Here is a 144179-nt window from a genome sequence, read left to right on the forward strand (position 1 = left end):
ATTAGTATAGATTATTTAATACTAGGATAAACATTCAAAAGTCTGATTATTAGTTTAATTAATTTTACTACTTTTTTAAATAGCTGCTTTGGCTAAAAAAGACTATGCCATCTGAATACACAGAACCAAATAGGAGAAGTCCATCACTGACTATCCTTCGCAGTCATTATGCTCTCTGTCACTCTCCTCCATGAATTTTGCAAACACTTGTATTAAAACTTGGCAGTTCGCCATTTTCCTTGATGCCATTCAGGTTTTTTTCAACAGATAGTTTGCATTTTTATACTTCTGAAAAACTGTTTGCAGACTCTTCATTTGTAAGATTTCTTAAACAGATTTTAAAAATTTAAATGTTCTATATGTACAGTAGGACTGCTTTTATAGTTGATATGTATTATTTTCAGCTTCTGTTATTTGTGTCATTGTTTGAGGAGAGGCGACAGAGTGTCTTCTTGGTTTGCCACTTAGGACATGGCTAATTTTTGAAAAGGCTCTTATGTTATAGGACATAAAGATTAACAAAATTTTATTTTTGAAAATAAAAGTAAAATATGTTTTGAAGAACACTTGGAAAAAACAAAAAAGTATAAAGAAATGAAAAACATTCCAAATAAGACTTCTCAGAGGTAAATAATGGTTAACATTTTATATAATCTTCTAAATCTTTTTCTGCACATTTATAAAATATACTAGAGGCCTGGTGCATGAAATTTTTGCATGGGTGTGTGTGTGTGTGTGTGTGTGTGTGTCCCTCAGCCCAGCCTGCACCCTCTCCAATCTGGGACCCCTCGAGAGATGTCCAACTACTTGTTTAGGCCCGATCTCTGTGGTGGGATCGGGCCTCAATGGGCAGTTGGACATCCCTCTCACAATCCAGGACTGCTGGTTCTCAACCGCTTGCCTGTCTGCCTGCCTGATTGCCTCTAACCCCTTCTGCCTGACAGCCTGATCACCCCTAACCACTCCCCTGCCAGCCTGATTGATGCCTGACTGCTCCCCTGCCGGTCCAATAACCCCTAACTGCCCTCCCCTGCTGGCCCGATTGCCCCTAACTGCCTTCCCCTGCCAGCCTGGTTGCCCCTAACTGTCCTCCCCTGCAGGCCTGGTCCCCCCCAACTGCCCTCCCCTGCAGGCCTGATACCCCCCAACTGCCCTCCCCCTGCAGGCCTGGTCCCTCCCAACTTTCCTCCCCTGCAGGCCTGGTCTCCCCCAACTGCCCTCCCTTGCAGGCCTGGTTGCCTCTAACTGTCCTCCTCTGCAGGCCTTGTGCCTCCCAACTGCACTTCCTGCAGGCCTGTGTCTCCCCCCCTCCCAACTGCACTCCCTGCAGGCCTGGGTCCCCCCCCAACTGTCCTCCTGTGCTGGCCTGATCACCCACAACTGCTTTCCCCTGCTGGCCATCTTGTGGCATCCATCTTTGACCACATGGGGGTGGCCATCTTGTGTGTTGGAGTGATGGTCAATTTGCATATCACCTCTTTATTATATAGGATATTTTCAAAACTAAAGCCATACTATATAAAATATTTGCATCCTACTTTAAAAGTTTAACATAATGATGACCTCATGTCACAAAACATTTTTTAAAGACAGTTTTGAATGGATGTTACTCTATACTTGATTTAAACCTCTAGTTTGGAATATTAGGTTGATTTCAATTTTTAGGGTATTTTCTTTCTGCAATTACAGATATATTCTTTGGTTTAAACCTTTTACCACAATCTTTCCTCAGGACTGGTGAAAAATGTGTGTTCTGAGAAGAAACTGCTATCAGCCATTCAGATTTCAATGTGGATGAGTTATGACACTGTGTTCCTTCTGCAAGGGGAGTTAACTCTGAGAGCATTTAAAGATCTCTCCTACTGAGGAATGCCAGACTTTGTTTCCAATGGAGGCATTTGGGGCATCAAGGAGCAGATAGGGTAGAGGTGCCTCCCTCCACTGACCCCCAAGTCCACAGCACATTTTCACATGTCCTTCCCCCCACGGTTATAGGCCACTATCCACATTCTTGTACAAGATTGACAAGGCTGGTGAGAAAATTGAGGATATTGTATCCACACCTAGAACTTATTTCCAGTACATTAAAGGGGCTACTTTGGACATAGAGCTTCATAGAACAGGGAAACCCCGTTGCTAGGAACCTCCCTCCGCCTCTACACTGTACCTTGTGAGGAGTGTCTCTGTTAGGAAGGAAATCCAATCAGTCTTCCAGCCACCAGAATTGAATTTGGATGGACTATTTCCCCTTTGGATTCTGTTCCAAATTGTATTCCTGTTCCTATGTTTGAAGTTAATTAGCGTCATAAGTCATTTGTATTTCCCTTTTCTGAAGGGAAGCCTGCCACAATACTTATCTCATCCAGTTAATTGATTTACGGAGGGCTCATCCCTTCCTGAAAACACTCTAAATGGCTCTGATGGGTAATTATTAGGCTTACACATATAAGTAATAAAAGTTTGGAGAATTCAGATTTCTAGTTCATAGAAATGGAGAGTGTGATTTTCTCTCTGAGCCCCAGTAGCTTGGAATTTTTCTTGATTTGATCAAGGCCAGTGTGAGAATGGAAGAAACCTCTCCTCAGATAGGGGTACAGGAGAGGAAGGAACTGGACACAGAAAGGACTCCCATTGCCAGTCAGTGAATTGCTGATAGCTGAACATAAAATGTGACAGAGCTGTCAATGTAATGTTTGCGATATGAAGATCCTTTAAATTTCTAATGAGGTATTTAATTTTTTAAATGGTTTTGAGTTACAGCCTAAGGAGAAGAGGGTTCCAAAGCAGCTGTGATACTCTGAACAACCTCTTAATTGATTTTTCAATTTAAAAAACTTCGGTAAGATATACATAACATAAAACCTGCTATCTTAACTATTTTTAGGTGTTCAGTTCAGTGATATTAAGTGCATTCATCTTGCTGTGCAATGATCACCACCATTCTCTTCTAAACTCTTTTCATCTTGCACATCTGAAACTCTATACTCATTAAACAGTGACTCTCTCCTCTTCCAGTCCCTGGAAGCCACCATTCTTCTAACTGTCTCTATGATTTTGACTATTCTAGGTATTCCAAAATTGGAGTTATATAGTTTTGTTTTTCTGTGACTGGCTTATTTCACTTAGCATAGTGCCCTCAAAATTCATCCATGATGTGACATGTGTCAGAATTTCCTTCCTTTTTAAGGCTGAATAATATTCCGCTGTATGTATATACCACATTTTCTTTATCTCTTCACCCAGTGATGGAGACCTGGGTTACATCCATATTTTAGCCATTGTGCAAAATGCTGTTATGAACATATAGCTTCAAGACCCTGCTTTCAATTCTTTTGGATATATACCCAAAGGAGGAATTGCTGGATCGTATGGTAATTCTATTTTTTTTTTTTGAAGAATTGCTATACTGTTTTCCACAGCAGCTGTATCATTTTATATTCCCACTAATAGTGCACAAGGATTAGACTCTGCACCCTTGTCAACCCTTGTAATTAAACAACCTTTTAATTTTAAGGCCCATGTAATGAGGTTGTATTTTGAAAGATTAATTCAATTTTTTTTTTAAATGTTGGTAATCCCTACTTCCAGGCTGTCCTGTGGTTCTTCTTGGATATTATATGTAATAGGCCAATGGGCAACCCTTCCACCGGTAAGACTGCGTTATGAGGCTGATTGTTCCTGGGAAGGAGAATAATATGTAGGAGAATCCTTGTCAGAGTGACAGAGGAGTGGAAAGCCAGCCCCTGCTGGCCCTCTGGATAGGGAGAGAGGAAGAGAAATAGAGGTAAGACGGAGAGGGGAAAATACTTGTCCTGGTTCTCCCTGTCTAAAGCTTGAAAACACTGGGTGGGTTAGTGGTCTCCTTAGCTGGAAAGGATATAAGCAGTGTGCTGCTAAATGTGTAACACAGCTCTCTGGAAAAACAAAAAGAACCAACAACCCTGATTTTGTAGCATTTGCCAATTTGCATGGTGTAAATGCTCCCAACATGGTTGATTTCAAGCTACCAAAGCAAATTCATTGAACATGGAGTTGGGAAAACATGTGCAATCCTGTGTCATTTTATAGAATTTTCCCCATACAGATATAATAGTTGTAAATAACCTTGAGAGCAGTCAAATGTAGCAAAATAGTTAATTACTACCTTTGCTTTCAATATAATTAATTGAAAGTTTATTTAATGATGGTTGTGTTTAGCAACGGACTCACGAAACTTCTAAGAAGTTAACAGTCATTCCTGTGAGCAAGCTGCAGCATCCCACTGGTTATAAGCTTCAATAACCAGAGCCCAGAAACAATAGTGTATCATTAGTGAAGGAAGTGACTGGGTACCTGAGGCTGAGGTAGTGTTTGTGGTTCCCCAGGTCTCAGGAGGATGCAGTGGATTCTAAAGTGGAAGAGCTGAGGGCTCAGTGGACTAGCAAAGGCCTGGAGTCCATACAAACAGAAAGAAACTTCACGTTTGGCATGAGAAAGCCTAAAAATATTGGATGGGTTAGTGGGCCACTTAGCTGGAAAGGATAGAAGCACTGGTGTGCTGGACCACTGTGGACTGAATGCCAGACCTGTGGATTTTGGAAATGAATGTCATTATGAAACCCACTTGGCTAGAAGGGCTAGTCTTTCTTCAGTGGTCACCTGTCCAGGGAGCAGTGCCGGGAGCCATTCTGTGGCAGCATCCATTAAGTGTTCAAAGCACCCTCAACTCATCTGCACCCCCAACTTAGGAGATCATACAGGCTCTGTTCCCAGATGTCATTTTGGAGGAAAAGCAAGGGGAAGGGGAGGAAATCCAAAGACTGAGCCTTTATCTCAAAGAGACTCAATCATCTAAGAGATTAAACAGGAAGACATCTGAGATTCCGTAAATGAACACATTTAAAGTTTGTTTCCACTGCCACCCAGGCAGGTGAACTTCTGCAAGGGAGATCCTGAGTTTGCAGAAAATAAAGACACGTGAGTTGCTTGCATCTCATGCAGTGTAGAAAATATGCGGCCCTGCTACACCACTCTCCTTTTCTCCAGGTGTCACTACCTGTATTATCAAAAATAGAATAGATTAACCCATCACTAAGCTATTACAATTGGGTTTGGGATTGTAGGCAGGTACTGTTTTTCCAATTTGTCCTTAAATTGAATGGGGGCAATGGAACGGAATGCTCCGTGGGGCTGAGGCTGGAGGGTGTGTGTGACTGTGACAGGAGTGAGCACTGAGAATGGGGTAACTCAGGAGGCAGCGCAGTGAGCTAGGTCCAGATAGAGCCCTGCACCATGTTTGAAGAAACTGGTAAGAGGGAGACTGAATCATTTCATGTTCTCCTCGTGGAAGTGAAGGGAATTTAAAAATGTAGGTTGGCACTGACTTTCTTCAAATTTAAATTTTAATAGTCGCTTAGCTGTAGTTTTTAAAATATTTTTATTCTGAAAACAAATTTTCCACAATAATGCAATTAGTTTCAAACCAATAAAATAAAATAGAGCTCATTTATCTGGCTTTTCTACAATGGACAATTGATTGAAACATTTAAGGCAAGATTCACTTACTCATCTCCATTTTAGAATGGAAAGAATATACCAGACTTCTGGAACTGGTTAAGGTTAACAAAATATGGGAAAGCTTCTTTTTCTTTTCTTCTTTTCTTTTGGTAGTTTCCTGGGTAAAAGCTTTACATTACTGTGGATATTTTATAGTAAGACACTTTGTTTCTCACTTTTTTTTTTTTATAAACCCATTTTTAAACTTAAAGGCACACAATAAAGCTTTATGCATTTATTAAAATATACACATTTTGGTAAATTTAGAATTTTCCCTTAGTATCTTGACATATCAATATATTGTCAACACCACAGTCAATTTCAAAATAAAATATACTCCATAACATATCTGCATATTATTTCTTTCTTCATGATACACTACAACACCCCATTGTACAGTGCACCAATGGGAATTAAAAACCACAAAACGAACAAACTTTAACAAATACAGCAATTATATATATATATATATATATATATATATATATATATCAAAGATATATCAAAGAACAACACCAGAAATTACCAGCTGCAAAAAGCAAGTTGTACTTCTCAAGGACCAAACAAAAATGAAACAAGTTAGTAAAATTTACAGGCTGTACTTATAACTTTGGGTATGAATTAAACAGTAACCTTTCTTTTCCACAGTGAGAAAAAGCTAGAAGGTCGAGTCCTGTTGTCAGATGGTGTACCTTTGTGGGATGAGAACAGCACGTGCTCTCTTCAAAACCTGCAGCCCCTTCTGTTAGCCCAGGCAGTTGAGGTATTTATGTGCCACCATAGCATTAACAGTGTGTTTGTTTTGGAAAGTGGGGGTTTATGATTTCCTGTATAGACTTTTGCCTTTGGGAGTGTGAGTGAGACAAGTGCACCACAACTGCCAAGACCAGTCAGGAGGAGATGGGTAAGGAGCCGTCCCTCATTCCAATATTAGACTGAACCCAATCCTTCTTACTCTGCACTTCCTGAGAAATTTACATCACCCACAATTCCTTTGAGCCATTGTCACCAAGTCAATGTCAGGAATATATAACAGAAAAAAAAAAAAGCACAGAGGAAGTCCCTCATGAAAAAAATCCACACTGCCTCCATTTCCTAGTTTGAATACAAAGCCATTTTCTTTTCTTTTTGTACCTAAATGCACTTGAATGTTCTTAAGGAGTAAGAAATTAGAGCTACCTGCTTTCAGAAGACGTCTAGCCCAAAGCTGTCTTTGTGAAAGCTCTATATGAATGTTGCAATCCCATGCATGTAGAATACTGTGTAATGATTTCTAACACTATTTTAGTTGATAGTGCAGGACATAGGTTCATTTTTGAAAGACTTCAAAACATCCACTAATCCCTTTTGGGTTTTAAATCCTAAAAAAAGAATGTCTTTTTCTTGGAGAAGTAATTTTGGCAAAAGGCAACAGCGTAGGTGTTTCAGAGTGATGCATGTACGACTTAAGCTCAACAAGAAGAGGAAAGCATTTCAGACAGGAAGTTGCTCTTAAGGAGGAAAAGCGATCACAACAGCCTCTCCTGTAAAGTCTTAGAGAAAATACAAGTAGACACAGGAATAACAATTATGTACATGAAAGAGGCTTTGTGCTACCCATCCCCATTCCAACGGAAAAACATGAAGTAAACTCGAGGTGAAACAGCATCCTGGTTCCTGCTTGTGGTGGGGCCGGTGTCTGGGATGCTGTTTCTGTGCTTGTGCACTGTTTAATTACAAATATTGGCTGTCTCAGGGCCAGACGTCACTGCTGACCAGGAGGCACTTTTCTCTCTTGGGACCTTCAGAAGCCCCCCGTAGACAAACAGGCCTTCAGCATCAGGGAGGTACTTGCACACAAGAGTAACCTAGGCTTAGTCAAAGTTTGGGATAGAAACACCTTCCTTGACTAGTCTTGTTTCAGATGGCATGACAATCGAGTGCTGTCATGCAGCCCCAGTTGGCCAGCTTCGGATTATGTGTTTCGTTTGCACCTCCCTCCGCCCCAGCGTGAGAAATGAAGGCCATCTGTGGATTGCCCACTAACCTGAAGGCTTAAATCCAAGAGTGGACCATTAACTGCTGCCCGGACTTGGTAAGCTGACCTCAGCTCCAGCTTCAAACACATTTCCTGATTTCTGACATCCCCACCCACCAAGACATTCTAATCTGAGGAACATGTGGTTGACCCTCAGTGGGCCTCCACTGACATCTCTGGACCTGGTAAAACCTTCCTGGGAAAGGCAACAGCAATTTCATCTACTCTTTTAGGCTGATTCTCAAACTCCTTGTGCTCAAGCTAAGTTAAGTCTTGAGCTGAGGTTTTACTGTGTCGCTCAGATAGAAATAAAAACTTACCAGGTTTGGTTGTTTAAATTCTATTGTTGAGAATTTTAAAGTGGCTGCACATTACTTTGTCTTATCTGTCCATAAGTTAAACGTTAGGTTAATGATCAAAGGAAGAACCATATATTGCCTTCAGTATGGACATTTGTTGTGTTTAATATGGTAAATCAACTTGGAGTGTCTATGTGACTTGCTAGCTCCTTGCATAGGCAGAGGAAGTCACTGCCCCAGCTTCTTAAAGTCCAGCTTTCCCTGATTCATACTTTCCTCATTTCCCCAGTGCCTCCCCACCCAAGGAGAGCCAGCCAGCTCAGTTCCACTTGCACGTCTATCTGTGGGTGAGCCCTAACCTGCCTTCTCAGATTTCTTACTGTTACATACATAAATCATGCATAATTCATAAGCTCCTGCCAAACTAGCTTCTTGCTTTTCCTTGAAGGAGGCACAGTACAAATGATTAGTCAGGAGACAGCTATCAGCCACATTCTACACCTTACTCATGCTGATCTTCCACTCAGCAAGCCTCTCCCCATTTCTACCTGTAAAATTCTGTCCATTCCACAGGGCTCAACCCAAGGGCTTCATTCTCTATGATCTTTTCAATGGAAGGAGGTCTTTTCCATATTTGAACCCTCACTGAACATCATAACTTCCTCATCTTACCTGTCATTTTTATCATTGTTCTTTATTTATATATCTTATTTCCCCTATTTCGTATGCCATAGCACATAATAAGCACTCCATAAAAACCTGTTGAATAAATTATAATTTATTTTCCTTTCATTCATCACACATCCATCCATCCATCCATCCATCCATTCATCCACTCATTCAGATATTTATGGAACATCCACTATGTGTCAGGCACAGGTACCTGGTAAAATCCAGGCCTGAAACTTATCTGTGGGTTTCACTCACCTATGCTTAGATTATTACAATCTGCCCTTATAGAGGAAGATTTGTTCTTATTTGTACTTCCTGTCATTACCAACAATCACATTATTTTTCAAGTTGCCCCTCATTGGCAATTAGCATTGCATATCAAGTTTCTGCATTTGAGTACTTACCACACTCCTAGCTTTGTTTTATCCTTTTTGTTTGCCCACAGCTCCCTACTTAATTATTTGGGGTATTATATGTAACTTAATAGCCACCTCTGCTTTTGAAATGAAGCAGAGTACCAATAAATCAACAACAACTTAAAAAATCAAATAATTGGCTCCAAACCACAAATCCACATGATGTAACCTCACTGGAAGAGCTCTTGCTGCAGAAAAGAATTTAATAAAATGTAGGTCCTCTTTGGACTCCTTTCAAGGGGGCTAAATTTCTATGGTAATTATTTATAAGGTGCTCTTACTTTTAATGTGGTTTCACAAATGTGGTCTTAAGAAAATTGTCAGGAAACACTAGTAAGATCATCCTAGTGATTGATGGTATTCAAAAACTGCATTGTGAAATCTGGGACTGTTTCAGGAGAGGTGGGGAACATGAGGAAAAATAGGTCTATTTACTGTATAAAAACCTTTTTCTATCATATTGACTAATTTTAAAAAACCAAGTTTGCTAGGAAGATGACTAATCAGTTTTAGAGAAATAAAGAAATCAAAGCTTAAAAAAATTATAGAGGTACTATTTGCGAGAAGTGACTTCTGAAATGAAGTAGTTCATAGGATCTTCACGAAATCAATGCCAATGGTATTTCCAAAGTTTGTGTCCTCTCTCCTCATGCTCCAGAAATTGCATACTGCGGCCACCAGACTATTATGACTTTAATACCTAAAACCTCTCTAGTAAAAGGAAGCTCTTTCACCCACATCAAGATTTTGTTATTTTGCATTCATATTTCTCTTTGAACATTTATAATGAATACAGCCCCACCCTACCTACCTGGATATATCCCAAGCTTAACCAGATTTTATTTAAACTAGGCAGATTTGTTGAATTCTAAAACTAGTTCAAAACTTCATTTTCACAAAAATTGCTGATGATTAGATTACAATTAATGCCCAAGGATCTATTTCACAGACCAGGTACTATATCTTTATGGTTGAGGTTAGGGGAGAAAAACAAACAAACAACCAGCATTGCTAAGCATTACAGTTAAATGACAAATGGCCTCAGAAAACTAGAGCTATAAACAATTAATATAAAAGAATGAAAAAGAAGGTCTAGAAAATAGTAGTTATTTGAATTTAAATGACATGTTGGCTATGGGTATGATATGCAATCTATTTAAAAGCATATTAAAACTATAGTTTCAAACAAGAATAGATCTATCTAGAGACAAATGGTAGGGGAAGGGGGCTTAGAGAGCAACCAAAGGACTTGTATGCATGCGTATTAGCATAACCAATGGATACAGAGTGGGGCGGTGGGGGCTTCCCTGGGGTGGGAATGGCTAAGGTTGGGGGGTCAATTGGGGAAAAAGGAGACATATGTAAAACTTTAGACAATAAAAAAAGAGAAACAAAAAAATATCCACACAAAAAACTATAGTTTCAATTGACCTTTTAAAAATGCTATGTTAAAGCCCAGTGCATCAGCCATGGGGACTTGTGATACTCAGCTATTTTATTTACAACTATCAGGCTGCGAAGCTGCTCTTTCCCTGGGCTGAGCGCCTCCAAGGGCACATGCCACTCTTTTCTGCATTCCTATCGCTTATCACGTGGTACAGTCTCAATCAGGATTCGCTGAGTGAAAAATGGACTTCTGCTTCCTGCCCATAATCCTACAGTGTGCCAAGATGGCACGAACCTCAACCTGTAAGAAAGAATAGATTTAAACATTTGTTGATGTGTTCTGGAAAACTTTTGGCTTAACACTAGATCCAGGAGAGAGAGAATAACGAATTTGCTATTTTGCCCCATTTTCAGAAATTCTCACAGAGATTTTAGCTTAGCCCAAGCCCCGTGCCTTCACATACATGTGCACATATCTCCATGCAGTGTTGGAATCCCTGCAACCCAAGAGCAGTAAATAGACCATGAGCCTTTTCCTGTTGCAGGTTGTCACCTGCAGCTTGTTTCAGAGGAATTCCTTCAAGAGCACCTCCTGAGGCCCAGATTTAGACCTCACCAGGTAGCTATTTCTCTGGACTTCAGTGAAATCGCTCTGGGGAATAACAGGGAGAAAAACACACGTCTAAAAGTGAGCTACCCCAGAAGAACAAGGTTCAGAAGTGAAATGTGATCTCATGGAATGCAATTACCTAAGAAGCCGTGCTTCAACATTTTTGTGTTCAGAGTAGCACCCACCAATCAAATGGTGGCATATCTTTAAAAAAACAACCAACACACAACAGAATTTATAATTTTAGAAATCTGAAATAGAATTTGCAATGTGATCTCAGTGGCTGGGTCACTTCTCCTTGTAAAGATTTTTATCTGATTATAAAACAAACAGCCTCCTTCTTCAAGGCATATTAGTGCCATGAAATCATGCTCTACCTTTGCCCCCTTCCATTCTATCAGCAGGAGCTTAGAATCGGCTATAAGAGAAGGCTTGACAGGGAGTTAATTTCTGCCCACACCCCCTGGCCTTTGCTGCAAGAGACGTTATTTAATGTTTTGTGGGCATTTACGTAGAGCTTTGATGGTGCTCCTCACCCCATTACTGGGTCTGCTTTGTGGCGAATCTGAAACTTTGGGGAAATGGTTTCAGAGTCCCTGACCTTTGGGAGATCCTAAAGTTATATTTTGGAGACCGTGAGAATGTTGGTGAATAACAAGAAGCATGTGTCTTTTCCTTGAATTTGTTTTTGTGAGATTTCAGATTTCAAAATGCTGCTTGCTGAGGAAGTGCCAATGCCACCTGCCCACCCAGGCCTGGGGGAGCCGCCCTCAGCCCGTATGCTGAGCACAGAGCTTTGCCCTTGTGGTCTCAGGTGGTAGAAATGCTGCCTTACGCCCACTCCCACCGGCTTTGGCACATCTCCACAAGGAGCTGCCGCCTCAGTGTGGTCCCAGAAGTTTTTCCTTGCTTCTTGGGGTCTCCATAAGAAGCAAAACGATTCAACCAGCAGAGCAAAGGACCGGGAAACATTTGCTGCCATCAGCTCTGATGGTTGCATCTAAGTTAGAATTTCCTGTAGCTTTTTGTTTAGTTTTTTTAAAAATATTTTTTTTTTCTATAAGGGGACCAGTCTCTTCAACAGAACTATCCTGAAGAGCAAAAGTAGTGAATGACAGGCTATGACTGGGGACGGACTTTGAGGAAGGCTGGACTTGTGAAATGAGAGGCAAAGACGTTTTCACCTTCTAGCCCACAGGTTAAGTTACTGAAAAGACATCACCACCATTTCTGTGTATTCCTTGTGTTGTTTACTCCTACTCGGGCGAGTAATCTAACTCATCATTCGCAATCAGGGCCTCCGGGTTCTTTTTGTGTTTGCTTTTGCTCTTCGCTTTGCTACTTGTCCGGGTGTTGGCCGTGGCATCTGACATCTGTTGGTAATAGAAGCCTTTGTCTTCGGACGGCCCGCCCCAGTTCTCCTGGCTCTCGCCCTCGGTGGCATAGGAGAAACCCTCCTCCACGGAGAAAGGGTCGTCCACGTCGTAGCTCTGGTACGTGCTTTGGTGCAGGGCCTCCTCGCGGGCGCTGATTTCCAGGGTGCTGTTCCAGATGCCGTACCCAAAATAAATGAGCATTCCTGCAGGAGGGAAAGGCACAGGTGAATGAAAGGCACAGGCAGCTGCTTTGGGATCCATGGGAGGAGTGGGAAGGTCCCTCTCCGTGGTGCAAGCAGGGCTGGTGGCCAATGTGTTTTCTTTGGTCTGCACTGACTTTGGGAGAGGCTGGAATGAAAGGCCATTGGGACACTGGGCATTAGGCAACCCGTATTTACAGCTGCCCCTAAAAAAGTCTGACAACACTGCACCCATATTCCTGTACGGCAGCTTAGGGCTGGAGGTAAGAGCTAGCTAGCTCCTTACACAAGATGTGGGTTCTCTAGGTCACCCCAGACCCCACCTCCCCTGTTGACAATCAGCTCACAACATTCGTGTCGGTGCCAGCCAGGAATCTGCATTTTTTTAACCTTGGGTTAAATATTTATGGATTAGAAACAGTGCATTCCCAAATTCTCACATTTTATTATCCCAGGCCTCGATCTTTTATTTCGCCACTTAGCAACATGCGTATGTCACCCCACGCTTTCCCTTGGCATATTTCACTCACTGAGGCATGATACGTTACTACCACACAGAGCTGCCCACTCCCTTCTGTGGCCTTCCAGAGCGCCTAGTGCCTGCCACTGTGATGGCCCTAAGAACAGCTATTGTGCGGTTGATTATCTGCACAGAGAGGTTCTATTTTATAGACTCTGCAGAAAACTGGCACTTAATATCTGTGGAATGAATGAAGGAGGATTCCGAATAAGCATGACATATCCAGTGCAATTCCATGTTTTGATGTCACTCCAAGCAACGGAAAAAAAAACTTGTCTCTCTAATCAATTTGTAGCATTAATATGGGCCCATGTTTCATTTCTATTAGAATTATTTGATACAATATCTAAAAATAATTTGAGAGCCCCACTTTCTATCTCAAAAACTGAGAACTATAGCCATGGGAGGCCATAGGGCATGATGATTAAGAGTGTGAGCTGTGGGTTCAAATCCTGCCTCCACCACTATTCACTGTGTAATTACGTAGCCTCTTGGTGTCTCAGTTTTATCTTCTGTAAACCCTGAGCGCATTGCACCTATCATAGGGGGCTGCTGTGGGAATGATACCAGTTAGCAGTAGTTTTCAACCGAGGCTGCACCCGAGGGTCACCTGGGAAGTTTTTGAACCGCTCTGATATCTAAGCCCCCCTGATACCTGATTTAATTGAGCTGCAGTGACCCAAGCATAGGTATGGTTTTTAAAGCTCCACAGGTGATGCCAATGGTCAGCCAAGTCTGAGAACCCCTGAGATGAGGAACATAGAACTCCTGATGCACGTATTCCACCGCTGACTCTGGCCATAGTATGGCCTGCCCATTGGGGGGCCTCTCGGTTATGCAACCCCCTTCCAGGCCCCCCCCACCCTCTTCTAAGTGGCACTAGTCCCTTTGGCTTTGCTAACCCTGCAGGCATCTGCTGGGCCCTTTGCCTTGAATAGTGAGGTCAAGCCTGCTTTCCGCTCTGGTGCTTGAGAAAACCCTGCTTCCTTTTGAATTTGAAGTGTGTCTATTTAAGCTTGGGTTTCTTCTTCCTTGTCTCAAATCACCGCGCCCCCCCCCCCACAACTCCCCATGAAATCAACTTTTCAGCAGCCAAAGTAAGCAGAGATTTATAGTCCTAATTGGTAATAAATCCTTGAGTTAATCATTTGCAGATGTAGCTATTACTTCTCAAATAGTGACTTTATTTTTCTGAGCAGGGATTTTTCCTTTCTTGTCTGGGGGTGGTAGTGGCCATGGGGGGTAGTCATTATCCTTATGTAGCATGAGGCACTAAATTAGGACCTCTTCTAAAAGGGCCAGTATGCCGCTTCTTGGAGAACGCCTCTGGTGGAAGCATGCCTAAGACCTGAGAATAAATTTCAGGAGACTAAGTGGAATTAGCAGATACCCTCATCCTCTCACTTAATTTTGCTTTTTTGCTATCTTTTTTCCCTAGATATCCAGGCAGGTGCCAAATCTTGCCTCCTACTCCCATTTGGTATCTATAACATCATACTCTCTGATCCCCTTCTCTGACCTTATTTATGTCCCTCCTGAACTCAGTGCCAGTTTTTCTTTTCCATTGCCCCTAACTTCTCTGCCACCCATCACCTCATTCAAGCACTGGTTTGACATCTACTTTGACAGGTCATCCCCTACCTTCAGCAGGTATTGGGGTGCCAGGTAGATTGATATTTGTGGGTGTGAAGTGCTCATCGATATTCAGAGTCTATAGGCCATTCATTTATTTGAATACCTTCATTTTATGGAAGACACAGAGGCTGGGAAAGGATAAATCACTTCCTTAGGTTTCAGAGGAGCAGAACCCGCATTCCATATGGATCTAGAAAAGGCTCTTTCGTGTCCAGTCCTTCACACCTCCTCTCCCCTGGCTGGTTTACAGACTATGCTTATTGCAGTGACTATTCAGTAAGAGGTTAGGTCTACATTTGTTCTTTGGGAGTGGCTGAAACCGGAAGGAACGTGTGTGTGTGTGTGTGTGTGTGTGTGTGTGTGTGTGTGAGAGAGAGAGAGAGAGAGAGAGAGAGAGAGAGAGAGAGAGAGAGAGAATATGTTGACTATGATTACTTTGGGAATGCAAACCAAGGAAACCTGCCACATGAATATTTATGGGCTCTGAGCCCCCTACAGTTTCAAAGGTGTATCACTCTGCCTTCAAAAACACATTTCAAATATGAGTGCCGTAAACCAAGAAGCAACTGTGCGTGCAGCCCGACGGAATAAATAGTAGGTATTCTCCAAGTCCTGGCTCTCTGTTTGCCTTTATCCCTCTTGCCGACCCTCGGGCCAATTCAGGAAGAGTGGTGGGAAGCAGAGAAGGATCAGAGAAAAGGAAAAGTGGAGAGGGACAAAGAAACAGAAGGGAACCAATGAAGTGAGGGAGGGAGGAGAGAGAGAGAGAAGAGGAACATGTAGCACCATCTGTCACACATAAACAAAGGCTTTGTGTCGGAGGAGTAAACAGAGCTGCTAAAAGCCTCCTGTGTGGAAGCAGGGGGTTTTGTTTCTGCTCCTTCTTTCACTTGGCTTCGAGAACTCAGCATGAGGTGGTTTCTGAAAAATCTCCGGGGATTCTGGGAAACCTGAATCATCTTAACTAAACTTCACACAACAGCTCTGGGTGCTGAGATCTTAAAGGATGTGGCACCTTTATCTCAAGGAGCTCAAAAGATTATACAAATGTTACCTTGTTTAGACTCCTCCTAGCCTGTTTGAGAGAGAGAGAGAGAGAGAGAGAGAGAGAGAGAGAGAGAGAGAGAGTGTGTGTGTGTGTGTGTGTGTAAGGTTATGGTTATGTGCATTTCACTGACAAGAAATTGGGCACAGGACAGAGAAAAGATTGTCCACAGCCACACAGTTAGTGGTCAGACTGCGAATCCTCTGGGTCTCTCCATGCCCTAGACCAGGGTGCGTCCATCCACCAGGGGTGGCTATGAAGTATAGACTGGTTGAAAAAGTTTCTGCTTAATTTTTTATTTTGAAGATTTTTTTTGAACATATGTAAAAGTGGAGAGAAAAGCACAAAGAACCTCATGGACACATCACTAGATTTCCCCTGACACCCACTCTCCTGATTCCTTCTTTTTAGATTATTTTGAGACAAATCCCTTTCATCCTATGTATATACTTCTAAAACAGACTCCTTTAAAAATTTAACTTAGTATCATTACACATTTAAAAACTAATAAAAAAAGAGATAACTCATGGACATGGACAATAGTAAGAGGGGACGGGGTGGGTGGAGGTGGAGGAGGGCATAGAGCAGATAAATGGTGATGGAAAAAATAAAATAAATAAAAACGAATAATTTTTTAATATCATATGATATCTACTAGTAATAATTTCCCTGAATTATTACATACGTGGGGGAAACTCTTCACCTCATGAGGCTATATAGTTTTTTCAGTGATGCTGTCATTGCGTGAAATAGTTTTGGGCACTGCTATTTAGGTTGTCACCGGGACTGGTATTATATTCTTTTGTAAACACCTAAAGATGGCAAGGTTTTATTTTTGAGAGTGGATTTGATTTTGGCATAAGCCTGAAGTCATTTGGAATCAAGCCTTGAGAATACGATGGCTAATTGATAAATACTATTATTTATTCTATTTGCATCTTTAATTCTGCCATTCCTTGAAAACTTTGATCCACTGCTTCGTAGTAACATATCTTATATCTGTAATAAGTGAAAGGCAGGTGTGATACTGAAAATCAGAAGGGAATCAATATTTATGCTGCAGTACAACACAACACAACAAACAAACAAAAACAAAACCAAAAATGGACCCTGGAGGCTCCCCTGCGGGACAGGAGTTAATTTTTAGTTGGTGGGTCCTGGTGGGAGTGGCACTCAAGGCAGAGACTAGTTAGCAGCAGAAGAGGTTCAGTATTTTAAGAACAGGCATGGCTGTGCTGGGGCACGCGGCTGCATGCTAGCTCTGGTCAAAGGTAATGGCTGTCAGTCTGTGAAAGGCTGTTTGCAGTGAAGGGAACTATTCAAAGGGAGGCTTTGGCTTCTTTTCTAGATAGAGGTCCCTGGTGGAAAGTGTGCCCAGGAGAAGTTGGGGCTAGATGGAGGAAGGACCTTGCCTTCGGCAATTGAATGGGCTTTATGTTGTAGGACACTCTGTGATCGTCAAGCCCTTTATAAAAAAGCATTTTCTTGTTCATCATCCCTGAGAAGCTAGGAACTGCATAGTCCTTCAGTGATCAAAACGGCACCGGAACTCACGTCTCTTGAATCCAGAGGGGGTGCTGTTCCCATCCCACCTAAATGCCTTGGGAAGGTTTAGAAATGCCAAACCTGCCCTCAGATGCCGGGGCACCTCAGTATGAGCAGGCAATATGCCTCCGTGTTTACTTGTGTAGATCTGCTCTGTGATAATTAAGCAAATGACCCCAAATCTACAAGGGAGAGGGGTGAGAGGAAGGGTCCTCTGGATCATCTGGGAGAAAACCTAGAACAAAAACTTAACTCTGAGAAGAGACTGGGGCACCTGCAGATGGATAACAGTAGGTTTCCAATTCTGCAGGCACAAACTCAGGCTGGGGAGCAGGTCTCCGACCTCTGGAGTCCCCCAGGAGCTGCCTGTCCTCTGCTCAGAGCTCCGTGTCAGGGCGGGACGAGGTGGGCCATCTGACCTTGGCTGGGTGGAGTTGCCTCTTCCTGGGGAGCACTTTCCATCAGGAAGCCCTGCCCGCTGCAGATAACTGGGGCACTTTGTTTTGCCCGGAGGCTTTTTTATTTTTATGACTCTGGGATCAACTTTCCAAACACATTTGCCAATGCAGAAATGAAGACTGGATGGTACGGAGGTGTCCTCCCATCCAGCACAGTCTCCAACTCCCACGTTGCTGGTTATTTTGTACACCACAAGTCCTGTTGACTGTAATAGCAATAAGGTTTACTATGGAGTGGCCAGGAAGAGCAGGCTTAGGATGGAAAGATTCTCTCCCTGGCCCTGAAACTAATCTAAATGGGTGCAAAGCCACATTACTTTAAGTCTCAGGTTCCCATCTGCAAAATGGAGCTGGGAACGCTTATTTTATTTGAAGGGTATAATGGCCATGAGAAAGAATGCCTTTTGTTAAAGAATATTTTAAAAAATGTAATGATCCAAGCCAGCAGTTCTTCTTCTAACTCAACAGAAACCCAAGGGAAATGTATCCATGTGACCACCACATGCATGTCCAGGAATGTTCATAGAGGTTCTATTCCTAATAGCCCCAAACCGGAAACACGCTAAATGTCCATGGACACAATGGATAAATCCCTTGGGGTGTATTACCACAGAGCAAGGCTAGATGGCAAGGAGAATGAACAAACTAAAACTATAGGCAACGACGTGAATGACTCTCACACACACACATAATGCGGAGGGAAGGAAGCCCAGCCTCCGCTCTTTCATGGCTCTAAGTCTGTTCCAGGTGCACTGCACATGCCCACGACAGGGCCTTCCATCTCTGCGACGGCCCTCTCTCCCTTCATTCTCAGGAGCCCCTGGGTTCATCACCCCGCCCCTTCCTCCCTGCGTGTCTCCCTGTCCTGCACAGCCCCTCTGCCAGCAGGCATACTTGACTATAGCAGGATCCACCACCACACTCCCTCCGTCTTGGAATCCCACTGGCCCTGTTGCCATCCTCAGCCTGGCCTTCATGATTTTTCTTACTCTTCTGATGTTGAAGGTGCCAGTGGTTTTCTCCTCTGCCTACAAGGAGAATTTCAAACTTATGTATGGAACAGCTCATTGGGAATTTGTTTATTTCAGTGCCCTCTCAATTCCCAATTCATGGCCCCCTTCTTTTCCTCCTGTTCCCCTCATCACAATGGCTGCTTTGGTCAATTCCCAATAAGATTTCAGATGATAGCTCCAAGACCATAGGTGGTGTCTTCTCTTTGGAATATTTATGTTTTAGTACAGGATATATGGGCTCCATTGTCCAAATCACAAGTTCTATTTGTTCTCTACATCTATAGGCAAGAATTTGTTTTCCTCAGAGGGACTGAAAACATTTCAGATGAAAACTTGGCAGCCTTCAAGGGAAGGGAGCCCACAATCTGGTCTAACAGATCATTGATTCATAATAATGGCCCATAGGGAAGAGTTGGCCTGAAAGACGCCCTTGAAAACCCATTGCACAGTGTTCTCTCTGGTCCCTCCTACTTTCATATCCCCGAGACTCTGCCCAGCTCTTTGAGGTGGTCTTCACAAAACTGCACCAGCCAAGAGAAGAGGAGAATGAAGGCTGCTTTGTGCTCATTTTGTTGAGATTATTAACCATTTGCTGTTGGATTACTTCTCTTTCCTGAAGAAAAGAAACAAGTGCTGAGTAGTCTTGTTGGGACTTGTGCCTCATTTAACTCTATGAGTCGTGTCTTCTGAAGGTCAAAGCTTAGGAAAACATTGTGACAAAATGCTGTATTAAGATTCATTTATAGAGGGTTGGGTAAAAAATGTATCAGGAAGATTATCAGGTTATGACTCAGCCTAAATCTTTAAAAAATTACCTGATGTTTCATAAGAAGCTCCATTTAAAAATACCTCTACTGTTCTCTCCAGGAAAGCTATACTATGAATAGAGATTAAGAGGAAAAATCTGACATTTTTTGAGACTCAGAGGTTTAGAGGTGGGATATTTATTCTATAATATCATTGAAGACTTTATAAGCCAATTTGGTGTTGTGGGATGGATGTATTTTATATAAGCAAACATTTATTTTGAAAAACAGGGAGTTTTGTAATTAAGTAATCTGACTTGCTTGCTAATATCTTGTTATTCTTCTCTCTAGATGAGTTGCTCTCAAATTTAAGCATACATCAAAATCACATGTTGGGGCGGTGGCGGGGGGGGGGGGGGCGGGGGGGGGGCGGGGGGCTTGTTAAAACCTGCATTGCTTTTGGAGATTCTGTTTTGGTGGTGTTAGAGTCCAAATGCATTTCTAACTAGTTCCCAGGTGACGCTGACGCTGCTGGTCAGGGGATACACTTTAAGAACGATTGTTCTAGATCATTTTAAACATGGCTGCATGTTAAAGTGACTTGCACACAAAATATACCCCCAGTATTGGCCATATCAGATCAACTGAATCAGAAAATCCCTATGGTGGACACCCTGGGCGTAGAATGTTTTAGAAACAACTCAAGTGATTCTGATGTGCGTATCTTTGTTCTAGAGCCCTTGGCTGCACATTAGAATCACCTGGGAGTCTTTTTAAAATCCTGATTTCTGGGCCTCATCCTCCGGAAATTCTGTTTCTTTGTTACTAACGTTGTGGCCCCACCCCATAACAAAGAAACAGAATTTCCGGAGATGAGGCCCAGAAATCAGGATTTTAAAAAGATTCCCAGGTGATTCTAATGTGCAGCCAAGGTTGAGAAACACTGTTCTAGGCGGAGCTGACTAGTACACCAGCCTTCAAACATCACCATGCCAAAGCAGTTAGTAGCTCACAGCTGGGTGCTTGCTGACCTGTGGGCTCCTGTGCCCGTCTGGCCGGCCCCAGGCTGCAGGGTGGCATCCTCCCCTGCCAGGGAGTATCGGTTTCTGGAGCGAGCTTGAAGTTTGTGCTATCAGCAAAACTTTATTACAAAAGGCTCTCTGGGAGTTTTCTTCTGATAACTGGGAGGGCAGCCTGAGTCAGAACAGGTTCATGCTGTACTTTGGCATGTGATAGCTAGTCTGGGGGACAATGAATCACTTCAGGTTCTGAAAAGAAAGGCAGAAAGAAATAGTTCTCGTTGCTTTCCCCAATATTTTCTTATTTAAGCCCCAAAGAGCCACCACATCAAAGCTAGTAAATTATCTGCATTTTTGCAGATGAGTAACCTATAAACTGAGGCCCAAAGGAGTTAAGTAAACTTCCCAAGGTCACAAGACAAAGGTGACAGAGTTGTGATTTGAACCCAGTGATGTTTGACTCAAAAGGCAAGGGTCCCTGTCACATCACCACCTTTGCAAAATGCCTTTGGGGTTCCAGAGACCATAGATATCATGTAGAACCAGCTACTTAATTTGTGGGCCCCAGTGCAAAATGAAACCATGGCGCCCCTTGTTAAAAAATTGTTAAGAATTCAAGAAGGCAGCAACAGAGCATTCAGCCAAGTGTGGGGTCCTGTGTGACTGCACAGTTCGTACGCCCAGGAAGCCAGCCCTGCCTGATGTTATGTGTTGATCCACACAAACTACATATCAAACTTTCTGATCCAATAAAAAGGTCTTCTCAGAGGAACGTGGTAGGGAGGTAGGAGCCCCAGATCTGAGCATGGAGATGTTGGATTGTAGTAATAGCTCCATGAGTAACTTCCTGTTGACCTTGATCATGTAATTTAACCTCGTGGAGGTTCAGTTTGCTCATCTGTGAAATTGAGAGAGGGACAAGTGTGGAGGTGGTGGACTATATTAGTGTTTTTAAAACTTTATTTATTTTTAGTGTAGTGGCTATGACCATGGACTCTGGACCCACACTACCTGAGTTCTAATTTTGGCTCTGCTATATTCTAGCGATGTAACCTCCGTCAGATACTTCAGTTTCCTCATCTGTAAAATGGAGATTGCTGTGAAGATTAAATAAGTTAATATAAAGAAAGCCCTCAGAATAATGACTATGTGATAAGTGTTATATATGTTAATTATTACTATGAATCATATAGTACTGGTACTATTTAGTACTAATGGTTTTCTTAATTTGACTCCCTTTTTAAATTAAAAAATAATCACCAGATTTATATGAGTATGTCTATTTTTTTCTAGTAATGTGAAGATGTATAGTAATTATAAAAAGTTTATACTCTCTAAAATCAGCCCAAATATTACCAATGGAATAGTCACCCTACTGTGGGTAACACTGACCTAGAAAGTGAAGGCCCCTTCCAGCTTTAATAGTCTAGCAATGATTCAGCAAGTCCATGTATCTTTGTGTCTATACCTTCATTCATTTCACAAATATATAACTAAAATATTTCTACCCACTTCAGTCACTCTACCCATGGTAGGATCTTTCCATTGCTTAGCTACATGTTCCAGTGGAAAAATGTTTAAACAGAGAAGAGAGATTGTGAATGAATCATATAAATGGTTAAAACTTTGACAAGTTAGTGATGTTGCCCCCTGGAGAAATACCCGTAATGTCTAACAAGGGATGAGACTTAGAAGACTGGAAAATTGAAACAAAATACTTATAGAAAGGTACAGAATGTCCTTCAGAGGAGAGGAATCTGCTGGAAGACATATGCTTTTCCTTTGAGTACCATGCCCCCTCCTGCTACCCCCCACTTCCCTCTATCTAAACCTTACCTTATAGGCTCAGTTCCAATTCTACCTCCTCAAAGTCCTTTCTGGTTATTGTGATAGGAAGTTTCTTTGTTTCTCATTTAATGAGTGCTTTATAATAACAGAGAAGTATTTATTAAGTACCTACTATGTTCCAGGCACAGAGGCCATATTGTTGAACACCTATATCCCTGGCCTCAAGGAGTGGATTGTTTACTAATCCATGAGTCTCTGTACTGTCTTGATCAGGCTAATTGATTCGTGCATATTTGTCTATCCTCTCCTTAAGGCAGGAGCTACTTATTCTATTGCTTTCCTATTCCTCAAAGCACCTAAGGATCCTCCTTAACTAAGTATTTGTTAACAGAGACCCTAGGGTTACCAAGTTGTATAGGGAACATAAAAATAGTGACTAAACAACTTTAAAATTAGTCTCCAGTTAAACATCCCTCTCAGGTTACTATTAGCACCAATCCCCAGCCATCTCATAAAATCAGTGATTGTTAGATATGATAAACATCTATTGTGAATATAGTATAAGTAGATCACAAAGGAAAATTAGAAATCTTGGGGAAGGTATGGAACTTCTTGAAGGCAATGAAAGTGAGCTTAGAGAGAGCAACTCTATTTATACCCAAAACTGTGAACAATTGAGGACCTGACAGACTCATCTCAGTTATCAACAGAAGAAGGATGATGACGTGATGGGTACTTCCCAAGAGAATGCTTGGAATATCAAAGGATAAGAAAGGACCTTGGGGGTGGGTTGGGGGGGGGGGGGAATGAAAAAATCTTGAATAGTTTATGAAAGTCAATATGAATTGAGGGATGTTAAATGGTGCCATAATGCAATTTTATCAGATGAAAATGATGCCAAAAAATCCATACTTAATTTACACTTTGCTCACTTAAAAAAGTATGGCATGGTTCCTATTTTAATTTAATTTTGTCAAATACTTTTTCCCCCCCATAATTTTTAGTTTCTAAGATAGAATGCCAATTCTATCTACTTTTCTGACCCTCACGTTTATAATGCTGTTTTCTCCTCTCTTTTATGTGGATTCATTTAAAGTGGACTTTTTATAGTATTAATTATCCATAAGAAGACTGTCCGGTAATAGTATTCATGGAAGTGATGGATTGATCAGCATCATTCTTCAGAACCAAGGACCAAGACCACAGTAGGCAGAAAGGGTATAACTGACTTTCTTGACTCTAATGCAGAAAGCAAGTGTCCATAGAACCAGCCAGATTTTTCTTGGAATGGTAATACCTAGCCCAGCAAGAAGGTTATTTTGGGATAAGCTGTTCAATGCCTTAAAAGGGAACTCTCAAGGCTCCCAAGGAAGTTGCTTACCCACAAAGCACCAGACGGCAAACCGGATCCATGTGATGGTGGAGAGCTTTAGCATGAGATAGATGTTCACCAGCATGGCAAAGGCAGGCACAAAGGGGAGGCAAGGGGCCATATAGGGCAGCTTTTTGGGGTTCTCTGGCTGCTGCAGGATCACAAACACCAGGGCACTAATCAGCAGCACCATCAGAACAACCAGAAGGATGGCCCACCAGCTCTTCTCTGAGATGTAGTCAGAACCAAAGATGATGAAGGAGCAGAAGATGACCATGAGGATGAAGAGCAGGAGCACGCAGATGGTCACCGTGTGGCCCGTAGCGGCTGTGGGCCGGTCCATTTTGCCTGGAAGGCCCAGCCGGATCCTCATGGTGTAGTAACGGGGCCCGATCAGCTTTTTTAACTTGATGAGATAAATGTTTTCAGATTCGTCGGCTTCTATGCCTGTGGTCATGTCCACAGTGCCGTAGTTGGGGTGGTTGACATTGTAGGTTGACTTGTCTGATTTCCCTATGAGCATCTCATTGTCTCCCAAGGATGGTAAGTTCTTGGCCCCACATGGGTTGGTGGCAGGGCCAGAAAACTCTTCTCCTTCACTCACAGGAGAACAAACTTCCTTCTCACCGTCAGCCAGAATGCCCTCCTTCTTCTTTGTGTGCTCCTCAGACAAGAACTTGACAAAACCATCAATGTCACTCTCTGGTTGGTATCGAAGGAGCAAGACACAGACAGAGACCAAGGTGTAGGCAAGGAGTGTGCCGATGGACATCATCTCAATCAGATCTCTCAGGCTGACCAGTAGCGAGAGGAGAGCCGCCAGGAACCCAGACACGATGCAGGCCACCACTGGCGTCTCCGTGTAGGAGCTCACATGAGCCAGAAACCTGGAGGGTTAATGAAGCACAGGGTTAACATGGCTACAGATGGTGACTGATTCTAACATGGCTTAATTCCTCCTGGTCCGGCCCCTCCAATTGGCTTATGGATTTACTGTTTTAAATACAGCTGTGCTTCTGACCCTAGGATTTTGTTCCTGGAATATAATTTAAAAACAGTTTACTTTAATTCCTCAGTTTTGAGACAAACTTTTTACTAAAGTCCCCAGTCTATTATGTGATGTGAAGGGTTGATTGAATCTTGAATCTAGGAGGTATTTCAGAAACCTAAATTGAAATCCAGGCTTTGCTGGGAAGAAGTGGTAGTCACACACCTACTAGATGAGATAAATGTTTGGGGGTCCTCTGGACCTGAGTAAACCAAAGTATGGTCCATGTATCAGTAGCACCAGCATTGCCTTGGAGCTTGTGAGAAATACATAGTTTCAGGTTTCACCTGAGACCTACCACATCAGAATCTCTGGGAGTGGGGCTCAACAAACTATGCATTAAAAAAACCTCCGGAGTCTGACTTATGCCAAACCTTGGGGCGCACAGCTTTACAGCAAAAGTACAAGAAGTAAGCTAGTAAAATAGCACAATAATTAGGAGCTAGTACTCATTGGTGCAGGATAAATTCAGCCAGATACCAACTGGAGGCCAACAAGAGTGATTGAATAGCTGCTGCTTCCTTAGCAGTTCCTGTGGACCTTAATTAGGTTCCTGCTCTCTTCATGATCCTCCGCCCTACTGCCTCTTCTACTCCTCCCTTATTTTCAGGATTCACACAAGACAAGACAACTGTTCTTGGAACTCAGTGTCTTTCCTTTTAATGTTCTTTGACAGAAGAAAAACCTTGTGGATGTGTGTAGCTGTCACCCCCCCACACCTTGGTCAGATTCTCCCTGATCTGTCCAGCTTCCCTAATATAGCAACTCAGACATGGTGATGACTTCAGGGGATAGGCTGAAGAACTGGAGCAGAAGGTGACAGCCAATGGCAGAGATAAAGTTCCTGAGCTGGTTCCCTCTGCACCCAAGGGCTCCTGGCCTCCAGGGTTTACACCTTGCTTTGTGCACTGGAAGAATGCCTTCCCTGCAAGCCCCTTCCATGGTGGACACTGGGAACCAAGAGATGGGGCCACATCACCTCTGTGCTGGGGGCAGATAGACCACTTCATGCTCAAGATAGGGAGCTGGAAATGTCACTATACTGGTGTGGTTAAAAGTCTGGTCTTTGGAGTTAGACCATCTTGGGTTCAAATCCTGGCCCCCCACTCAAAAGCTGGGGGATTTGAGGCAAAGGTTTTTGCCTCTCTGAGAATACTTATCTAGTTTACTCATCTGCAAAACAGAGTTATTGTGATGACTTAAAGGCATACTGTATACAAAGCACCTGGGATGCACCACTATTTAATGAATGATAGCTATTGTTATTACTATTATTAGGTTCAGTACATAGGGTATTATTCTCTCTTTGATGAAAACTTTAAACTTTTTCAACTTCAGAGGGGCTGTGTGGACAGGGCCAGGTACCAGGCCTCAAGATGAGGGCAGGCCTAAGATGTAGCAGGATAGGTTCTCCTTTCTGGCGGCCACCCAGTGTCACAGTTTGGCACTCACCATTTTTACAAAGGAACATACAATGTCAAACAGGAGAGGGGGCAGATAGAGGAACAGATCAGTTTGTGCTGGATTGAGGGACCCAGAGTCAAATAGAGGAGCTGTTTCAGGGCATAAGCTCTTTCAACTAGAATTCTTTGCCAGGATGTGACAAGTTCCACAGTCTATCAGACAGGCACTCAGATCAAAGTTGCAGTCAGGCTGACAGCGGGTGACATTCTCCCTGTACAGGCATGACATAAAAGAATTAATTCCACAGAGCACAAACCTTACCTGAAAAGGAGCCCATCACCAGCCATGGCATAAATGACCCTCGGCATTGGGAAGAGGGAGCCCAGCAAGCTGACTGTCAGTCCTGCAACTGACCCAATGGCCACAATGAATTTTGCAGCATAGAACCCATGAACCACAAACATCTCCATGAGTGGGGATTCCGTGTCAATGGCATAATATGGCACCATCAGAGTTAAGATCATGCTCACCTGTTGAAACAAGAGAAAACATGGCTGGAGGTAGAGGAGACTGACAGCATGGATGAATGACCCACATGAGAGAAAGTCAGAGGACTCAGAGTCAGAGGGCTGCATGGAAGTTTGAACCTGCCACTTCTTGGCACATAACTTCCCTTATAAGCATTTGGCCTCTGGAGTTCTCAGTCTCTATTTTCTCCCCACACATGGACTTAGTGGACTAGACCAGATAACCTCCAATATCTTTCAATGGGCCTTTCATATCTGAGGAATAAGTCTGCAGGTATTTCAGCCCCATGAAAGTACTGACAGTTCAATGAAGGGCAATTCCCAGGTGGGAGGAGCTGCAGCCACAGGCATTGGAGCCAGGGCCTGGCAGTGACCATGAGAACCCTGCCCATATGGGCATGACTCTCATTTCTTTTCAACTTTCAGGGTCCTACAAGGTCTTAACAGTACTCCCTGTCACCCCAAAGACCAGAGATCAGAACTCCAAAGATAGTTGTGTAGGAGAGCCATAGCCAATAAACTGATGAGACTCAGATGAGGACTCATATTTCCATTTCTTCTCTGTGGCTCAGTCCCAGGAGCCAGGCAGGCCAACAAACAAATTACGGCTTCAGGGTGGAATCCAGTCCTACTCTGGGCCATAAGACCACCATGGCTTTGCTTAGTCAGGAATCACTAAACTAGGACCTATCTCCCTTCATACATTACTAGAGGCCCAGTGCACGAATTCGTGCATGGGTGGGGGCAGGCCAGACCACCCTGATTGGGCCAATTGGGTCGGGCGGCTGGGGGGAGGGGCAGCAGGCAGTTGGTGGGCCAGCCCTCACCCTGATGGGGGCTGGGGGGCGGTCAGGGGTGGTGCCCTTGATGGGGGGGGGCGGCAATTAGGGGTGTTGCTGGCCAGGGGGAGGGATTGCAGGCAGTTGTCCTGCCGGCCCCACCCCTGGTCAAACTCCTGGTTGAACTCTCAGTTGAACTCCCAGTCGAGGGGACAATTTGCATATTAGCCTTTTATTATATACACTAGAGGCCCGGTGCACAAAAATTTGTGCACTTGGGGGGGAGGGGGGTCCCTCAGCCCGGCCTGTGCCCTCACGCAGTCTGGGATCCCTTGGGAGATAATGACCTGCTGGCTTAGGCCTGCTCCTGGGTGGCAGAGGGCAGGCCCAATCCCTAGGTGCAGCCCCTGGTCGGGCTCAGAGCAGGGCCGATTGGGGAGTTGGGGCGCCGCCCCCTGTCACACTCAAGGCAGGGTCGATGGGGAGGTTGAGGCGCCACCCCCTGTCATGCACAGAGCAGGGCCAATCAGGGGGTTGGGGCATTTCCCCCTGTCACTCACAGAGCAGGGCCCATCAGGGGGGTTGGGGCTCTGTACCCTGTCACGCACAGAGCAGGGCCCATCAGGGGGTTGGGGTGCCGCCACTCTCACACTCAGGGCAGGGCCGATGGGGAGGTTATGGCTCTACCCCGTCACACACAGAGCAGGGCCCATGGGGGAGCGGGTTGGGGCGCCGCACCCTGTCACACACAGAGCAGGGCCGATCAGGGGGTTTGGGCGCTGCCCCCTGTCATGCTGATCCCTGTGCTGGGAGGCATATTACCCTTTTACTATATAGGGTAGAGGCCTGGTGCATGGGTGGGTGCTGGCTGGTTTGCCCTGAAGGGTGTCCTGGATCAGGGTGGGGGTCCCCACTGGGGTGCCTGGCCAACCTGGGTGAGGGGATGATGGCTGTTTGCAGCTGGTCACACATCCTTCAGGGTGGGGGTCCCCACTGGGGTGCCTGGACAGCCTGGGTGAGGGGATGATGGCTGTTTGCAGCTGGTCACACACCCTTCAGGGTGGGGGTCCCCACTGGGGTGCCTGGCCAGTCTGGGTGAGGAGCTGAGGGCTGTTTTCAGGCTGGGGGTGACTGAAGCTCCCAAGCGCTCCTTTTTTTCTTTTTTTTATTCTGGGCCAGCTTTAGCTTTGAGGCTTGGCTCCAGCTCTTAGGCCTCCGCTGCTGAAAGTAGGTTTCTGGCCTTTGCTTACAATGTTGCAATCCTGCTGGCTGAAGCCCGGCAGGTTTCTGGGGTTTTATTTAGCTTCTATGTTTGTTACATAGTTGCTTGCAGCTCAGAGGCCTGCAGCGGCAGGCAGGGAATGTTGGAGTCCTCTGTCACTGAAGCAAGCAAGCCTCATGTTAGTTTCAAGCTGCCTGGCTGCCGGCCGCCATCTTGGCTGACAGTTAATTTGCATATTGCCCTGATTAGCCAATGGGAAGGGTAGCGGTCGTACTCCAATTACCATGTTTCTCTTTTATTAGATAGGATTATAGATCTGCCATAATATCCTTCCCTTCAGAATTGGCCTCAGGCAATGGAGCCACCAGTCATTTGGCCAGGCTCCCCTTTGGCCTGCAAAGGCCAATGCTGGCATCAGGAAAGGAGTTCAGAGCCTGAAAGGGAGAGAGCGATGCATTTCTAGATCACTTCTTTCCCTATTCCTCAGGAGTTGAGAACCTCCAGTGAAGCCATGGGCTGAGAGTGGACAGTAGGATGGGTTACCACAGCCCAGCAATTCAGCTCTTCTGGTGGTGGAATGGCAGACTCTTGGCCAGCACAGGAACAAACAACTCCTGAGGCATGGCTAAGGCCCATGCATTCTGAACAAATATTTCCCAGCAGCCACTCACCACTTGCAATGTCCCTTTTTGGGGTGGGGTGGGCTGGAGCAGAGTGGGATTGATCTTACAGCAATTTCTGTTATATCTCCTATCCTCATTAGATCAGGCTAGGCAAAGACTTGGTAGATGCCTGAAAGTGCTCTCTAGTCTATGAAGTGCCATTCTAAGGAAGGAGCAGTTATTATGAACCTTATTGTGCGTGTGCTGCAAGGGTCGACCCCTGGAGGAGGGGGAGGTACAAGGGAGGAATAGGAGAGGAAATGCATAGCAGAGCGTCTCTGCTGCTCCCCCCACACCACACCTCCCTGAACACTCTGTCTGCAGGGATAATCAGGATATAGATAAGAGGAAACCACTTGTAATATGTGTGCCTGGTGGGAGGTGATAAATGACCTACCCATAAATGTTTGGCTGGGCAACTGAATTTCTACAAACCACATCCAAAGCTGCGCTTGTGCTTTCCTTTGGTTTCCAGGACAATCCCGTTTTGCAGCTTGCCTTAATGACCCATTGGCCTGGCTTCTTTAGGTGGTTGCTAAAGATGGTTTTATTTTGTGCCTGGCCAGTGTGGTTCAGTGGATTGAGAGTTGTCTCATGCACCAAGAGTTCACCGGTTTGAATCCCTGTCTGCCCGGGTTGCAGGCACACTGGGAATAGGAGGATAGTCTATCAGTGTTTCTCTTTCATTGATGTTTCTCTTTCTCTCCCTTCCTCTCACTCTAAAAGATCAATAAAAACATATTTTTTAAAAATATTTTTTTTCTGGGGGGAGGGGAAGGAGGTGCCTTTCCCATGCTATGGCAGCAGGAGCCACAGGGCTCACAGTGTGCACCCCAGCTGCTGACTCTTTCCTAATTGTGGTGACTGGAGTGGGGGCCTCAGGGCCTGGAGTGTTTGTGTAAACACACACCTGTTGGCTTGTCAGCTGGTTCTCTCCATTGCCAGGGGGTGAGGGGGATCTTGGATGTGGCTGAACTATCTCTGTGGTAGAAATTCTAGGGTGGGAGCTGGGAGATGACACATCAAAAGTGTGAGGAGCATCCTAGGGTGTGATCCTGAGGACACAAGTCTGAAAGCTTTATTATGAGGACAACCCTTGACGGGGAAACCCTAAGAGGCAAGCTAAAGCTCTTCTAAAAATAAACAGCAGCAGAAAGAAATTGCACTCTCCCCCACCCCCGCCCCAGCATTTAAGGGAAGAGCATCTTCAGAGGACGTTGTACTCTCTCTCTTGACTCCTTGACTCTGGGGGAGCCTTGCCTCTCCTTGCCTCGCCTCTTCACTGTCGGGAAGCTCCCAGAAGACAGAAGAGCATTGAGGAGGGTGCACAGAGGCCCACAAAGTCTCTGCTCGCACACCCACCCGTTACTGCCAGCCTATGATCTGAGATCCTTGGACGGCGGCCCACTCCCAGCACACCATCCCCGGGCAGCAGTGGACACCAGGAGCCTGTGTGTAGGGCAGTTGGGGATGGTGACTCAGTGGCAGTGACTTAAAGGAGGGCCTGGGCTTCTCCCATCTCGTTTGGAGTCCTGATTTTCATCTTGTCATTGGTGGGTGAAGATATAGGGAACATGGACACGTGTACAAACACCAAGGGCACAAGGAAAGGATCACTTCCTGACAGAAGGGGACCCAGCCCCAGAGCCACATTTTAGGATCAAATATGAAAAGACCATGAGGAGGGTCCCACAAGTCTTGGTACTTACAGATACATATGCTGTCAGGCAGATGACCAGGGAGGCAGTGATAGCATAAGGGATGGACGTGTTGGGATTTTTGGCTTCCTCTCCAGTGGTGGCGATGATGTCAAAACCAATGAAAGCATAGAAACATGTGGCTGCTCCTTGCAGCACCTGTAGGGATGATGACTTCTGTCAGTACCAGAGCAGTACCAGCGCCTTACATGTGGTACCCACAATTGCCCAATGCCCAGAAGACATTACTAAGTGGCAGAGGGGGTAACATGGTGGGACTTGTGCTAAACACTTAAGTTCTGACCTCCTCTACTTTCTAGCTGTGTGACACTGGTCCATTCCCTCATGTGTAAAATGGAGATAAGAAGAATTATGCCCAAATAAACACAAGTCATTCAACACATTCCTATAATTTTTGGAACTAAGTGGGGCTACAACAAAAAAATCACTAAGTTGGCTATCCCCATGTCTTAGGAGAACTCATTAATCTCTCTGTGCTTTTATCCAGGGTTTCTCAACCACAAATAGGGGCTGTATGACTACCCCTAGGGGAATTTGTAAATTTGGGGAGCTACTTGTGACTGTCACAGTGACATGGGCACTTCTGGCATTTAGTATAGTGGGTTCAGGTATCTGCACTAGGAATTGTCTTGCCCAAATCACCATTAGTGCTTCTGATAGATCATCTCTATGGTAAATTCTAGATCTGAAGTGATGTAAAAGACTTTCAGATCTTCAGATATTCTATTGTCTTCCATGGGAAGACAGGTAGAGACAGTTTGATTTTTCTGCTTTTATGGGAGCTTCAATGACCTAATAGGCTACAAGGCAGGAGAAGGTCTGAGGTAGTTGGCTGTGTAAAGCTGGGAAGGTGGTATCCAGTGACATCTACTGGATGTCTGTCTGTCAGGAGCATGCGTGACTCCAGGGATGGTTGGGACTTGATAAGTCAAGGGGTCTGTAGAAAATTTTCCCTTGAGGAGTGTGCTACTTTATTTAAAACTAGTGGCCTGGTGCACAAAATTTGTGCACATTAAAAGGGAATTAATTAGAGGAAATATTTTAATGTTGCTATTTGCCCTTTCTCTATAATAGAAATGTCAGAGATGAAAGAAAATTAGTAAAATGTATATGAAAATCTTCCTCCTGTCAGAGTCTGGGGCATGCCATGGGACCCAGATACAAGTCCCCGCCCACCTGTACAGACCTTGAAATTGTGCAAGACCCAGACCCAGCTGGCCCCACCCCCATTGGGCGAGATCCAGACCTGGCCAGCCCCAACCCTGTCAAGCCCTGCTGGGCACAGGCTCAGGTCCCCTGGCCTGGTGCCATGGCAGAGGGCATGGCCTCAGGTCCCCTGGCCCAGCACCAGGGTGGGGGCACAGCCAGAGGTCCCCCATCAAGCCCCACTGGGTGGAGGGCATGGCCTCAGGTCCCTTGGCCCGGCACTGGGGTGGGGATTGCCGCCTGAGGTCCCCTGGCCTGGGCTGAGGTGGGAGAGGTGCTTTGAGGTCCCCTGTCAAGCCCCACCAGGCAGGGGGCGTGGCCTCAGGTCCCTGCCCTGGCCCAGCACCATGCAGCCTCAGGTCCCTGCTGATTGCTCGTTACGGGAACTCCACCTCCCACCTCCACTGTGGGTGCAGCCATCTTGTGATGGCATGACTGAGTGAGGGTCAATTTGCGTATTACTCTTTATTATATAGGATAATCTACTGAAGTATAAATGCACCTATCTTAGCACCCTCATTATCAGTTGAAAGCAAAAAACATGTTCCTTTTAAAAAAAAATATTTTATTGATTTTTTACAGAGAGGAAGGGAGAGGGACAGAGAGTTAGAAACATCGATGATAGAAACATTGATCAGCTGCCTCCTGCACACCCCCCACTGGGGATATACCTGCAACCAAGGTTCATGCCCCTGACCAGAATTGAACCTGGTACCCTTGAGTCCGCAGGCCGACCCTCTATCCACTGAGCCAAACCTGTCAGGGCTGTGCCTTTTTGAATGCTTGGGGATGTCCCTTTAGGGGAAGGTGAGAGAGATTTTTCTGGACTTGTGTGTATGGGTTGAGGAGACTTGGCAGCATTTAAGCTCTAGACAGGGGATGCAGGATTGAGGGTCTTTGCAGACTTGACCTTCTTTTTCTTATCTGCTCATTCAGTTTATAAATGATGAAATTTTAAAACACAGGGCAAGCCCTAACCGGTTTGGCTCAATGAATAGAGCGTCGGCCTGTGGACTCAAGGGTCCCAGGTTCGATTCCGGTCAAGGGCATGTACCTTGCTTGCAGGCACATACCCAGTAGGGAGTGTGCAGAAGGCAGCTGATCGATGTTTCTCTCTCTTTGATGTTTCTAACTCTCTATTTCTCTCCCTTCCTCTCTGTAAAAAATCAACAAAATATATTTAAAAAAATAAGAATAAAACACAGGCCAAGCAGACACCTGTCCCTAAATTTTCACTCTTACCTTTCCCACTGACTTCTCAATAAGTAAAAAAACAACAACACAACAAACTAAATTCTAGAACTTGCAAGACCATCTCAATATTGAGGATCTCAACCCTTCAGAAGCCACCATTGCTCATCTGCGAAATGAGTTGGTCTCTTCTACAGTCTCTCTCACTAGGATTGCAATGTTTCAGTTCCCTAACTGGGATTACCCTGAGGTCTGTGCAATCAGGGGGTCTGTGAGTTTGTTGAGAAAGTATGACATCGTTATTTTCACTAACCTCTGATGGAATGTAAGCATTTCTTTCACGAAATGCTTAGCAAACATTTCTGTTTGTTCAGGAATGTAGGTGATAACTTTGTCACTGATAGCAATCATTTTTCTATCATATTAGGGTCATCATAGAGATCTTAGAATATCAGTTGTGCTCATTGCTACTTTCAAATTATGATAGATATATGTTTTAATATTTAATGTATTCATAAAGAAGCACATAGTTATTCTATCACAATTTAAAAATATTTTTATAACTGCATTTCAATATAATTGTTTCCTTCTGATTTCTTATATAATTAGGTTATTCATTTATAAACACAGTTCTCAGGTGAACTTTACAGGCTTCACCAGACAGCCAAGGAATCCATCCCCCCTCCCCTCCCCCAAATCTAGGAATTCCTGGTCTAGTCCAATAACTCAAGTAGAAAGAACTTCTCAAACAAGCAGTTCTGTAGCCAGAGAGCTACTCTCTGGGCGAGAAGATAACTTCTAATTTCACTCCAGCAAAGTCCTTCATTTCAGGGCATGGGAAGTGTCTTTAGCCTTCACACAAGGAGAGAAAATAGACGTACACGGAGTGTCACGGGCTTGGAAACGTGCTTGTTTTCACTTATCTAGAAAACGTTTCTGTTTGTTAAGGATGAACACACGCTGGGATTGCAGGCTCACGAAGCTGCCCCAATCAAGAAAAGCTTTGCTTTAAACAGCTTCCCAAAGACAGGTCCTGCATACCCTTCCTTTAGCACCTGCGCGCGCGCACACACACGCACACACACACACACACACACACACACACTCACACCCCTCTTGTAAACTGTACAGTGACCTGATGTGACAGTCAGTCTTGAAGGTGCATCTGTCCCACTTAGGATGTTTCAGGACTACAGTTCCGTGCCTCTTTAGTGTGATCAGTTCTAAGTCTAATTGAAAGGTCGTAGATACTAGAAGAGCTTGCTGCGGAGGAAAGGAGTGTGGGAGAGTCCTAAACAAGAATTTTGGGGCTAATCTACCCTAGAAAAAAGTGAGAGGTCTGTAAACCACACCATGTGAGGGACACCTGGGGGTCTGGGGACGTCTAACTTGAAGAAGAGAAGACTCAGTGGAAGTCAGAGAGGACACTTTCCAATTCTAAAGTTTGGACCATGCACTTGGAGGAGAGGTATATTATAGGCTCCAGGGGGAATCCCAGGGCCATGCACGTGGGCGGAATCAGCTTTAGTGACGAATCCAGACTTTGTAGACTGTCAAACCTGGTTTTGCCACATACTGGGTTGGTGACCTAGAACAAGTTCCTAACCTCTTGGAGCCCAGTTTCTTTATCCCTTAAATGGAGAGAGTGATAGTACTTAGCTCATAGGGTTGTTACAAGGATTGAATGAGGTAATACAATAAATTGCAGCCATAGAATATAATAGTTGCTCAATAAATATTATCTCCTACCAGTAGTATTTTTATACCTTGTAAATTTTTCTAGGACAGATGAAACCGAGGGGCACACACAAATTCCTTGCCCTCCTCCTCATTTTTCTCCTTGTTCTCAACACATATTTATTAGATGCTCCCATGTGCCATGCACTGTGCTTGGTGTGGAGACAGTACTGAGCAAAAAGTACTCTGAGTGTGACCTTGTGGTGCTTGGGGTCTTGAGGACACCACACAATCCCAAATGCAGCCTTGACTGAGGTAAACAAACTGAATAAGATGAGTAAATATCTATATTATTTTTAAAAACAGAAATGCTATTTTTCAAGTGAATGAAGGATAGGTGGCAATTGCTGATAATAATTAGATACTAGAAAGTTAACATAACCAAGTTAGGAAGAGAGAGAATAAGTTTGCAAAGAGGATGTCTGTTAGCCTGAATTCGCCTATGTATAACTAGAAAAAAAATGATGGTTGAAGAAAGACTGGAGAGATCAAAGGTAGGACATTGGGAGGTTCTACTGCATAAGGCAGGAAACAGAATTTAACTGAGATGGTTCAAATGAAATTATTTCAATGAAGAGCTTATAGGAGCTAAGGCTGGGGAGGGAGTGAGGAGGACATACTCTGGCCTTGCTCTCCTCTCACCTTCCCATCTCATGATAATATCTCTCATTGGCTGAACCCAACCAGAAACAGCAAAGGGGTCCCCTGGAGCACAGAACAGAGCATGATGGGTGGAAAATGAACCTGGGGAGCTGAAACTGGTTTAGCTCGGTGGATAGAACGTTGGCCTGCGGACTGAAGGGTCCCAGGTTCGATTCCGGTCAAGGGCATGTACCTTGGTTGTGGGCACATCCCAGTAGGGGGCGTGTAGGAGGCAGCTGGTCGATGTTTCTCTCTCATCAATGTTTCTAACTCTCTATCCCTCTCCCTTCCTCTCTGTAAAAAATCAATAAAAATATAAAGAAAAGAAAAGAAAAGAAAATGAACCTGGGGAGTGGAGGCAAAGGGAGAAAAGCCAGCCCACCTGCCAAGATCAAACAGACCCTGGCCTCACAAGTTGTAGATGAAATAAACAGATCATCAAGGAGAAGATAATGGGATTAACAAATAAGGTCTCCTTTTTACTTCAGTTAGTTTGAATGAGGTTATCTCCTTGCAAGCAAATGATCCCTGACTGGCAAGTACAAAGGAGCCATGGAGTAAAACCGTGTATGGGTGTATCTCTACTCAAGTAACCACTAAAACTGCTTTCCGTTTCACTCTGGCCACCAGTATTTACGATTAGAATACCTTTCCATGCATGAAAATGTGTGTGGTACCTAAGGGTGAGCATCTGTGAATAAAACTGGTGCGTGAAGTGTATGTGTGTGTTACTGGTTTCATTGGTACTTTACCCTCACTTTCCTTTACTGTTTTACGTAAATAAAAAGTAGTATTGACGTTTTAGTTTGATGACACAGCAGAAAATGTTTTCCAAAGTAAAGCTGGTATAGCTGCCCAGTCAGGAGATCCAGATGGGTGTGTGCCGCTATAGACCTTTGTGGGGAAGCAGCTCGTGTCTCAGTTGCTGGAGGGCTGCTGCTTAATTAGCTGTCCAAGGCAATGCCATTAGTGGCCTGCAACTCAGTGTGTGGGGTCCCTAAAAACTGACCCCCCTGTGCCTTACTGATATTTGAGAGGCAGTAGGATGAGGCTGCCCTCCGTATCATGCCTTGGCCATTCTGCCAGATGCCTAGGAGGTAATTAGGCACCTTTATAGAATTCACTCCCAAGGTAACAAGACGAAACTACAACTTTAATAACATTTTCTACCACGCTCATGCTCCAGCAGCCTGTTTGCAGTGACAGTGGAATGTACTACTAGTTTCCAGCAAATGGATTCAAATGTGGAGGACATGGAAAAGAACTTTTCCTTTGGAGGCTGTCAGCATTCCCCACAAATATTCGCTATGAGCCATTTTCCTGGGAGCTATTTGTGCTTGTAGGGCGTCTTATTTGGTTAAAGAAAAACCATAAGATAGCATCAAGAACAAATAACACATCCAACAATGTTCAGGGGCTGAGGATTTGCAGATGGAAGCAGGGGTTCAGCTGGGGGCCAGCAGTTACTTGATATTGGGGGGAAAATGTTTGTTTTTCTTAAGCTCTTCAAGACCAAAGAAGCATTTGACCCAGAACCTGTAAGTGAGTAACCCATTCCTTAAGCTATTTTCTTTGGAAGGAAGTAGTTGTAGCAGGGAAAGAGCAGGCCTATGAGGGGTCCCTGGCCAGAGGACAGAGTGCTCATTAACCCTTTCAAAGCACTTGAGAATTGTGTTGCAAGTCATAGATTGGTATCCTTATGGACCATCCTCTGCGTAGTGGTTTCCTCCATCCCATCCTACCTAAACAGAGGAAGAATAGAATAGATTGGAACTCTGAGCTACTCCCCTTGTAGGCAAGGTTTTCCCTAGGGAGTAAAGAAATTCATGGAGCGGCCAAGTAGGCAACTCATTTTGTTGACAATTGCTAGATAACAGAGTAGGGAGTGTGTTTATTAATGTGGTAGATGAAATGCTCATGAGAAGGTTGGGACCTTAAAAAATAGGACCTATATTCAAAGTGGCCTTGCTGGACTGGAAAAGTGACCTGAAACCAAACTTGAGAAAGAACAGGCCCAGGCCAGTTCGCCAGGGAGGAAATTCACTCTGCAGAAATCCAAGGCCAGGCAGATAGCAGAGAGGATGAGTCAGCAACATCTTCACACTGGTATGTCCTTTGTGCTCAGATGGTGCTTTAAATCACAGCCATTAGGGCACATATTTGGATTTCCTGCAGGGAAAAGGGATTTGCAGTGAAAAATCCAAAATCTCAGCCGAACTTTTTTGCTGGCCAATGGGAAGCCTACTCAAGGTGGTAGGTTTGAGTTGGAGGTCAGTGGCCAAAGGTGAAAAAAAGAAAAGAAGAGAAAAGAAAAAGACAATTGGTCCCATGTGTTCACTACCAGGGTGTAACAGAGTATATAAGTAAGTGATTTGGCTCCTCCAGGACTGGGACCACATTTCAACTCTTTTATGATTAAGATCTGTGGTCTAAGCTTTAGTTATTTTGGTATAAAAGTGGAGATCATTGTATTTATTTTGCAAGGCTGTTGTGAAGATTAAAGGAAAACTGTATATGGAAGAGTTTGTCATAAAGAAAATGTTGTGTTGGGAATGGAATCTTTCCTTGATTTTTATGGCTGATTTCTGATCTTCATTTCTTGCTATAAAAGTTGGTGAGAACCCGGAATATGCAAATGGGGAACCTTTGAAGCTGGCTTACTGAGCTCTTCCTTGATGAGGCAGGCTCCTGACTGAGGAAGGATGTAGAGCCCCAAAGAAGGGAAGAGGACACCCCCAAAGAGAATAAAGCCCCAGGATGAAGCACAAGAAGAAACACTAACAGACTCATCTTCTTCAGCATGGGCAAAGGGTATTTACTCTTTCCAGTTTTCACATGGGGCCTAGACGACAGTGTGTGCCATTCAAGAAAGCTACTAGGAAGATTTTTAAAAATATATATTTTTATTGACATCAGAGAGGAAGGGAGAAAGAGAGAGAGAGAGAAACATCAATGATGAGAGAGAATCATTGATCGGCTGCCTCCTGCATGCCCCACATTAGGGATCGAGCCTGCAACCCAGGCATGTGCCCTTGGCGGGAATCTAACCTGGGACTCTTCAGTTCATCGTCCGACATTCTAACCACTGAGCAAAATCGGCTAGGGCGCTACTAGGAAGATTTTGAAAACTTAACATAATCCAAGTAATTTTAAAAAGCTTTTGAATTGCTCTGACATGATATCTTGGTAAACAATGCACATTTGGCCTGTGCTGGTTTAATTATACTCCCCTTTGAAGATAAGAACGAGATTAAGCCATCTCTGAAGGCTCTTTCCAGGTCCAAGACTCTTACGATTTTGGGAAAGCTTAAAGGAAATAAAAATATAACCTGTCAGATTAATTATCTTATTTAAGAAGACTCAGAAGGGAGGGTCATCATGCACAGGGCATTGGTGTAGTAAAGGGTTTTGGAGCCACCCAGACCTGGGCAGGAATTTCAGTCCTGGTACTGACTAGCTCAGTGACCTCAGGTAAGTAAACCCAGCCTCTCTGAGCCTTGGATCCTCCATCTGTAACTTGGGGACAGCAGCACCTGCATTGAAGTTTTGTTGTCAGACTGAGATAATATTCATGGAGAACAATGCACAATTCAAAGAGCACTTAGCAGGTAGTGGATACATTCCAGCTCCTTCCTCCTGTTATTATCACTATTGCTAACTGCACATAAAAACACCCAAGGTTTTATTCTCTTTTGCAAACATTTGGTACAATTAGTCTTCCCACTTGTTAGTTGAGAAAACCTGAAAGCACAGAAGTTAGCTGTTGGCCAGAGTCTTACAGTAAGTCCATGACCCAATAATATCTTACATTGTTAAGAAAATGGTGAGAACATTTTTTGTGCTATGATGAAAATGCAGTTGAGTTTCTGAAAAACACTTTTTCTTTGTCACTCTTATATTTTTTTCCTCTCTCTCCTATTTGATAGGAAAGAAACGATTTGTATCATAAGCGAATATAGGTTTAGGGATCCAGAATAGGGTCAACAGTGTTTCTTTGTCTCTTCTGGTTTTAACCAGTTTCAGGATTTATTCATTTCAAAGAGGTGGAATAAACTTTGTGGTTCTGTGGAATTCTTACAGATAAGCAGAAGACTAGAAATCTTGGCTGAAATTGCTTCCTTGCTTATTTCTCTGCATTGAACAGCATGGCATGGTTCAAAATAACAGAAGTTATTTTGAGTGTTCTCCAAGAGAGATTTCTGGTCCCTGAACATCTTGGAAGAAAACAGTCTAAGAAAAAGCTACAAAAGCAAAATTGGTGAAATCCTGGACTTGCTTCTGCCACCATCTTAGGCAGGTTTGCCTCTCTCGGCCTCAGTTTCTCTACCTGTTAAATGGGGGAATAGGACCTGGTGGCTGAAAGACTCCTTTCAGCTCAAAATTCTCTGATTTATGTTCAACTATTAAAAAAAAAAGAGAATGGGCTGGTGAATTTTACCGAATAATTCATAAAGTAAACATTTTTTAGTTTTCTTAGAGAAAAAGTCCAGGTGCGACTTAGAACTCCTTGTCACAGGGGTGAGATCTGAACACGTCCTTTTGGTCCAGCCTACTGTCTTGCCAACCCTCAGACCACACCAGGTGGATGTCTCTGTGTGAACCGTGCAGTGGGATGGAATTTATAAACTGTACCATGGGTCCACTCAACTGCCCTCAGACCCCAGAGGACTATCCACTTTGGGTCAAATGTGGGGATTAGATTTAAAAACGGTTTGTTCCTGTCCTGACTAGTGTGGCTCAGTTGGTTGAATCATCTCGTCTGAGGGGTTGAGGGTTTGATTCCTGATCAGGGCACATACACAGGTTGTGGGTTCAATCCCTGGTTGGGGCATGTGCGGGAGGCGACCTATCGATATTTCTGTCTCACAACTATGTTTCTCTCTCTCTCTCTCCCTCCCTCTCCCTCTCCTTCCTCTCTTTCTAAAATCAATAAAATAAATGTCCTTGGGTGAGGATTAAAAAAGGAAAAAGATAAGAAAAGAAAAAAAAAAGAACAACAACAAAAAACTGTTTGTTCCCTAGTTCCATACTCAAGAAACACTAATCTCTTCCCCACCCGTCCCTCTCCTGGCCTTTGTTACTGCCTTGTTTATTGATGGACTGTCTGTCATCTAAATAAACTATAGAGAGATTCTACAGGTTTTGGAGTCAGGCAGTCCTGGCTTTGGGTCCTTTGTGGTTACCTACACTGTATGCTTAATAGCAAGTCATTTGACCTCTCTGAATGTGAGTTTTTTCACCTGAAAGACCAGAATGTAAATATTTCCTTGCATAGTTATTAGGAAGATTAAATAAAATATTACATGCAAAGCACTTAGTATTAGGTATATTGCAAGGGACCAACATAACAAATCTATTAATTATCTATAAAATTGGATTTTAATAAATGTTTATGAAACAAATTAAAATGAGAGCTAGTTCTTCAGAACATTCCAGTGAAAGGTGATGAAGAGGGTGGCGTGAAGATTATGAGACACAGCAGCATTTTCCCGAAAATATGTCTTAGACTCATCACGGGGTGGAAGGCAGAGCATGGGAGAAGTACCTAGGGATTTAGGAATGAACTCACCCCTGACCAGCCGTGGGGCAAGAACTGGCCCTCAGCCCAGTACTTCCCATTGACGAAGAAGAGGCCTGCAATCATGATGAACACCCACACTGCCAGGTTCAGCACATTGAGCACGTTGTTGAAGCCCACAGAGTTCTTCACCCCCAGCGAGACGATGATGGTGACGATGACCGCGATCACCAGAGCCAGAAGGTCTGGGTAGGATTCTTCACCTTTCCCTAGAGGGGAAAGACATGAGTTAATATTGTCCAGAGGGAAAAAAGGCCATGCAAACTCCCAGCCCCTCCCCAGGGCATCTGCACTCAGCTCTGAGAGGGCCGGTCAGATTGTCACAGAGGGAGAAGAAATGCTGTGTGTGTGTGTGTGTGTGTGTGTGTACGCACGCATGTGTGTGACTACACTGTAGTCTACAAGTGTTTATTTGCAAATGGGAAGGTTTTGGTATATAGACAAAATAACATGATATCCTCGATCCAAAATTGGGATACATGATATGACAGTTACAAGAGTCCTATGGAATCATGGCCCAGAACATTTGAAGTTAGGACTATCCTGGGATATTTGGGATGTATACATAGGCCTAACATGTTACTTGAAAATTGTTTTATCTTCGTTTTTGTTCACTTTATAGTCCATGAATTTTGCTTTCCATTCCAGCAATTTTTTTATCATTGGAAAAATTTAAAATGTGTGTCTTTGAAAACTATTGGAAGAAAGGTGTTCTTTCCATTTATGTGTAAGTGGCTGCAGAGAAAATGACCGGTGGACAGCCTTCAAGGTCTTGTCCATTGGCAAGTGGACTCCTGCCCTCTATGGAGTGGAAAAGGCACTGCCTCAGCAATCAGGCTCCTGAATTTCAGCTGCACTTTTGCCTGTAACTGGAGAGGTCAAGTTAAATTAAATTGCTATTAAGTACACAGTGTAAGTAAGCACCCAGGACCCAAAGCCAGGACTGACTGACTCTGGGCAAGTGCCTCACTTCTCTGGACCTCACCTGTGAAGTTAAGGGGTTGGACTCCCTGATGTTGGAGGACCCTTGTAGACTTAAAATTCTATGGAATTAGTGTACTGAGGAGATGTGGTCTTCATACATTTTTATCTTCTCATGGTATCTGGATACTCAGCATTTTTGTCACTTCTTAGATAGAGACACCAAAGTTAAAGGACTTGTACACAGCCTCATAATCAGTCCCTCAAAGTTTTGGGGCAGAACCCCAAAGTTTCCACCACTAATGTTTAGCCTCCCATGAATGTGAAAGCATAAAGTCAGACATCAGCATGAAAAGTGGGAGGCAAGTGATAGACAGAACCTGAAGTCTCAAGGTATTTGCTCCGTGAGCTTCTCATCATTTAGTATTCACTCCGTTCCATTGCCATCCTTGACCTCTGCTAGACTGAATCCATTTTGTTTCATTTTATAAATATATTAATTTTTTACTCATTTAAATATTAATACATGCTTATTTATGAAAAATTTAAAAATCTTTTGAGGAAGCCAATGGAGAAGTTTCTTACAGTTCTTCTTATATGATTTGTATTATTGTTATGTATTTATTAACATGATACATGTATGATTTGCATCCTTTGTCACATGCCATTACATTAAAAACATTCCATGTTATTACAACATTTTTCCTAGTCATTCTTTTATTTTCTAGCTACATAATATGTTTCCATGAATTTACTTAGCCATTTTCTCCACTGTAGAATATTTAGGCTATTTCTAATTATTTTTGTTATTATAAATAAGGCTGTGATGAACATCTTTCTGTAGAAAGCTTTATGGAAATCAGACTGATTTCCTTAGGATAGATTCACAGGAAAAGAATTATTTTGCAAAAACAACAACAACAACAACACACACACACACACACACACACCCCAAAGCAAACAAACACATATTTAAGGCTATTGATACATTTTACCAAGTTGCGTCCTGAAAGGAGAACCCGTTTATTTGGCTCAGAAAGTTTGCATGTTGGGGTGAGAGGGTGTGGTGGTCTTACCCAGGCCATTGAGGGTCCCCACGCTGTTCACCATCCAGCGGCTGAATGTGTGGTTTGCCAGCGAGTCAAACATGCTGCTCAGGGCACTGGCACCGGCTGCAGTGCCAATCAGGTATTCCAGGATCAGGTTCCAGCCGATGAAAAATGCCACAAACTCCCCCACAGTGACATAGCTGTAGGTGTAGGCCGACCCCGTGGTCTTTGGGACACGGACTCCGAACTCTGCATAGCAAACACCTGCATGGGACAAAACACACCGGTGGTGGACTGTAGGAGGTGAGCAAACCTCTTGATGGCTAAGGATGTTGGGTAGAAAATACCGGAATCTCTGGGATTGAAGAACACATGCACAGAACTTTATGTATATGAACCAATTCAAAGCCAGTAATGTTTCCCAACCTCGCTTCTGAAAAACATTTTAACCTGAACGCCTGGAAGGCAATCAGAACTAATTCTAAGGAACTATTAGAAACTGATCTTCATCTGGAACAGTCCCCGTTTGCTGTAAGGGTCTCTGTCACTGTTCCATAGGTGTCAGATATCCGAAGTGAATATGGGCCTAACTCATCATGACCCTACAGCTGTTGGCACCAGGGTTAGATTTTGTGTAAAATTCCTCTGTTTCATTTTAACATCTTGCAGAAGATGCATCTCATTGGAGAGCGATATTTGAGCGATTTGTGAACATCTTTTACTATATCTAGGGGAGTGATAAAAAATTCAAATGCAAACAAGTGACTAGTTATTAACAAGGAAATTGACCACATGCAAAAGATAATTTAATGAACAGTTTTAGAGTGCCTACTATGTGCCTGTCGGGCTGCTGGGAATAAAAAAATACACACAAGTGAGACAAGGCCTTACCCTCAAGGGGAGATGTACCAGAAATCCTGGTAGGTTGGAAAAGCTCAGTGATATGGAAACACACAGGAATGAGAGCAAAGATCAGAGACATCTACATTAGCTGGTTTTGAGATATATGGAGGAGTTAATTGGAAAAAGAAGGTGTTATAGGAGGTAAAGACATGGCAGAGAGAGATAGTTTGAAGTATTTGGATGGTGGGGAACGTGCAGGCGGGCAGCTGGGAGGGTCAGGGCCCACTCCACCAGAATCATCTATGGAATCATAATTTAAGGATATGGGGACCAGGAACCTGTATTTTAACCAACTCCCCACTTATTTTTTTAAAGAAATTTCTTTAAATTGATTTCAGAGAGGAAGAGAGAGGGAGAGAGAGATAGAAACATTAATGATGAGACAGAATCATTGGTTGGCTGCCTCCTGCATGCCCCCCACAGGGCATAGAGCCTGCAACCGGGGCATGTGCCATGACCAGGAATTGAAGTGTGACTTCCTGGATCATAGATCGACACTCAACCACTGAGCCATGTTGGCTGGGCACTCCCCACCTATTTTTGAAAAACATTGGTACATTGCCCCATTCTTTGTTTAATGGAATTAGAGATCAAATTAGAAGGAGGCTGGGGATACACCAGACTTTCGGGAGGTGGGAGAGTTTCCTACACTGTGCAGGAGCTCCTGGTGTGGGGCCAGTGGCTGAGGTGTCAAGTTGGAGGACAGATGTAGGACAGCTTGGAGGAGACACAGCAGGAATGCGATGAGGAGGATGTCAGAGGGAACGCCAAGTAAACTTCACCTCCAGTCCCAATTTGATAAGGGCCAACCCTAAAGCTCTCTCATCACAAATCAGGGAACAAGAGTTCACTCTTTTGTGAACAAAGAGAGCAGTTTTCTTTTCCTTTGGAAGGGCAGATAAATCAATGCAGAGAAGCAAAAACAAGTGTCAGAAGCAATGACACACTGAATGATGACATGTGATGTAATGTCGCTTTTCCTTCCTCTCAGTGATGTCAGTTGTCAGGGTGTCCATATGGAAGGACCCCTGGATCAGAGGGGCTGTGCTGTTGTCTACCTCGAACCTGTTCCACCTTTTACTTTCAGTTTCCCTCTTTGTAAAATAAAGGAATGGGACTGGGATGCTCTCTGAAGGGTCTTCCTTCTCCGTTACTCTAGGATTGAATTTTTGCTGCAAAATATATTGAGCATAACCTAACGTATCTTTTATGTCAGTTACTATGTTGTTCTGTATTACGGAGATGCTCTCAGGGCTAGCAAAGCCATCTGTGCCTACATTAAATGGCTGAGGCTGCTATTTACTTTGAGTTCCTGAGTCAGCCCCCCTCCCTCACTTTGTAAAAACAATTTTCCATCTCTTTCCTGGACGGTCAGTTATTTCTCTCTGTTGCTGTCACAGGGCTCACCCTGAACCGTCAAACCTCCTCCTTTCTAAATTGCTGCTTCTAACACCCAATGTTTGAATTGTTGGAGGGAGTCTAAAATTAAGAGGATGTGGTCTTGGAAAGAAGACCTGAGGAACTCTTCCATGAGGAAATTGTAGGGTGTATAAGCACCAAGTATGAGGACCTGATGAGACTTTCTCGCTTGAAGGACTTTTGTGTTTTCTCCTGAAGAGAGCTGAGTTGACACATTACCAAGTAGGCTGTCCTTTAGTGCAGCTCGAGGAAGTACTAGGAAGCAAGTAACTGCTCCTCTTTGGTGTAGGATCCACATTTATATGCTATGAATGTCTTCTCTCCACCTATTTTTACCTCCTTATAATATATAAGGCTTATAAACTGTTGTTGTTGTTTTTTTCTCCAAGCAATACTTTTGAAACAAGCTCAGTTTGAAAATGTAATTTGGGGATCCAGTATTGTGCAATCTAACAGTTTCTACTTAATATCTGATCTGCCAAATCAAATTTTAAAACACTCAGTTCATCATCAGAACCGAATAGCCAAGACGTCACTAGGTCTTAGGAAGGGACCCGCCCCTTGCTGTCCTAAGCCAGGCTGTGCACAGTGCAGGAGCATATGGAATCTTAGCCATTCATTTCCCAAGCTACTGCTTGGGTTCTGGTGACTGGAGGTTGGGGAGAATGGCGAGAAAATCAATTAGCCACTAACCGTGTAAGACAATTTCTGCTCTCAGCAATCGTACCTTTGAACACATTGTAAGGGAATTGATAATATTTTTAACCTTTCTCATTTATGTGTATGCAGGAATCCAGGCTTAGAGCGGGCAGTAGAGAGAATCACAGCTGGTACTGAAACTCAGGGGTGAGAAGTGAGTGATTTCACCCCAAATATCCTGTTAAAACTGGAAAATGTTGTGTCATTTATCTATTTTCAAGTACCCGGTGTGAAAAGAGACAAACTCAAGAGTATCTTTCTACTCAATAAGAAATTTTTAAAAAGTGCTGAAGGGTAATCTTGGTTTTCTATCCTAATAACTGAGTGTCCAAGAGCAAGTCACCTACCTCACATGGATAAAAATGAGGGGGTAGTTAGAGAAGATTTAAGGTAGCTTTTAGTTCTATCATTCTTTGGTTTCACAGCTGGAATCAGGGTCATTGGAGAAACTCTGTAGAAAATTCTTCAAACCAATGGTCCTCAGCAAAGTTTACTGCCTCCTCGGGTTTGAATTCTGGAAATCTGTAGGAGTGTCTGGGGTTCTCATGATAATTGTGGGCTCAAGCTGCATTAGATGGTCAGAGGACTGGACTGTTAGAGATTGTGCCACATGTGGGACTGTCCCCAGAATGAAGCATGGTCCCGTGTCTCACATGACTTCTGAAGAAGCCAATGGGCAATCATGCAAGTAAAAACCTGTTTATTATTTCTAATTCTGCCTCCATTTTGCATATTAACACAAAGCATTTTTCCACTGCTTTATCAACAGTGAGTTTTCCAGGACTACAACAATGGGGTAAATAGAGGGACAGTTGTAACTTGTTTTGTTTGGAATTTACCAAGAGTTGGCCATCATTCTGGAAAAACGACATCATCCACAGCAACATGACTCATGGTCTTTGAACACCACATAGCACATCTATGAGAGTATACATCTGTGGCAGTTGCATTTGTAGTGGTTCTATAGACGATGGCAAATATCTGATCACTTCATTATTTCTCTGAACATTATGTCTCCCAGATTCACCCATTAAAATAAATATTTTTTTTTATTAAAAATTACTTTTCTTACATTTATATTTCATACTCAGGGCACATTATTTTTTAAATTAAGTGTATAGGAAGGTAACATTATCCCGAGTTTGTATTTCACAAGCATAAAGGAAGCATTGCAAAGTATTTATTGCCTAAAGTTCATTTGGTGTACTGGGTGGAGAATCACTATTTTAAAGGGGAGATAGATTTATAAATAATATTTATTCAATTTAGTAATGTGTTTAAAAATAATTCTTCGCCCGCAGTTACCTTTCTAATCATATTTGCCAGTGCTATTGTCAAAGTGCATTCCTTGGCTGCCCATCAAGTGATTGGAGAGGGAGAGGCATATTGATTCCAAAAGTATAATCATGTAGCTGGAGAAAATCAAAATAGAGTACTATGTTGAGGTCCAGATAGCCATCAATGAGAGACTGCATGCTGCAGACCACATGATGGATGGTTCCCATTAGAGCTGTTCAGAGATAGCAAGTCTAGGTTCTTGAGAAATATGAAGGCTCCATTTCAGCAGGACTAGGGGAAATGAGTGATTTCTCATAGCCTGCAACTGATATTCTTTTCCATTACCCATTCTTTAAGTATATTGCAAGTGTATCCCTGTTTTCATCTTGTCATATCCCTTATGTTTTGTTTTATTTCTATACCCGGGACTCCTTTTTTAAAATTAAATTGACACATTCCCAGCTAAAAAGCACTTAAATTTACACATTGAAAAGAAGATTGGGACAAGATACCAGGAGATTCCATATTTGAAATATTCTCTGTCAATCCTCTCTTGTGTACCCCAAATGATGTATGATTTGGGGTTCAGAAAACTTTAGTACCTTTTAACATGAATTCTTTCCAACTCAGAGAGTCCATGGTTCTATCATATGCAGGCATACTAGGTCAGCCTGAGGTTAGATACTAACCCAGAGAGCCTACTAACACTGTTGAACTTTCCAACTGTGCCTGAGACCATGCCACACTATCGTAAAATATTACTATATGCTCCCCCTCTTCTAATTTCATGTCTTCACTCACAGCTTACCCTGGCTCTCTAATACTCTCTTAGTACCAGAAGGCCAATATTCTCCAATTTAAGAGGGTGGAAAGGAGAAAGACCCAGCTGAGAGTAGGCAAACGGTTGAGAAGTGTTTCTTGACTCAAGAAATGTATTTCCTTCCACATTCCACTGAAGAAAGCCATTAGATAAGTAAGTACTTTTAAAAAGTATTCTTTCACCTGGAAAGATTATATCTAGTGGTTAGTCACACTCAAATGCTAATTTCTCTACTCCAATAAAGAGGTTTTCCCATTAACTTGTAGTTTAATTTATGGACTAATTCCCTAACCTATTTATCGTTTAACTTACTACTTTCCTAAGGAACTTCTGACTTCCTAATTTCCTTCCTTTATGTGACACACATCGTTAAGTGCCTACTAAATTGACCACTGAAGTGAATACCAGAGACACAACAATACGTAAGCAGATCTCCTAATTGTGAAGTACCTACCTTTCAATCAGGAAAGAGTTTAATAAACAGATGATTCCACATGGCCAGTTTTAATACTATAGAGTATTTATGAGGTGCTCTTGGAGTTCTATGGGTCAGCTCAGTTCTTGGGGGCATGCGTCTTTGGTTTATGAGGGAGCGGGGAAGGAGGAGGAAGGCTATTGATCTGTATCTTAAGGGTGAGCTGGGCTTTGCCAGGCAGAAAAACATGGGAAAGGGTGGTTACAAGCACATGAAAAGGCATAGCTGGGATGGCACATGAAGGCTATTTTAGGAATTGAGGAAGATGAGTCTCCAGAGGTGGACTGGGAGCAAGTGATTGAGAGGGCGGGACCTTTTTAATAGATTGGGGGAATCTAGCTGAAAAAGACTGGACAGTGTATCTTCTTCCATAGTTTTAAAGCTTTGTCTTGATTATTAAACCCTCTTTTCACACAAAGTCTTATTTGAGAGCCGGATACATAAATAAGTTAAAGGCGGGGTGGTATGTTTGAAGAGGGACAGGAGACCTGAGGCCGGCCTGCCCAGGATTTCCCTCATCCCACACCTCCCTCAAGCCCCGACAGTCCTCTGTGGATGCACAGGCCTGTACTGAGCATGGCATGGGTACCCGTGTCAACTGCTCATTGGGTTTGTTCTCGTACTTCATAGATGATGCCACAGACTCAAGTTGCATATTCAATGAAATACAGAGCGGGGGCTGGAACAGAGGTCTCCTGATATCCAGGTCTAGGAGCTTTAAATTCATTCATTTATCCAAGAAATTTATAAGGCGCCATCTCCATGATCTGTGTTAGCTTTACGGGGTTCAAAGTTGAACAGAAAGTCTTTTATCCCTTTTTTGTGCGTGTGTCTTATAGTCTAGGGGAGAAGACAGACCAGAAAACCAACAATTATAATAAAACAAGAAAGGAGATGTTGGTTGTAGGGATTGGGAAGGAAATGCATGAACTACTTTAAGAAAAACTGAGTTTTGAAGTAAGGTCTTCGGATCACCAGAAGGGCTGCTCAAAGGGAAAGAGGTTATCAGGAGATACAAGGGGGAGTGGAGGGAGCTGTCCAAGAAAACAATTTGCCATCCCTGCAGTTTCATTAAGGCCTCTAGGATCAGCAACGTGAGTGCTGCTCAGAGTTCAATCTCAGAGGGTCTTGCTTTGTGTGATGGGCAAAGTTGCAGGTACCAGGCCTGATAAGTTGTGTCGAACATACTATAACTGCAATACTTCATACAGGGTAGATAGGTAGGAAGGTAGGGGTGGGCTGATCTGGCAAATGGATGATTCCTCATTCCTGAAGGCGGTTTCTCCTGAATGTCAATCATGCGTCATCTCCCAGACACAGGATGGAATCAGCTGATGGACTACACCCAGGCAACTCACCACTTAGGCCCAAACATGTCTTTAAACAAGTCCTCACCAAACATAGCATTTTACTGAGATGGTGATTACCCATTTCCTTCTCATTTTCTTAAAACATCTTTGTTCCATTTATAAATTCACAACAGGGCTAAGACACGTCATATACATTGCTCTGGTTGCTAGTACTGCTTAAATGTAGATTGGGAGTAGGGTAGAAGGAGAAATCCTAGGACCTCAGAGAGAAATCGAGAGTGAATTCTCTTGGAAACGTTTGTTTTCTCTGTGACACTGAATTCCAGATGGTGTATGATGAGTGTCCCCATCATTGCTGACCCCCTTGAGAAGCAGGTTGCTAGATTCTGAGAATCATCTATTCAGCCCCCTGTCATGTGCTGTGGGACCTTATGATCTACACCGATGTCCTCTTCCCAGTGTTCTTGAAAAGCCAAGAAAATTGTGTGTTTCTTTTTCAGGGAGTAATCCATCAGGCGTGCTCTCCCTCCCATCTCCCTGCTACTGTCTCTTCTCCCTACGCAACCTGGGCCACTCACCTGTCAGTGAAGCCCGGGCAATTTTTACAAATGCATTTGGAACTGCCTATGTTTCTTTGTGTCTAAGAAGAGACATTTTTTTCTGCCAAAGCAGGACCCAGGTGGACAGTGAGATCCTGGGTTTAGGGAATGGACAGCATCGTTAATCAGGGATCGTATGACACAATTAGTTGCTGAACCTGACAGGGCTCCAATTAAAGATGGGTAGTGAGCAGAGAACTCGAAAGTTCCAAACCACAGCACCAATATATCAGCTTAGGAAAAGGAAGGAAAGAAGCTGTCTGCATAACAGAGAAGTAATCCCTGACACAGGTCAAGGAAGTTTAATTATTTGCTGATTAAATATGACTAGACTATCTGTGTACTCTCTTCTCTAGATCTCCCTCTATGAAAATAGTTTAGAGGTTATTGGAGGCCTGACGTCTGTTGCTATAATAGTTTCTACAACATGATGAATTCAAGTATTATATTATCTGTCATGTTATTGCTAATTATCATCATTAGTGTTCATTATTTTACTTTTTAAAGAACTGCATCGTGTATGAAATGATGATGAAAATGGTAATAATAATAATAATAATGCTCATATGGTTGCTTCCACCTAAAGAATCCACAGGGTTAGCTGTTCCCTGAGGCCACCTTTTCATCTTGTTCCCTCTTCATTGATGAGGTGGCAGAGGAGCTGGGACTGCCCTTTACTCTGTTCTTAACATTTTAATGTAGGTGACCTTAGGCTAGCATCAAAGGCAGTCTTTGGGGGGAAAAGACATTACAGAAGGGAAAGGCAAAGTCATGTTTTTGGGCATCTACCTGTGCTAGGCCCTCATCAGATGCTCAGGTAAGCAGTGAGGGAATGCTGAGGTCTCTATCTGCAGCCCCTCTTTGCTGTAGGAGAGGCAATGAGGTATCACGGGAGCCTCACAGCCTCTGAAGAGAGACCCAGAGGGAGGTTATGACAATTAAAGAGAATACACGCAGATCATGTTGCCCAGTGCCTGGCACACAGTATGTACTTAATAAATGGCAACAAAAATTATTACTGTGGCCTTGAGCAAGTCATCCAATTCACTGAGCCCTAGTTTCACGTCAAAATGGTGATGGAGATTCCTACTGTGCAGGCTGCTGACATGTCATAGGCCTGCCTCCAGTGGGAGCTCTGGCTATTAATACACAAGGGGAGAAGGACTCTCAGAGAGATTTACCTAGCAGTAGCCTCTGCAGGAGACTTTGCTTTGAGGTGAAATAAATGAGGTGGGAAGCAAGTATTGTTGGCTGATGGTTTTAGAGACAGCATTTCAGGGAAACAGAAATCACCTGGAGTCTAGACCAAATCCTTGTGTGCCCAATTCACTTCTAAAACAGAACATGAAAAGATTTCCTCGTAGGTGTTAAACCTTTAATCTGGAAACATCTGTCCTATTTCAAAAACGCAGAAATTTCGAAGTAAAGAAATTTGCAATGTTCTTGCTCAAACTTTCTTTATGAGACCGACAACCCCTCACCCAGATGACTCTGATAACCGAGCTAAACAGGCTTTGTGCAGAAAGCAAAGGAGAGTGGGAGTTGAGGGGACAACCAGGAATTCTCTGTCACCCAAATATTTTGCAGCTCGTCACTCTGCAGGAGTGGGCAATGCCCCCATTCCTAGGACAGATGGAAATGGCACCGGCAGAGATGACAGACCTACAAACCCTCGGTGCGGTGGCCAGGCCACCACCCTCTTGCCCTGAGATTGTAATGGACATAGTTAAAGGGGAGCACCTAGAGAACACACCTGAGCCCTCCTGTGGTCTCTTCGGCCCATTTGAGGAGCAGGTGGGACCGAGGTCTCACGGGGACAGGCTGCAGCCAGCAACTGTCCAGGAGGGTGAAACAGCAAATCTTTTGTGGGCCTGGATTTGCTCCCCAAGGAGGACATTCCCAGAGACATTAGAAACCCCTCCTAAGAGGGTGCCATCTTGACTTCTTTCTACATTAGGGCAACATGCAAGGAGGGTGGAGCAGGGCAGCACCCAGGACTTAGGAGACTAATGGAGACTTTTGGGTATGAGGATATGGTTACCGTTCCCACTTCTAGCTCTTCTTGCTTCTCTGATACAACTGCCTCCACTTTCACCTCCCTCTTTTTTTCCCTACCCCTTTATACTCCCTGGCCTTCAAAACTCTAGGAGAATTTGGCCTCCTCTAGGGAATAAGTGTGAAATTTGCATGTTAAGGAGTGTTGCCACCTACTCTTCTGAGATGGAAGGATGGTGTGCTTGGTAAATGACTGTGCATGTACCTGCACAGAGGTGACAAGGACCTGCAGGTTACTGTTCTTCTTAAGAGTCTCACCTAGATGATCCTGGTGGATTGTCTCCAAGTGGGCAGCCCCTACTGGATGCAATGACAATGGTGGCATTTTAGCTGAGTTTTCTGCAAGGTAACTCTAGGAAAGAGAACGGTGACTCCCTTGGATATGTTGGTGGCTTCTTGAAAGAGGAATTCCTCTAATGAAAATATTAAGTGCTCTTGACCGATTTATAATGTTGAGTGCTTTCACAGTGAAAACATTGTTAGAAACATTTGCAGGGGAGCAGGCATTCATATCTATGGTTCACATATAAAAGAAGTTCATTAGATTGGTTATTTAAAAGTTTAAGAAATTATTAAAGCTGGTGTATTTATAAAGTTTCAAGATAAATAAATATAACCAAGGGCTATTAAATTTATTCCAAAATAGAAAGTTCCTGAAGAGTTAATAAGATCTAATGATGTGTTGTGTGCATTATGTATATGTGCATATACATGCAAAGTTATATATACATGTATACATGTGTTCAACTGCTCTGCAAGGGGTTCTTTTGGAGGCCAGATCCATGAAAATGGCCAGTGGTGAAGTATAGTACGAGATGTTCGTAGTGCATATCCTATCTAATAAAAGAGAAACATGGTAATTGGCGTACGACCGCTACCCTTCCCATTGGCTAATCAGGGCAATATGCAAATTAACTGCCAGCCAAGATGGCGGCCGGCAGCCAGGCAGCTTGAAACTAACATGAGGCTTGCTTGCTTCAGTGACGGAGGACGCCAATGTTCCCCGCCTGCCGCTGCAGGCCTCTGAGCTGCAACTCGAAGCAACTATGTAACAAATCCGCCTGGCTTCAGCCAGCAGGATCGCAACATTGTAAGCAAAGGCCAGAAACCTACTTTCAGCAGCGGAGGCCTAAGAGCTGGAGCCAAGCCTCAAAGCTAAAGCTGGCCCAGAATAAAAAAAAAAGAAAAAAAGGAGCGCTTGGGAGCTTCAGTCACCCCCAGCCTGAAAACAGCCCTTAGCCCCTCACCCAGACTGGCCAGGCATCCCAGTGGGGACCCTCGCCCTGATCCAGGACACCCTTCAGGGCAAACCAGCCGGCACTCACCCGTGCACCAGGCCTCTACCCTATATAGTAAAAGGGTAATATGCCTCCCGGCACTGGGATCAGCGTGACAGGGGGCAGCGCCCAAACCCCCTGATCGCCCTGCAGCTCTGTGTGTGACAGGGGGCAGGGCCACAACCTCCCTATCCGCCCTGCTCTGTTCGTGACAGGGGAAGGCGCCCCAACCTTCTGATCAGTCCTGCTCTGTGCCTGATAGGGGGGAGCTCCCCAACCCCCTGATCACCCTGCGGCTCTGTGTGTGACAGGGTGCGGCGCCCCAACACACCCCCTCCCCCATGGGCCCTGCTCTGTGTGTGACAGGGTAGAGCCATAACCTCCCCATCGGCCCTGCCCTGAGTGTGACAGTGGCGGCGCCCCAACCCCCGATGGGCCCTGCTCTGTGCGTGACAGGGTACAGAGCCACAACCCCCCTGATGGGCCCTGCTCTGTGAGTGACAGGTGGCAGTGCCCCAACCCCCTGATTGGCCCTGCTCTGTGTGTGACAGGGGGTGGCGCCGCAACCTCCCCATCAACCTTGCCTTGAGTGTGACAGGGGACGGTGTCTCAACCCCCCAATCGGCCCTACCCTGAGCGTGACTGAGGGTGGCATCACAACCTCCCGATCTCCCTGCTCTGTGCATTACAGGGGGCGGCGCCCCAACTCCCCTATCGGCCCTGCTCTGAGCCCGACCAGGGGCTGCACCTAGGGATTGGGCCTGCCCTTTGCCACCTGGGAGCAGGCCTAAGCCAGCAGGCCGTTATCTCCCAAGGGGTCCCAGACTGCAAGAGGGCACAGGCCGGGCTGAGGGACCTCCCTCCCCCCGAGTGGACAAATTTTTGTGCACTGGGCCTCTAGTTTATATATATAAAAGCCTAAGCGACCGTCCTACTTTTTGACTGTTCACCTGGTAGCTATGACGTGCAATGACCACCAGAGGGCAGACGCTCCAACTAGTAGAGGAGGGAGCCCAATTCCTTGAGGAATTGGCTGAGGATTAGGTTGCTGCTGGGACACTGTTGGCCTTGAATCTGCTTCATCCACACCCCAGATCCAGAGATTGGTTTCAGCCTGATCCCTGCAGGCCAGGCCGAGGGACTCCACTGGTGCACGAATCCATGCACTGGGCCTCTAGTTAACAAATAATTGCTTTTCACACATATACAGCCACTTAATAAAGCACAGGCACAGGTTATCTCCAAGATGAATGCATTCCTTGAGTTGTTAAATCAGATTCCTCCATTGCTTGCTATCCCCTCTTCTTCATACAACCCTATCCTTTGCACTATGATGGATATCTACACTACCTCCCAGAAACTGCTACTTCTAATCCACAGGCTGTCATCACTGGGGTGGCTTTATATGAGTGTTTCTGCAGCTTGTGACACCAGGGCTTACCCCTTCATTTCCTTGTGTAAGAAGTTGTTCTTTCTGTTCTATTCCTACTTCTTTGCCTACAGTTTTAAAAAATGTATTTTTATTGGTTTTTAGAGAGAGAGGGAGGGAGAGGAATAGAGAGACAGAAACATCCATGAGAGAGAAACATCATCGGTTGGCTGTCTCCTGCACGCTCCCTATTGGGGATCAAGTCTGTAACCCAGGCATGTGCCCGGGAATTAAACTGGCAACCTCTTGGTTCATGGTTGATACTCAATCACTTAGTCACACTGGCTGGGCTCTGCCCACATTTTTTCTTTCTCCATTATTGCTTCTTATTTTTCCTCTTTGTCTATAGCCATTTTAGAAAGCTCTCACCTTAGCTTTTTTCTCTGTGTATACAGAGAAGGTGTATACCTTTTGCTTTGGTGATCTTACACCCTCACCAGGGCCAGTGGAATTTGACAGGAGTTCCCTGATTTCCTTCATGGTCATAGTCCCTTAGTACCAGCCCTTGGGCTTAGCAATGTGAGGAGAGGAGGGGCATGAGTGTTCAGAGCAGATGGCCTGGCACATGCAAAGCTCCTGAGCTGCCATGGCTGGCCAGTTAGACTCTATGCACCAAGTCTGCCTTGCACCAGGTGTCTGAGGCAAGGGCTGGTGCTTGGCATAACTTCTCTTTATGTGTTTGCATCAGCACTCCTGTCTCACGTGGTTGCTCCATGGACATTGTGCCTTACTCATTTCTAGCGCCCATTTCACTGCACAGAGTTGAGGCTGCTTAAATATCACTTGTTCAGAAACAGTACTTTGTCATGGAACCCTGTTTAATTTCCTCATAGCACTAATCACAATTTGTCATTATTATCAGGTTTCTTTGCTTATTTTCTGTGGCAGGCCTATCTGTATGTTTTGAAGCACAGCCTTTTGGAAGGGGATTGTCCAATAGAGATGACAATTCCTTTTGGGAAAATACTTTCAGAAGTAAAAGCATACTCTTCGCACAAGGTTCTTCTGGAGAAAGCGAGAGTAGGAGGCAGGCCTGCTGGGTCTTTTGCTGGGTCTACACCGAGAAGCCTCAGAATATAAACTAGGGATGCTCATCTGTGCTAAGGGCACATCTAGCCTTGTTAGGTTGGAGGCCTGGCCAATCGTAGTGGTCAGAGTGACTACAAGAGCAAACATTACTAAGCATTTGCTATGCACACTGGTTATACTAAGCACTTCCTATCCACAATTTTAATCTTACAAGATGGTTATGATGCAGGGGCTAATAATATTTCCATTTACAGATGATGAATCCAAGATTTAGACAGGTTATCAGGACTTTCCAAACTTTTCCACCTGACAGAATACACCTACATAATGATACTGTTTGTGTGGATATGGGAAGGTGGTCATGTGTAAGGGGTGAGGCTGCTCACAGGTAAAGTGGACTAGCCTGGGGCCTCTGCCATCTTCCAGCTGCCCAGAGGACCGAGGAATCAACACCGCGGCACATCTGTAATTTTGTAAGCTCTAGGTTAAGTGAATTTCCCAATTCACACAAGTTGTAAATGGCAGAGCAGGTACAGGGACTAATTGCGACATATGGTTGATATGTGTGTGTGTGTTGGGGGTGGGGGGACTGGAGTCGGGGGTGAGTGGAGACATTGGATCTTTCTTTACAATTCTATCCTCTACCTGGGTTCTTTTTTATTACCCTAACTCAGTGGTCGGCAAACTCATTAGTCAACAGAGCCAAATATCAACAGTACAACGATTGAAATTTCTTTTGAGAGCCAAATTTTTTAAACTTAAACTATATAGGTAGGTACATTGTTATTAACTTAATTCGGGTACTCCTAAGGCTTAGGAAGAGCCACACTCAAGGGGCCAAAGAACCGCATGTTGCTCGTGAGCCGGAGTTTGCCGACCACGGCCTAACACATACAGGCAATAAATTCCAAATTCTTCATTTTGCAGAAGGAGAAATTGAGGCCAAGAGATGTGAATGACTTGCCCCGAGCTGCTGCAGGACGGAGCTGGGACTAGATCTCAGGTGTCCCGACTTGTGACCCAGGCCCTGTTATCTCTTGCTGCGATCACAATTATGGCAGGTGTGCCTGTCTTGTTTCTGTGCATCGATGCCAAGCTCTTTGTCTCAGAGTCCTTTCCTGTGTTCTGCAGCACCTTTGCCACACTGAGCCCAGAGCAGGTGGCCAGTCCCTCCTGCAGGCACGCCAGGTGCTCTTGGTATTCACTGTCCACCCTGCAAATGGCTGCAGAAGATGTAAAAGAAACCCAGGTTCTCCTGGGTTTGCTGGAGGAAACTCATTTTCACAATAAGCGATTTTAGAAACTGGCAAGTTTCTATTACAATGTGCTCACCTTCTCTGAACTGGTAACTGACATCCTTCCTACAGGGCTGTCAATCAGCCCTGGGTAGAAGAGCTATAAGCACTTCACAACACCCTTCTCAGTGCTGACAGGTACCAGGAAGGCACTGAACTTAGAAGTCATTTCCATGACCTCGGTTACAGAAGTTTTGAGCTTAAAAAAGTGTTCTTCTAACCAATAGAATACAGTGAGCAACAGGATCTTTTGAAATCCCAATAAGAGTGAAGGTTTCCTTGACTCATTTGATTCCCTTTGGTGAGTTTTTGAATTTTGAGGGGTATGTCTGCATGAAACAGTGTGGGGGTAACAATCTCTGGAGCTAGGCAGAATTCAACTTAGACTTGGCCTTTGACACTGACGTGGCCCTGAAGGAGCCACCTAATCTCTATGAGCCTTAGTTTTGACATCTGCAAAGTGAGTATAATAATGGGACATATTTTGTAGGATTTGTTGGAAGGATTATGCAGCTGGTGTTCAGCTAGTGCCAGGCACACTGTAAGTCCTCAATGATTTAGCCATTATGATTTGCCATAGAATGAAAGCACTAATATCCAGCTAGCAGGGAGGGTGGGAGGATTAATAAAGTGATGTATGCACAGTAGTATTTGCCTAATAATAGTAAAAACAACAGTAATAATAACAATGTCAACATTTATTGAGTGCTAATAAGTTATGACCTAAAGACTTTACAAACATCAGGAGTAGCTGATATGATTAGTAAGAATTCAACAAGAAGCTGTTTTATTTGGACATGATTTTGGAGTTCCTGTCTTCCGGAGGCTTGAAGACTGGCATGCATCCGTTTACCGTTGCACTTCCTCCCACGCCCTCTCAATGTTTCTGTCTCTCCCACCTCCCAGTATGGTTAAGAGCAATTCTTAGAGATGTTCTGGGGGAACCAATCAATGCAAATTTGTGGAATGAATAGTAAAATGTTGCTAAAAGACCAACCTTCCTGATGTTCACCTCTCTATCTGATTTCAATTTAATGAGGGGAAAATGGTTTGTTCTTAAAAACAAAACAAGGAAACTCACAAGACTAGCTTACATAGATTCAGAATCTTTAGAAATCTTCCTCAGTCATGAAAAAATCCAACCTGAGATGGATGCTGAAATGGGGAGACTCTGCTTAAGCTCTGTGAAGGTCCCCAGAGCCAGCCCAAAGAGGAGGTTGGGAAAGGCACCTGCTTGAGAGGGCTCGGCTCCCCTTATCACCTCCCTAGGGATTCAGTTACCATGGGCTTACCTGATGATGAATCAGAGATGCTAGAGAGCAAATGAGGATGGCAGGAAATATGAATTATAAACCCTAGTGTTGAACCACAGACTAAGAGTGCCAAAAAAATACTACTTGGTGTGATTATTATTGCCTTTTAGACCCTTCTCATTGATTGCAACTTATTAATCCACCTCTAATGAGAAATATTGGCTTAAAGATCTCAGAGGCAGCTTGCTGAAATGCAAGGCCATGGGTTTTGGAGTCCTACAGACTGAGATGTCAGTTCTGGCTCCGCAACGAAATATCTGCCTGCCTCTCAGGAAGTTACTTTAACCTCTGACCCTTTGGCTCCTCATCTGAGAGCAGAACTAAAATTACCCCTCCCTTCACTGGGTTGGTGACATCGAAATAGGTGCAACATGATAGCACTGCATGCAGTGTCCTGCGCACACCAGTTAGTTTGCTCTCGTTCGCGGTGTTCCGTGAGGGTCCTCTGTACTAGAGTTTTCTGTTTCTATGCTCATTTTCTATCACCAGAATGGTGTTGTAAATCTGTTACTCTAATGACATTATTTCAAAGGCATTCTTATTTATTATGTGTCTTTCCTCAGCTAGAAAGAGCGTTTATCCTTTCCCCCTCAGTCATCCACCCATGCTCAAATCCTCTCTATCCTAAGCTTCCTTTCCTCCACTGTTAGGGCCGAGTGCCTCATAATCTCTTGCCTGTTCCATACAATATGCATATCACCAGTTTCTCCACATCCTTTCTCTCCCCACTGTTACTAAAGTACAGATCTGGTCATGCCACTGAGCTTCTCAGTGCCTACAGAATGATATCTAATCTTCTTGGCTTGGCACCCAAATCCCTCCTCTAAGCACCTGTTTTGTTTAGTAAATTATCTGGGTGGACTATTCTGTTTGGGAGATGATAGTCTTTGAAAAATGGCCAGGATGAACTTGGAGGGAGATAGAGACAAGCAAACCTCTCTGGATAAGATATGGACAAGTGTCTTAGGGCTTGACAGGAAGCAGGCTAAGGAGTTTGAGGGAGAAAGGCTGCCCATCAATGGGGCTGGAGGCAGGAGCCAAGAAGAGAGGGTTGGTGGACATTCTCTAAAGGCAGGAAGAACTGGAGTGTCCTATATCCAGTTGTAAGCTTGCTGTCTGCTGGAATGGATTGCATTACATCTCCCATCTCTGGCCCAAACTTTCAATAAAGTCCACTGAACATACAACCTTGCCTCAATGATACATGGGGAAGGAAGAATTGGGGTGTCATCTGGTTGGATGAAGAGGTGGAAAGGGTTATCAGGAAGTGAAATGCAGAGTAGAGACAGACACTCCATGGAAACAGAGATTTGGGGTTTATAAAACTAGGAGAAAAGTAAGACTCACAACTCCATAGTTTTATTAAAGGGCTCTAGATTTTCTAATTGTGCATTATTAGGTATCAGAACCAATTTTACTTAAACATTTCAGGACAAATTGACCTCAGCAAGCTGGAAGGCTTAGGGTTATGCATCCATTATAAATCTGGCATGACAGCCACTTCTCCTTTCTTTCCCCATCAACAGAAGCTCTGAAATACTGGGGTTGGCAATATACCTAATGAGAAGACTACATTTGTTAGCCTCACTTTCTATGGAGAAGTGTCCAGGTTTTAGCCAAGGTAAGTAGTAGTTACAGAACAAAACTTATCAGAAAGATTCTTATAAAGGGGACAGAAATGTGAGAAGTGACCTGCCCCAACTTTCTGTTCTCTTTCCTGGAACTCAGGCATACTGACTGGAGCTCCAGTCTGTTTTGGGTTCTGAGGTCACCCGGAGAATAGAAGCCGAGCACCTGGATGGTAGAGCAGAAGGATCAAACAGCCTGAGACCCTGGGACTGTGGGCCCCAACAGCAGCTTCCCTTCAGATTTCTTTTACATAAAAGATAAGGAAAATTATCTCTCATTTTTAGTTCTCCACTGTATGCAATTAAACCTAATCTGAATCTGCTAATACAGTAGCAGAATAGCAAAGTGATTAAGGAGTGGGCTCAGGCTACTTTCACTGTTTCTTGCTCTGCCACCTCCTAAGCAGTAGTCTTAAACAAGTTACCAAACCTTTCAGAGGCCTCCATTTTTTCATCTTTCATGGAGGATAATAACACCACTTATCACATGGGGGTTTTGTGAGAATTAAGTAACATAATGTGCTAAGTACCTAGAACTCTTTTGGTACACAGTAAGTGCTCAACAAATGGTAGTTATTGCTACTACTATTACTATTATTAGTACCATTATGCCATGGTTACTTGTCAGGTTTGGTGTTCATTCCATCAATAACCTATGGGTCCTCTAGGGTAGACACAATTTCTTATTAATTTTTGGTAGTGCTCCAGGACTGGTATATGATGGGTACCCAAAACATCTTTATTGAACTCTATTATATTTTTGCCAACTGTTTCTTATGCATAGATGATAAAAAGATGGTATTGTGCACTGGGATGGGGACCAATGCTGTGTACGCATACTATTCATTTAATCTCTACCAAAACCATTTTAGATATGAGCTTGAAGAGTTATTATAGAAAGTGCACGAACTTAGGAGTCAATTAGATCTGTATTGTGCTCGAGGTTTAATTTTAATGATATGAAAAAAGAACTGGAAATAAAGCTGACCACCCCCTTCTCCAGTCCATGTTTCAGAAAAAAAAAATTATCAAATGATTTAAATTCGTAGTCATGGTTGAAAGACACTATTTGCACAACAAATTTGAATCTAGATTCTATTATTTAAATTTCAATTTCTTCACATGTAAAGCTGGAGATGATAAAACCTACCTTGAAGAGATATTATGAGTTTTAAATGTGATAATATATTGCAAGCTCCTAATACAGAGCTTGGCACAAAATAGTAATGACCATTTATTTGGTGCTACCTGTCAGGCATTGACCTGGCACTGTACAGGTATCTCATTTAGTCTTCACAACTCTCTGAAGTTTCATTTTCAAAGTAGAGAACAGGCTCAGAGAAGTTATGAAACTTGCTCAACTTTTCACAGGTCATCTGTGGCTGAGCCAGTTATAGTCTCAAATTAACATTAGTGATTACTGTACCACGTATGACATCTTAATTTCAAACATCCCACTCTTCAAGTTCATTTCTATCCTCTAGCACACTTTCTCAATATTTTTATTTCAATGATTTTCTGAACTCATTGAGAGCACCAATCTCCAGTGATCTTAACACTTCTTTTGAATCACCACTACCCTCATGTTCTCATTTCCAACCTATATTGTGTGGTCCTGCACTAGTTCCAGCCTTAGAAAGCACTCCTAACCTCATTGCTTTTTTTCTCTCTGCCTGGAAAAAGCTAAACCTAGTTAATTCCAACTTTTCATTTACTCCATTCACTCTTGTAACCAAGCAGCTATTTATCCTGGAGGTAAGTGCAGACAGTAGAGACTAACTCACTTTCCAATTTATGACCACAAATCTTGGTGATTGATTTTCCCCACTTTGGCATGGCATCTATCAGCAAAGGTGTTAGCTCTGTTTATCCTATTCTAGCAATATAAAGGTGAACACATGACCTAAGAAAAGCCAACTAGAATCTTTCACTGATATTTTATATGTGAAAACTGGGTGAGGATGTCTTTTCCTTCAGGTTGTGATTTATAAAGATGAAGCCCTAGATCCAGCCATTGAGCCAATACATTTCTGATTGGTTGTGTTTGGCTACTATATCTTTAAATGAAAAGAGTTCTGATTAATAGAGACTTCAGAGCAGGGGCAGAGAAAATAGAGATGGAGGATTGGTTTAAGAACTATGTAGTAGGCAAAACTGGTGGGACTTGTAATTGAATGCAAAGGGCTGAGGCAGAAAAGGTTGTACCAAGGTTTTTGTCTGGAATGCGAAGGAGAGAGAGAGAGAGGAGAGAGGAGAGAGGAGAGAGAAGAGAGAGAGAGAGAGAGAGAGAGAGAGAGAGAGAGAGAGAGAGAGAGAGAGAATGAATCTGGTTTGGAGGAAGAGGATATGTTTGGAACATGTTGAATTGAGGTATGTCTGGAACATACAGTTAGAAATGTTTGGTAGAGTTTGAGGCTTAGAGGATATGTATATGATTGAGATATGAATGGATATAAGCATGGAAATACTGAGAGAAGTTGAAACCATGAGAGAGGATATAATCATCTTGCAGAGAGTGTAGAGTGGGAAACACCAACATTTAAGGAGCAAGTAGAGAAAGGGAAGTCGTGAAGACTATAAGAATATAAAGTATAAGAACTTTATATTCTCACACAGTCAAGAGAATGTAAAATATCTTAAGATAGATGGCATGATTTTGTCAAATATGGCAGAGAGTTCCAATAAGATAAGTGCTGAAAAATATCTATAAGACTTGGCAAAGGGGATGCCATTGGTGACCTCATTAAGGTTAATTTCATTAGATGGTGAGGGCAGGTGCCAGAGAGCAGTGGGTTGAGGGATGAATCAGAGGTTAAGAGCCATCAATGAGGAGTTTGAATGAGAAGGGGAGGAGAAACATTGGAAGTTGCTAGAGGAGAATGTGAGCCTAGAAAGAATTATATTTTAGGACGAGAGAGACTTGATTAGGAACCTGTTGACAAGGAGATGTTGAGGACACAATTAGAGAAGGGGATTATTGAGAACAGAAAAGGATGGGGTTAAGGGCTCAAAGAATTGAGTTGTCCTGAAAGTGAGGACATTTTACCCTCTGAAAATGGAGGAAAAGTGGCAAGTGTGGGTGATTGCTAGGGACATATTTGGTGGTAGAATATTTAAGGAGCTCATTGCAGATATATTTGAGGTATTAAGGTTTGTCTGCTCTAAGGGAAGAGATATGAACTGAGCAGGGTTTGAAGAGAGCGGTGAAAGTGCAGAAAAATCAATGAGAAGATTTGATAAAGGACAAGTGTAAGAACTCATGGGCTCAGCAGAAGGCGGATGGAGACCTTAACTTTGTGGCGTGCTCCTCTGTGGGGTTGAGTAACCTTTCCCAAGAGCTCTTGTTCACCCAGGTGCAGACTTGGGAAGGCAGAGATTCTTAGTTACATTTTACTGGGTCTTTCAGAGGTTAATGGTGGGCAGGAGTCAAGGGGTTTGGGGGAATTCTTGATAAGATTTAGGAGCAAGTGCAATAAGGGAATGAGCTATGGTCAGAGACAGGGGTTTTAGTTTAAGGTTCTTGAGGCAAAACTATTCTAGGTGATGACGATACCAGAGTGTATCCACAAGAGTAGTGGCTGATGTAGCACCAGTGGAGGTGAGGATCAAGTTAACCACATGACCTCACTGAATGCAAAGTTGGAAGAAGTGTGCACAATCAGGGCTCTTGGCACAGACTACAGTACAACATGACTGGTCCAATCTTAGGCCCACCTGAGCAGTAGAAATGTCTAGGTTATATAGCGCCCACGAGCACTGTGACGGGGGTAGGCTCCCAGTATGGGACTGGGCCTGTTTGGCTTCTAAATGTAATGTAGCATCATGAATGAAAAGATGTGGGTGATTCATTCACGAGAACCATCATGATTTGGGGGTGTGGGCCATAATAGGATGAATCTAGAGGAGAATGTGCAGCCTGCATTAACTGGGAAGGACTCATAGTTGTCTGCCCTATAGTCTCTGTAGGGCCCTCTGGTTATATGTCTGCCTTTATTCCTAATATTGCTAGTCTGCTCTATATGCTAACACTTTTAAATCTATAAATTAATGGTAAAAATCTGGCACAGTCTCCCAAATAATTTTTTTTTTTTTTTTGCCAAATAAGTTTGAAAATGATTGCAATGAGGTTAACAGAATTTCAAATATTCATGAAATTTATCTAGGTGAAAAATTTATTTTCATCTATAAGGAAAAATCCTTTGTTCTGTAAGAAGCTCAATTATTGGGATATTCATACACATTAGAGGATGACTTTAGAAAAGGAGATAGTGATAAAACCAACAGGGAAGTAAGCCATGGCAGGAGACAGATGAAATCAGTCTGGAAATATTTCCCTCATCAAATAAAAAAGGTGTCAAATATAAACCAGTGAACTTTCTGGTTGCATGTTTCTAGTCTGTGCATCCCACGTGGATGAAGACCATGTAGTCAGGATATGCAAAATTAATGCATAACTTGTGATGGTATGTATTAGCTCACAGACCTCCCAATAGAAGTTAGCATCCTTACTTCTCATGACACATTTGAAAAGAACATGACATCCACCCCTTCGTGGATTGAACCACATGATCTACCTCATGCTTTTGCATTATAACTATCAAGAAGCAGAATGCTTTCCTTTTCCTTCTTGTTCAAGTTGTCCATTGACCTGTCTCTGGCATTCTGGGAAGGTACTGTGTGGATCACAACTCAAAAGAAGAGGAGGGAAAGGAAATAGAAAAACCATTTCACAGATGATAAATGCTAAGCCTGGTATCTCATTTAAAAAACCCAACAAATAATGAGTTTTATGATTCTTCCTCCAGGAGAGAGAAAGCTCTAGAAAAGCGACTCTGCAGAATATCAGTCTGTGGTGGAAGATGTACTTTGTGAGTCTCACAATGGCTTTGTATTTCTAGCCTGGTTTTCTCCTCCTTGGGAGTCATAGTACCAGTTTGAGGTTCATCAAATCCTAATCATATCAGATTTACTGACTTATTTTGCTACTCTTCCTATCCTTTATAATGATATCCTAGCTGTATTCACTCCCCTCCCCTATAAAAGGACCAACATGTCTTCCAATGGACATGACAGGGAATAAGAAGTTGGGAGATGGTTTGGCACCAGAACAATTATTTGTATCAAAAAGCAGTAGAAAAGGTAGTTATTACATTTGAACCAAAACTTATCCCTGAATTCTTGGCAGTCCAGGCACAAAGGAAGCATGAAGACCGCTTCTCTGTCACTTCATACATTTCACCACTAAATACTCTAGAACTGTGGGATGAACAGTAATAGGTCTGTAAGCATGCTTTCCACAGGCCTTCTGCTGCACGAAGACCCTTACCTGACAATATGGATGCAACAGCTGCAATGATGAAGGACACAATGACACCAGGTCCTGCCATCTCCTTGGCCACCAGGCCAGAAACCACGTACATCCCTGTGCCCACGCAACTGCCAACGCCAAGTGAGATGAGGTCCACGGTGGTGAGCACCTGGGCTAGCTTGGTACCATGTGCTGTGGTGCCCCCTGTTCCCTCCAGCATGGACTCCACCGGTTTGGTGCGCAGGATCCTGGAGTGCATGGCATACCAGGAAGCCCCCCACTGTACCCGCCGGGGGTCCAGGGAGGCGAGGAAGCCACTCATCCTGAGTAGTAGGGGTTCTGGTGAAAGTCAACTGATGGAAGAGGGCTATGGAAGCCTCAGTGGCTGCTTCTGGAACTCATTTAGTGCACAGGGATCTTCTTTTTAGGAAAGGTCCAGAGGGACCCAAAGCAGCCTTTTCCTGGGCATGAATGTCTGCAGGAAGAACACAAGAAAAGAGAAGATGAGACTCAGTGGGAAACAAACCATGGCTTAGAGCAGCCGTGGGCAAACTACGGCCCGCAGGCCGGATCCCGCCAGTTTGAAATGAATAAAACTAAAAAAAAAAGACCGTACCCTTTTATGTAATGATGTTTACTTTGAATTTATATTAGTTCACACAAACACTCCATCCATGCTTTTGTTCCGGCCCTCCTGTCCAGTTTAAGGACCCATTGTGGCCCTCGAGTCAAAAAGTTTGCCCACCCCTGGACTCTAGGCCCTAGAGCAGGGGTCCTCAAACTTTTTAAACAGGGAGCCAGTTCACTGTCCCTCAGACCGTTGGAGGGCCAGACTGTAGTTTAAAAAAAAACTAGTCAGCTGCTAATCAACAGGCAGCGGCGGCAAAAACACCGGCGGGCCGGATAAATGTTTTTGGCGGACTGCATGTGGCCCGCGGGCGGTAGTTTGAGGACCCCTGCCCTAGAATATCAGTATTCTTTTATTTATTTATTTTTTCACATTTCTAGATTTGTGAGAAAATGTGTCACATGTATACCAGGAAGCTGCAAGAACAACTGCTTTGCTTGCATTCTTGTGGGGAAATTCAATATTATCTGTTCTAATTTCAACTCAGCCAGCATATATTGAACATCTATTATGTGTCAGGCATGGCGTTAGGTTTAGGGGTGTGAAGATGTGGTACCGGTTGTCATGGAGCTTCCTATCTAGAATGGGAGGTGATGGAGAGCCAAATCACAATGCAAAGGTGGTCATTTGTTTTTCTGGAAAGTCTTTTTTCTTCCTATTACAAAGCATAGCATGGCTACTTTTTTTTTTTTTCTGCAGAAAAATCACACAATATAAACAATGACATTGAGTGAGGAGAGACAAGGCAATACAATACTCAGGTGGACAAATAGAACCAGATGGTTCAAGAGAAGAATAAGGGTATGGGTTGAATTGTGATACCCTCAAATGAATATGTTGAGACTCTAATCCCCAGTACCTCAGAATGTGACCTTACTTGGAAATAGAGTCATTGCAGATGTAATCAGTTAAGATGAGGTCATACTGGAATAAGATGGGCACCTAATCCAATTTGACTGGTGTCCTTATAAAAAGAGATTTGGACATAACGCCACACACACAGAAAGAACAAGACGTGAAGATGAAAGCAAAGGTCAGGGTGACACATCTATAAGCCAAGGAACACCAAGGGTTTCTGGGAAACCACCAGAAGTTAGGAGAGAGCCATGGAACAGATCCTTCCTCACAGCCCGGGGAAGAAACCAACCCTGCCGACACCTGGATCTCAGACTTCCAGCCTCCAGAATGCGAGACAACAAATTCTGTTGTTCAAGCTTGTCGTATTTGTTTACAGTGGCCTTAGCAAATGCATACAGGCTATAAAGGAAATCAAACAGGGTGATGAAGGGGTGAAGGAGTCTCTGCCGTCATCACATTGGCTCCTGAGTGATGAAAAGGAGCCAGTCATACCAGATGTCACTCTTTTTGCAGGGGGGTCCATAGGGAAGAGCCAGAGGGGCTGTTCTGGAACTGAGACTTGGACAGGGTGACGGGGAGGATCTAAGTGCTATGTAGAGCTTTATGTGTGTCGACTAATTTAATCCTCACAACAAATCTGCCTTATAGATGAGGCAGTGGAGGCAGGGAGAGGTCCAGTAACTTCTCGGAAGTCACCCAGCCCATAAAAGCAGAGCAAGCACTTGGCTCTGGGGTGTCCACTTGCAGAGCTCCTGTCCTCACTCTTGGCTCTCCTGCCTGAGGTGTGCAGGGTCAGACTGTTGAGTGTCTCACAAACCAAGATGAGGGGCTTGAATTTACTCTAGATTCAGTGCAAAGCCATTGGGGGGTTTTATTCAGGCAAGTGACATGATGTGATGTATATTCTTTATTCTCTGTTTGTTTGTCATTCCTCATGCAAGGATATTTTTTTCCATTGATTTAGAGAGTGGAAGGAAAGGATAGGGGGTGGGAGGAGAGTTGGTTGGTTGCCTCCCACAGAAGTTGGGAATCGAACCCGAAACCCTTTGGTTCGCAGGTCGACGCTCTAACTACTGAGCAAACTGTCCAAGACAATATGATTTATATTCTGAAAAGCTCATTGTAGCTGCTCATTGTAGCTGCTGTGCGAAGTTAACTGAGGAGTCATGCGTGATGGGAAGTTAGTCCCAGGACGAGGTACAAAGGTGAGTGAGGTGTGCACCTGCTGCTGAGGGAGGCCGTGGTTCTCCATCCTGGCTGTGCAGTGGAATTACCCAGGGATCTTTCACAAACACTGGTGCCCGCCCCAGCCTCTGAAACCCCAACTTAACTGATCTAGATAAAGGGACTTGTTAAAGCCCCCCAGGTGATTCTAGCAAGGCAGAGTTGGGGTCTGCTGCCCTCCACCACCAGTTGTGACTGAAGTGCTGGGTGTAGAAAACCAGATATTGCCTGTGATGGTTGACTTTATGTTTCAGCCTGACTGGGATTAGGGATACCAGTGGGTAAAGTATTATTTTGGGGTGTCTGTGAGGGTGTCTCTGGAAGAGATTAATGTTTGAGTTGGTAGACTAATAAGATTGCCCTCATCAGTATGGGTGGTTATCATTCAATCCATTGAGAACAAAAAGGCAGAGGAAAGGTGAATTCCTGGTTCTGCTTGAGTGTAGACATCTATCGTCTCCTCTCCTTGGACACTGGTGTTCCTGGTCTCTTTTGGAGTCAGACTGGAACTTACAACACTGGTCCCTCCTGATTCTCAGGCCTTCAGACTCAGCCTGAATCACAACGCCGACTTTCCTGGTTCTCCGGCTTGCAGACAGCTAATGGTGGGACTTCTTGGCCTCCATAACATGGGAGCCAATGCCTCTAGCGAATCACCTCATCGGTATCTGTACACATCCTATTGATTCTGTTTCTCTGGAGAACCCTAATACATTGCCATTTTCCCCATGGGACCACAAATCGGACAGGTCCTTCTAGTTTCTCTCCCTGGGCAGGCAGCTGAGCTTCTAGGCAGCTGATGTCTGTTGACAGTGATGACAGGCTGCTGCCTAGAGACATCCTCTGGGATACTTGTCCTGACCAGCCTTCATCACACACTTTCAGAAGGACACTGAGAAATGAACCAGGCTTGGCGGAGAGGTGATGGTGTCTATTGAATAGACAGCTAAGAACCGTGGTGAAAAAACTCAAGTAGAGCAACAGTAGAGATGGCGAGGATTCCTCCCCCACTCTGTCTTTTCTTCTGAGCGCTCGCTTTACTGATGCAAGCAGGGGCTCTGGGCATTTCCTGTCTTGGTTGGAAATTTAACCGGAGAGAACAAAATGTACAAGAGAAAACATGCTTCTCAGTGACTATTGGCAATATCCATATTCATTACCCCCAGATTATGTTCATCAAAGACACTTTTGGAAGCTCATTGCTGTAGTGTTTCCAGGATGAGTAATGAATGTGCATTGTGCTTTCTCCAGCACTTTAATTCCAGTTTCTCAAAATACTTCACAGCTTTATCTAAGGAAGGCTTACAAGGCCTCCGGGAGAAGAGAGTCATCATTGTGGTGTTTGCTGGGTGCTTGAGGGTTCAGCGGGCTCCAAGGATAATGACGGTAAGAGCAGGTTTGGGTCAGGATGAAAATAATTACAGCTTAGAAGTTCACTGAGGTAGGATTATCGAATTAGGTTGGAGTTGGTTGGAGAGGAGAGGAGAGGAGAGGAGAGAGGAAGGAAACAGAGGATAACAAAATGGTAAACAGTCCCGAATCATTCCTGCCTGATTTTGCAAATACACTGAGGGATTACAGAAATCCCTTTATGCCATTCCCATGAGTAATTGTCCAGCCTTTGCTGAAGCATTTGGAGCAGCAGGGAACCTTGGCTGGACAGTTAGGATGGCTACAGAATTCTTCTAATCAATGTTCTCTGGAGAGGCCTGGCTACAGTTAGAGTGCAAGGTGCCTGGTTTGATGAGGCCCACCTGGTGACTGCAGGGTCAGAAGGAGCCTTCTGAGGCCCATCACCACTCCTGTAACCTGGGCTCCTGCACTAACCCTTCTCCCCTCCAGCCTCACTGCTTTTCCTCCTCTGGGCTGAGCTCCTGGCTCCTTAAGGACAGAATTCAGCACCCAGGTTCTCTGGGTTCAAATTCTAGCTCTGCCCTTACTAGCTAAGTGACCCTGGGCAAAGCCTCTATATGTTCCAGTTTTGCCATCTATGAGATGGGATAGTAAGGGCACCTAGCTCACAGGTGGTGTAAGGAGCGAAGGAGGTAATCCCTGTAAAGCCGTCAGCCCAGGGCCTGGCACAGTGTGTGTGAGTGCTATGGGAGCGTTAGCTCAAACTATTCTGCTCTGGCACCTGGCCAGGTCTCTTGGTCCGCTGCTGCTGACACCCTCTCCCACCACCTCTGCCTCCATAGGCAGCTCTCAGAGGACCCCTGGCCTGCTGCCCAGTCCTTATCCAGGGCTTTTCTTTGCTGAAACTCCCCTGAGTTTCTTCTGAACGCCCTGGTATTTTCACTGCCTGGGACTCATGCTCACCCTCCCCATGTTTGCAGAGAGTGGCTTTCTCCCTCCCTGTGTTTTATCCAAAGAGGCATCTCAGCAGATTTGCTTGGGTCCTTGGGGGTTATACCTCCTCTCATTCTTCTATACTCTTGGCTTTTCTGCCCAAGATGCACACACACCATCGGGTGGCTGGGACATGGTGGGTTCACCTATAGTCACCACTGTATCCCTGAGAGCATGACCCCCTTCTGACCTTCATGCCTGTGGCTCACTCAGCCAGAGTCTTTGATGGCAGAGGCTCTGCTGAGGTCCTTGCTTCCTTTGCTCTTCTAGTCCTTCCGAACTTGCCAGATAAGGCTCTGTGTTTGCCTGTGGCCCTCACTGTGGATGTACTGGCCTGTCAGTCACGCTGACCTTTCACTGGTGGTCAGATACAGGTCAGATGTGTCTGAATCTCAGTGTCTGCCAAGCCCTAACAAAGCACCCTAGTAAATTGAATTGAGATCTGTGGCCTGGGAACTCTCTATTGTTGTTCCCTGTTTTGCTCTTTGTATCTGTACAAATGAGGGCTAATCTGCTTACAGGAAAAGCCTTTAAGTTTTTGCAGACAACTGACGTATCTCTTGGAGTCTTATCTTTCCCAGACTAAACATCTTCAGTTCTTCAGTGACCAGCAGTGTTTTACATGTTTCAGATTCTAGTCCAATCACATTCTGATTTGTACATGGGCAGCTCGCAGTTTATTATGCTTGGCATTTCTGGACCATGACAGAGTGGTTGGGAAGATGTCTTGCTCTGTGTGTGTGTGTGTGTGTGTGTGCGCGCACGCGTGTGTGTGCACGTGCATTCTCCTAAGTCATACAATGTTGGTGCCTGACAAATTCACTCCGATATACAATTGGCTTAAAAGCCAGGGTTTCTGATTTTCCAGATTACTGATCTCCCCAGTTATATCTTTGCTAAGTGTTTGATAGATCAAACCCATCTCAAGTGTTATTATTCTTTTTTAAAATATGTAAAGCTTCTCGAATTTGTGTATCATCCTTGCACAGGGGCCATGCTGATCTTCTCTGTATCATTCCAATTTTAATATATGTGTTGCCGGAGCGAACACTCAGGTATTTTTTGATCACCCACCATATTACTTAACAATGTAATAACTGCTAGTCCATTTCTATTGCATGTGGAATCTCAGATACAGCTGGCTTTGGTTTGCTTGGAATGGCTTTAAAGGTGAGTTTGAATCTATGATAACTGAGTAGCTATGCAAAAGAGATCATATCAATTCATCTTCCTTTTTCAAAGCTTGTTGTTTCTTTGTTTCTAATAAGTTATTGAGTGCTTTAATCAGCTTTTGTAGTAACAAACAATCTCAAATTTCCTGTCACAACAATGACATTTATCTCTTGCTGTGGCTCTGCTCAAGGCTGTGGAGTGGCTCCAGGTCTTTTTGTCAGTCTGGACTGCGAGTCTCCACATGTCTGCTCATTCTGGATTCTGGAGGGCAGGCCCTACCTGACACGTGCGGTTCTCTCCTGGCTCAGGCCAAGAACAAGGACTGGTGGGAATGAGCAACGCCTCTTCTGCTTCTGGTGGAAGTGGCATTTTCACAGACTTTCCATTGGCTAAAGTAAGTCAAATGACCAAGCCCATAGTTAATGGGCTTGGTTGCATACCCCTCCCATAGAAGGCATTTTAGTCATATGGCAAAGGGCCAGGTTATTCTTTTCTTATAAAGGAGGATGTGAAGAGCTGTGACCATTATATAACTCATCTCATTGAGCCCATGCTATATACTAGGCAAAGCAATTGTATTTTGTTTTTGAGGCTTTTTTTTTTTTTTCTGGAACGAGTAGAAGTCTATGCATCTGAGGTATAAACTAAGAGACTCTGTTGTGTTCGTTCCTGTATTTCCACACCTAATTCTGTAAAGATATAAATATTGATTTTCTTTAACAACCAGAATAAATCCAAAATTCACCCGATTCTGACATCAAGCAGAACAAAACAGTAAGAAGTCATCTTAAATTTATTTGCTTGAAATAAATAATTAAAAAAAAAACCCACCTTAGGAGGATTGATTTTTACCTAGTCTGGGACAATATTTCTGCTTAAAAAACATTTCCCATTCTGCTTCCCTGTTTGTCCACACTCCAGGGGTTGAGAATATAATCTGTTTATTTATTTGGCAGAAACTGTTGTGAAAACACTTTCAAGAGAACGTGTACCAGCGAGAATGTCTACTCAGCTAGAGAAGTGAGAGAAGCTTGTCCAGAGATCTGGTTATTCAGCACTGAAGTACCACGTTTCTCCTCTAGCACCCAAGTCAGGGAGGAACTCATAGCCTGACCTCACCTCCCACTCTTTTCTCCCACTGACCCCAGGTCCAAGATCGCAGGGCTCTGCATGGTATCATGCGTGTTAACTACTTGGGCCTCCTCTCCTCTGATTTCCTATGGAACCCCCAACTCAGTATATATTAAATTGCCTTGCACAGACTGTTTCACTCTCACAGGCTAGGTCTAGGATCTCATTCAAACCCTCCAAATGGTTTTATACCACAAAGAAAATGAAATCCCGATTCCTTACTCTAGCCTACAGGGCACTACACATTATGGTGTCTACTTCATCTCCAAGTTCATCTCCCACCACCATTCCTCTTGGTTCAGCATGTTGACCTCCTTTTGGTTCTTGAAACACAGAGAGCTCTTCCTTATTTCAGGGACTTTGCACTTGTTTCCTCTACCTGGAATCTCTTGCTCCAGGTCTTTGCATGACTCTCTCCTTCTCATGATTCTGTTCTCAGAAGAAATGTCACTTCTGTGGAGGGAGACCTTCCTGTACCAGCTGAGCTAAAAGTAGTCCTTGTCTTTCATTCTCCTTCCCTCGTGTTCTATCTATCTATCTATCTATCTATCTATCTATCTATCTATCATCTATCATCTATCTATCATCATCTATCATCTTCTATATTTTGAGTAATTGACCACCATTTGACATTTATTTATATTTTCATTGTCTGTATCCTCCCTCTAGACAGTAAACTCCTTGAAGGTAGGGATTTTGTCTGTGTTGTTTTTTGCTGACTCCCCAGTGATCACAGCAGGGACTGGTACACTGTAGGTAATCAACAAATATTTGTAGAAAAAATAATTTCTCCATAGAACTAAAACAGTGTACTGGGAATAAAATATTTCTTTATAAAAGATACCATTTACAATCACAGTTTGTAATAATCCCTGTTATCTTGAGACATATATTGCAATGTAAGATGACTTCCTTTGTTAATTACTCTTTGTGTATAAAATCAAAGAAGACAGAACCTTAGAAATCATTTGATTCAAGTCTCAGATTTTACAAATGAGAAAACTCTTTATTTTCATTGAATGCTTTTATGCATTTAATTTCCCTTTGGGAAATTAAACATTTTCTCTAACTATAAATAAATCATCTCTATATATTTTTGATCCTTTTATATTCATTAACTTAAGGGAAGACCATTAAAAATCCACACTATTATAGTATTAAAATCTTTAATCTGAAATTATTAAAATTTAGTTAAGATTAGAGTTGTATTTTTTGATGTAGACATCCCATGTAGTACTTTTTGATGTAGATATTCCATGTAGCTCCTTGGAGACCTCAAATAGTCTTTTACCCAATTAGAGTAATAAAAATCTCCTAAATCACAGACTTTGACAGCCGAAGAATGTAATACGTTTTTGAAAAATGGAGCTCTGCTTTGCCCTCTTCATTTCTAGCTTCAAAGTCTACTTTGCGGAAGGCACCTACACAGGATCTGTGAGCTGCAGGCCCCAGGGGTACACTCTGAATTCACAGCCCAGAGAATTCCTCTCCAGAGGAAGGTTTCTTCGACTATCATCAAGCCATTTCATCAGGAAATCTGAAAGCTGGGAGAGCATATTTCAATGCCAATAGCCCTAAGTCACAGAGGAATGCCAGATTTCACTTGGGGACTTCTAAAGAGATTTCCAACCTATAAGCTATTCAACTGAAAAGTGCTTGCTTCCAAGCTGCTGAGTTAAAAATTTCCCAGATTGCAATTCTTAAGTTCAAATGTATTCCTCACAGAGCACACCAAGGTGCATCTGCCAATGCAAATATAAATAGTTAACAGGATGGAACAGTATGTCCATTATCACAAGTAGTCAAAGAAATGCCAATAAAAGGGGACATTTTCTCTTATTAATATGGCAAAGGTCAAAAAAATAAAAATACTCATTTCTGAGGAGGGGGTCAAAGAAGTGATGCTTCCTTCCGTACACTGATGGTGGAGGGAGTGTGAACTGACATACATGTTTTTGGAAAGTAAACCTATCATGTGGAAATAATGAGGCACAAAAAAGTTTTTTCTCAAGGGTATCCTCTGCAGTTTTATGTATAGTGGTAAAAATTGGAAACAGCCTAAGTGTTCAAAAATAGGAACAGAGTTTAATAAATTATAAGGCATTAAAAGAATAGAATAGTAAGCAAACATTAAAATATTCTTCTAAAATAATATTCATGGACATAAAAACTACTCAAGTTATAATAAATTAAAGCTACTACAACAATAAAGAATATAGAATTGTGCTTGAAATATGATCCAATTTCATTCATGTGCTAAAATATTAAAAGTATGGATCTATGTATGGTGGAATTAGGAATGATTTCTATATTCATCTTTTTTGTGGTCAGCATGTATTCCTTTAAAATCAGAAAAAAAATAAAATATTTTTTCAAAACAAAACAAAAGATCCCAGAATAATGAGCATGTGCCTTCTTTTGCTGAGGTCAATGGTTTCCTTGTTGCCAAAAAATTCAATGAATGCACTAAAGTGCTAAAACCCTCATCTCTCTCACTTCACCTGTCAGAGGCATTCAACACAGTTGTCCAAGTCCTCCTCACTCTCATTTCCTTTTACAGCAGTGAGGACCATGGTTTGTGTGTCCATGTCATACGCAAGTTACATGGAACTCTCCTATCATTCTTTTAGGAATAAGCTACTGTGATTTTTTTTCTTTTTCAGTATAATGGAATTTTAAAAGGAATAACACATCCTCCGTAAGATTCTCACTGCTGGTACAGTTTTAGTTCTTAATATGGTGTCTACTATTAAGTGGAATCACAATGATATTTAGATGTGACCATGTGTTAGACAGTATAAGTCAACATCAAGAAAACATTATGCTGATCCTAGGATGTCTTTGCTGAAAAAGTGGTCTAAAGGGGAAAAAGAGACTAAATGCTATTTAGTTCAACATGAAAAAAAAGGAGAATCAGCTTGACAAATATGAACAAGAATATAAATATGCCTTAAGGCAAAGGGTCAAACGGTTTATAAACTTTCAGGTTCACCTAAACTCTTTGGTCATCTTTATACTTTGACCCATGCTTAGAGTGGCCTGTCTGAGACTGCTGCCATTGACCTCCTCCTTTTCCTCAGAAGACATCAGCCCAGATCTCACCTATTTTTTTATGCCTCCTCTGGAAGAGATGGCCATGATGCCCAATGTTTAGAATCAGCCCAAGGAGAGCTTACTTTACTATGATCTGTATCAATGAGATCCATGAGTTCATGGACCTCTATTCTTAATGCACAAAATCTCTCTAGAACCAAGTGAAATGGTAAAGGGGATGGGCCAAATTGCATATTATATTTTGACAACTGAAGGCTATCCCAGCAAATAACCCTCTGTGTTCAGAGTCTGGGCTTGAGGATGCTTAATTGGGTCCATCTACCATAGGCAAGTGCTGACAGTATAAATCCTCCTGCTTATGGTCTGAGTCTGGCCAGGCCCCCCATTCCGTTTTGTTAGTGAGAAATCCCCAAATAAAAAGGAGTGAATTCTCCTTGAGACACATCGCAGGACTGAAACAGTGCCCTATTAGTTTGAACTCTTGGTTTCATTCTGTTGTAAGTAGATAAAGGGTAAAATAGACTAAGAGGGGATCTTTTATTATGAGGCTAAAAGCTTATATCTTAAATGGTTATACATCTAAAATGCAAATCATCCTATATATTAAAAGGCTAATATGCAAATTGTCCCCTCAGGAGTTTGACTGTCTGGGAGTTTGACCACTTGCTATGACGTGCGCTGACCACCAGGGAGTGGCGCAGAATAAAGGAAGGCCCCGGCCGGCAGCTGGCAGCAAGGGGGAGGGCAAGGGGGAGAAAGGAAGGCCCTGATTGGCCCTGATCGCCAGCCGGGACTCTACCCATGCACGAATTTTGTGCACCAGGCCTCTAGTACTGCATAAAAAAGAGTGCTTTCCTCTGTCTTCTATGTCTGCACATCTGAGGTAGAAATATTGACTCATGCTCTCCTACGTGCCAGATGCTGCCCATATCTTATCTTGGGTAACCTTTACTGAAAAGTTGCATCACTTACAGGATGTTTACTATGTACCAGGCATGATTTTAACTGATTTATCTATGTTATTTTTACAACAACCCTGTGAGGGAAATATTACTTTTAACTACTTCCAAATTAAAGATGAGGAATAGAGGGCACAGAGTAGTCAAAGCATTTGTTCGAAGTGACACAGCTACTCAGTGGCAGAGCTGGGATTTGAACCCAGGCAGTGTAGGTCCAGAGCGGTGGACCATCTAGAGCAGCCCAGTACTGCAGAGTCATCTGTGATGATGAAATGTTCTTGTGCTGTCCAGTACGGTAGCCATAGACACATGTGGCTATCGAGAACTTGAAATGTGGCTAGTGCAACCGAAGAACTGAATTTTAAATTTTATTTAATTTGAATTAATTTGAATTTAGATAGCCTTGCATGGCTAGTGGCTATTATACCAGACAACACAGCTGTCAAGTCTGTGCATAGTAACTACCAAAATAACTTTAGAATGGTGGTGGTATCCTTCACAGGACAGGACACTGGGTGTCGGAGAATTTGGGGGATGTAGCCAAGGCTCTAAAACTAGAATGTGGACATGCCTGGATGTCAGGTTCTAAAGCCACATGCGTTGGTCGTCAGAGCTGCACCTATCCCAGCCTTCTTCCCTACAACCCATCCATTCTCCTGGCTCTTCATCTCTTTCCAAACAGGATCAGAAAGCATATCTTTCTTCTTTCACCCTATCGAAGTCTCTTTTTCCCTTCCTCTATTATTAATGCAGTAACAGTAGAACAGCACTTAGTGGCAAAACGTCATGCTACATGTGTGGGGGATGCGGCATGGCCCAGCAGAGCTTAATTGACCGAAGTGGAACAGCATAACTTGGTAGTAGGTGGTGTACTCATTCTTAACATTGTTAAGGGCTTATCCCAAACTGTTCTTTTGTTGTCTCTCTCGGTTATCCTTCCCTCCAATCTACCACAATTCTTCCATCCTTGGGAACAAAATATATGCAGCATAATCAAAACAGCCTTTGGTTAAAAGCACTAAAGTTTTATCTACTTCACATTTTATTATTTAATTTGACATTTCCACAGCTTCCCTTCCACCCCCACCCCAAACTTCTTTCAATTAGGTTCACATTAGCTAATATTATTATTAAAGAAAAAATACAAAATCATTTATGGTTTGGGAGACTGTCACTTTTTCTTAAGCATGGTTTTGAATAAACCAATCTTGTATTAACCCCTGGTGAGCCAAACACAGTGTCTTGTGCCCAGTAACCTCTCAACAACTATTCACATTTTAATTGATTCGCCTTTCTTCTACCTTCCTTTAGTGACTTTGAACTGATCTGAGTAGGAAATCTCACTTTAATCATTGGGCATGAACAGAGAAAACAGACCTCTGTGCAACAACAACGGAAAACCAAATTTAAAAACTGGTGCACCAGGCTTAAAGCACCCAGGCAATCCTTTTTGGCATTAGAAGAGAAGAAATGCTGTTACTTTGTCAGATAGCAGCCTGCCCATCTGATCACCAAATACTATCGCTGTCTTATCTGGAGATGAAGACTCACCAGCTCCCAGACAGAGGAGGCAGAATCTAATGTTTCCTGGTGGAGAGCGGCGTGCCAGTATTTCCAGTGACCTGGAAAGCAGGAGTCTGCTGGCAAGCAGCTTGAGAAGAGGACACTTTTAAGACGCTGAAAAAATGGGGAGAAAGGGCATTTGTGATTAGGTCTCCTCGATGCTCCTAATCCCCCCTGTGACGTACTCTGGACATCTTGGATCTTAAATGAGGTATGGCCAACCTGATAGTACTTAAAAATCCAGAACCTTGATGTAAATTAGTGTTCTTATTTCCACTGACTCATTTGGAGGGACTTAGTTCACATGGTGGTATGAACAGAGAAGGAGAAAGGAGTAAGGAGCAGGCATTTCATAATTTCTCAAAATATGATTTCTAGCATTGTACTTTTAAACAGAAGTTCTTGCTACTCCCAAGCCACGTCCCGGAGCAATCCCACTGTCAAACCATGCTGTTCCCTGGTGTGCAATCATAGGGGAGGCCCCTCCCACTGATGGACAGCTGGCTCCAGATGATATGGATCAACATTCACTCCAGTGGTTGGCAAACTCATTAGTCAACAGAGCCAAATATAAACAGTACAACGATTGAAATTTCTTTTGAGAGTCAAATTTTTTAAACTTAAACTATATAGGTAGGTACATTATTATTAACTTAATTAGGGTACTCCAAAGGCTTAGGAAGAGCCACACTCAAGGGACCAAGGAGCCGCAGTTTGCTGACCACGGCACTAGTCCAATTTTTTTCTCTCTAAACTAGTATTTGAACTAGTTGGTCGTCCTAAACTAGGACTTGAACTAGTATTGGTGTCAAGGGCTGTAGGACCATGAATAGTATCACATTCCGGTGGACAATGCATAGATTTCCATGGTCTTTGAAGTTAAACTCCCAGGGGTTCTCAGCCCTTTAGAATCATTTAGAACCATTTGAGTCAACTGGGGAGCTTCTAAAAATGACAATGTCCAGTTTCAGTATCAGGAAATTTATATTTAATTGGCCTGAGGTGGGAGCCTGACATCAGTGATGTCAAAGGGATCCCCAGGTGATCCCAAAATGTAGTTAGGGCTGAGGTCTCCTGGCTGGAGCAACTAGCAGCTTCAGTTTGTCTCTCTTTTTTTTTAAATATATTTTTTATTGATTAAGATATTACATATGTGTCCTTGTTCCCACATTACCCTCTACCACCACCACCACCCCCCCCCCCCCCGCTCATGCCCTCACTCCCCCGTTGTCCGTGTCCATTGGTTAGGCCTATATGCTTGCATATAAGTCCTTTGGTTGATCTTTCCCCCTTACCCCTACCCTCCCCTACCTTCCCTCCAAGGCCCGACAGTCCAATCAATGCCTCTCCATCTCTGGATCAGTCCTTGTTCATCAGTTTATGTTGTTCATTATATTCCACAAATGAGTGATATCCTGTGGTATTTATCCACTCTCCAGTTCCATCCATGCTGTGGCAAATGGTAAGAGTTCCTTTTTCTTCTTCCTCTTCTTAAAGAATACCTTTCAGCATTTCATATAATGCTGGTTTGGTGGTGATGAACTCCTTTAGCTTTTTCTTATCCGTGAAGCTCTTTATCTGATCTTCTATTCTGAATGATAGCTTTGCTGGATAAAGTAATCTTGGTTGCAGGTTCTTGCTATTCATCACTTTGAATATTTCTTGCCACTCCCTTCTGGCCTGCATAGTTTCTGTAGAGAAATCAGCTGACAGTCGCATGGGTACTCCCTTGTAGGTAACTGACTGTCTTTCTCTTGCTGCTTTTAAGATTCTCTCTTTATCTTTTGCTCTTGGCATTTTAATTATGATGTGTCTTGGTGTGGTCCTCTTTGGATTCCTTTTGTTTGGGGTTCTCTGTGCTTCCTGGACTTGTAAGTCCATTTCTTTCACCAGGTGGGGGAAGTTTTCTGTCATTATTTCTTCAAAAAGGTTTTCAATATCTTGCCCTCTCTCTCCTTCTGGTACCCCTATAATTCTGATGTTGGTACGCTTGAAGTTGTCCCAGAGGTTCCTTACACTATCTTCATATTTTTGGAATCTCTTTTCTTTTTTCTTTTTCGGTTGGGTATTTTTTGTTTCTTTGTATTTCAAATCTTTGACTTGATTCTTGGGATCCTCTTGTCTGCTGTTGGATCTCTGTAAATTATTCTTTATTTCAGTCAGTGTATGCTTAATTTCTAGTTGGTCCTTTTTCATGTCCTCCATGGTCTCACTATACTCCTTGAGGGATTCATTAAATTTATCGGCGGTTTCCATAAAATTCTTGAAAAACCTTATAAACGTGGCCTTGAACTCTATATCCAGTCATTTGCTTTCCTCCATTTCTGCCAATTGTGACCTGTTTCTTTGTCTCCGCATTTTGGCTGCTTCCCTGTGTTGATAGAGTGGCCCTGCGCGCCAGGTGTCCTGTAGGGCCCAGTGGCTCAGCCTCCCCAATTACCTGCGGTGGACACTCTTGGTGCACTCTTGGTGCCTTGGTTGTTGTAGGATCACTGGGAGGAATTGACCTCCAGGCCAATTGGCTGTGAGAATCAGCTGTGTCTGAAGTGGGAGAACTTCTGTGCTGAAGACACCCTTCTGGGGCAAGACTTGCTTCAGTGGGGCTTTGGTGCTCACTGAGTCTGCTCCCTGAGTGTGTCCCTTATGGATCTGAGGAGTTGCAATCTGGATGGTCCCCCTCTGACCACTGGGTACAGTGGCTCCTGGATCTAAGGAGGTGCTAATTCAGCCTCTGCCTGAGGCCACACAGCAGGAGCCACGAAGAGGCTCAGCTGTGAAGCAATGCAAGCCCCTGCGGGGCCTTGGGCCTTCTCTTGGAAGTTCCGGGTCTGCCTGGCTCGGCTGCAGTTAGGTACATTCACATGCAAAAGCCTCTGCCGCAGCCTGGGTTGGGCGGGGTCTCAGGGAGTCAAAGGGCGGTGAAAGCATCTATGGTGATTCTCCGCCCAGAGTCGCGCGTCTCAGTGCCCCGGTAATGGCTGCAAGCACCTCTGAGGGAAATCCGCCCTCAAGTTCTCCCGCTGCCGCCTGACAGAGCAGCCTCTCCCCGTATGAGTTCTGGGTCCCCAGAGACTTCCCGGAACTGGAGTTCAGAGCAGTCGGGAGCTTGTGATTCAAAAAAAACAGCCGCGTCCTCAGGTGCCACCCCCTTTCCGCGCGCGCGAGCCGCCGTACCTCTGCACTTCACTTCAGCAGCTCCTCTGGCTCTCAGCGTGCTTTTCTTTCCTTCTAGTTGTAGAATTTACACTCAGCCAGGCTTCCTGTTGTTCTGGGTGATGTCTACTCTGTCCTTTGTGGTATTTTTCAATTGTTGTGGGAGGCGACAATTTCCCGGTGTTTATCTATGCCGCCATCTTAGTTTCTCCCTCCCAGTTTGTCTCTTTTACTATAACCATCCTAGTGAGTGTAAAGTGGCATCTCATTGTGGTTTTGATTTGCATTTCCTTAATCTACACTAATAAAAGAGAAGAATGGTAATTGGCGTACGACGATACCCTTTTCATTGGCTAATCAGGGCTATATGCAAATTAACTGCCAACTAAGATTGGCAGTTAACTGCCAACTAAGATTGGCAGTTAACTGCCAACAAGATGGCGGTTAATTTGCATATGTAGGCACAATGCAGGGAGGCGAAAGGGAAAGCAGGAAGAAGCCCCCTGCCACTGACAGTGATCGGAAACCCAGGGGGGAGCTAAGAGCTGGGGGGCAGGGCCCTGCCCCCCAGCCATGATCGGAGAATCAAGTGCCTTTTCCGCCCTGGCCAGTGATAGCAGGAAGTAGGGGTGGAGCCAGTGATGGGAGCTGGGCACAGTCGAAGCTGGCAGTCCCGGGAGCTAGGGGCCCCTTGCCTGGGCCTAAAGCGAAGCCCACGATCGCGGGGCCGCTGCAGCTGTGGGTCCCCGCTGCCCGGGCCGGACGCCTCAGCCAGAGGCATCCTGCAGAGGCAGGGGCGGAGCCCATGCGATCGCACCCCCCCCACCCCCCCCGCTGCCACTGCAGGTCCCCGCTGCCCAGGCCGGAAGCCTAGGCCAGAGGCGTCAGGCCTGGGCAAGGGGCCGATCCAGTGATTGGAGGGTGATGGGGGTCAACGCCTGAGGGCTCCCAGTATGTGAGAGGGGGCAGGCTGGGCTGAGGGACACCCCCCCACACACACACACCCAGTGCACGAATTTCATGCACCGGGCCCCTAGTAATTAATAAGCATATTTTCATGAGCTTATTGGTCACTTGTATATTTCCTTTAGATAAATGTCTGTTCAAATTCTTTGCCCACTTTAAAAATTAAGTTGTTTTTTTATTGTTGAGTTGTAAGAGTTTTTAAAATATATATCCTGATACTAGACCCTCATCAGATATAAGATTTGCACATATTTCCTCTCATTCTATGGGCTGTCTTTTACTTTCTTGATGGTATAATTGCAATGCAAAAGTGTTTGGATTCAATGTAGTCTAATTTATTCATTTTTCTTTTGTTGCTTATGCTTTTGGTGTCATATCTAAGAAATTGTTGCTTAATCCAAGGTCACAAAGATTTATGCTTATGTTTTCTTCTAAGAGTTTTATAGTTTTAACTCTTACATTGAAGTATTTGATCCATTCTGAGTTAATTTTTATATATAAGATGAGCCCAACTTCCTTCTTTTGCATGTGGATATCCAGTTGCCTCCGCACCACTTGTTGAAAAGACTACTCTTTCCCCATGTAATTATCTTGGCACCTTTGTCAAAATCTATTTCCCATAAATGTAAGGGTTTATTTCTGGACTCCTGGCTCTTCCTCTATGGTTTGCTGCTCATTGGAGCAAATCTAGCATTATTAGCCCCTGTCAACTGAATGCCAGTGTGCTTCCCAATATAAACAACTCATAAATATCTAGAACACCCCTCAGGAGGCAATGCTCCCATCGAGAGCCTCTTCTCTAAAGTTACCTTCTGTACCCTTCAACCTATTCCTTTCTCTACCTCCGCCAGCCCATCTCCCACATTACTAAAACACATGTCTCTCCCAGGCTGTTCCTCCCTTGAACACTTTCAATAGCTCCTGATGCCCTGTGAACTGAAGTTCAAACTTTCCAACATGGCCCATCAGCTCCATACCCTCCAGCTTGTCCTGCACGCCACCTGGCCTATGGACCTGGCCTTGCCACTATGTGTTGCCCCTCCATCAGGTACACGGACGGCCCTTTGGGAATCACATCCATCCCTCAGAACCAGCTCCGTCAGCATCTCTGGCAGCCTTGTGGGTCTCTTCTCCAGCTGGTGGTGCCCTGCCTTGAGCTTCCAAAGTGTCTTCAGGAGACCTCCATCCTGGCCTTATCATTCCGAAATGCAAGAGCTGGATTCTCTTTTTTTGCCACTGGCCCTAAGTGCCCTGCCTTGTTTATCTTAGCACCCCCAGGTTCCACCTCCCTGCCAAGCACACTGCCTGGCCACTGTTGGGGACCAGTGAATTTTGGTCGAGAGAATGCATTGCTGTAAGTTCTTCCTGGGGAAATTCTCCAGTTCTCTGGAGACACTGATTAGCCTTGCAGCTCATGAAGATGTATTGCCATTTATTTGTATAATACACATGCCTCTATTTGAGAAGAAAGACAGGGGTCTGTCTGTCCGTGCAGTTCCAGGAGTAGGGAAGGAAGCTCCCAGTTTAAAACATCATCATCATCATCACCATCATCATTATCATCATCAGCAGAAAGTCTTCCAAATACTAAAAAATTCTCTAATGGGGCAAAACCTTTTTGTTCCATAAGGAAAGAGGCAGTTAAAACCCAAGTGCCCCAGGTGAAATTATCAGTGGAAATGCCCGATGGAAGATAAGCAGAGGCTATAGAGAGACGAGGCTCAGTCCTGGGGACCTAAAAGGAGCCACAGTGCAGGGACACCTGAAAAGAGAACAGTCGGGAGTGACTTGCTTGCAAACATTGTCACTGGAGTCAACCCCGACACCAATCCTCCTGTTACAGCTTTGATGCCCAAGCTATTGTTAAAATGTATTTTTGCATGATTTGATATTTTAAAATGATTGTTTTCTTTCTAAAATTAATATACATTAATTTTCTTTTCTTTTTTTTTTTCGATAAGGAATTCATATCCAAAATGTATTAGAAGCATACAACTCAACAGCAAATAACCCATTCGGAAAATGGGCAGAGGATCTGAATAATACATTTTTCAAAAAAAAGACATACAAATGGCCAACAAGTACATGAAAAGGTGCCCAACATCACCAACTGTCAGGGAAATGCAAATCAAATCCACAATGAGATGTCACCTCACATCTGGCTAAATAAAAAGGAAGCAACATCCATCACCACGAAGTCCACTTCCTACAGATGGCACTGTGAATGTTCGCGGGCACACGCTTCCAGTCACTTCGTTTCTCTCCAGTATTTAACCCCTCCTCAGTGTGGCTCTGATAGTCACTGGGGAAAACTGCACATTTCGGAACTGAGTTAGAAAGAGGCAAGCGCAAGAAGAGGGTAAATGAAGAATGCTGAGGAGTTTCCCAGCTCCCCTCTGTGCAGGGACTGTGCTGGGCACAGCTAGGAGTGATTAGAGTATTGATTCTATTACATCTTGCCCTGCACTGCCGTGACGTCAGTAATGTAATTCAGCATGGCCAGAATGAAATTAACCATGAGTCAGATGGCAGCTCCTGGCTTTTTAAGGGAAGGAGAAATGGATTTTGTCAAGGTTTATTAGTTCAACATTTTTTCTTCTATGTCTGTTTTTCATTTATTCAGAATGAAGTCCAATGGGCTATGTTGAAACCTCACCTTAATTGATGGTCAGCATTTCCTTCCCCCGAATGAAGGCTTTTACTCCAACTTCGCAAAGGCCAGCGCTAGGCCTGGGCAGCCTCTCCAGCATGGCTCCCTTCCTTCTTTCCTGCAGCATTCACCCACTTCAACCTTCATGGGTTGCAGCTGCCCTGACCACGCTGACAGCCCCGTCAGCCTCTGCTTGACTCCGTGGTGGATGCTGCTCTGAAAGCCCAACCCTGGGTATCACCTTTTTGCTCAGGAACCATCAACAGTTCCCTGGTGCAAAACAAATGAAGTTCGCACTCTTAGCAGTTTTCTTGCCTACCTTTCCAGTCATATACTCTGTTACTCTCACATGGCTCCTGTGAAAGTAATCTCTGAAGGGGCTGCCAAGCGCTTTGAAAAATATTTTGTTTCTTTAGCTAATTAGGAAAGTTATACTTTCATAACCCTCGTTGTAGACAATTTGGAAAGCCCAGCGAGTGAAAAGAAGAAAATAATAATTACCTATATCGCACTGCCTAAAATTAGCCACTTTGACTAACATGTTGGTGCAAAATGGTCCAAAATTATGTTCAAGCTGTACATACAATATTGTATTGTGCTGTTTTTACTTATTATGTTATGGACACTACTGAGATCATTGAAATATTCTTGTAAAATACAATTTGAATGGTTGTTCAATGTTCCATTACATAGTTGTCATCGTTCATCAATTGTTGGTTTTGTTATACATTTAGGTTTCTATCAAATTTTGACTGTCATAAGTAAACTTGCTTGCATATAAATCTTTAACCACATTATTGATGTTTGCTTAGAAGAGATTCCTAGAAGATGGTGCCACATAACTCTTCTGTCTATTATTTTAATAACTGGAGTATTTGTTTTATCTCCCCTACCAAATATGTGCCTTTCCTGTGCCAACTGGCAAAAAGTTCTGCCCATAGTAGGTGCCCTACAAATGATGGTTAAATTAAAAGACAGTTCATCTTCCTGTGTCTCAATTTCCTTCAGCAGTTTCCTTCATTTGTAAAATAGGGCATTGAATTATATTATCACTTAGACATGTCATTCTATGGTTTTTGTGGCTTCAGAATTTAGCTAATAACATATCTAAGATGTGATATTCACGAATAGTTGCTATCATAGCCCATTTCCTGTCTGGGTCACTGATTTCCTACAGGGCTCAGGATGCCCTGCAGCCTAGCTGTTGGGGGCAATACGGAAAGTTGGGAAGTCCATGATATTTGCATTCCCTCAACCTTCACTTCAATTTCTCCCCTGTGTGACCTTGCACAGAAGGTGTTAGCCTTCTGGATTTCAGGTCTTCTTCTGTAAATCATGCCTACGTTGCAGGGCCGATGGGAAGACTACATTGGATAATTGTGCAGAGCTCTGTAATAGTGGGCTTTAATTGTCATAGCTCTTATTGTAATACATGTTTCAATAAATCACTTAGGCATCCTGTGCTCTGGATGTTTGACATACTAGGGTTATTTTTCGAGGGAGGCATTGATCCTCTTTTTCAACATTGGCACAGTTAATGGCACATATAAGCCTGTTTTCTGCATGTGTACGTTTTTAAAAATTTTATTTTATTGTTTAAAGTATTACAGATAATAGTACATATGTATGTGTACTTTTAATAGCAGAATCTAGACACAGGGCATTCCTCAGAAAACCTAAAGGAAGTCCGTGTTGAATTTGCCCTTTCACTAACAGACACAGACACATCAAAGGAAGCCGATTCTTTGAATTTTCAGGTAAATTATATACAGATCGACATTATACTTACTGAAACATAGCCTACAGGCTCTCCCTAACTCCCATCACCACCTTTGTAACAAAAGTAAAATTAAACCACTAAGGTACTAAGCGGAAAAACAAAAGAGGACCCTGGAAGTGCCCAGAGGAATAAATTAATACATGGGAGGAATCCAATGACAACAAAATCTCAGACATATGCCAAAGCAATTTCTTCACCAATACATCTCCTAGGACATTGGAAACTAAAGAGAAAATAAACAAATGGGACTACATCAAAATAAAAAGCTTCTGCACAGCAAAAGAAACCATCAACAAAACAACAAGAAAGCCCACTGCATGGGAGAACATATTTGGCAATGTTTTCACCGATAAGGGTTTAATCTCCATCATTTATAGGGAACTCATACAACTTAACAAAAGGAAGATAAACAATCCAATCAAAAAATGGGCAAAGGACCTAAAGAGACACTTTTCAAAAGAGGACATTCAGAAAGCCAAGAGACATATGAAAACATGCTCCAAGTCACTAATTATCCAAGAGATGCAAATCAAAACAGCAATGAGGTACCATCCCACACCTGTCAGAATGGCTATCATCAACAAATCAACAAACGACAAGTGCTGGAGAGGATGCAGAGAAAAGGGAACACTCGTGCACTGCTGGTGGGAATGCAGATTGGTGCAGCCACTATGGAAGACAGTATGGAGTTTCCTCAAAAAGTTAAAAATGGAACTCTCATTTGATCCAGTGATCCCACTTCTAGGAATATATCCCAAGAAAACAGAAACACCAATCAGAAAGGATATATGCATCCCTATGTTCATGATAATGCAGCACAATTTACCATAGTGAAGATCTAGAAACAGCCTAAGTGCCCAACAGCCGATGAATGGATTAGAAAACTGTGGTACATCTACACAATGGAATACTATGCTGCTGTAAAAAAGAAGGAATTCTTACCATTTGCAACAGTATGGATGGAACTGGAGAGCATTATGCTAACTGAAATAAGCCAGTCAATGAAAGAAAAATACCACATGATCTCACTCATTTATGGATAATAAAGACCATTATAAACTGACAAACAAAAATAGATACAGAGGCAGAGCAGCATCGAACAGACTGTCAAACTACAGCAGGAAGGCTGGGGAGGGTTGGGGGGCGGGAAGGAGGGGTAAGAGATCAAGCGAAGGACTTGTATGCATGCATATAAGCATAACCAATGGACATAAGACACTGGGGGATAGGGGAGGCTGGGGGAATGTCAAGGGGGGAAAAAAAGAGACATATGTAATGCTCTTTGTAATACTTTAAGCAATAAAACAAAATTTAAAAAAAAGACAGAGTGTTCTTGGGGCCTTTCTGGTCTCTTAAGAAATTCCTTTCTTTTCACCCATCTCTCAGTTCTAGTCAGTCAGAGTTGGGCCAGGCTTCCTGTGGGCATGCTGCCTGCTCTTGTCCGTGGGTTCCAGGTGGTTTATGGAGCACAACTCTGTTCACAGTATTTCTGTACTAACTCCCTGCTTTTTGGGGGATGAACTGGTTGGTCCCTTTCCTGAGTATAGGCTGTCTAGGACTTTCTAATCGGATGTGGTATGAGGGTTCACTGGTAAGTTCATCCTTTGGAACGTGGAGCCCACTTTCCCAGATAATAATGGGCTGTTCTTCTGCTCAGCTGAGCTTAGTCCACAGGGAGAGGGTGGGGAGATGTAGGTATCCCACCAGCAGAGGCAGAGAGACTGAGCTGGGTCCAGTAAAGGAGAAAGTGTGGCTGGGGAGGGCTGGGTTATAATGAACATAAATGTTTGCTACCTGTGCATTGCTCAGATCCTTATGCCTGTATCTCAGAGGAAAGGGCAGAACCTTGCCCTCTAGGGAGCTTGGCCTGGCCTCCTTTCTGAGGTGGCACAGCCTTTGTGCCACCCCCTCCCAGCTTTTAGGCCCCAAGGCTCATTCTGTGCAGCTGGCTTGAGGGTCTGGGGGTCTTCAACATGAATCTTTATGTTAACAAACTACTAAAGAGATTTTTTTTGGGGGGGGGAAGGTCAAATGGCTGGATTAACACATACTATGGTTATAAATATAAAGTGTACACTTAGAGAAATCCCTGCCTCTATCACTTACTGGCTGTGTGATCTCGGGGAAACTTACTCCAGTTCTCCAAGCTTTAGTTTTCTCACGTGTCAACTGGGACTAATAATAGCACCTATCTTACAAGGTTGTTGTGAGCAATTATATAAAATAATATATGTAAATGCTTATCATAGTCCAGGCACCTTGGAATTGCTAAAGCAATAAACCCAAACAAACCCACAAACCTACCTTTCTCTTATTTAAAAATATTATGGCTTCAAGCCAGAAAGTTTTCAATCAGCCTTCATTTGAAACTGTCTCTGAGTTATGTAATTCCATATTGATTTTAGGAATAGTGCATCTGGAGTTGCCTAATTTCGTTACCTAGAGAAGTTTAATCTCATTTATAAAAACCTTATCAACAAGTGCTGATTCTGTGTCAGGCATTCTCCTGGGTGCTGGGGCAGGAGATGAGGGGGATAAGGCCCCAGACATCTCATGTTTAGTTGCTCTTGTCTGTGTAGTGCAAATGTCATTAGATGGGGGGTGTGGAACAGAAGAAAGTATGACCTGTTGGATAAGAGTGGAGATAGGCCTCTAAGTACCTCCATTCAAATCCCAGTTCTGTCCCTGGCCAACCATGTGATCTTGTAACTTGAGCTCCTACATCTGTTTGATTTTTTTTCTTCCGTAAAATGGGGTAATACTAGCATGTTCCCTAAAAGTATTACTGTGAGGATTAAATGAGATGCTCCATGGAGCTTGTTTAGAAAATGCAAGTTGATGGTATCAGTAAATGTTTATTACTATTTATTGAGAGGCAAGAGCCCTGAATTCTAGTCCTCCCTTTCTTACTAATAGTTTTCTAATCTTGTGCAAGACTCATGCCTCTGAATCAAAATGGAAGGAAAGATATCAACCTCTTATTGAATATATCACTTGTGAATAGGTCCTCCTGTTCAGTAGGTTGTCTTTTGTTTTGTTAAAGCTTTCCTTCAGCATACAGAAGCTGAATGAAGTTCTTTTTGTTTATTGTTGGTTTTGTTTCCCTGGCTTGAGGGGACATATCCAAAAGATACTCAGCCTGATGTTAAATAGTTTACTGCCTATGTTTTCTTCTAGGAGTTTTATGGTTTCAGGCCTTACATTTAAATTTTAAGCCCATTTTGAGTTCATTTTTGTGTATGGTGTAAGAGAGTGGTCTAGTTTAATTTTTTTTTTTTGTATGGATCTGTCCAGTTTTCCTAATACCACTTGTTAAAGAGACTGCTGTTTATCTAGTGTATATTTTTACCGCCTTTGTCATGGATTAGTTGACCATGTAAGCAAAGGTTTATTTCTGGGCTCTGTAGTCTGTTCCATTTATCTATGTGTCTGTTTTGGGGCCGGTACAATACTGTTTTAATAAGTATAGCTTTTGATATCCAAAACATATAAGAAACTCCTACATCTCAATAAAAAAATAAACAATCCAATTGAAAAATGGGCAGAGGACATGAAAAGACATTTCTCCAAAGAAGATATAGGGATGACCAACAGGAATATGAAAAGATGCTCAACATCACTAATCATCAGAGAAATGCAGATCAAAACCACAATGAGTTACCACCTCACACTAGTCAGAATGCCTATTATTAAAAAGTCAACAAATAACATGTGTTGGCAAGGATGTGGAGAAAACAAACTGGAGATTCCTCAAAAAACTAAAAATAGTTAGTTAGTAACTTGACCAGCAATTCCAATTCTGGGTATTTACCCAAAGAAAATGAAAACACTAATTTGAAGATGTTTGCAGCCCTATGTTCACTGCAGCATTATTTACAATATCAACACATGGAAGCAACCTAAGTGTCCAGTAATAGATGAATAAAAAAAGAAAATGTAATATATATACACATACATATTTACAAACACACACACACACTGAAATATTATACAGCAATAAAAAAGAATGAAATCTTGCCATTTGCAACAACATGGGTGGGGCTAGAGCAAGCGTGTCAAACTCAAAGGCTAACACAGGCCAAATAAATGAGGCATGCGGCCCGCAGGCTGTGAGTTTGACATGCTTAGTCTAGAGCAGCCGTGGGCAAACTACGGCCCGCGGGCCGGATCCGGCCCGTTTAGCTGTTCTATCCGGCCCACGGAGCCGAAAGAGCGGAGGGTTCTCTTGCTCTCCCCTCCGCTCCTTCACCAGCAGCAGTGTTAACATGTATTAGTTCACACAAACACTCCATCCATGCTTTTGTTCCGGCCCTCCGGTCCAGTTTAAGAACCCATTGTGGCCCTCGAGTCAAAAAGTTTGCCCACCCTTGGTCTAGAGGATATTAAGCTGAGTGAAATAAATCAGGCAGAGAAAGAAAATACCATATGGTTTCATTTATATGTAGAATCTAAAACAAACAAACAAAAGTAAACAAAAACAGACTCATAGACAGAAACCAAAGGGATGGTTACCAGAAAGGGTGAGGAGATGAGTGAAAAAGTGAAGGGGAATATAGTCAACTAGAGGCCTGATGCACAAATTCATGCAAGGCGCTTGGCCCTCACAGCCCTGGCTTTGTCCAGAAGGTTGTCTGGACAGTCGTTCTGCTGTTTGGTCTAATTAGCATATTAGCTCTTTATTATAGCCTAGCTAATAAAATAGTAAAATGCAAATTAACTGTCATTCCATCACTCCATGACAAAGATGGCGGCACCCATAGCAGCCAGGACAGGATGTTGGCAGCATCACCCCGGCAACATGAGCCCAGCAGGCAAATGCGCCCACAGGCAGCACCCAGCAGGGCCTGCTTGGCCATTGCCACAGTGACCCATGAGCAGGCAAGTGGGGCCGCAGACAGCACCCAGCAGGGCCTGCTTGGCTGTCTCTGTGGTGTGGAGAAACCACGCCCCGCAGAGAGCAGAGAACCATGGGGAGAGGGCCCCAGCCGTCAGTAGGACATCCCCTGAGGGCTCCTGGATTGGAGAGAGTGCAGGTCAGGCTGAGGGACGCTCTCTCCCCCCTCCCCACCCCAGTGCATGAATTTCATGCACCAGGCCTCTAATAAGATGATATTGTGTTAAGTTTACACAGTGACAAATGACTACTAGAATTAGTGGGGGTGATCACATTGTGAGGTATAAAAATATTGAATCACTATATTGTACGTCTGAAACTAATATAACCAATGTAAGATTGTAAACCAACTACACTAAATAAAATTATTTTTTTAAAAAGGGAAGGAAGGGGGTACTGTATTGGCTGGGCTGGTCTGTCCTGACTCTCCAGGGGAAATTGGGCTGTACTACTCACTGGAGTACAGGAGCTTCCCTGGGTCATGCCAGTACTTCCCTGTCCTGTGGCTAAAGCCATGGGAAAGTGCAGCAGTCCAGTTCAGGCAGGGCAGCCAAAGCCTTGGTGTTTAGAATATAAAATTTAGAAAATAATAGGGTGGTGTGGGAGGGATTGACTACATAAATTTCCTCTCAGATTTATAATTCTCAAGTTCTAAATCCCCATTCTACTTCTAGCTTGCTGTGTTTTGTACACCGAGGTATCTGGGCAAATAGCCAGTTTTATTTTCAGATCCCTCTGGTCGATGAATAGCACAGTAATAAGACGGTGTGGCTGGAAATCAAATAAAATTCACATCCACTTCCTATGAAAAATGTCAAATGACAGAGATAAACATGATGTTTTGCCTACGGTGTCATTCTGAATGGAGAATTACAAAGTTGGATTTCAATGACGGGGCTTTTTCGCTGGCTATAAATATAAGGTTATAGTATGGGAATGGCTTGTTTAAGCTTCTTCTTGCACCTTAAACAGAAGGAGTGGCAATTCCTTCCTGTTATAACAGTGCTTAGTCCTGGTATAAATAGTTCTCCCTGTGTGTGGCCCTGCTCCGATGAAGGATCCGAGCTGTTGATTTCGTAGCTGCCTGACTCAGTGATGTCTTGGGAGGTTTATATAGGAGTCTAACTGAATGAAAACTGTCTCCATAAACCCCATAGAAGACAAACAGTGCTTTCTAAACTTGTACCTCACAAAATTACTAATATGTCCTTGCCAATTGCCAGTATTGATACTGATGAGAGGCCCCATTTAAACAGTGGTTTCAAAGTGTTGTTTCAACTTCTAAATGTGTTCAGGGGGAAAATATAGAATATGATTATTTTATATTTTAGGGAGGTGGCTTGTTATTAAATTAAAACTGATTTCTTAGCCAATTGTAAGATTGTCTCCTGGGTACCAGAAAAGATATAATCCTCTTAATCAGTAGAACAAATTGGTTCCTTAAAATTTTTGTTACTATAAAATAATTAGCTATCATTATAAAAATTTACAAAGTAAGAAGACCTATAATTTATTACTTACTGTTATACCAGTTTTTAAATTGTTTTTATGTAGAACATGTAGCATTCCCAGAGTAATTCTTAGTTATTTTTCTCTGCCAAATCTTTTTTTAAATCCCTGAACACTCATTAGCTTGCTCTATTTAAAAAAGGGATATTGATTAATCCATGTTCTAATTAAATGCCATAGGTCTTTTTTTTTAAAATTACAAATTCTAATACCTGGATTAACAAAACAAGCAAATAGACTAAACTAACAACATACAGAGTTTCTGTCTCTTTCTTTCTCTCTTTCTCTCTTGAATTTGGGAAACCACACTGAGGTTGGTTTTATTAAGTGGGCCTTTAGTCTCACACAATATGTAATTAACAATTAGATTAAACCAAAACCCTTCAGTCCACTGGCATTTCAGAGGTGAGAAGGACTGGCTGGGGCTTTGCCACCTCTCTCGGTCCTGAGTCATTCATTGGGATCAGTCGTAACTGGGAAGAACTTCATTCCATCACAAAGCACTGGTGGCTGAGCTGCCAGGTTCTCATCCTGAAGAAACAAGCAAGATTAGGATTGGGTTGGTCAAGTTGTGTGAGAGTCCTGCCTGGGTGGGCTGATGGTGTTATCATTCTTTAGCTCTGGTCATGAAACTGTAACCTCCACAGAACCCCACTCTCTTTCAGAATTGTTGGGAACATTTTAATCCCCCTGATCTTACCAAGGCCATCTTGCTGCTCTGATATGGGACCAGGCACAATGCCGCTTCTCTAAAAGCAAATATTAAAAAAGTTAAATTATGGAAGATTTTGGAATAGGCAAAAATATAGAAAGCGATATTGTAGCCACTTCTATTTAACATGTTTGCCTTCATTCTCTCTGAAAAGAAATAAAAGATACCAGTTAATAGCTAAGGCTCTCCACTCTCCTCTCTTTCTTCTTTCTCTTGTGAATCCCGAGGAGACATGTGTCTAAAGGGATTCATTGTGATTAAAAGGGCCCAAATTCATAACCAGAGTCTAGCAGCTATGGCTGACAAGTATCCCATGCACTTTGCATTTTGGAAAAAGCCATAAACTAAGCTTTCAAACTCCTATACTGCTCCTTCTGCTTGAGTCAACCACTGTAAGGAAGCTCCTGGTCTCCTTTTGGGATCAATGGACTGAGACCTGGCCCATCCAATCAGAATGGCACCATTACATCCTCATTTGCCTTTTTACCAACCAATCGGAGCACATGACACCAAACAATCAGAACTGCACAATTCAGACCAATCAGAAATGTATGTTTTGAAAACCTCATTTGTATAAAATGGACCAAATTTGGGAAACTGGGAAAAAACTTTATGAAAGATGGCCTCCCCCTTGTCTCAGTGGAAGGCACTTTTGGTTTTCTACCGGAGGCTGTGTCTCCATGGTTTGCAAACTGTTCACCTGAATAAAATTTCTCCTTTCCGCACCTCGTTGGGAATTTTTGACATTCTATAGAGGTAATCACTGTCCTGGAGATGGTATGCATCATTCCCATGGATGTTTAAAACATTTCTTTTTTTCATCACAGAAGTTGAAGCCACATAGATTATTGTTTGATATGTGTTTAAAATGTTTAAACGTATTACCAACCTTTTCACTCAAATTTTTCTTTTGAGATTTATCTGTTTCTAGAACTAGATATTCTATTTTAACTCTGGTATATTAGTGTCTGAAAATACTAATTCATTCATCCTTTGGCCTATTTCTGGCAGTTTGGTTGTTTCTCTTTCACAATGAATACAAACAATGCCACAGTGACTATCCTTGCTGTATACTATATGTCTCCCTACATGTGTGCAGTTGGAGTTGCTGGGGTCTTAGCAACTTTACTAGATATTGCCAAACTTTACTAGATATTGCCAAACTTTACTAGATGTTGCCAAAATTGCTCTCTAAAGTGGTTGGAGAAGTGTATACTTCAACTAGCCTCGTGTAAGACTTCTTGCTTCTGCACATCCTCACAAACAACTAGTGTTATCAGACTTCAAAACTGTTGCTTATATGATAGGTTTGAACTTGCCTCAATGGGTTTAATTTGTATCTGATTATTCATTTAGCTGAGTAGGTCTTTTCATGTGTTATTTGACCATACGGGTTTCCTTTTCTGTGAATTCCTTGTTCCTCACCACTGCACATTTTCTACTGTTGTTTGTTTGTTTCTTATACGTTTGTAGAAATTTGAAAATACACATGAAGTATACTAATCTTTCATTAGTTGTATGCATTGAATATATCTTCTCCAGGTTTGTGGGTTTTCTTTTCTTTTTAAAAAAAATTTCTAAGTTTATTTTGCTATGGCATCAAAGAGACTTGAAACTATTGCATTTACTTTGCTGGCAGAATCCTACAATTAAAAAGGGATTTTTCTTTCTGATGAAGGTTGGTTTAAAAAACCTGAATGAAGATGCTAAAATTATATGGCAATTGTAGACCTCCAGTGCTGTTTTTCTCCACCCCTGACAGCTAATGTAAAGTTTGTTTCAAGAGGTAATTTAGATGGGATAAAGCTTTAAGTCACCCATCCTATATAATAAAAGCCTAATATGCAAATTAGGGAGTTTGACCAGGAGTTCGACCGCTCCCTATGACGTACGCTGACCACCAGGGAGCAGTGTGGAACATAGGGGGCGGCAGTGGAGGTGCTGCTGGCCCCAATGGGCCCTGATGAGAGCGGGACCGCAGCGGGATGGTGGAGCAGGTGAGCAGGTGGCGCCAGGCCAAGGCAGGGTGCCAGGCGGGGCTGCGGGGCTGTGGGGCTGTGGGGCTGTGATTTTCTTCTTAATAACAGGAGAAAATCCTGAACATGGTTAGACAATGTTTTTAATATCCAATGAAACATTGTATTCAATTAATCTTTTATTTTAGCCTATACATTAAAATTGCATTACTGGAATATTTAGACTTCTTTCCATTATATTATTTTGTGTTGTGTATTTCCCATGTTTTTTTCTTTGCTTCTTATTTTTCTATAGTACTGAATAAACTTTTCTTTCTACTCATGTGGTTGTCATACAATCTATTCTTTTTGTTAGTTACCCTTAACTGTTGACTTAAAATATGAAGCTAGTCAATATCTTTGGCTACTTTCTGCATGAAACAAGTACCTTTAACTTCTTTTGCTCTTAGCAATTTCCCTCACTCTTCAACGTTATTGTTGCCTACTATTTTATTCCCACCGCATTTTTAAGTCCCGACTGCCATGATCATTATCCTAATTATTTGTTTGTTTGTTTCTGGCAAGTAGAAACTTGTTTGCACACACGTTTCCAAATTTCTTTATTTGTTCACAATTCTTCTGGATTCAATATCCTTCTTCTATAAGAATATTCTTTAATTGTTCTTTCATTAAAGGCCTCTTAGTGATTAACTCAGTATTTGTTAAAAAATGTCTTTATCTCAGCCTTACTCTTAGAGTGTATAGTACATTAATTGACATTCATTTCCCTCATCATTTTTTTTAATATATTTCACTGATTTTTTACAGAGAGGAAGGGAGAGGGATAGAGAGTTAGAAACATCGACCAGCTGCCTTCTGCACATCCCCAACCAGGGATTTGCCTGGAACCAAGGTACATGCCCTTGACCGGAATCGAACCTGGGACCCTTCAGTCCGCAGGCTGACTCTCTATCCACTGAGCCAAACCAGTCAGGGCTCCCTCATCATTTTGAACATGCTATTCTGTTGTCTCCTGGTCTCTGCTATTGCTTTTGGGAAGTGTGCTGAGATTCAACTGTCATTCCTTTCTAGGTTTTTTTTTTTTTTTTTATATTCACTGTGTACATTTAAGATTTTTTTCCTCCTGTCTTTGGGATTCTGAAGTTTATTACATTTGTCCAGATATGATTTTATTTTTATTTATCCCGCTGAGAACGGGTGATTATACATACACCCGAAAATTCATATACTTACGAAATTCTTGAAATTTCACAGAAATTGTAATTTCAAACTTTGTTGCCTACACATTTTCTCTGATCTCTCTTCCTGATATGTCTATTTGAAAATGCGTGGCCTTCTCATTTATTCTCTCAATGGTGTTTTCGTATTTATATCTCTTGTATCTTTCTCTACTGCATCCTGTACAAGTGCCTTAAATCTATCTTTTAGTTGATTGATTCTCTCTCTAGCTATGTGTAATCTCCTGCTTAAGCTTTAAATTTCAATGACCATAATTTTTCATTTCTAAATATTCAATTGGTTCTTTTTCAAACCAGTTTATTTTTTTTCCTCATGACATCTTATCGTTTTTGTGTGATTTCCTCCCCCACTCCCCCCACCCCCCGCTTTCTTTTAGCTCTTTAATTACTTTAAATTTACCTATTTCCAGTCTCCTTCAGATTTTTTGGTTATCTCAGGTTTTGGATGCTAACCTCCAGTTCTTTGTGTTTACTCATTCTGAATCATGGGGAATATATCCTTATATGTTTTACAATTTTTTGATTGAGAGCTAATCAGTGGAATTTATCTTCTTTTGAATATCCCATCTGGCCTGGATTGTGGAAGTATCCTTTTAGAGTTGTTTTGCATTTTTTTTTAAATCAGATGACTCATAGATATCTATGGCTCAATTTTTATGTTAAATCCTCAGGGTTGGGATTTTTATACCATGTGAGTAGTATGACTCTGGACTCCAAACCCTTTCATAGAAAGGCTTGAGGTTTGCTTTCTTATGCAAGGCTTTCTTGTCCATGATGATCAGTGGTCAATGGGTAGGATTCTTATAGTCCCTCATTTCACTGAGAGTGGGGTCCTTTGAGGGTCCTGGATCTAACTAGAGGGTCTCAGTTCCAACTCCCCTCTTTCCATGGGCCTATATCCACTGTCCCTCCTGCATGGACCTTCAAATCCAAGTCCTTAAAATTAGTACCCTTTCCTGGGTCTTATAACCCTTTTTCCCCTCACTCTCTCCTGCAAGAACATGCTCCTTCTGATGCTTTTAGCTCTTAATTCTCCAAGACTTAATTGGTGCTAATGCTACTTCTGAAAATACAGCTTGTGACCCTAAGTCCTTTCACAGTTTAGGCCACACAATGGTCAGCTCCTTAGGGACATATGTTTTGGTCTTTTGGGGGTTAATACAGAACCTAGCAAGCTTCTTGCATCCACAAACTCCCCAGTGTGGGCAATTGCTGTGTGTGTATCTTCATACAAAATATACAACTGTTTTCCACTTGAACCGGTATAGTTGGGGAGACTGCAAGCTTCAGATCCTATTGTGATACTATGGTGAAATCACTGGACTAGGAATCAGAAGTCCAGGGTTTTAGACAAATCTGTTGTAGAAAGATTGAGTGTCTTTAGACAAAACATTCTACCTTCCTCAAACTCAGTTTGTCTACAAAACAAGGATAGTGTATCTGCTCTGCTCACCCTACAGTGTTGTGATGAGGATTAAATAATGGATGACATGTGGCAAAGTGGTATAGATTTTAAAAGGCTATCTGTGGCGTATTGCTGATAATGTGTTGTTATTAGTGAATAAGGACATAGTAAGCCACAGAAGCAGTAATAAAATTCCCCGATTCCTTCTGGGAGGTGTTTCTTATTCTGGCATTGTCTGGTTGCCAACCTTGCTACAAGAAATATTGTTTTAGTTTGTCAAATTCCCTTTAATGGTTCACATGCTGATTGATATCCCAGATGGCTTAGACTAAGCTTCATTTTTAGATGTTTAACTAAAAAAAAAGGTCCATCAAATGTCATCCTCTCTTCTAGCAAAATCCTTCCAGGTTTTTTTTTTTTTTAAGTAAATACAATATTTACCACCATGATGCCTTTCCAAACAGCAATGGGGCACACTCACATCTTGCTCCACTTCCCTTTTTCCTCCCTCACCCGCCTGTACCCAGGCCCTCTGTATTGATTCATACCAATGCACCTCCGGCCACACAAAAAGATAAACTCACATCACTTCAACAGACACTTGTTCCTAAAGGTTGTGTGTAAAGCAAACTTTCGCAAACAGAATATCATATTTTCACATTAAATAACGCATGTCCCCCTTTGGTTTTGGTCTGCATTCAGTCAGCACTGGATTTAGTATCTATCTCTCTATCAATTTCAATCTCTGATAGACTGTAAACACCCACTATTTAGAAATCCTGGTGATTTTTTAATTAAATAAAGAATCCTTGCCAGTAAGTGTTTCCAGCTCTGTCTCCTATTAAGATCCTTGTAACATTTTCACATAAGAGGTATGTGTGGGTGTGTAATATTCATCTTTTCTCCCCATTTCACTACCCATTTGAACATGTGGGTGACAAAATATTGAGTTCAGTTCTTCTCTCCAGTGTCGTAAGGGAGTGGAATGCTGGTGGAATAAACAGTGGCGAAGGTTACCTAAGCCAGCCTGACTAGTGGGTAATCGCAGTCATATAAATTATAGGTTCTTCTGGAGAACAGAATTATTTTCTGAGTCATTTCAAGAGCCTCTGAAGTGGCACTTCCTGTTGTTAGAGGTCTATTGTGCTAAGATTTTAGCTCCTGGACCCTGTGAAGGAGACATGCAGGGACTAGAAAGTACACTCCCAGGTGCTGAAACTGGAAGAAATAATTGGACCTGACACTCTCATTTCATGCAAAAGGAAAAGGAAAGCCAAAAGATGTACCGAGGGTCACACTGCTAGTTAGAGGCCATAGTCCCAGGACCCAGGAGGTCTGCTGGGGTTCATTGGCTTTGATTTTATTTTATTAAGTTTAAGTTTTAACAGTTTATCCTTTTGCAGAAGAAACAGGCCATAGTCTCTGAAGTCAGACATATTCATGTTAGAGCCACTGCCCCACCTGTTACAAGTTTACAGTCTTCCTGAGTCTCAGTTTTCTTATCGAAAAAATGGGCATAATAATGCCCGCCTTGTAGGATTATTGTGCTAGTTCATGTTAATATCAAATTAAAATATAGATATTATTGTTATTACTCTAGAAGGTGGGTTGGACCAACTGCTACCTCTGATTTTAAGAGTAACTTGCACTTGCTATAGCCCTTATTTGATAACTAAGTCTTTTGTCATGTTTCGAGCTTTGGGCTCTATGTAGTTCATGTTCCACATAGGCCTCTCTTAGTAATTGTTTTATTATTTTTTAAGCATTTCTAGTCACCTAATAATCTGGTTCTTGTTGTAGAATTCTGAATTGTTAGGAGAAAACCTCTAGTCTCCTTAAGCTCTGGGGATCAGAAGAAATGGATTCTCACTTCCTATACCAGCCTAGTTCTCACTCTTTTGAGACAGTTGACCTTGAACTATTAACCAGACTGGCATAGGAAGTAAAATAGCCAAGAAATGTGTTGAAAGTCTTGGCCTGGGGTGGGGGTGGGGTAGGATAGCAAAGTAGGGGAGACCCTACTTGAAACCCAGCATCAGCTTCGATGAGCAAGGGAGGGAGCTGATGGTTCTCAAATGCAACAGTATAGCTCAAGGGACCAGAAGATAAGTGACTAATTCAAGATCTGGTCTTTTCCTTGGCGGTGAGGCTTCATGACTCTGCTGACCTGTTGGACTTGGGCAGGCAGTTGCAGATAGGAGTCTGGGGCTACGCATGTATGTGTCATGTGCACAGTGGTTATTGTCAAGCTAAGCTACAGCAAGATTTATGCAAATCACCTCCCTCTTTGTTACTTTTCCTAGGAAAGGGGATGACAACAGTCACCTTGCTTGGCCTACAGGCAGTAAGGGAAAGAGCTGCTTAGAATATTTGGGAGCCTGCTGCTTGGCAGAAAAAAACCCCACAGTGATAAAACAAGGAATCAGAAGGGAGGCTGAGTTCACCTTCCTCTTCTTCCTCATTCAGGGCTAAGGGTCACCAGCAAAATGGTGTGGGAAAGAGCTGGCTGGGTAGGCCCTGTCCTGTCGATAGATAACCTTGACTTCTTGTCCTATTGAAACAGCCCCTTCCCACTAGAAATGAAAAAAACAGAAGTGGGGGAAAATACAGCATCAGAAAAGTAATGGAAAAAACACACTAAGAAAAGGAGGGAGGAAAAATAAAGTGAGGAAATCAAGCCTTTAGGAGCTCTGGCATTTTGTACAATGGTCCCTGAAATTGAATTGAATTGAACATGATCCATGAAATGCATCTTTAAATTAATAATATGCTTCTGAGGTTATACATTTTCAAGCTGGAAAGATCCATGGCAATCATCTTACAGATGAGGCATCTCAGGTTCAGAAAAGCAAAGGTGAGGGACACAGCTGGGGAGGAACCGACCTGAGTCCACCATCCCAGCTTCATTTCCCCAGGGCATTTCCTTGCATTGTTCTGGTTCCAGGCATTCAAAGCTCACCTGGTTTTACCCCTGTCTGCATTTCGGTCCTCATCAACAAGTGGAGAGTGGCTCCCGCCAAGGAGAGAGGGACAATCTCCCCCGCTACTCTCCCCCCAGCCCAGTCTTTAGATTTGTCTCATCTTAAACAAAATGTGGGTGACATGGCTCAAAATCAGCCTAGAAATAGTAAAAAGGGCCCCTGATTCTACAGAAATGAAACACTTTTTCAGGGTACATTTTCCGCAGTTTAATGTCCTATCTTGACTTTTTTATTTCAACCCTCTGTCTCCCTCATCTATCCCTCTCACTGTTGTCAAACCTTCCTGAACTCTTGTGGTCACAACTCCATGGCACTGAAACCTTCCGTGGCTCCTACTACCTATGGCTTAAAGCCTAATTTCCTTAGCTCTGCACCAAGTTCAAAAAGAGGTGAGTTTCACTCATCTTATAGCCATTGAGCTAGTAATGAAACATTTCTCTAAAAAACTCCAAGCAGCTGAGCCCCAAACAAATTCAGGTAAAGATCAACATAGAGTTCATTAAGGAGACCAAAAAGCCAACTCTGAGATCTTTGCTTTAACATTAAAGTAAAGTTAGAATGGACCACCCTGAGTGATGTGACGCAGTCACACCCTTAAGTTACACCTTAAACATTCCCTTGGCAATGGATATTTTTCTACTTTTTGATTAGAAATTAGCCCTGCATACAAACTGACTTTGAGATTAGTCTGGAGAATTTACTTCATTTTCTAATGACAGTGATTTTCCGTAGGATTTTTGTTTATTTGTTTTGGTCTTGGTTTATGCTAGGAAAGGCTTGATGTCCCTTGTCTTAAAAGGAGAAAATCACCTTAAAATTCCAAATAGTTTCCTGACTATAAATTAGACCTCTAGGCTTGGTAAAGTTGGGATCATTAATTAATGGCTTCGTGATGATGCCTCTTGTAAGTAATGTCTGAAAATTGGGGCCAAATTGAATGATTCAGAGCTGAGAAAGAGCCAATTGTTTATTTATGTGTGAGATGCCTCTTATTCTCAATCCAGGGTCACTGGTAAAAACTTTGATTAGTAGGAAAGAAGTCTATCTCGCTTCTTCTCACTGCCCAGCAAATGCTTCTGCGGCATCTCCCACCTCAATTTTCCCCTTTAAGGGGAAGTACATTAAAAATAATGCAATTTCCTCCCCCTCCTTTGTTTGTTGACTTACTTTTTTGTTTTTACTCTCATTCAACATTTTTCTTAATATGCTCTAGTTAATCAGCAAAATTAAACTTTAGAATTCTCTTAAACGGAACAAAATGACCTTTCAAATTACTTTCAAATCCCCATTCTGTTTTGCTTAATAAATATCCCTTCGGCCATCAGGCCATCAGTTTTCCCATTATAGCTTTTTAGTCTTCCTGAACTATGTTCTGGCTTTGGGTTAATCACACAATCTTAGCCTTTAAAGAAAGAAATGAGTTCCTGTAGGTAAATGAAAATACTAAATGTTCTAGAATATTAATTTATTTTAAGTCTAGAGATACAGTGTGTATTAGTGACAGTTTAGGGCAAATTTGCCTAACAATCCTTTCACTGGAACCTTAAAGATATAGGCCATTGTTTTTGTAAGTAGTAATTTGTATTACATTGGCCCATTGGGCCTGTAATTTTGTTTATTTGACAGTTATATGAGAAGAATTCAAATCATTTCACTAATTAAGAAAAGCAAATCAGCCCAGCTGATTTGGCTCAGTGGTTGAGCTTGGACCTATGAACGGAAATGGGGAAAAATACAGCATCAGGAAAGTAATGCAAAAAAACCACAAACAAGAAATAAAGGGAGGAAAAATAAAGTGAAGAAGTCAAATTACGATTTGATTCCTGGCCAGGGTACATGCCATGGTTGAGGGCTTGGTCCCCAGTGTGGGGCATGCAGGAGGCAGTCGATCAATGATTATCTCATCATTGATGTTTCTATCTCTCTCGTCCTCCCCCTTCCACTCGGAAATCAATAAACATATTTTAAAAAAAGAAAACCAAAACAACCAACCTTGAATGGAACCCTCCACAAACTGTAGTATTGTTTTTATTTTAGCAACAATATCCTGAACTGTGGTTCCTCTTTTTATTAATAATGTTTAGTATGTTTTTTCCCCATTGTAACTTTAGTTTTTAGCATATTTGTTGAATGAATAACTAAATATTTTTTTTAAAAAAGAGCCACTCTTTTTTTCTTTCTTAGATGGAGTGATGGAGGCCTAGAGAAGGTATGACTTGCCCAGCGTCCCACATTCAGTCTTTGGACCTCTGGGTCTAGTCCTCCAATAAGGCCATGAAGGTAAAGCTGCAAAGTCATTCTTATTCATGCACTCACATAAGACACATTAGGATTGGTCTCTTTCAGTAAAAAATTTTAAATTGTGGATGGGCAGACTTTGATGTTGGCACAGCATTTGAATCTTGACCATACCGTCTCTAGCTATGAGATCTTGGATCATTTACATTAAAAAATCCTTATATGTAGTATTGAGATTATAATACCTACTTCATAGAATTAAATGAGTAAATGTGAGCTGTTGTTACTATTACCACAAGTATGATGATGTAGTTATCCTTGACTTTAAGAAGAACACTCACACCCTGGCTGGATAGCTCAGTTGGTTAGAGATTTGTCCTGAAATGACAAGCTGTGGGCACATACAAGAAGCAACCAATAGCCCTACCAGCATTCCTCAGTGGTTGAGCGTCGACCTATGAACCAGGAGGTCATGGTTCGATTCCCTGTCAGGGCATGATGTGGGCTCAAACCCCAGTGTGGGGCATGCATGAGGCAGCCAATCAATGATTATCTCTCATCATTGATGTTTCTATCTCTCTCTCCCTCTCCCTTCCTCTCTGAAATCAATAAATTTTTTTTTTTAAAAAAGAAGCAACCAATGAAGGCCTAAATAAGGGGAACAACAAATTTATGTTTCTTTCTCTTTGTCTCTCCCTCTCTCTCTCTTTCTAAAATCAATTAATAAAAAAATTTAAGAAGCGCACCAGCTTGTCATATTGGAATCACATATGTAAAGAGATAACATCATAATGCTCAATTGACAGTTCTCAGATTCTTAATGTACTGTGATGGCACCATAGTGTTTATTTATAACTGTAGTTTGTAATGGTCTTGGGGCAGGAAGGAAGAACACAGGCTAGTCACTGATATAGTATTGAAACAGGGAAGTCTTGTTTCTATTTTGACAGTTAAGTTCTATAGTGGCATATTTTAGTTGTCTGAATTAGGAATTTATTTCTGGCAAGACAGCCTATACTCATTCAGATATTTTCTTCCTCTGTGTTCTGATGCTGGAATAGAAAGTGTGTCAAAGTCTGTGTGACTAGGAAAGAACTTAAAATGAATCCCAAGCTGTCTGTGAAGTTTGTGCCTGCTCGGAATCAGGATAACCCGTCAGCTCAAGGGAAAAATAAAATAGTCAAATGGTTATTTGGCCTCTTTCAGAGCAATGATGTTGCCCGGTTTTTAGAAAAACCTTTTAAATTGTGGATGGGAAGACTTTGGTTCCTTTGACATTTTGTGGATGAGTCATAGTCACGCCATGCATGTTTTCTGTATTGAGAGTGACTAATGGTTAGTTTCAAATGTCAGTGTCCACACTCGGAGACTTCTGACAAGGGTAAACTAGACCCCAGTCTCTTAGAACAAAGTCAGATCATGGTACCCTCTAAGATGAAATAAACAGAACCAGCACAAATTCCAAGAGATCTGCCCCTTGCAGAAATGAATCCAACCACTAGAGTGGTTTATTCATGATAAGTGGTTAAACTGGGGCATCTACCAGAACTCCCTAAAGGAGACTGGCAAGTAACAAACACGAGCTAGGCCATGAGCTAAGAAATAATAACATGTCTAAAACAATATCCTAACAGTAGATAAAAACTGCATAGATTAAATAAAGTTTCCAGAATCTGCCAAAAGAATTTGCCAAAGTTTCTCTAACATGAGAGTAAGGGGAAATAAATAAGACACTCTATTTGAATGGCTCAGCTATCCCAGTAACCTGACAGGAGTTCTTGGGTAGAATTCGGGAGAATTCTCTAGTCTCTGTTGCAGACTGGGTGGTACAGTTCATGAAACTGTAGAACTGCATTAATCCTGATGGTGCTCACAGGTCATCTTTGATCACTCATTTGGTTTTCTCACTATCCTAATACCAGGAAGGGAATCACCTGTGCAACACTCACAAGCATCCCCCGTTGCACGTGACTATATTGGCAGCCTCTCAGGATTGGGGCAGCACGGTTGGGTTCTACATGACTTTTGGATAGAACTGATAGGATAGAGTTTCTGTACCTAATAAGCCTGGTCAGACTGTGAGACAACCACAACCCTAAGAAGTCCTGCCTGAGGTGCCAGTTCTTGGATTGATCTCCCCTTTCCCTTACTTATCTTTTCAATATAATTTTTACTGAAACACCACCTGTTTTTGTCTTAAAATTATTCCTCAGAAGACAATGTGAGCTCATTGATTTTCTAAAAATATCTATCACTGTAAATTTTGTGTATACTAAATTAAATGCACCATGCTGATCAATTCAGGAAAACCACCTTGCCCCTGAAGCAGAAATGGTTTGAGAGCTGTCATTTTTCATTTTCTTAGTTACTACTTAAATTCATCCAATTACTTAGATTCATCAAATTACCCAATCTTACTTAAATTCATCCAATTATCGGGTCTCTGGGATTATGAATCTAATAATCTGCCACTTACAGTGAACTTTGGATGAACTTTGCTCCATTATCAAATGTTGGGAGCCATGGACACTACTGTCTTTCTTCATGGGCACACTGCTTTTTGTGATAGTCTCCAGCTGAGTGACGGCATTGAGTGTATACAGGGGTGGGCAAAAGTAGGTTTGCAATTATAATACAAATAAATAATACAATAATCCTATATAGTAAAAAGCTAATATGCAAATCGACTGAACTACTGAACGATAGGTCACTATGATGCGCACTGACCACCAGAAAGCAGATGCTCAATGCAGGAGCTGCCCCCTGGTGGTCAGTGCACTCCCACAGGGGGTGCTGCTCAGCCAGAAGCTGGGCTCACAGCTGGCGAGTGCAGTGGTGGTGGCGGGAGTCTCTCCCACCTCCGTGGCACCATTAAGGATGTTCTACTGACAGCTTAGGCCTGCTCCCCATGGGGAGTGAGCCTAAGCCATCAGTCAGACATCCCTGAGGGCTCCTGGACTGCAAGAGCGTGCAGGCTGGGCTGAGGGATCCTCCACCCACTGAGTGCACAAATTTTCTGCACTGAGCCTCTAATTTGAAATAAAGTAGCTTGCTCCTCAAGGGAAAATTTCCACAGACCCCTTGACTTATCAAGTCCCAACCACCCCTGGAGTCACACATGCTCCTGACAGACAGACATCCAGTAGATGTCACTGGATACCACCTTCCCAGCTTTACACAGCCAACTACCTCAGACCTTCTCCTGCCTTGTAGCCCTATTAGGTCACTGAAGCCCCCCTAAAATCAGAAAAATCAAACTGGCTCTACCTGTCTTCCCATGGAAGACAATAGAATATCTGAAGATCTGAAAGTCTTTTACATCACTTCAGATCTAGAAGTTACCATAGAAATGATCTATCAGAAGCACTAATGGTGATTTGGGCAGGACAATTCCTGTGCAGACACCTGAGCCCACTATACTAAATGCCAGAAGTGCCTACCCCATGTCTCTGTGACAGTCACAAGTAGCTCCCCAAATTTACAAATTTCCCCTAGGGGTAGTCATACAGCCCCTGTTTGTGGTTGAGAAACCTTGGATAAAAGCACAGAGAGATTAATGAGTTGGAGGAGGCTTCTTGTAGAAACTTCTGGGGACTAGTTTGAAAACCATTGATCTCTGACCCCATATTTTACTTCTCAATAAAATTATTGGAAGTCCAGTACCGATTCTGAGCTGCTGTAGACCTCACATGAGTATGGCTAGATTTCACTAGGGGAGAAGACCAGAAGTAAATTCTCTCTGTTCACATCCATTGGGAAATTAACAGCACATTACTCCAAGCAGTATTTTTCAGTGGAGGAGTGCTCTTCTAGCCAGAACATGTAGGTAAAATGGAAATTCCTCAGAGAAGGGGCTCATGTGTTAAGTCTATAAATGGCACACACCAGTTATCTGAGAAACTTATGATTTTCAAAGAGACAGTATAGCATGATGGTTAAGAGCACAAACTTGTTAGCTGTATAGATTTGGGCAGATTATTTACCTACTTTCGTATCCAGGTTTATTGTCTGTAAAATGGGGATAATAACATTACTGACAATATAGGGTCATAGTAAATGTAAATAAGTATTAGCTAATAATCATCATCATTATTGTTACTGGATGAAATACTAGAAAGAAATGTCAGAATTTCCAATAAATAAGTAATAACATAAAAACTAAAAACCTTGATTTTTTTTTTATTATTTTGACTGAATGAAGCAGAATATGAATTATTTAAGTTCTTGGCCCCAGTTATAGAATGATGGAATGTTATAGCTTGCAGGACCTGAAACACTACTTAATCCAAATTTCTTATTTTAGAGGTAAAGATGATGAAGCTAACAGGAGTGAAATCCTTGCCCCAATTCTTGCAGCAAGGATTCTGGGGTTTTAAATCTTTTTCATAGTTACATCCATGAAATTTTTACCTGTTTACTATCCTTAACCAGTAGTTGGTTTACCTGGGAGTGCAAAGGGAAATAATCCGAAATCCAAAAACATCCACTTTTCTACTCCTAGCAGCTCTGGTAAAAGTTTAGTGGAAGAGGTTAAATTCATTGACTAAAGTTTTTATGCCTAATAAAAAGATGCGTGATGTTAAAAGGTAGATGCAAAGAGCAGTGGATTGCAAGAGAGGAGGCTGAAGTCTTACTTCTGCCTCTGATATTAACTTGAGTGATTGCTCTTAGTCTCAATTCCTGTTTGTAAAATGAGAGTTGGGTTATGTGATTGTTAAAATATTGGCACAATAATATATTGTTTAAATATAATCCCTAATGAACAGTTAAGTCTTTACAATCATGAAGACCATTTTGTCATTAGAACGTTCAAACACCTGGATGTAATGGTTTTAACTTGCTGATTATTAAAAACAAAAGAGAAAAGCAATTTAAAAAATGAACAGGCCATGGAAATCAGCTTGCTCATTTGTAGGACAGTTTATTGGGTTGGAATATTTTGCCTTTGGCAAACAAGAATCAGTTAATTCCAGGCATTTGCTTATTGACTTGCTAGAAGAGAATGATCTATTTTTCTTTCATTTTTGTCAATAATCACCAGTTAAAACTCTTAAAGGGAAGCCCAATTATCCCTGGGAAAGGATAATATTCTGTGACCTGCCAGACTGTGATGTCACTAGCTCTTCTCTAATTAACACATGTGATTTCATTCTAAGCTAAGTTCCTTCTGAATTTAGAAATAGTAATTGCCTGCAACAATCATGAAGGCCAATCAAATACTTTCTCCAGGAAATAAGTACCTCTTTAAGGTAAAAGTGAAAAATAGCATACAACTCCACTCACTCATTGTATTTATGAAGTTGTCTCATCACAGTCAAATGCAAGACTCTTGGGCTGACACAGCCCTTGTTTCCTGGAGCAGGGAAGCAAGATATAATTCTCAGATGCAGTCTTTCTTGACCATCACTGCCTATGTTCCCAGAGGGGCTAAGAGTATTTGTCAGGGTTAGATTTGACTTTCTGTGTTTGTCTCCTGTTTTGTTTGCTAAAGAAAAATGCCCCAGGGAATATTCATTTCTTGTTAGATGATTGCATGGCATGAACTGACCTGGAACAATGGTCTGAATTCAACCAATCTTTATTGAGCACCCATGTGCCAAGTTTATAGAAGTTTTAAACACCTCATGACCACAACATTTCTGTGCCAATAAAATCAATTATTTTATTGATTAAATGAATGCATGCTACAGCCATCGTTTCAAAGCCACATTATCAGTTCTCTTTATTTCCTTGGATATATGATCGGTGAAATCACCCAAACTAAAGACAGTAAAAATTAAACTATTTTCATCTCTGAGATGTATTTTTTCCCTTTCCAAAATCCAGGCCCTTCCAAGAGATAAACAAGTTCCATAAAATAAATAAACCATGACTCCCAACAAAAGTGTTTATTACTAACGCCAACATGATCCACTAGAGGACAGAGTTGACAGTCTCACTAATTTTTCCTTTAGTAATATAATTCCATATGCAACACAGTCCTGAGAATGATATGCTTGAGCAGCATCAGGGCTGAGAGTATGTCTCTGCTAAAGGTAGGCCAACTAGGTCTCTAAGAAAGGAAATAACCTGCCAGAGCTCATGGAACTAGAGATAGAATCTAGAGCCCTTGGCCATACTCATGAGATGGGTAGAAACTCATCTTGATTAGTAGTTAGTAAAAATATTCCTTTAAATGATCTCCCTTACCCACTCATACTGAGGAATATCTATAATACTTTTTATATTTTCTCTAAACTCCTATTACTATAAAAGGATAATTATTGATAATCGACTTAAAACTATTTGTTACAAGGAAAAAGCTGTTTCAGACCTACTGAGACATCCTAGTGTTTTTTTTTTGTTGTTGTTTTTGTTTTTAATCCTAAAGGAAATGTTCAGGGGAAAATGAACTAAACCATAAACAATATTTCAATTCATAGAACCTAACCAACCAGAAATCTCAACAATGCAAATGGTATTTTCTTTGGCATTCCACTTTTCACTGAAAAAATGACAACAAAAGCAAAGTACACTTATACCAGAAATTTAAACATTCACAAATGCATTTAGTTAACACTACCCTATTTGTTTATTACAGTTATATGCTCTACTATACCATCTACATGAAACTATCAACCATTACAGATTTAATCATGTTCCTTACAAAGTACTTTTACATACCTATGCTTTGAGTCTCATTGTAGGCCTTTGAGATAGGTATAACAATTCTCATCAATATTTTACAAATAAAGAAATTGAGCTCTATAGGGTCTTATAATGTCACCAAGTAGTAAATGACACACATACTATTAACTTTAAGCTCTGTATTCTTTCCCTATTTATCATACTATACTTACTAAGACAAGATGCATATATATATAGTTACATATGTATGTGATTACATATATAAACTTGCATTCTGTATAATAACTTTCAAGCTATTTCTAAGGTGAAATTCAGGAAACTAACAAGACCCATTGATGGACCATTTTACTCTGTTGGTAAAATAAAATCCATATAGCCCTAACTGGTTTGGCTCAGTGGATAGAGTGTCAGCCTGTGGACTGAAGGGTCCCAGGTTCGATTCTGGTCAAGGGCGTGTACCTTGGTTGCGGGCTCATCCCTAGTAGGGTATGCAGGAGGCAGCTGATTGATGTTTTTCTCTCATCAATGTTTCTAACTCACTGTCCCTCTCCCTTCCTCTCTGTAAAAAATCAATAAAATATATATTTTTTTTAAAAAATAAAATCCATATGAAGCAAATCCCAGAGGTCACCAGCTCCTTCAGTGAGACATGTGCTCTTTTTGCTAGCCTTATTGTCTTGAGCACCTTTGGGCTTCTGGGAATGTTCTAGGCACATGTATCTTTTTTTCCTTTTTTGGCAGAAGTTTCAAAGCAAAGTCCCAAGTCTGTTTCCCAATTCCAAATTCTCAATTGCTGTGAGGATGTTTTCCGCACTTTCTAAAGCAACATTGTTCAATAGAACTTTCTGCAGTGCTGGAAATGTTCTATATCTGCACTGTCCAATAAAGTAACCATTGGCCATATATGGTTATTGAGCACTTAAACTATGGCTAGTGTGATTAAGGAACTGAATTCTTAGTTACATGTGCCTAGTGATTACCATATGGAACAGAGTAGCTCTGGATAACTTAAGATTCTGGTTCACAGGGCCCAGAGCATCCCAGCAACAGCATTCTTGCAAAATAACCGAGTACAAGAGAAGTTATGTATTTAATTATCAGTTATGCCTTAATTGATTCTCGATGGGTTTTGAAGCAGAATGTTGGTATGTGCATTAAAAAGGCTTATGGGAATCTTTACTAGTAAGTAAAAGATAACAAATGGGGGGATATGTCGTGGTAACTATTAAGGAATAAAAGCAGAATAGTGTTATTTGAATTGAATTTTAATTTCTAAACTCTACATATTTGAAGCAGACTAGAGCCGTCCAATTCAATATAAAATTTTTCTCTTTGCCAATGTAATTACTAGGGCTACAAAAATTCAATTAAAGAAGGTGAGATATTACTGTGGGCTGAAATAGAAGCAAAAATAAATGAATAGGACATCAGGTTCTGCTGTATATGAGAGTGGACTAAAACTCTAGGATCACCTCCAATGGAATTATCTACTTGACAGAATTGTGAAGATTCAATAAATGATTTATGAAAGAACTTAGCATAATGCCTATGAAGAAGTAAGCATTTGATAGATATTAGCACTTATAATGATTATTTATTTCTGCCTATATCTTTTAAAGACATCTTTTAAGTTCCTCTGAGAACATAGGAAGATGCTTTAGGTAATTAATTTTGGAAAAGTTATTTTATTGGGAATAGATCATAAAAGATGAGACATGGACAACATAAAGGCAAGAAATGCCAGATTGCCATCCCCATTTATTAAATGCTGCCATAGGGAGAACTATTACAAGGAAAGTGGGTCAGATGTCTCAGGTACATTGGGTCAGACAATACTGGAATAGTGAGACCAGAGGGGAAAGAATAGGAAGAAAAAGTAGCTAAGAGGGCTGCTTGTATTTTAGATGTTTGAATTTGTGGTATATTACTGAATATAGTTCATTGATGGTGATGTTCTTGTCAAAGATAATCAAGGAAGTCATCGTGGAAGAGTATTTGAGGCACAAGGAGAGTAGTGGAAAGGGTGCTGGCCCTGGAATCAAGTCAACTAGGTTCCAATCCTTATATTCACATGACTTAGACTAATGGCCATCTTCTGGTCCCCAAATACCCCTTCTTGGAAAATTACAGTGCTGAATGACCTTAAGATTATTCCTGCCCTAAAACTCTGACTATGAAAACCCAGTAGGCTCTAGTCCTCCAGACTTCCTGAAGCTCTGCTGCTTTTCAGGCAAGCCTGCTGTGTTAGTCCTCTGACTTGTTTTTTGCAATCTTGAAGCTCAAGTTGTGTGAACAGTGTTATTGAGCAGCATGCACAAAAGCAGTTGGAAGGGTGGGAGTGAGTGACAGCGGGTGGGTGAGCAGATTAAAGAGGAAAAGGTTGGAAGAGAGTAGTGTGTGTGAAAAAGAAAGCAGTCCTTTCTCCTTTGCCATTCTCTTGCTATATTTCCCAACAATAGCTATCCAAAGCCAAATGCCCAAATGAAGGCATGGAAAATAATTTGGACTTTGGAGTTAAGCAGACCTGAATTTTAATCCAAGCAGTGGATTTGATATGCCTAACTTCAGGGTTTTTGTTTTGTTTTAAATCTCTGGGATATTTATGGTTAGCAGTTTATGGCGATTAAATGAGATAAATTACCCAGCAGATAATACGTGTTCAGTAAATATTCTCTTAATTTTGCCTCTCTAAATTTGCTTAATTCTTTCCCCATCTTACTCATAATATAAAACACTAGTCAAAGAAACAAACACGCAGGGATGCTTAGAGATCTTATCTAGAGGGTGTAAAGAGCCTGCCCTGGGGGAGAGAAGGGTACTGAACAGAGAAAAAGCCATAGCCCAAAGCCTAGTCTCTCCGTTAATGCAGCCTCTTCCTTTGGGTAACCTCACAATTTTCTGGTTCCTCCAAGACACAGAAATGATTATTAGAAAAGCACTCCTAACTGCTTCTCCAACGCCGCCAACAGAAAGATTCACTGCGCAGTGGAGGAAAGAGAAGAGGCACCACGTATCTTATACCCATCGGAAGTTAGCTAAGCTGGACCCTGGAGAAACACCCGCTCCTTGCTCCTCTACCCGAGGGAAGCAAAGGCACCTTTACCCGTCTCTCTAAGTCGCTTACTCCACCTGACCCCTTGTATTTGGTTCTAACGTAGGTAGATTCTGTTTGAGGGGAATACTGGCAAGGGGTGAGCCGCCACTTCTCTGCAGGCGTTAGCTCCCCGCCTCGGAGAACTTTCAGGACCGCGGACAGCGCCCACCGGCCGTGGGCTCTACGGCCCAGGCTCCCGCCCGGAGCTATCCTGCCAAAGGAGGGGCTGGAGGAGGGGGAGAGGCGGGTTATCATTTTGTGGTTCTTCTCCACCTGGCCGGTGACTGGCTCCAGAGTTCGGTGAGAAACCCTTCCCCAGAGCCAGTTCCTTTGCACCTCTCAGTTCCAGATCTCCACGAACCAAGCTTTGCACAGGTAGTGGGGTCAGGAGTGTCAGGAGTGTCAGGAGCAGGCTCGCTGTTCCAGTTTCCCCCCATTTTTCCTTGACCTTCCTTTCGCTTCTAGTCTTTTGGGACTGCTATCTTATTCTTCAATCACAATATAAAATACCTTCCCGTGGGGGTGGGAGGGTTCAGGGGGGAGGAGGAGTTCGGGACTGCGTCCTGTGAGGCCACACTGCCCTACTCTGGCCCCCTGGATTCGTAGGAAACTGATGTGCTTTGAGATGTGGAAAAAGAGGAGGCTCTGACGGGGAAATAAGTGCGGTGAGAATCCTTTCCCGGGGCTGCCCTCTCCCCCCCTCGCCCCACATTTCTCCCATCACGTTCTCCTCGCCGCCCGGCGCGTCACCGCTCCCAGGGGACAGATGTCCCCGGAGCGCACCGGCCTGGTCAGGGCACCGGGCTCCGCCGGAGTCCCTTTGAAGAGTTTGCGCGCAGGTAAAAGGGCAGATGTTGTCCCGCCCTCCCCTCGGGCTGCGGCGGAAAAGCGTCTCTTTCTTTCCGTGGGCTCATTCCGAGCCTGAGAACCGAGCTGCGGGAGCTGGGTGTGAGCCAAAACGGGAAGGAAAAGAGGGGCCCGGCGTCTGTGGAGCCTCGAGCGGCCCGGACGCTGCTCGTGGCTCCCTCCTCTGCCTCTCTCCCTGGCCGCCGTGAGGCTGCATCTGCCCCAGCCCCGCCTGGCAGCTCCCGGGAGTCGGAGCCCGGCGTCCCCAGACGCTGGAAGCTGTCCGGGCCCCATTCCGGGCCAGAGTCTGGGAGAGACCCCGACCCAGCTCCTTGCTCCTTCCCGGGCGGGGGGTGGAGGGAGCAGCACTCAACCTCCTCGCCATGTTCCTGCATCCTCCCTCCCGGGGGCTTGGGCTGCCTGATTCATTCAACCAGAGACATCATCCCATCTGCGGAAGTCCAGCCGGGATGCAGCGGGTGCGCAGGGGCACAGACTGCGGCGAAGGGGGACTTTCACTCACCTGAGGGTTAGCGGCGATGAACTGGCTGCTGGCAGTCCGCACTTACAGCCGGGCTCTCTCTCCCACTGTGATGCGGGGCGCTGGTGGCAAAGGAAGGCTGGAGGCAGCCGCTGCTGCTGAACAGCTCCTCAATTATTCAAAGAGCCCCCCCACTCCTGCCCGGATCTGCCTGTCATCTCTCCAGCTCTTCTGTCTCCGCCTTCCTGAAGTCACGTGAGCGGGCCACCTCCCCCCCCCCCCCACATTACTGAGCCCAAGCTACCCCCCCCCCTTACACACACACACAAACACACACACACACACACACACACACACACACACACACACACACCAAGCTATCTGCCATTCTCAACTCCTCCCTGGCCTACTGAGCCTCCACGGTATGGCTTTCAGTATCTCAGGCTGTCCGGAGACTGAGGGGGCCAGAGATGGGAGCCGTTCTCTGCCCTGGGAAAGCAGGACCAGGCAAGCCTGCAGTGTTGGTGTGTTGAGAAGGCACCTGTCAGCAGCCCCTCCTCTGCTGGACTTGGCCCTGAGGAAAGCTGGCCACTCAGACCCGCTTCCTGCCCTCTGAAAGCGTACCCCCTCCTCACCTGAGCTCTTGCTGCTCTTAAATTTCTTCCACTACCCTCCCCCCTCAGCATTATTGGAAAGAGAGGGTGGGAGAGATTGGATTTTTCTCTTCGCCTAAAACAAAATCAAGACCTCCTCCTTCAAAGCTCCACTAGGCCAAGTTTTTCTTTGGGTTCTCAACATCTTATAATGGAAGGACTGTGAATTTGAGATGTGAAGACCCACCAGGAATTCCAGTCTATGTGAGCTTGGGTTATTTCATTTCCCTTAGCGGTTCTTTTTTTTTTAAATCTGGAAAATGATCTCCTCACAGGACTGTTATGAGAATTAGAAATGATAATGATCTTGAATTGCCTAACGCAATGCAATGCTGGGTACATATTGGGAACTCAATAAATGAGAGTTCTTCTCTCACCAGAAAATAAGAAGGTTGTGATTTGTGCCTGTGGAACAGAGATATCTTTTGTAAACTTGGAAGGGGGTATCTGTGAGGTCAGTTAGGCAGATAACCAGTTGCAGTGGGGACAGGAAAGACACAAGGCCTTTATTTCCCATTGGTTCTGTTAAGACGAATATCCCAGAGCTATGTTATATCGTTAAAAGATGAGGACTAGATGGTAACAACCCAGACACGTTTGGTCTCCTCAAAGAGAATGAATTATTTAACATGCATTGGGTAGACTGATTTGTATGGAAAGTACCTGCATGAATTCTTGGATCTTTGGTCCAAGCCCTTAAAAATATATGGGAGTTAATGAAATGTAACTCCCTGCCCTCAGAAACAAATTCACTGGACTTGTGTTTGAGGAGTATACTGGCTGACTGATATGCCCTCCCTAGAATGGAGCAGTTCAAATTTACCTTTAGGCTGTGGGCTCTAGCTCAGAGCCCCTGGGTTCTTCCCAGAAAAAATGACTGATCAGTGCCTGGACAGTCTTTTGTTATTGTTAATCCTCACCCGAGGATATCTTTCCTTTGATTTTTAGAGAGAGTGGAAAGGAGAGCGAGAGAAACATCTCACACATCGATTGGTTGCCTCCTGCTTGGTACATGACCGAAATCAAACCTGGGATCCTTCTGTGGCCCATGCTCTATCTACTGAGCCAAATCGGCTACAGCAGGGCAGTCTTGGTAAGACCACTTAGTTCAAGCTCATTATTGCCTTGGACCAGCATCCAGGCCTGAAGTCTTGGCACATCCCCATAATTTAAACTCATGAGAGTCTTGCAGGAGCAAGATATATCAGATCCAGGAAGCCATGAAACAGTGCAGGAAAGGTGGAGAGTTAAAGAATCAGAAATTTGGAGTCATTATTCAGGCTCTGCTAGTTACTTATTCTAAAATCTTTAGCAAATCGCTCAAACTCTCAGAGTCCCATCTTTAAAATGGGAATAGAATGTCTATCTGCCTTCTCCATGAGACAGTTGTAATGTTCAAATGAAATAATATAAGAGAAATCACACTCATACATCAAGAGGTAAAGCGTAAACAAAAGTAAGGTATTAATATTACAGACTAAAGACAACCATAAACTTAGTCTAGTCCAGATGCATTTGGACATGAAGGGATGAGATTTGTTATGGATTGGGCAGGTACTGAAATGTTGGTGTATTTCTGTAAGTCTATGTGTGTGCCTGTAATTCAAGGGGTGCAGCGTTGTGAATGCTGTATTTTTGTATTTTCACTTTCTTCTGTGATGAATTCCTAGATTAAATCTCATTTTTCCTGGCCTTTCAGTTTTAGAACAGCAACAGGCACAACCACAGAGGCTGTGAGTATTTAATTATCTGAGATAAGTTTGTGCCTGTATTTTAGGACAGCAGGGTTGAGACTTTTCTGCCTCTGCTAGGTAAAATTGATTTGGGTTGCAAATTCAAAATGGGTTTGATTTTAAGAAAAGTATTTAGCATCAAAGAACAATTCCTGGTTGCCCACCAGTACCTTGAGTGGTGAAGTGTCTCCAGTCCACTGCCAAGACACCCAGCAAAAATTGCATACAAACCAGGTGCCATTTGCTTCCTCACCCTAAAGCAGATGCCAGTCCAGTTTCCTTGTTTACTTCATTTTAATGGTCTTCAGAATGTGTCAACATAGATCACTTTATATTTATAGGGAGACCAAAAGACCAGAAAGTACTAGCCCATGCTTCTATACATATCGTTTAAAAAATTTTCCAGATGCTGCCTCTGACTCCTACCCACCTTTATGCTGTCATGAGGAACCATGAGAAATGGAAAAGTAAGAATGAAATAATTTAATTTTGCCTCAAAAAAATGGTGCATAAATGAATGAGTATAAATTTCAGAAAATTTTGGACAGTCCCATCAGAAATTGCTCTGAGACTCTGAATAATTTTTTTCAAATTAGTTTTGAATGCCCAAGTCAACTTTACTCAGCAAAGGGCAGGAAAGAAAGCTTGGGGAACAGTTCTTGCATGGATTACAATAGAAAGTTACACCTTAACAATGGTTTCTTGATAAGGTTTCCCTTGAGTCCTACACAGCTACTTATCAGCTCTTATCTTTTACCTGTTGACTGTTACCTTCATAAGCCACTGTAGACACTTTCCAGCTGTTGGTAGAGCATTCATGAACCAATGAATAGAAATGCTGTAGATAAAATGCAGTTGAACATTTAGGGACACACACAAGAGCAACAACTGATGCATATCTCAGCTTCAGGGTGAAGCAATGGTACCACAGAGTAACTGCTAATTAGATCTTGAAAGTACACATCCCTGTTTTCTTATTCCAGCAATTGGAATATAGAGTTTTGATTCATTTATTCACCAGGTTCCAGACACTTGAGAAACAGCCATAAACAATACAAAAATAGCTCCTGCTCTCCTTGAGCTTACAGATTAGTGGAGTGAGTCAGACCCTAGACAAATAAACAAAGAACTGGGGGAAAGTACCACAATCGAAACAAAATAGAGTGATGTAATAAGAGGTGAAGGGGCACCACTTTACCTGAGTGGCAGAGAACTGACAAAAGCAAGTGCAGGGCCCAGACACAAAAGTTGTTACTCTCCCAGGAAGGAGCAGTGACCGCTTTCCTAAGGCCTTTTGCCAAAAGTCTGTAATTAGCAGGGTAATCACTAAAAATCCTTCATGAATGGCTTGCTAGGATGGATTATGGTTAAGTCATGAGGGTATTGGCCAGATGCCTTAGAAACAATTACCTGTTTTTGTCTCATGATTCATGATAATGAGTACTTGCCGATTTCTTCTACAAGAATCCTTAGCTCATCAATGCACCCACCTTTTGCCTCTGAGCAGATTCTAAAGCTAAGAAACCAATGACAATGCATCAGCCTGGTCAGAGGCTAGTCTAGAACTCCCCAAAGGGAGAGGCGATTCTGAGCAGCAGGAGAAGACACAGAACCATATCCTAGCATATCATAGGCACACAACAAAGGTATATTGAATAAATAACCTGCTGCTAGGATTCTACCAATTTATAGGCTAAATTATCTATGAGTAATTATTCTTTGACTATCTAAATTCCAAGAGGAAGAAAGGGGATACTCACCTGAGCATGCTTATTTTATTTCTCCCAAATTTACAGATATAGCAACACCCTGCCTCCCCCCCACCCCTCCCCCCCCCCACACACACACCATGCAAAGTGAATTGCATGCAAAGCAATTTTATTAAATTGCTTAATGATAAAGTTGTGGAGAGAAGTCAGTAGTGTCAGACCAATGGAGTTCCAGGACATGGAAGGAAACATTAAAGCAAACACTTCTTCATATTTATTATGTGTGTTTTTTTTTTAAATCTATTCACTTTTCTACTTAAGTAAATTTGTGTTCAAGAGATTTCTAACACTACTTTAAATAGAAAACTGGTATCCGTTGCCTAAATATAAGGTAACTATTTAAATGAACACAGTGAAAATAAAACAATACCATTGTAGTCAAGCTAAATACACTTGCAGGCTTGCATTCTCCTTATTAAAAAAGAAAATTAGCCACTGTGAGAGAGGTATTAAGACACATTGGCATCAAACTGAGACTTTCTCCATGGAGTAATCAGACCGATTGAAAGATAAGTGGAAACGGAATAACTTCCTAACTCTGTAATTATAGGCCTTTTAGTGCGGAGCCCTAGACCATCAAAATCCGTATTTCTCCTAACTTTAATGTGGGTAGAAATCACCTGGGATCTTGTTAAAAATGTAGAATTGCAGGAAGCCTGGGTGGGACTCAAAGACTTACATTTTTAACACAATCTCAGTGCTGCTGGTTCTTGGACCAGTCTTTGAGTAGCAAGTATCTGAAGTACCAATGATGCTATGGATCCCCCATTTTGGGATATACTAACTCTTATTTTATAGATGAGAAAAGTGAGGACTTGGAGGTTGTGAATAACCTGAGGTCCTACCGTTAGTTGGTAGATGAGTCAGAGCTAAAACTCATTTCAGGGGCTTCCTGTCCCTCAGTTCAGTGCTCTTTTCCAGAAAAGCTGAAGGGCCCTGACTTGCTTCTAGGGCCAAACAAATAAACAAAACAAACAACTGACTCCCAGTCCCCCCACCCCCACCCCCCCTCCCCCGCTGCCCCCAAAAAAGTAACAAAATATTTTCAAGAGTCTGTGACATGAAAGCCAAGGTTTGAACTGCTGTATTCTATGTTATGCCCAAATTCTTAGGAGCTTAAGATAACAAACTGTGGATCACATCATGTCTCCACTGTAGGTTACTATGGATTCTGCTCTGTGTAGTCACTCTATAGCATTTTTATTATGCCTCATCTCAATATGATACTTCAGAGTTCACCTTGGCAGGAAGGACCAAGCCTGGAAAACCTTGCACCAGCAACTAAATACTCTGGCTTGAAAGTGATTCACATCACCATTGCCCATAAGCCACTGACCAGAACATGGATGACCTGCGGAACTGTAATTACAAGGGAGATGGAGAAGAATAATACTTTCATGTGCCTGGAATGAGAGTTGAGTCAGATACCATGAACATTAAAAGTCTCTACCAAATCTATAGTCTTTCTATCATGAACATACTTGATTTTGTCATCTCAGTCATTTTTCCTCTTCTCATGATCTCTCTTATCCAAGTGTCCCAAGCCAATGAGTCCACAGTTGGTCCATTTTTGCCCTGGGCCCTTCTGTGTTAGACAGAAAGAAAAGGCAGTATAATGGCAGAAGGATCACAGAATGTCAGGAAACTCTGATAATAGCAGGGGCATGAAAATTGATTGGCCAATCAGAGAAAGTGGCCATGGTGACTAGAGGAGAGAGAGGGGCAGAGAACAAGAGAATTAAGGGAAAAGAAAGGAAACGATCATTTCTTGAGGGCCTACTAAATGTTAGGCCCTATATTAGGACATTTGCATGATTTTGTTTGCATAACTTTCCCATCAGGTTGTTGGTAGCCTGGTTTACACTCAAGGAGACAGATACTCAGAAAGCTTCTATAACTTGCCAAGCTCAACATGAGAGTAAGCCAGGATCAGTGCCAGACTGTAAACTTAGAGTTACTCCCAGGAAGTCTAAGAAAGTCACTCTTGCAAAGCAAAGAAAGATTGGTCCTGACAAATAGACTGCTTGTTCATACTGATGTTGGAATTCCTGAGACTTGGCTTTGCTGTAGACAAATAGTGGAAACATCCTGATTTCATAGTGGCTACTCTATGAGATTATATAGTTTTTTTGTGGGAGGCCAAGCTTCTTTTGAAGCCATTGAGGGGGAGAATGTAATAGTTAAGGCCAGAGTGGGTGTTGAATCTTTCTCTAGAGACAGAGAGTGATGGAAATTGTTCCATGTGCTGCTGAGGGACTCCTGAGTCAGATAAACCTGGGTTTGTATCCAAACTCAAATACTTATTAGTGATGTGGTATCTGACAAATCACTGAAGTTCTCAGACTTAATATTCCAACCTGTGAAAGGGGACAATGATGCCTAACTGCAGAATGGTGGTGAAGATTGGAAATGATATACATTAAGTGCCCAGCACATGTAGTTGTTCAATGTCAATGGCTATTCTTAGTGTTATCAGTAATAAGAAGGTGGGTGTGGAAGAGACAGGAGAGCCTCAGCCTCCACCTACCTGAGTGAGCTCAGCCATGGCAGTTTTCTGTTTTGAACCTCCATTTGTTCTTCAGAAAAATGAGGGAATAGGAACAGATTTCTTCTAAGAGCTCTTCCATAGATTCAAGTCAATGAGCTAGGAGTCATGTGGTTCTCCCAGGAAAGGCTAGGGAATAGTCCTGGTGAGCAGCTACACCCAATCCAGCAATGGGAAGGGGAACAGCTCATGCTAAAAGAAGAGGTTCGGGGACTCACCAGCAGAGTTCCTGAGCCCCAAACAGTAGCAAACTTCATTTTGTTGCCATTGCACCAACCAATGACCCATTATGCTGGGGTCCAACCCCAGCAGGTCCAGGGGTCCCCAAAGGTGTGGACAGAGTCAGCGAAGAAGGAATGACACAGAGGCAGCTTTCAGGTGATCATCATAGCTGGGTTCTCTTGTCAGGGTCTCCAGCCAAGTTCTGTTCATGATCTCCAGCGAAGTTCTGGTTAGGATCTCCAGCCAGGTTCTGTGTCCATGTTCTCTTGCTAGGTTCTCCAGCCAGGTTCTCCAGGTTCTCCAGCCAGGTTCTGTAGCCATGTTCCCTCACTAGGTTCTCCAGCCAGGTTCTGTCCAGGTTCTCTAGCCAGGTTCAGTCACCAGGTTCTAGTCAGGTTCTCTTGCCATGTTCTATCCAGGTTCTGTAGCCAGTTTCTGTCCAAGATCTTTTGCCATGTTCTCTCGCTAGGTTCTGTCTCTAGGTTCTGTGTCTAAGTTCTGTGTCCTGTTGTCTTGTTACATCTGTATTTATACCAGTTGATTCCAATCCTATCAATCTCTATTCCAAAGGTTAGGGTGTTTCTTATCTCCATTCCAGGGAGTAAAGATTATGTAGCTTAAGCATGATTGTTTGTAGTTAAAGTGATTAATTACCCGCCTGGCACTTAGTTAAGGGGTTTTATTCCCTCCCTAACTTCAGGGGAAAATCACTACCTGGGGAAACAACCTTTCTCAGAGAGGTGACCTTGGTTAAAACACATAGTGCCAAGAAGGTGAGCAAACATATTAAGAACAGTATGCCATATATGCCAGGTCCCTTGAAACAGCAAGGATGGACTGGCTCCTGGCACCATTACAATAGGCACAGTTAAGGATGACTATCCATGAACACAGTATATGCTTCCACTTATTGTACCTTCTTCAATTTCTTTCTTTGGTGTTTTATAATTTTCCAAGTCCAGGTTTTTACATCCTTGGTTAAATTTATTCCTATGTATTTTTCTATTTTTATTTTTTGATGCAATTGTAAATGGAATTATTTTTTTAGTTTCCATTTCTGATAGTTCATTGTGGGTATATAAAAAAAATTCAACTGATTGCTGAATATTTATTTTGTATCCTGCTGCTTTCCTGAATTCATTTATCAGTTCTAGTAGTTTCTTGATGGAATTTTTAGGGTTCTCTATATTCAGTATCATGTTATCTGCTAATTCAATGACTTTTAGAAAATGAGAATACTTTATTTCATTTATTCCTTTCTTAAAGCTCTTAAGAACACCAAATACTCTGTAAAGTATTCCAGCACATTAGATGAAAGTGATGAGACAATTCAGAAAAAGTAATGAAGTTCCAGTCTTTATCTCCTGCAGGTCCCAGCTGGGGAAGACCTAAATCACTGACTGAAGATATATGTTTTCAGAATTCCCAGGGAGAGAGAGTTCACAGCCTGCTGCCTTCTTTCACAAAATGTTAGAGTGTTTAATTATCCTTGCATTAAGGTTTCCAGGTCTCATTGTGTCAGGCACCAGGAGTGCCTTTAAGATGATTCAAGGCAAGACTCCGTGTGTCCTGCTTGGAGGATTCAGTCACCCTGAAGCCATCTGTCTTCAGATTGGCGGATCATTGTGAGCACTGGCCCTTGGCTCTGTGTTCAGCTTGGTCTGGGACACTTTCTCCATGTGGCTTGGGATAACGACTAGTGAACTTCGAGATCTCGAAACATGACTCAACTTCTTGGATCAAGCCCTGAACCAGATACCAGCTCGCTGCTCTTTAGGCATTGACTCTGCAGCCCTCACTTTTAGTGATCTAGCTAAGCCCTGTGTTACTGCACTGATTTTTTTCTTGTCCTGATCTATGTTAATATATCTATGTTCAATTGAGCCTTGGACCTCTATTTAAATGGGTACCAAACAGGAGATATCTATCCAATCTATAACAACACTGCTATGAAAAATAAGGATGGCTCCCTTTATCCTTACCCTGCCCCATAAATAAATACAAAGTTTGGCTTCATCCATGAGATCCAATCTTGAACATCTCTGCTCATTCACTGGGATCTCTATCTTTTGACGTATGATGTGGTGATGAAGATGATGATGACAATGCAGTAACAATGTCTATGCCTTTTCAGCCTCTCCCTGTGCCTCAAGTTCCTACTCTGACTGAATTAGCTGCTGCTCTTTTCACTACGTTTAGTCTTGGGAACATTTGCACCAATTAATGTATCACCAGGAGAAACACTTTAATCTATAATGGGAAATGAGGCAAACTTAACCCCCATCTCACAATTGCTTCAAGCCTGTAATTGTTTTATCCAATACAGATGTGGATAATGGGTGGTTTAACAAGCAAGTGCCCATCACTCTTGAATTCTGTAAGTAGCTTTAACATCCCTGATTCTTTATTAAAAGAACTCTCCATAAAACTTGGTTTATCTCACACAAGCCGATGCTATTTGCTGATTAGGAATCTTCATAAAACAAGATAAAAAGGGTCATCATGAAAGAGAACAACAATAGAATGTTTGCCCTGTTCAGGAAGGTGAAGTGACCTCTGGCTTTGCGAGAGATGTGTGTCCAGTCAAGAGAACTGCATTAAATAGTTTGAGATTTAAGTCCTTTTCCCACATTGGGTAAGTGGACTACAAGATAAAGTAATCCCAAAGAGGACATAATGTATTTATGGTGTGTGTGTGTGCGGGGGGGGGGGGGGGGGGAGGGGTACAATAACCTTCAGTGATGTGCAAGGTTGAAATAATTGCTATGCCCTAAGGCCTCCCCTGCTGAGTCTTGGACTGGTGTAGGATGGTTGTTGAAGGAGATGTTTATTTGAACAAAATGGGAAAGATGCAAGTGACAAAAGCATCATTTGCGGGGTGGGGGGGTGGGGGGGGGAAGAGGTGGATTATTTCAGCCTGGTTAAGAAGACTAGAAGACTTTTTTCTTTTTAAAAGAGAATAAAGATGAATTGTTTTTATTTATTTAATTTTTTAAATTTTTTTATTGAGTTCAGAGAGGAAGGGAGAGGGAGACAGAGGTAGAAACATCCAAGATGAGAGAGAATCATTGATTGGCTGTCTCCTGCATGCTCCTCACTGGGGATCGAGCCTGCAACCCGGATGTGTGTGCCCTTGACTGGAATTGAACCCAGGACCTTTCAGTCCACAGGCCAATGCTCTATCCACTGAACCAAACCAGCTAGGGCTAGAAGACTTTTAAAAATAAAAATTATAATGGTTAACACTTATTGGGTGCTGACAAGAAGGTCATGGATGTTAGTCATTTGTTGACTAAGTTAGTCAAAATGAACTCTTAATAACCAAATTAGAGGTAGAATCTAATATATGAGTTTTCAAGGAGGATTTCAGAGTAGCTACCCTGAGGAAAACAATCAATGAACATTAAATAGGTATTCCCCAAGAGCCTCCTATGGGCACAGTGACCAAGCTGGGCCTTTGTGATAAAAGAAGAGAGCCTAAATGAAAGGCTTATGTGACTGAAAAGTCAGGGACTTCAGGCACAGCTGGGTCCAGGTGCTGAGAAAAATATCACTAGGCACCTGCTGTCATCAATCAGTTCTATTTGTTTCTGAATTAGCGTGATGCTCAGCCAAGTTCTCTTCAAGGGTGGCAAACAGCCACCAGTGGCTCCAGGATCACTGCTTACCAGGTTAACAGCCCCAGCAGAAAGTGACAGAAGGCAATGGTCCAGGCCTTAAGCTATTTATGCTCAAGAGCAGTGGCATTGGGATGGCTTAGTTGGAGCTGACACCACGCACTGGTAAATAAAAAATAAATTTATTTTACCCAAGAATGTATAAATGTATGTATGCATGTTCCAGTGAGGCTGCTTTTGGTTGGAAATAAAGGAAAGCCCAACTCAAACTGACTTGAAAATAAAAGGAATTTATTGGCTCCTACCCTATATCTGCCTTAGATCTTTTTTAGGGCAAGAATGGATAGATAGATGCATAAATGAGTCAATCACATGTAGGGTAGAGATTTGTTCAAGATTTGTTTGATTCAGTGGCTTAACACAGTCATCAAAAAGAGCTTTCATGGCATCAAAATGGCTGCAGTGGTTCCAGGGTTCACATCTGCACCATATGCCATCCAGGGGGAAAGAGTAGCCTTTCATACCCATGAGTCCCCAGCAACAAACATCCTCTCCAACCTTGTTGGCCTGATAGGTCAAATACCCCTTCCTGATCAAGGCCTCTAACCAGATGTTTGGATTATGTTGATTAATATTCTACCACTGAAGCCAGACTTGGGGTTAGTTTCCTCTCAATCAGATGTGGGCTGAGGGAACTGGGTGGTCACTAAGGAATGGGAGTTAGATATGGGGGCAGCAACGTCTAAGCTCTTTAGTGTGGAATTGTATCAGTGTATTCTCTCTGTGTCTCTCCTTTGAATATTTTATTAGATAAATAAAATTATATAAATAGTAATATTTTATCTATTTATTCTCATTCTACAGAGGATTCCAGGCAGGCAATGGCCACCCATAGGAGGGGTTTGAGATAACAGAAAGAGCCCCGGATTTGGAATTCGATGATGCCAGACCCCATCTCCGTGACCTTGGACAAGTCCTATATCTCATATCTGAAATTCAGTCTCTCTCATTGGTTCATGAGAATAATATGTGCCCTTTCATCCTCACAATGCTGTTGTGATACAAGAAAAGATCATGACTTTAGGAGCATTTTCTACTTTACAATGAAAATGTAAGTTATTACTATTTTTGCATGGCTGGCATCACTTAATGGGGAATACCAATTTCAGAGTGGCAGATTTGCTTTGAAAAACATTCTATCCCAAATCTCCAGTTGTAACCCTTTCCCTCGCGCCCCCCCCCCCCCCCCCAACCCCACAGTACTGGCTTTTAGATATATGGTGCTGAGCACAGGAAACAATGACTTTGGAATAGCTGGAGAAAGACCAGATGGATGCCTCTGTGATGAAAGGAGTTATTTTTAGAAACATGTTCCACATCCTAGGACAGTGTCATGTGGGGAGAAACTGTGCTCTGCAGTATAAAGTACTGTACCTAGTTATTCCCCTTGGACTATCCAGAGGTAAAAAACATGGGTTTCGAGCACAGACACCAAATTGCCATGTGCCCTTGAATCAGTCATTAACCGTTTTGACCCTCAGGTTTCTCACAGGACAAAAGAGTAACAGCACTGGCCTCATAGTATTTGGGGAATGATTATGCTATAAGCTGGTGGCTATACAGGGCCAAATGGTGCCGGAACACAGTAGCTGCTAACTTAATGGTAACTCCGCTGGCTGCCTCCAGCAGCCAGTAAATTTACAAGTGGATAATAATGGGAGGATCTTATCTCAGAAGCTTCCCTCCATAAGCCTCAAAAGTCCATAAACATTTTAAATAAAATATTTTATATTCTTAATCCCAGGAAAAATGATTTGGAAATGACACAAAGATATTTAAAGCCAGACAGTGATTTCTGAACTTCCTAAAGTGTTTTAGCATACTTGGCTCAGTGTCTAAGTTGATTTTATTACCAGAGTGAATTGTATATAAAAATTAACCGATAGCCATTTATTTAGTTATCAATATGTCAACTTATAGATCTAGTTTTTACCTTTTAAAAAGTTTTTGGGGCTTTATTTTTAGCAACATAACTATCATTTTCAAAATTCAAGAAAATTTAATGCTTCTTAGAAATTTGGAAAGTCAATTTTTGCCTTTATATACTGGAACTTTCTGCCTGTGGGTACATCTATGAATTAATAGTTCAGTATTGGTCAATATTTGTAATGATGATTCTGAAGACATAGCTAGTACCTCTGAGTTATCAAACATAGGCTGAGTAACATTCAAGTAGCTTTACTATTAAGTGTATTTTGTTCTATTTGAATTCTTTGAAATCTGCGCCACAAATTTTATCTTTCACTAGATATTTTTATAGGTTGAACTTGAGTACTTTGTTTCTGGACCTGGAAATAATACAGAAATTTCAGTCCAATTGGGGATTTCAAGTAGATTTTGTACTCTAATAAAAGTTATAATTATTTTTTTAAAGAGCTGAAGTTATTATGCAAATGAATCAAAGTTTATGTTTAAGGATAACTGTAAACATTGATAAACAATGATAAAAGCCCAATACTGTGGGTTAGCAGAAAGATCAGAGGATAAGAATTAGGAGGTATTAGTTCTAAACCTTATGTATCTTTACAACCTTGGGCAAATAACTTAACCTTGCCTTCAACTTCTTTTTCTGTAAAATAAGGAAGTTGAATGAGAGGATTGCTGAGATGTCTTTATTTTTTTTTTTTTAATCTTTATTGTTGAAAGTATTACATAGGTCCTCCTCCCTCCCTCCCCCATTAACCTCTTCCAGCCCGCTCCCATCCTCCTCCTCCCCTCAGGCCCTCACCACCCCATTGTCTGTGTTCATGGGTTATGCATACTAGTATATGCGTACAAGTTCATTGGTTTATCTCTTCCCACCCACCCTCGCCCTGCCTTCCATCCGAGGTTCAGCATTTCAACATTTTTATACTTCTATTCTCATTTGTAGTATGCAGTGTGTTTTTAATGAAGAACCAAATTAGGCTACAGTTGGAAAACTGAGAATAGCTTGCAGCAAATGTATTAACAGTTACTGTCCAAATGTTACTATTTTGAATCCTAAGTCAGTGTGCCTTTACAAAAACAATCACTGTATAAACTGTTCAGTAAGGACAGACCTCAGGTAGCAAACTCTAAATGTATAATTATAATTATTTCTAAGATAGAAGTACATTATTTTATACAGGCAATTATGACTATTGCAAGCTACATTGATAACTGAAATGCAAACAAGCCTGTTTTGAGCCTATTTGCTAGTATTCTTCCTTTATTAATAAATATATCAAATGCTTTCTTCAATATTGAATAAATGTATAACTTCAATTATAGACACTGTTATCTATATATGTATTTGCAGTTGTAGCAAGTGTCGCCAACTGTTAATAATCCTCTAATCAATGTTTATGCATTTATTGACACATCTGCCTACATCCTCTAATGGCCTGCTTCTTATTTAACTATTAATCATAAAAATACTTAGCACAATGATAAAAGCTTTACAATGTCCAATTAGGATAAGCTTTGGGATCAACAAACATTGTCGGATGTGTAAACAGCCATCGGGAAAGGCGGTTTGTGTACACTTCTAAAAAGGCAGTCATTGATAGCTGTTAACCTGTTGCTGGACTTTGGCCATGGGATGCTCACTCAAACGGCAAGAGTGTTTGTGATAGAAACTCCTCCAGGAGTAAATGTGGCAGCATTGATTTCAGCTGATTAGGTTGATGCCTTAAATATGTGCCAGCAAGTAACAATTGAAGGAGACAGCTGACATGCTAGAGGAGCTGGAGAGCAGACGCAGGGAGGAATGTATTTCAGACTCAAGCAATGGGAAGTCAAGAGAGTCCCCATCGATGTCAAGCAGCAAAGCTGACATGATTGTTGAGGTAGAGAAGACATGCTGTGACCCTTACTATGACACCAAGCGTTTAGTGGCGAAAGGTCTGTGAAAACAATAAAAGGAAACTTTAGTTTTAGTTACTGTGGTGAATAGTTAAATACGGAAATAAAGGCATATCTCAGAGATAGTGCAGGTTTGGGTTCAGACCATGACAATAAGGCAAATATTTCAATAAAGTGAGTTGTGATGTTTTTGCTGGTGGAGGATTTTGCCTTCAGTTTGTAGAAAACACAGCATCCATGAAGTGCATTAAAGCTAAGCATGATAAAAAAGAGGTGTGCCAGTAGGGTTAACCTAAATTCAAGAAAGCACTTATTATTATTTATACTAGAGGCCCGGTGCATGAGAATTTGTGCATGGGTGGGGTCCCTCAGCTTGGCTGGTGATGGGGGCCAATAGGAAGCCGTCTTATCTAGTCCCAATTGGGGCTGATCAAGCCAGCTGGACAGGGGGAGGGATTGCGGGAGGTTGGCTGGCCATGAAAGGTTGGCTGTGGCAGCACACTGACACCAGGGGGCAGCTCCTGCATTGAGCGTCTGTCCCCTGGTGGTCAGTGCACATCATAGCGACCGGTCTTAAAGGTCACTTAGGCTTTTATGTATATAGACTAGAGGCCCGGTGCATGACATTTGTGCACAGGGGGTTGGGGGAGTCCCTCAACTCGGCCTGCACCCTCTCCAATCCAGGACCCCTCGGGAGATGTCTGACTGCAGATTTAGGCCTGATCCCGCAGGGATCCCTTTGGGATCGGGCCTAAACCGACAGTCAGACATCCCTCTCACAATCCACTCGCTTGCCTCCCTGCCTGATTACCCTTAACCACCTCTGCCTGCCAGTCTGATCGCCCCTAACTGCTCTCCTGCCGGCCTGATTGCCCCCTAACTGCTCCCCTGCTGGCCTGATCTCCCCTAACCACCTCTGCCTCAGCCTCCACCACCGTGGCTTTGTCTGGAAGGTTGGTCAGTCTAATTAGCATATTATGCTTTTATTAGTATAGATGGCCTTTTGTATGTTAATTCAATTCATTTACTCTATCCTTGTCTTCTTGGTTCTTTTCTCTCCCCGCCAAATAAAATGGAGGGGTTGCCCTAGGATTAGATGTCATGTCCACTATTGGGAGACTACAAAGGGAGATAAAGTATTGCTTCTGGGACTCCCTTCCAGAGGATCAAGAAATAACTTTTCCAAAAGCCATGAGAAAATTCATTTTTGCATCTAATTGACCCAGTTGACATCATGTGACTACTCAGGAGTCAATTGTAGCAAGCAAGATGGATGATTTTTATTTTTTTAATTTAATTTTATTTCATTTTCTCCAACACCATGTATCTTCTCTATGCCCTCTTCCACCTCTACCCACCCCACAATCACCACACTGTTGTCCATGAGTTCTCCTTTTTTCCCTTTTTTTGCTCAATCCCTCCACTCCAACCCCATCCCCTTATCAGAGCTGTCTGCCTGCTCTCTATCTATGAATATGTCTCAATTTCGTTAGTTTATTTTGCTCATTAGATTCCACATATGAGTGAAACCATGTGGTACTTGCCTTTCTCTGACTGGCTTATCTCACTTAATGTAGTGCTCTCCAGGTCCATCCATGCTGTTGCAAAGGGTAAAATATCTTTCTTTTTATGGCAGAGTAGTATTTAATTGTGTAAGTATACCACGATTTTTAAACGAATCAAGCTCACCTCTTGGGCTAGATGTGTGGATGGGTTCTAGCAATGCAAGGGCACTGTGTGTGGAGGAGCGGATACCTGAAGAAAATCATGGCTCTGTCAGGAGAACAGAAGGACGGGAGGAATGGGTGCCCAGACACTAGTCTGCGCCCTGTCCTTACCAGCTGTGTGAGATTGGGCACGCCAGCTAGCCACTTTGAGCTCTATTTTCCTTATCCAAATAACAGATCTACTCACATACTTCATATTCATTCTTCTTTTTCCTTAGTAACAATTGTTTCTTTTTGTTTTAGTAAAAAAAAAATTGCCAGCTAAAGTCTATACTTCTTAGCCTAGTCTGCCTCTCAGGCTTTTGGGAAATTGCCTTAAAAGGTGAGCTAACAGCTGATATGTGACTTTCTCTGTTTTATCTTGCTCCCCACCTTGAATCAGAGGTGATTATTAGAGTCCAGGCAGCCATTTTGGACCAGGAGGTGACCTTGAGAATGGAGACCCTGTAGACTTGCCCGTCCAACCCTGGACTTCTCACCTAGACCCTTCTTTTATGTGAGAGAAAAACTAACTTATAAATATTTCAACCCACTCTTATTTGTTGCTAGTAGTAGAACACATTGCTTACATGGTCATCTCCAATCATCAGTGTATAGTAATTTGTTAGTAAAGTTGAAATCACTACGACAAGTCATGGCCACTCAAATGGATGACCTGTCACAGCTTACCTATGCCCATGCAAAATATCATCCTCTTCCAATGGAGACTTCAAATGAAATAAAATTATAAAACAATTAAGTTATCATGCTTTTTATTCACTTACAGATGAATAGTTGAAAATAAGAGCATGCATAAGAGACTGAATTAACAGGGGGAAAAAATGAGTAGAATTCTCCATATTGCTTGACTCTGCAACAATCTGCATCAGAGTTTATGATTCATTTAATGCTTCAGTACCAATTTTTCATGGAAAAGTGCATCATTTTGGAGGGGAGCACTTATGTGCTGTTGTAAAGCGAAGTGAGCAGTTCTTAAAATATCTTGTCATGTTAAATTTGAACTGCTGTTAAAGTATTTCTGCAGACACTCAGAAATGACCAAGTGCTTTGATTAGAAATTGTCTGTGTTCAGGCCAGGAGTTATTTGTGAAATTTTTTTTTCTGGAAAAAATTACATTGAGATATTTGTATTCAGTTTCTCTTAAACTATCTAGATCAATATCACCCACAAATGGAAAATGACTTGTTTACTCCTTCCTGCATCCATGATCAAAGATAATGATATTCTGTTATGCTTGCTCTTGCTTCCATCTTACTGAGTCTGTACTCTTATGTCAATGCCTGCCTGTGGCGCCTTTGGTTTGGGCATTCTCCCGGCATTTTTCACAGAGCACTCTCGCATGCTTCTTTTTTTTTCTCTGATTTCTCTTGATTTTGGGAGTTGACATTACCTTGAGTGAAATCATTCCCCTTTAGTTCCTGGCCCATTGAGTTCCTCTTTCACCATCTTTCTAGCCATACTCAGTTCCTAGACCATATTTTTGAATGCCTAAAAAGTGTCTTATGATTCTTCTTTCAGTTTAAGATGGTGGCCTGAGTGAATGGGGTGGGGAAGATGTGGGGCAGGAGAGGAAGCCAACAGAGGACTGAGGAAGTGATGGTAAATGTCACCCTTGAATTTAGTTCTAAAACCTTGCGCATCTTCTAAGTTTTTATTTGCTAGTAACTCATCAGCAGGGGCTGGATCTCATTTATTCAAGCAACCATTTGTAGCGTCTCTATGTACTATGCTAGTTATTGGGAATAAGCAGGCAGAAGATACAATCTCTGCTTTCCAGGAGCTTCCTATCTAATGCAGGAGGCTGAGAAGTACATGGAAATTACAGTTCTCTGTGGTGGGTGCTACTGAAAAGCTCTAAGAGCCTCAGAGATAGCATCAAACCATCATTAGTGTTTATGGCTTTCATTTCATGGGCTGGCCTGGAAATGAAGTAAGGTTGGTCAGTTAGGCAGGAATTATCATAGGATATTTCAGACAATATTTATAAGCCCCTTTCACCGGCTGAAGACATTTTCCTTAAACAGGGTGGAGTTCTTAGAATGATGGGGTCCCCCACCCAGGCACCTGGGAAACCAATGTTTGCTGTCCTTGGTGCTCAGAACAGATTTTTCTGTGTAGGTAAAGAAGATAGTATAAACAGTACTGGTTTCTAAAATTAGAGGCGGGAGACGGAAGGATGAAGATGTTTATCTAAAAGGCAGGCTGACCAGAGGGTGGGTGGATTTCATTTTGACTAATAGATAAGGAAGTGCTCCTGAGCAGTCATTACTGTGAGACAGAGCACAGGTCCTTCATCATCTAATTCCTTTTATGATTCATTGGCTTTAAGGAAGGCTCACCATACTCATGTGGGGGAAGCACAGCAAGTGGAGGTGCTCTGCCCCCATGTCCTGATGTAGCTGATGCCATGGTTATGTGTAGTCATGGCGGGGCGGCAAGGGGGTGGGGTGGGAGGGGTGATTCCTGTCTGGAAACACACAGCATATCAGCTGCTCCTGGTCCCCCTTTCCCAGCAGCAGCTCTTGTCAGGGTTGTGGCTGAGACTGTCTTTATAGATGCACCAATTCTGAGGATACACTTTTTATACAAATTATTAAAGACGGGGCTGCTTTCCATCCCTTAGTCATATAATTTCTAGATTTTTCTGTCTCAAAGGGCTTGTATCTATGTTCTTAAGACCAGTGTGGAGGCAGCATGGAGTAGTAGAAAGCCAGTCAGTTTATTTATTTTCCAACTTTGGGGAAAACTAATTCTTTTTTAAAAAATATATATTTTTATTTATTTCAGAGGGGAAGAGAGAGACAGAAACATCAATGATGAGAGGGAATCATTGATTGGCTGCCTCCGGCATGTTGGACTAAGCCCGCAACCCAAGCATGTGCCCTTGACTGGATTTGAACCTGGGACCCTTGGGTCTGCAGGCCAATGCTCTATCCACTGAGCCAAACCAGCCAGGGTGAAATGAATTCTTTATGCATTTGTTTGCTAATATATAAAATGGGTTAATAAACTTAACTTGCAGAATTATAGTGAGGCTTTACAGGCAAAATACATGTCAAGTGCCAGCACAGTTACTGACAAGGGTAGGTTCCCCATAAACAGTAGTTATTAAACTTAAATATCACTATTTTCAGTAAGGTTTTTGTTTTTTCTTGGGCAGGGGGTGGGGGGATGTGATAGGCAGAGAAGAGGAAGATATATTCTTTTATCTATAGCATCCAGTACAGTCTCATCACATTAGGTACAGAGCACCTTTCTTATTTTATTTATTTATTGTTGACACTACTATGCACTTTTATTTCTTTTATTCATTTTGGGAAAGGAGCTGCCTGTAGGTATGTGGCAGAGGAAGGGGAGATCAGGAATGAGCCCTCAATGGCTTTGAAGCTAAATTTCCTATCCAGGGTAGTCTAAAAATGGGCCATCCACTATTCTTAAATTTCATTTTCTCCTCTAAAATACAGAACTGAGTCCATCATACCTACTCCTAAGTTCCTGCCTCACTATCTCCCAAGTTCATACATCGCTATCATCATCATTGCTATCATCAATTCATAGAAAACCCTTCCTTTTTTGTATTTTATTTCGATATTTTCTCTCCTCTTACCTAACTCAATCCCTCTCTCCTCTTTCACTCAAAGACACCCATTATGACTAATTTCATAAATGTCTATTTCACTATTCATATATCTACTTATGCATGTATATAAATAAAAATACATAGTGTTTTGTGTGTATCTTAAATGTACAGAAACTGCTTTTTGTCAGAAGTCTCATTTTGTTTCTTAGTTTAAAGTCCAGAATTATGTTTTGAGCTGTATTTTCATTGTAATATGCAGCTCTATTTCATTCTATCAGATTCCTGCCTGGTTTTCTTTCTTATGTATCTGCTGCATTTTACTTATAGAATCCTCTGGTGCTTGATTTTTATCCCTTATTGTTTTAGAGCATACTCCAATTAATATTCATTTTCATGTTTTCTTGCGCACCTATATGAGAGTCTCTGTGGTTATATATCCAGAAGTAGAATTACAAAGTTGTCAAGTACAAGCTCTGTAGGCTCAATTACTTCACAAAATGGCTGCTCAAGTTTGCATTTTCACCAGCAGTGCAAGAGGGTCTCTGTTTTCACACACCCTCCTCAGCACTTGATATTACCTGCTTTTCTAATTTTTGCCATTCTGATATGTGTAAAGTAGTATCTTTCTATTGTTTCATTTGAATTTCTCTGATTACTGCTGAGGTTGATAATTTCTTTTTTAAAATATTTTTAAAAATTGATTTGAAAGAGAGGGAGGGAGAGAGAGAAAGAGAGAGAGAGAGAGAGGAGAGAGATTGATTTGTTGTTCCACTTATTTATGCATTAATTGGTTGATTCTTATATGTGCCTTGACCAGGGATTGAACCCACAACTTTGGTGTACCAGGATGACACTCTAACCAACTGAGCTACCCAGCCAGGTCTGATCATTTCTTTATGTAGTTATTAATTGTACTTCCTTTTTTTGTGATTTGCTATTCTTTTTTAAAATTAAATTTTTTTGGGTGACTTTGGATAATAGGATCATATAGGTTTCAAGTGTAGATTTGTATGATACAGGATCTGTATATTAGATTGTGTTCTCACCACCCAAAGTTACATCTTCCATCACAACATGTATTTGGCTCCCTTTAGCCTTTAGTTTCCTCCCACTTCCTTCTCTCTGGTAAATTGCTATTCGTATTTGACCATCTTTCTATTTGCTTATCTTTCTCTGTAATGCAGAATTCAATGTGTAATTTAGATATTAATCTGTTGTCAGTCATGGACATTATAAACATCTTCTCCTGGATAGTCTATTAATTGTCTGCAGTGTTTTTTTAATGACTAAAAATATTTGCATGGCATGGTTGAATTTAGCAAAACTTTCAGGTTGTGTTATAATTGAAATATGACAGATATAAATTTTTGCACAGATTACAAGAGTATAGGTTCATAGCTATCACAAAGTGAACACTTCTATGTTCACCTTACAAGACAAGAAGTAAATCATGAAGGTCTCCCTTTTGTTCCCTTTACTTTATTACCCCCTTTCTTCCCCAAAGTTAACAACTGTCTTAGTTATTTCTGCACCATGAGTTATCCCAAACTTAGTGATTTAAAGCAATAAACATCTATTACCTCACATCATTTCTGAGTGTTAGGAACCCAAGAGCAGCTGAGTGGGGTGTTTTGGATGCAGGAGCTCACAAGATTGCAGTCAAAGATGTTGGCAGGTCGGTAGTCATCCGAGGGCTTTACTAAGATGTGCTTCCAAAAAGGCCAACTGAGGTGGCTGTTGGTTACAGTCTTCAGTTCCTCTCTGGCTGCTTCGGGAAGCAGTGCAGTTAGCTCCTGTAGGTGATGCTATCTGTGCCCTGCTCATATTCACTGTGAATGAACCATTTCTGCCCATGCTGAGCAGGCTACCAGTATCTGTGATTCTTGACCTGAGAGTTTTCTCTCTTCACTGGAGGCCCTTCTGTGTGCAGGTCAAGCTGCAAGTACCAGAGAATTAACACTTGTTTCATCCCTGAAGCAGCCCTCAACCAGTGACTGACAGAACTGGGAGGATAAAGGATCCAGTATCCATGCCCTTGGTGAGGGATAAAACTGAGGCATGTGTTCTACACTGGCTCCCAGTCTAACATAATAGATGAAATGCAAGTTGCTCATAATGATAATTTTCTTGAAAATGCACTTGCTTCCTTCTTTTATTCTCTTACTAGAGGCCTGGTGCTTGAATTTGTACACGGTGGGGTCTGTCGGCCTGGCCGGCGATTGGGGCCTATTGGGTTCGCTGGCCTCGGGGGAGGGGGGAGGGGGGGCACGGGAGGTTGGCTGTGGGAGTGCACTGACCACCAGGGGGCAGTTCCTGCATTGAGTGTCTGCTCCCTCGTGGTCAGTGCATGTCATAGCAACTGGTCATTCAGTCGTTCAATTGTTCAGTCATTTGGTTGCTTAGGCTTTTATATATATAGATTTCACTCACTTGCTGGTATTTCCTAGAATCACCTTCCAAATAAATCATGGCTCATAAGTCCTTATTTTATGGTGTGCTTTTGTGATATCCCCAAATAAGAAAGCTAACATTTCCATTTGCATTTTGTCTATGTTCAAAAGTAAAATCACCCTGTAACTTAAAATCTTATATTATCCTTTTCTAATTTTATTATCAAGATTATACAATACTAATAAAGATAGTTTGATAGCTTTTCTTTTTTTCTTCTTGAACAACATATACTAGAGCGTGATTATTCGTCAAAGTTAAATAGAACTCATACACAAAGTCATCTCTGTGTGATGCTTTTTGGGGGAGGAAAGAAGAGGCTTTGATCATAATTGTAATTTCTTTACTGGCAATTGGTTTATACAAGGTTTCTATTTCTTCTTGTGTCAGTTTTGCCATATTTTATATATTGCAAAAAGGTTACTCATTTTAACTAGGATTTCAAGTATATTGGTTTATAGTTCACCAGGAAAAGAGAATTTAGTATGTAGTGTTTGCCAATTTTCATAATGTAAATACTTCTACCATGACCAGTTACCAGTTGTGAGCAGTTACCAATGTGACATCAACCACTCATGAAGTTCCTGAAAATTATGTATTAAATGAACCAGTATGAGCCAGCTCCACCATGCTACTTAATGACTATTATGAACAACTATAAACCAATATACCAGCACACCACTGGTTATTCTCATACTTCACTGGTGTCTCCATTTCTATCTCCTTTAATGATTTCTCCTCTTTACCTTGATTCTTAATATTTCAATGTCCCCCTGCAGAATCCTTGGTCTTCTCTTCTTTGTCTACACTGACTGCCCTTGGTGATCTCATCTGGTTTCAGGGTTTAAAAAACTACTTATATTCCCACAAATCTCAAATTTATATCTCCAGTCTGGACCTTTTTTCTTAAATACTGGACTCATATATCCAATTGTCAACTCAACATCTCTTACTTGCTGTCTAAGAGACATGTCAAATTTAACATGATTAAAACTGACCTCCCGCCCTGGCCGATTTGGCTCAGTGGATGGAGCGTTGGCCTGCGGAGTCAGGGGCCCTGGGTTCGGTTCCGGTCAAGGGCATGTGCCTTGGCTGGGGGCACATCTCCGGTGGGGGGCGTGCAGGAGGCAGCTGATGGATGCTTCTCGCTCATTGATGTTTCTGGCTCTCTGTCCCTCTCCCTTCCTCTCTGTAGAAGGTCAATAAAATATATTAAAAAAACAAACAAAAAAAAACTGACCTCCTGATATACTCCCTCAAACCTGCTCCACTGGCAGGCGGTCTTCTCCATTGCAATTGATGGCAGCTCCAAATTCCAGTTGCTCAGGCTAAAAGTCTATAGTCATCCATGATTTCTGTTTTTCTCTCATATCCTATATCCAATCCCTGAGAAAATCATGTTAGCTGTACATTAAAAATACACACATCTGGCAATTTTTCACTATTGTAGCCTGAGTCCTCATTAGGTCCTAACTGAATTATGGCCATAGACTCTTAATGGGTTTTCTCACACCTACTCTCCCCCATGAGTCTATCATCATGTCCTTCAGGCAGCCAGAATGATCCCTTTCTAAGGATCAGATCATGCTACTCCTCTGCTCAAACCCCTTTAATGGCTCCCAGTTTCACTCAATATAAGCCAGTCTTTATTTTGGGCCTTACCTTTACCTCTCTGACCACACCTTCTACTAAACTCCCCTCCCCTCAAGATCTACTCTAGTCATGTTGATCTGTTCACTGTTCTTTAAAAGCACAAAAACAAAACAAAGTAAAACAAAACACAGGCAAGCATCTGCCTCACAGCTTCTGTCTGGAATGTTCTTCCCTTAGATAATGACACAGCCTTTTCTTCACTTGATTCAAAAAAACATACTGTTTATTATCTCCTCCACTGAAATCTGGGCCCTACAAGGGTAAGGAGTTTTCTGTTTGTTCCCTGAGGTATCCCAACAGAGAAGTAGAGGACCTGACATACTCAGTACCTATCTGCTGAATGAATTAGCTGCTTAATTAGTGAAGAAATGGCCTTGCCACTCTTGCTAAGTTTCAGGGCTATACCCAGTCTCTCCAGGGTAATCTCGGGTGCTGGGATATATCAGTCCAGCTTCCACTGTGCGTCTCTTGTGCTGTCCTTTCCCCTTTCTGGGGGAAGCAGACCTAGTTTCCTTAGGAAACCACACAGAATAGAAACCATTTCATCCACTCTTTACCATCTGTCGGTGTGAAATCCCGCTTGGAATGAGAAGAAACTTTACTCTTCTTTGGCTGGGAGCCCACTCCCTTTAGGGACCCCTTTGGGACAAGGAAGATGTGAAGGCAGAATTAAATTAAAGCTTGGTCGGGTTTTACCTGTGCTTACAGGGCTATGTTCCCTGAATTAACACTCACTATTTAAAGGCAAAAAAGAGCCTGCTTTGAACTCCATGCCTACACTTAGAAAGTTAGTCCTTAATCAGGCAAATACAAACAGATAATGATTCAGAAACAGGTTTAACAATTTATTGAGGAGATTCAGCTCAGTAGAGTGTAACAGTTTTATTTTTCCCAATTAACACTTTAAACTATACTCTGATAAGTTCTCCATTTCCTGTTTCTTAATAGCATCTTCAGTTGATTCCATAACTTCCTGCCTCTTTTGCTAATTAAGAGCCCAGTTCAATTTCAAAGTCTATTAAATCTCGTCCTGCCCCCTCCCCACAGCACAGGCCTAAGCAGTGACCTCTGGATTTCGGAATCAGAGGGGTATGGGGGGAGATGTACACAGCCTGCCCTCTCCTCTTCTAGGTCTCCACCCTCTGGAGTAGTAGGGGGCTGGAAGGAGAGATGATGCAGGCAGGGCAGGGGTCATCTTCCACCACTGGCCACATGTGTGTGGCAGGGAGATGTCCCTGGCCAACCTATGTTTTGATCTGGTTCTACTTGATGCTGGTGGGCCCTGCTGGTGGGATGGTTTTGCACAGAAACTATTCAAGATTTCTTTGAGGGTGGCGTCAAATTTTGTCTGATTTGCACACTTGCTACTGAGGATTGTTTAGAGAGAGACAATTGGGTCTCCTTTTGGTGTGACCAGTGGTCCATGTCTGCACCCTCCTCTCCTGATGGGGTATCATTTCACCTGACCTGGTGGATGCCCTGGCAACCCTATAACTTCTCACTCCTGTTATAGTTTCTGTGACTCTTTGCCATCAAAACCAGTGAGTTATATTCCATACCCTCTGAGAGTCCTGGGGCATTGGGCTGAGGGTGTTTCAACTATCATTTTTTGACATGGTATAACACATAATAGTTCCTTCTCATTCTATAACCTTCCTTTAGAAATATCCAGGCAAGGAGCAAGCACCAGTCTCTAGATTTAGAAGCATCTCCTCTCCTTATGTGTGGATGTATGTCGAGATGCCCTAAGAATTCTCTCCTCACACTCTGACCCTGCCTGAAAGGCAATATCAAAGCAGGAGTTGGATTCTGTAGCTCAGCAAGCAACCATCTAGCGGGTGAGATGATAGGTTCTACTTCTTGTGAGCACCTCCAATCTCTACAAAAGATTCCTTTGGAGCTATCTGTTCATATCATATGCACCTGCTAATGTAGTAGTTGCGGGTAGATGTCCTCTAAAATCTGTGTTCCCTCCCACAGTGGAAAGATGTCTTTGGGAAAGAGCTTCCCAACCAGGTTCGACAGTTTTCGGACCCCTTTGTGTCTAGGTCAGCCCTCATGACTGGCTCTCATCAATGGAAAGTGAGCAGAAGTCTCTGTAATAGTGCCTGATCTGGGCACTATTTCACTTCCATAGCTGATCTTCAATGATGGAACCCAGGAAATGGGCAAAATCACAGGATGGGAGAAGCCAGGATCCCTGAATGACTTACAGATGAAAGCTCTCTGTTGAACAGGGACATCTGCTTCGAACTGTTATGAGAGAAATAAACTACTGTGTTTGAGCTATTGTAGAGTTTGGGTCATTGGTTATGGAAGCTAATGTTACATCAACTATTATATGGGACAAGGAAGCACTGATCTTTTCCCCAGGTAATGGGAGAAAGAAGCCTCTCACCATGAAACTGAACTCTTCATGTGGAACAAGTCACTCTCCTCCCCAACTGCCAGTCTTATATAAACTGAAGGGGGAGTGACGGTTGGGAGCAGGAAGGGATGTTTTGTTGGCTCAGTTTGCTGGGGGGCCAAGCATTGATGGCTCTATCAGAAAGTAAAGACGCCTATTCACTGATTCTAGGGAAATGGAAACTGTTCCACTCAACATCTTGTGACAGGAATTTTTGAAAATATGAAAGTGTGTTCATGGACCAGTCATAATTGTCCCCACAAAGCCTTGAGGGAGCTAGAAGTCCCAGATTGGTAACCACAGACGTGGAGTACTTGATTTTGTTTGTGTTACCTCTGCTCCATATCACTGGCACGCTAGTGTTGAGTTTCTGGAGGGACAGCTGTGGGGACGGTTGAAGAAAATGTCTGACAGTTTGATGGCTGGAGGAGCTATTTATAGAATATCAGCCAGGTCTGGCTTTGGTGTCAGTGACTACTGGACTCCACAAAATGCCTCTCTCCCCACCTGCTTCGGAGCTGGAGTGTGGTTGTTGTCAGCACCATCAGAATGCGGTTAACTGGGGCTGAGGCACCAGTCAGGGTATGAGAGGTATGATCGGCTAGCGACAGGGAGCAATCCAGACGGGTAAATAGCGGGTAGCAAGGAGGGCCTGTGGGAGGCCAAAGGTGAATGCTCTGGAAGGTGGGAGCACTGAGGCATTGTTTAACTTCTTAGAAGAATTCATGAAAGATAAATCCCAGGCTGGGAGTCGGCAGGGAGACTCTAGTTTCCAGAAGGTGGGGACCAGGGTGATGGTAAGTCAGGCTTTAGAAGAAATGTGCAGGGTAGGAAAACCGATGGGGGCTCAGGCATTAGAACCTGCAGGAACCGCAGAACAAGGCTGCATGGAACTATTTGCAAGGCTGTGTTGGTTTTGAGTCACTGATTGTCTGTTCTGGGGTTATGTAACCCGCTCTGGTGAGAGAGGCATGGTCCCAGAGCCCATCCCAGGGCTGAAACCGCAGGTGAAGGCTAAGTGATCCAAACAGGAAAGCTCAGAGGGCTATGGGTACAGGGAGGCAATTGGTCAAGCAGATCAACACCTTGTGGGTTCGGAAACCCCCATCATTTGAGTTAAGACTTTAGGTTAAAATAATGTACAAAGCCATTATTAAAATGTAAGTATTTCCCAGGAGAAGTAATTAACATGGGCACATCTGCATATTAGAGTATTAGAATAACTAATTCTGAAGGGATATGAATTTCTTTGTGAAATGTGGGAGGGAACTGATTTATCTAGTTTTTGTGTGTATTATACTCATTTTTAAACCCATATTTTATTTAATCTTCCGATCATCAAACCCAGGTTCACATCATTATTCTCTCCTCACACTGATTTGCAAAAGGACACACAGTTAGTAAGAGGCTGTGGTAAATTCTACGATTGTTCAGTATATTTGCTGTCACTCCTTGTGGACGGGTTAAACATCCCTGCTTTGTGGGTGACAGACTTGGCCCTAACTAGTTTGGTCAGTAAAATATAACTGGAAGTGATGTGAGTAGACCTTGACCAGCCAGCGTACGGGTCCACTGTCTCCTCTTTCTCCTCAGGGTCAGTTTCCCAGGTAGAGGCTGCTCCTTTAGCCGGGTCTGGAGATCAAGACAACATGAAACAGAGCCACAGCTGACCTACAGTTGATATGTACACTGAGTGAGAAATAAACCTTTGTTATTACAAGCCACCAAAGTGCTGGGTTGGTTTGTTACTACAGCATAATTTAGCCTAAGCCGATTAATTCTGTGACTGACACAGAATTTAAGCCCAGGCCTGTCTGACTTCAAAGCCCATGCTCTTTCCTTCCCAGCACTCAGAGGCTTAACTGCCACCATAGTGTAGCATAAGGCATCGCCTCCTCCCTCCATCCACCTCCTTCTACACATGACGACTAGAAGCTTGAGAAAGTTTCATGAGTGTGGCCATCCCCAGTGCAGCTCCTCCTCGAGGTGAATGTAATGCACCCACACAGCAGATCTGATTCCCCAGTTTCCTCCCCCTTCTTGGAAGTGGTAAGGAGGGGAGGGAGTAGTGATGACAGTGAGGAGTCCTGTGGTGCTGAGTGCTTCCCAGATGCTCTCTCTGGCTCAGCTTAGTGGGAACTGGTACCATCTGCACCCAGACTGGAGCAATGGACCAGCATTCCACGCCCAGTTGTTCCCTACCCCTGGTCACTGCAAAGTTCTTCACCCCAGATTGGACATGGACACTTCCCGGCCGGGCAGGGGTGGGGGACCTTTTTT

General features: G+C 42.6%; 1 protein-coding gene across 2 annotated transcripts; it reads right to left on the bottom strand.

Annotated features, from left to right (window-relative positions):
- Positions 1-11100: 11100 nt before the first annotated feature.
- On the bottom strand, positions 11101-115858 carry SLC7A14 (solute carrier family 7 member 14). 2 transcript variants are annotated; one of them, XM_081085908.1, is made up of 9 exons: positions 115702-115858; positions 79098-79223; positions 66192-66648; positions 43364-43600; positions 41358-41575; positions 31004-31150; positions 26426-26634; positions 23662-24539; positions 11101-12514 (listed from the first exon to the last, which is right to left on the bottom strand). In XM_081085908.1, the coding sequence occupies exons 3-9, from the start codon at positions 66493-66495 to the stop codon at positions 12192-12194; spliced, it is 2316 nt and encodes a 771-aa protein (XP_080942034.1). In that variant the 5' UTR covers positions 66496-66648; positions 79098-79223; positions 115702-115858; the 3' UTR covers positions 11101-12191. The 2 variants fall into 2 exon arrangements, with proteins under 2 accessions (XP_080942034.1, XP_080942033.1); XM_081085907.1 differs by lacking the exon at positions 79098-79223 and having other exon boundaries at positions 115702-115856.
- Positions 115859-144179: the final 28321 nt, after the last annotated feature.

This window comes from Myotis nattereri (genome assembly GCF_964212035.1).
Source record: "Myotis nattereri genome assembly, chromosome: 3".
Classification (NCBI taxonomy): Eukaryota; Metazoa; Chordata; class Mammalia; order Chiroptera; family Vespertilionidae; genus Myotis; species Myotis nattereri.

What these genes read in the sequence shown, in the direction of transcription:
- SLC7A14 (XM_081085908.1), bottom strand. Translation starts at nt 66,495, where the DNA reads ATGAGTGGCTTCCTCGCCTCCCTGGACCCCCGGCGGGTACAGTGGGGG. An exon ending in TGTTGCATCCATATTGTCAG is followed by an intron (nt 43,601 to 66,191) that starts GTAAGGGTCTTC and finishes TGTCCCATGCAG; the next exon opens with GTGTTTGCTATGCAGAGTTC. An exon ending in GGTGATGGGCTCCTTTTCAG is followed by an intron (nt 24,540 to 26,425) that starts GTAAGGTTTGTG and finishes TTAACCCTCCAG; the next exon opens with GTTTCTGGCTCATGTGAGCT.